This window comes from Synchiropus splendidus, chromosome 19, assembly GCF_027744825.2.
Source record: "Synchiropus splendidus isolate RoL2022-P1 chromosome 19, RoL_Sspl_1.0, whole genome shotgun sequence".
Lineage (NCBI taxonomy): Eukaryota > Metazoa > Chordata > Actinopteri > Syngnathiformes > Callionymidae > Synchiropus > Synchiropus splendidus.
Window position 1 is genome coordinate 10050922 of NC_071352.1, and position 144179 is coordinate 10195100.

General features: G+C 41.4%; 1 protein-coding gene across 4 annotated transcripts; it reads right to left on the reverse strand.

The window, feature by feature from the left end:
- Nucleotides 1–2960: 2960 nt before the first annotated feature.
- On the reverse strand, nucleotides 2961–99353 carry elfn1a (extracellular leucine-rich repeat and fibronectin type III domain containing 1a). Of its 4 annotated transcripts, XM_053850843.1 has the most exons (5): nucleotides 98929–99353; nucleotides 55441–55516; nucleotides 41318–41348; nucleotides 32312–32375; nucleotides 2961–9221 (listed from the first exon to the last, which is right to left on the reverse strand). In XM_053850843.1, the coding sequence occupies exon 5, from the start codon at nucleotides 8883–8885 to the stop codon at nucleotides 6531–6533; it is 2355 nt and encodes a 784-aa protein (XP_053706818.1). In that variant the 5' UTR covers nucleotides 8886–9221; nucleotides 32312–32375; nucleotides 41318–41348; nucleotides 55441–55516; nucleotides 98929–99353; the 3' UTR covers nucleotides 2961–6530. The 4 variants fall into 4 exon arrangements, with proteins under 4 accessions (XP_053706818.1, XP_053706817.1, XP_053706819.1 ...); XM_053850842.1 differs by lacking the exon at nucleotides 41318–41348; XM_053850844.1 differs by lacking the exons at nucleotides 32312–32375; nucleotides 41318–41348.
- Nucleotides 99354–144179: the final 44826 nt, after the last annotated feature.

Genomic DNA, 144179 nt, shown 5'->3' on the forward strand with positions numbered 1-144179 from the left:
TCACTTTGAAATCACCTTTTATCCCACCGAAAGATGGAACTCAGAAGAGATTCCTCTAAAGCCCTCAGTGCAATTCAGATTCTAAAAGTTTTGTCCAACACTGACCAATATAAAGCGACAATGTCCCACATCCAGCCCACCATACAACACCTAAATCATAGAGTAGCCAGTCTATATGCATTCTCAGTGTACTGTCGAGGCACAAATATGAATTGGTGCGCAACAATATTGGAGTGGGGAGTGCGACACGTTTGGGACAACAAGGTTGCAGCTGCAGTGTTTTATTTGCTGCGTCCAAACCTGAACACTGGCAAAGGTTGCGATAGATAAACCAATCTTAAGCCAGACTTCTTTATTTTGCTTGTAATATACTTCTACAGGAGAAAAATCACTACAATTCTGCCTCTCCAATCCGCCATCTTTGCGTTCCACTAACTTAAAGCCCGCCCCAGGAGGCTGACCACCTTTTTTTAATGCAACCTAAGGAGTGTTGGAAGTCACTTGTCCCTCAGTACTGGACCTTAGACAGGAAAACACTGAAACCAAATTCATGATGGATTTCATTGAAGCCTGTCTACAAGTTGGCGCTTGGTAATGTAATGCTAACAGGTCTACGGCTACTACGCTCGGATTGGATTTTGGATGGCGAATAAACAACAATAAATATGTTCACTGAAAATACAGTGTTTCAAGGGCTTGTTGAGACAAAATGTCGCACATTTTGATGCCGTTTCATTGCTTCTCCTCCATGCACTCTTTTATTTGATATACTTTTATCTTTCTTGAAATGCTACTGTCACACAGCTAGTTTGTTAAATTCATTCATTATTTGAAAAACAGCTGACAAACAGCTCTGCTAAAAGAATGCACGTCGTCTGATGTGCGATGATGTTTGACAGCATATAAAAAGTTATATTGAAAATGAATGCGGATGAGACCTTCGGACATTTTCATTTCTCACACAGCAGCTCTTTTCCTTATGGGCCTGAGCAGTTGGAAATGTTGGAGGGCTAACAAACATTTTTGCCCCCAAAAACCCCTCATATTGTGTAGCAACCACACTGTGTTATCCTTATTCCACTGCTTTAAAGTGACATGACCACAGAGAGTGAGGAAAGCACAAGTCAGGTGAGATGTGATTCTCTCTCTCATATGAACCAAGTCGTCTGCGCCACGTTCGCTGAGCGAGTTCAAAACAATAACCACCAAGAAAGGATTTGATATGATATTGATTTCCTGTCAAAGAAAGCACTTCTTTGTAATCTGAGCTTTCCCCACTGCAGATCTAATAGTTATTCATCCTTCAGGCTCCTTTTCCTTGTGAAGTCAGGCCAACCCCAGCAGCGACTGATCATGAATTCCAATACAAATGACATCACTCAAGTCCCTGTGGTGCTTCCATTCATGCAGTCACAGAAACACACAGATAGACGCTCCAAAGTTCACGACAGAATCCATAAGCAGTTTGAACACGATGAGGCTTTATTGGTTTTATAAGTTGATAGAAATCGGAACGGCTTTTATGAAGACCCATCTGTGAGATCAGCCCTTCTACTGATGCCATTTTATCGTCCGGTGAGGCTCCTCAAAGAGATGCATTCCTGTGTTTGTAGAATAACATTTTAGTGTTTGACTAGGGCACTTATACACTTGCTCTTGGAAAGTAAACATAGAGCACATGACGGCTTAGAACACAGAATTATTGGTTAAATTTGGACTTTTAAAATGCACATAAACAGCTTGGTCCGACTACTGGAGAGAAATTTGAATTTAAACTTGCTTTTTTTGCCTGAATCTTCACATACATTTTAGCTTATAACCAGGATAATGTGGTTAAGAGCTTGAGTAAGCTAGCATGTAGCCGACTCGCTTGATTATGACAAACCTGATATCAGCTCATGTTTTGTAAGTAAGATGATCAGCAGTTGTGATCTACCTTCAACTTACTTCACTCAGGTCATTTTTATTGTTAGCTAACAGAAGGGGGTTTGAAGAAGTGATTGTCGGTTTAAGGAGGCGACATTACCTCCATTTTAGCAACCGTTAGCATGGTTTCTTCACGCCGGTGATAAAATGAGTGACTCTGTACTTTAGATACTCCATATCTATCGTTTTTGCCATGGAAAGAAAATACCAACTCATTTTTTTAATTCAGACACTTGGGAGGTCTGAGGAGTTCACAGCGACACCCCTCGACATGTAGAGAACATGGCACAATTGTGTATATATATATATATATATATATTTATATATATATATATATATATATATATATATAGGTGGTGCCTCGGTTTCCAAACGTACCAGAATTCAAACAAAAATTTAGAGATTTTTTTGCTTCTCCAACGCCCCCGAAAAAGTGCGCAGACCGTTCTAGAGTGTCACAGGGGAGGTGCTCGCTCTCCACACCTCCTCCGAGGCTGGAGCGCACACTCCAGGGTTTGATGTCCTGTTGTGGGCTGGAGCTGGGACAGGGATGAGGCGAGTCTGGGACAGAGCGTGACTTGGTTTATGACTTTGTCACAGCCAAACTGCACAGAAGCGCACATTCAGAGCTGGACACGCACCGGGCACCTCTTCACTTCTGGAGAGACGTCACTCACTCGGCAACCCCTCCCACATGCAGCGGCCACACACATAGAGGAACAGCGCACCTGCAGCAGACACTCTACATTCACTCCTACAAAAGACTATTTTAAGGCTTGGAACGCATTATTTCTTTTTTCATTCATTGTAATGGGAAAAATCGATTCAGATTTCGAACAAATCGCTTCTCGAACGGCCGTCTGGAACGGATTGTGGTCGAGAACCAAGGTACCAGTGTGTGTGTGTCGTAGATGACCATCGTAGGATGATAGATATATATATTAAAAATATGTGACCCTTCCCTGATGACCTGTGTCATTTCAGAAAAAAAATAAAAACAGATACCCAGTGTGTATTTAATGTGCACCCTTTACTTTATTTCACAGTACTTTGTCTGAAAGCAGATAACATAGTATTAAGAAAAAGAACCAATTAAAAAAATGAAATACACGTTTGTGCTCTTCATTATTTTGATGCACTTGAATAACAACTGTTTTTCTTCCTAGAAGTTTCTCACCACTTCAAACTCTTATTATACACTAGTGCTACAGTACGCGGTATAAAAACAAAACCAAAAAAAAAAAACAAATTAATAAACCCACTAAATTACTAAATAAACCTGACAGATTAATGTTGAAACCCTTTATATGTATTTATATTTATAAAAATAACAACAAATGGAACGTAACAGTATCATAAACAAAGTAGAATTTACACTTGTACACATATCTTGAAATTTTTAAGGCGGTTGAAATATTAAGTCAGACAACCATGTTAACACTTCACAGCGTGCTTACATAACGCTTTCCAATCAGGCTCATGAATGGTTCATAGCACATAAATGAGTAATAACGGCGCCGTGCATGACCCACATTAGACAGAAGCAGAAATGTGACAATGAGGACCTGGTTTAACGATCTCTTCCTGAAAGATGTGCATATGATTTTTAAATAAATGATGGTACGCCTGGCCAGCTGGGCATCCTTTAAGAATCTGGGGCAAAAAATGCTGTGATCATCCGAGTTGTCATTCATTTATCGAAACAGATTCAGGAAGATTTTATTAATTTTTTAAATTTATTTTTTTAGTAGATGGAGTGAAGACTGTGTTTAAAGTGTGAGGCAGTCAGGAGGAACAGCAAAGATGCTGTGAAATTTCTGGGACGTAGAGTAATGGTCAGCGATCAGGGGAGGTGGAGAAGAGAGTGCAGGTAGGGTGGAACAGGTGGAGTCACCAAGGAGGGACAACCTGAGACGGAAAGGGTTCTGCTTGTATCGGTGTCCTCAAAATGTCCTCATTTTGTTTATTGTATTGTGTGCTTGAGTTTACAGTGCTTTCTAGTTCCAGGTTAAAATGGGGCTTCCATTGTCACTAAAATAAAGAACATATTGTTTCACCAAACTGGTGTCCGCAACAATAGTCGGTTACTTGTCAGTCTGGTGCTGCTTTTTTGGTTGAGACAAAAACCTGCGGCTATTCTGTGGATCAGATTGAGAAGCCATGATGGCAGGGCTGTGTACACTATCCATGTGTACACAGTGAGACGCAGACCCACTATCAAGCATGGTCACTATATATCAGTGTGGCTTCTGCACCTTTGAATTGATGTAAAGCTTCCAAGGTAAAGGTCCGAATATATCCAGTGTGTATTTGATATAACATCCTCGGAAGTAGAGTTAGAAGCTGTGAAGTTGAAGATACTTGGGCTTTCTTTGGGAATGACTAGGAGGGACAAGACTAGAATGGTATATCAGATGGACAGCGCAGGTTTTGTCGCAAAGTTAAGGACTCAGATGGTTGGGATACGTTGGGAGAGGAAAGTCATGTTGGACAAAGACTGTTAGACATATTAGTACCCAGCAAAAGGAGCTGAAGACGATCAGTTATGTTCATGGACCCAGCAGAGGAGGACGTGAAGAGGTAGGGGTGACTAGGGAAGACAATGAGGTTCTGGTGGAGACGGTGGATTGATCCCGGACCATTCTCATTTTTCATGAGTCTGAGCAAAAACACAAACTCTCTGAGCAGTCACCTGGACCACTGTGAGCGATCGGCCCTTGTTGGCGTTGTGGTGACTGCTGTAAGTTTAAAAAAAAAATAAGTAAAAAAAAAAAGATTGAGATTCTTTACATATTTGTTCATCTGAATTGTGACATATTCACAATGTATATTTCAAGAATCGTCCATGACAATAAGTAAACTAACTCTAGCCATTGAAGTCACACTACACCATTGAGGCGGCTGGATAATTCCGACAGACATAAGAAGAGTGTGTCTGTGTGACAAAAGTGACGTTCACCCATCTTGAATCTTCCACCCTTCTGACGGAAAAACATGGCGGTAAATGCATTTTATGTTCGGCCCCATCCCACGATTATTTGACAACGTAACGGTCAGTCGCACATCACTTCCTCTTATACGATTTTCATGGAAGGAAAAGGTGCAGTGTCTGATAAAATGGAGACGGATGACTGTGATCTCAAATAAAATTATGATCATGAGCTCAGATAATGTGTCGCTTGAGTGATAAATTGACATTCATTGAACTGCACAAATGCAATTATTTAGCTGATGAAAGGAGCACTGCTCATTCATTACTCCACTATTAACCATCGATGAGCCGGCATGAAAGCAGTACTGTAAGTTTCCGCACTGTACTTGCAAAGACAAAACATGTTATAGTTTATTTACTACAAATAGAAAACAAAATAAGATATTACAAATTCACAGCCAGTGAGTCAGAGGATTCCGTTTCACATTCTCAAATTTTAGTCTAGCATGTTGATATTCGCCCGGTACTTATTGTTCATAATATACAAAAAGATTGAACAGCCACGCAGTTGAACGTAAGATGCAGCAAGCAACAAGGTCCTACTACCTCCAGGATTAATCGGATTAGGCATTATGCAGTATTATACACTGGAAGAAACCGAAGTAAAAGAAGTGACACGGCTGTAAATAGACTGGGAGGAACAGGAACATAAACAAAAGCTGCCATAGACGTGTCAGAATGTGTATCTGTTACATTCATGTATCGGGCTCTGCAGTGCAGCTGACAAAACAGTGTCTTCTTCTTGTGGTTTTAAACGCAATTGAGTCTGAGTAGATGCCATATTCTGAATGTTATATATGTGTTTCCAGATTTCTTTATTCATAACTTAAAAAAAAAAAAGAGAGGGGGAAAAAAAACCCACTGCATTATGATCATACAATTCCCAGACTGTGCAGAATTATTGTAAACACTTCATATTGTTCTACTTTGGTAACAAAGATACAAATGATTTTTCATGAAAGCGAGTGAACGTTGAAAACATTATCTACCATGAGAAATACAAAATAAAGGTGAGAGAAGTTTGAAATGTTCTGGCAGGTTTATAGCAGCACATGCTGTATCTTTTAGCTTCAGTATAATTTTGAGGAACAGTGCTCCGTTTTGATAAACCTGATTTATTCACCACCACTTTTCCATGTACACAGCAGACATTGCAAATATAGAAAATCGTATCTGTACATAATTTCCATTTCATTTAAATATACGCGAGGAACAAGAAAAAAAAAAGTCTTCATTCTGTCTGAACGGTGCAGATAGTTCGTCGAAAAATATCCACAGTTTCAATAGACATATCTTCATATAGTTGTTTCATATTACACAACAGCAAATCCACTGTCACAGGACTTGGCCATGCGATACCCAAAACCTATAATCCATTGTAACATATATATTATTCATCTGTGATATTTTCTCTTCTTCATGGATAAATTGCCGTCAAAGGCGTTACATAATACGACAAATTTAAAGATTCTGCAGACCATTTTCCTCACAGTCATAAGGGAACGTAGCACATATGAGTGAGTCGTGATTCTTATCCGGAAGTATCCACTGACCAGTGAGGTTCTGGCGCCACTTCTGGGATACGTGGTCCATTAAAAACACCCTAAAGAGGTTAGGATTTATGTTGGGATGACACGCCTTTCCAGTAGTCTAAAATATCATGCAGGTCCTCATCCTTTGCAAACTGAACTTTCTTCCTCAGCGCGTGGCCTGCAGCCATGTACTCGTCATCTTTGTGGCGCTTCCGGTGAAGTTTGAAACGCTCCCAGATGCTGTGCGATGGTTTGCAGTAGTATTCGGGACTGGACGAGTAGCTCAAATTGTGATACTGGGATGGCAGCTGAGAATACGCTAAGTCTCTAGAGCGAGAGTGAGTGAGTGGCTCCAGCATGGAGGACTTGTGGCCGTCGGGTCCTTCAAGCTCCTCGATCTGCGCGTCAGGGTATGAGTGGCGATGGTCACTGTACTGACGGATTTTCTCTGCCTCGGCCCTCAGGATGGCGGCGGCCGGGGAAACAGTGAGGATGGTCTCTCCTGTCGGGGAAGATTTCTCTATATACTTGGATTCAGAACGGTAAGGCCTGGGGCTTCTCATTGGCCCTCCTGTGGCGGTGCTTGGCCTCTTGGGTGAGGCATCGGAGCTTCTGTGTCTCTGCAGTGAGTGGTGGTAGCTGTCCGGGTAGACGGGGGACAGCAGATTGGATTTATTATGTTGATGGGGATGCTCCGATATCAGCATCAGCTGGGGCTCTGCGTTGGACACCGCTCCGGATTTCCCCCCTTGGAAAGACGTGGATTCCGATTTTAGGGCATCGATACAGTTATTGATGATCTGATTCACTTTGTCCACTTCCTTTGCGATGGTGCAGATCTCTGCCACAGATCCTTGGCTGTTTCCCGGCATTCCCATCTCACATTCCCTGCGTTCATGATGGTCCATACTTCGCACCTCCATGTAGTTGCCTTTCATCATTTTTGGGGTTTCGCTCATTTCCTGAAATTTGTACTGCTCCATCTCACTTGCTGACGGTAAGTATGGCATGCGCGCCATGCTCTCGCCCGCTAACAGCTGCTTCTGAGACATTCGCGAAAGTGTCCCACCGTCCATGTCTTGGCCGTATTTAAGTTCCATGATATTTTTCTTCAGGCTTTCCGTCTTTTTGTGCTTTTCGTCCTGCTGACGCTTCCGCCTCAAGCAGTAGTAGACCACCCCCAGGAAAACCACCATGCTGAAGAGGCAGCCGAGGATTGTCATGATGTAGTGAGTGGCAGTTGCATTGTTTACAATCCTGTCCTTTCCATTCTGAGGTCCAGTGGTGAGTTTCAGACAAGTGTGGTTGCGTCTGAGAGAGTTCCGGATCGAGGCCACACAGTACGTGTAGTTGGTGTGTGGTTTCAGGTCCTTTAATTCAATGTCTTCCTTTATGTCTCTCAGGTTTCGAATATCCGTGAAAAAGCTGTTGTTGTACAAAACCAGGATGTACATTTTTTTGAAAGGATGCGGGATCTGAACCGTGATTGTTGCGCCGTTGTTCGTCACTTGCTTCAGTTTCATCACCGGATTCACCTCGACTACTTCATTGAAGACTGTATTGATGGTAATGTCTTCCGGCTCCGTGCCTGAGGGACAGTCATCGCAAAATGTCACGTCCGGGGGAAGTGTTGTTGGCTCGGGGGGCAGAGGGAAAAAGGGCGTAGCATCGTCGTCGGTACACACCGTGGTCAGCATGTGCAGAGCGTTTCGGTACGTGGGATTGTTCGGATTCTGACTCAGCAAGCTAAAACCAGAAACACCAGGTGGAGAGTCACAGACCATTCTCTCGTTGGTTCTGTTTGGAAAAACGGAAAGCCATTTGACAAAACCGAGCAATTCACAGGAGCAGTTGAAGGGGTTCGTGTAGAGCTCACAGGTCGTGAGTTTAGTCAAACTGGTAAACGTCGACCCATCTAACTGCTGAATTCTGTTCATGGAGAGATCAATGTTCTCAATGTTGGGGCATTCCCAAAAGGCATTGGGTGTCACAGTCTCAATCAAGTTTGCCTGGAGGTAGAGGTACTGCAGCTTTCCTAACCCCCTGAGGACCCCTTCGGTGAGATTCCTTAACTTATTGAAGCCCATCTGAAGTACTTGTAAATTGAACTGGGCAGAAAAAGCCCCGTCCTCGATGTACGATATATCATTCTTGGTCAGGTTCAGGTAGGTCAGGTTGGCAAAGCGGCTCAGGGAAGAATAGTGGATGCTTTTGATTTTGTTTTCATTCAGTCGGAGGTCCACAATGGTGCTGTTGATGTGCTGCGGGATGGCCTCGTAAGGAGGTTGGTTTTGGCTACAAATTGCAAGCCAAACAAAGCCCTTTTCTCCTTCGATCAACCAGCAGTCCCCATCGACTCCGCCCATCTGAATCAGACATACGATGGTGACCGACCAAAACAAGGCACTCTTCACCCCGTGTGAGCAGCAGGCCATTGGTGCTTCTCTGATAGTCCTTTAGAGGGTCGAAAAGTAAGACGGGCAACGCTGCTTCAGCTCAGCACTGGCTTGAAGGATCAGTTGGTATTTCAACAGTTTTCACTGCCAACAAGGATCCACTTATCCTTTTCCTCTTCGGTCATGGATGAACCGCACATGCCAATGAAGCCTCTATCAATCTCTTCATTCAGGCTTGCTGCTCGAGTGCATGTGGCGGTGCTTCAGAGATGCCATCATTATGGGGCTGCTTGAGATGCTTTGCACAGGCAACATCATCCTGGTACTTGATTTATTGTTTCTCCCACTGTCCTTTAATTGCCTGAAGCCAGTCACCTGGAAGAACACAGGAAAGACGCTATTAATCACTGTTTGCATGAACAGTATCGCAACACTATGATGTGAGTCATACGGCCATATTTGTTGGATAACAATCTTTATTTCCGAAGCATGAAAAAAACAACAGATGGGCGGACAATAGACAAATCAACTTGAAATGAAAAACGGATCCTCAATATGACAGTTTTAATGGAAATGCTGAATCACTAACTCATGTTCCTGTGAACACTTCGTTCACTGAACTAAGCTGATCATCTGTTCAGCGTAAGATCACTTATTGTGTTTAGTTTAACACCTCGATATCACAGTTTTTCAAAGGCCTGAACAGACTTTGGATGAAAAATGTGTCAGTCTGAGGTTGCAGACAAACTTTGCTTGCTTCTTTCATGTCCATCTGTCACTTCCATGACAACTTGAATCTCGAGAAAATGTGAATTTCTCCATCAAGTTACGATTTGAATTTGCAGTTTTTTTTTGGCTGCTATTCGGCCACATGTGTAATTCACACATTAAAGGCCTTGAAACTATGCTGCATTGGCAGTTACATCTATGGCAAGGGGTGTCTGTCTTGTGGGGTAAATAAACTGTCAGTTAGTGTTGTGATTGAAATAAAAAAGTCTTATTTTAATATAAAACTTCAGTGCAGTTGTAAAAACAAAACAAAAACGAACTCATTCACTTTCACGTCCGATACTGACACCAAAGGCAACCTTCCGCCATACATGTTAATGCTTTCTCACGGTCTCTTCAGTGCATTCAACTGGATGTCACTTGCTATTTATGACCCCTCACATGACTCTCTGACCTTACTTGACTCAGGAAGTCACAATTTTCACCCACGTGTCAACATGCAACATGGACATCACTTTGGGACATAAAAGTTATCTTTCAAATAGTCACTATTTTGACACCTTGAGAGTGAGAATGTGTTGGATAGACACATGTAGCCGTTTCACCCACTTTGTCCACAGAAAATAACAATTTAACAAAGTCTTAAACATGCCACAATACTTCGGTTCATAGGACACTGGCAAAAACTCTAACCATGCATAGAAGTAAAGGAACAAAACCCATCAAAATAAGCAAATAACTCATGATACAAGTCAATAGCATGACTTAGCTTGTGTGACATTTGTGCCGGGAACGTTTATCCTTTCGCGTGTCTGCTTAAATAGGACTGGAGGTTCAGATTATATGTCATTGAAAAGCTCATAAAGAAACCCATCTATGTATGATAAATCATGTATTTACTGTAAGGGTTGTATTCCCGCATCTCGGAATTGCCAATTTCCCAGTCCTGCTCCCCCATCCACATCTATTATTGCCGCAGATCTAGACGTGGCAAATGCCTGTAGACGGCACGCTGTGTTGTTACTCAAACTCATTTCTACATGCTGCCAGTGAAGTTGCGTGAAGTCAGTCAGCCCAGCGATTTGCTTCGCCATACCGATTTCACAAACACAAGCCGACTCTGTCGTATTCTGTGGCAGCCAGTCAACTTCCTGGCGTGTTGTGACCATATAAATAAAAGCAGAGGTCATCCATTGAGGAATAGATGAAGAAAAGGAAGGCTGTGGCTGGCCACGCTGCGGGAAAGAGCCGAAGGCAACCATTACAAACCCAGCTTCATGACGACAAAGGAAATGCTAGCAAAGCCCTGAGAGAAAATAGTGGCTCCAAATGAAATGTTCCATGAAATGAATATGAAAAATGCTGGCGAATTTCTGGCACTGGGCGAAAGTATCCCGCAGAAATACTGTCTTTTATCCCCCGCCGAATGACCTTTACTGCTAATACAATGTGGTAAGACGGAGCGTGACCTGACACCTGTGCGCTTGACTGTGAGAACTCGAGCCTAAACAACCTGGAGTTCCTGTTTGGTATGCACCAGCTTCGCTTTGTTTGTCCGCTGGAGGAAGCCTGAAACTTCCTCACCCCTGAAACCCATACATAAATTACAGACGTGCTTGTTTTCTGTGTTAAACACCAACTGTCTTTGGTGGGACACGAAGAATTCAAATGCATGTGTGGAAAAAAAAAAAAAAAAAACAGTGCCTCCAGTGTTAAGTTGTTTGGGGGAAAACAAAGAAACCAACAACATCTAAATGAATGTTTCTTCCTTGGGTTGTATGCATATCACAAGATATATTCAGATCTACAAATGACTTTGTCTGCAGTGTGCGTTGCCTTTATTAGACTTACGGTCTATTTGCCACCACAGACCAACTCCATAATGGCAGCAATCTGCATGGTCCAGTGCTATCCATGAGTGCAGCAGGCCAGAACACCCAAGGCATCAGAGCTGAGTATATTTCCCTATCAGACACAGGCAGCCATTCCAGAGTCTCTTTTCCATTTAGCTTTTATGCGCTGGGTAATGAAGGCTTTTCTTTCTCTTCTGCCATTCTGTGGATAACCTATTGAAACCTTTCTCTTGAAGGATGATTCAAAAACAACCTTGTACATATCTGAGTCGCTTCCGGCGCCTTCACTTGAGCTCGCAGGATCTTTGGCAAGGCTTCAGAAAGAAAGACTGCAGAGGTTTTAGGTTTCAATCCTAAATATCTGCGAAGAAAATTTGGCACTGGGTTCATGGAGATTGTTTGTTGGGATAGACACCCATGGTCTACTGTTTTGCAAATGTACCTGTACCAGAGGAACATATAGACCCGTCACTTTTTCACTTACAACCAAATGCGTCAGACATTTAGCGGCCCCTCTGTTATGTGTGAAATTACTCCTAGGCAACACATCACATAAAAAAGGCAGTAGTCAGGGATCAGGTAAAGCTATGTTCCATATGGTTTTGCTCTTGAAATAGGATTTATTTAGTTAATTCGGTACCATCACACAAAAAACTATGACAATACCAGCGTCTTGCGGCACCGCCAGTGTCAACCATTCGTGTTTATTCTTTGCCACACCGATGGGGACAGTATACACGTGAGTGTGCTGAAATATCCGCGCTATCTGTGCGGTGAAAAATGAAAGTAAGCACATGACTTCAGCTTATCGATTAACCAAGTCTTTGGATCCCCGTGTAGTGATATCTTGCATTTGAGGTGGAAGGATGTGGAGCTGTTTTAAACTCTATAAAAATGATGTTCAGACGGTGGAAACTCTTCGAACTTGAACTCTGAAGATGGCCACCATGGCCACAAGGTGAGTGTGTTTCACTTTCCTATCACTTGTGTCGCCCTATACTTAACACGGACTGATGTTTAGAGTAGAAAGCGCACTGCATTTGTTGAGGCGCAGGTGTTGTTTACATTATGTTGACAGCTAGTTAACGTGGTGTGAGATACAGAAGGTGAAGGCACAGAATGACTACACACTTTGTCCTTCTTACTCTGCTTACCGGTCGGTGAATATGGTTACTTATAACAATGAGATTATTTGTGACTAAATACTGTGTTTTTGTTTACTATTTTATACTCGTAAAGTACAGGTAACTACTGAAGACAGTTTGACAATTTGACAACAACTATGTCTCTAAAGCTCTCGCAGGCCTCATAACATGACAAGGCGGGCTGGATTTGGCTCCTGGGCCTTGAGTTTGACAAGAAAGAATATCATTATTAGCTCATCCAGTCAGCCAATTCATATTCTCATCAAAGTTCGAGGCATGCCCAGCAAGGAAGAGGCCCGAGGCAGACACAGGACTCCCTGTAGAGAGAATAGCTCTCTCATATGGCATTAACAAGTTGTGTATGCTAGTACTTGTCCAGTCATCCCTGATCGCACTGACTTGAATACTAAATATTTCATCACATATTCCGCTATACCACAGAGAGCCACCGGGATCGGATGAAACAAAAGCTACGGTTCAGTGTGCAATTTAAACGCGTTGGTTTCTCCATACAGAATAGTAAGGGTGGCCACTTTGTCTTCACTGCTGTATGAGAAGAACTGCACATCCCGCACGATCCCAGACTCACATCGCCCCTCTCTCTCTCATCTCCTTCCGACCATCTGGAAGAGCAGGAGCAGGACCAGTTAAACCTGCATGTAGTTCTTCCCTCAATGGATAAACGTCATGTTATTCTTTAAAAAAACATAAAATCCAACTTCAGTTTCCTCTTGCGCCATGATGGTTGTATCAGCGACAGTTCCAACATGCAATTCCGAGCTTTTACTTTATGAGAAATTTATCACAAGAAGTAGCGCTTATTTACTTGCCAAAGACTTTATACGTGATGCCAGACAGTTGCAGTCTGCCAGAGCTTCAAGGCAAAGTAAGATGGAAGCTTCAGAGCGTAACATGGACAAAAACGTCGCCCTTCTCAGCGACAACACAATATTCCGACCAACATCTCCTCTGTAGTGACTATCTCTTCTTCTCAGTCCTCCCCTGTTTGTCAGCCTGCTTGTCCAAACAATTTTCACCATGCATACTAAATTAAATCTTTTTTTTTTTTTTTCTGTTCCTCCTCCAAGTGTCTACAAAGGGTGCTATCAAAAGCATCTGTTTTTTGTACAGTTTGAAGCCCTGTTCCTTTTCTTGTTCCTCCTGCGCTTCTTATCTCGGCGCTTTGTGGCGGTGAAGGTGCCTCAATCTCTGAGGACTCTACTCATCCATACCAATGACTGTCCTTTATTTGATGTCATTGAAAATGCAGACACTTTTCACAGCCACGAAAGAAAGAAAAGTGACGATGAGAACTACTTCTCCCTGGAAAAGGAAACACGGGGCACAATGATGTACTTGAATGCTTTCGGGAGGAGAGCCGTGCTTTTATCACCAGATATTAAACCCATTAATTACGGTGCGGTTATTGACTGAAACAGAAATGATAGTCCTCATTGGAAAGTGTTTACCTAAAGTCCAGCATCTATTAAAACTATGGTGATGTACCTGTTTGATCTTGTGGAAATCGATTTTTTTAAAAAGCAACTTTCTTTGTATGTGAGGAGAAACACCTTTATTTGTTGCCTCTATTATCGTCCTTTTATCTGCTGGGGCCAGAAGCAGCTTTTCACATTACATGACCTGTTAACAGAGCTGTGAGGTCATTGACTTGGAGACAAGATAGTCAGCGTGTCGCTATCTGAGGGAATAGCAAAGTTATTGATCACCTTTGGGTTAAAATCAAAGGGAGAACACATGAAGCTATCAATACCCATAGAAATGTACTGTATGCGCATCGATGGTGTTATACAATGGAATCCTCCTGGCAGTTAGTCATTCAGGTTTTCACAGCTCCAGTTAGAGAACTCGGACGACACTTTGATTTGAATGGGTCTTCTGGTGTCCTTTGTAGACTTGTCTATGACCCAGTTAAACCATGCTGATACACTACTATAAGACTTCTGGACAATATGCTTATGGTTTCAGTCGCATCATGCATAATATATATCCATCTTCTTTATCTTTTGCATAAAAAAATCAGCCTTCTTATGGGTCACTGTGCTGGTTTTCTCCACAAACATGAATAATACATATGTTTATGCCATGATTCCTAAGCTGTATGTTTCCAATGTTGTTACCAAGGTGAGTCTCAGTCTGAGTCTCATGGCGGTCAGACGCACCTATCCTGCCTTGTGTTTAAACATCAGTGTTTCCAGGTGGAAACACTGAACAATGACAATGAATTTGTTTTAATTTTAAGTACAGCAGTTTGTTTTTTTTTTCAGATACTACAAGCGCCATTGATCAGAGAATTCATATAGAGAATTTAAACAAGCTTCATGAAACAGTGTCCTCATTTTCACAGGCCAGGAGATGGCGCTGTTTGTTTAAAAATGATGTGAGATTTCTCTGAAACGACTGTTCAAATCCAAAGATTTTAGAGCAACACTGTTTCATGAAGCCTCACAAGTGCATCACTAGTTTCATGAGTGTCATCTTTTTCAGGGACCACTAGATGGCACAGTCTGCTGCATAATGTTTGACTTTAGGCAAACATTCCAGTTAGACCTCACATCATTTTTTTTAAGCAAATGCGCCACCTACTGAACTCTGAAAATTAGGACACTGTTTCATGAAACCACTGCCGTAATCTCAGCAACTTCAAGGCCTTTCAAAGTGACTAGCCTGCAAAGCTTCTGCATCCAACTTTCATTGTGCTGCTCCTTCAGCATTCGCATGCAAGCGCCTTAAAAAAGTATTGAAGTTTCCGCAAGGACAGATGACCAACTACCTTTACAGTATAGAAGGGCTCTGACATTTATCATTGTCAACTAATATTTAGCATTTCAGACACAGGCGCTCATTGTCAATTGTCCAAATGTAAAAGCCTGTATTTATTTATTTATTTTTCTCCATCATGCTTGACAAGTACAAAAATAAAAACATAAATTGATGATGGAAACGCAGGAGAGTTCAATATTAACACTGGAATTCACCTCATGCAGTGAATCAATTCACTTTCTGTGAAGCACAAGCATATTTTATGTCTCACAACATGGCCGGAACTGTTAATACATACTTTTATTTTCCCTTTCATCCAGTACATGAGTTGATAAGGGGACACAGAGGTATAAAGTCAGGCCTATATAAACAATTCATCCGCACAGCACAGTCGTAAAACTAGAGAGCTGAATAAGGGACCTTTAAGGCACACTGGTAGTGTGGGAGTCTCAATATATGCTGATGATACGCGCTTGTTAAATGTCAAATGATTCTTTGTGGATGAAAAGCGGTTCATATTTCATTACTTTTGTTCGCATGCACAGGAAAGTTGCATCCTGACATCCAACTGCTCATTATTCCGTCCAGGTACGACGCTTTGTAAAACTTTAAATGGCTTACAACGCTGTAAATTCCCAATATCTATCTCTATTCTTCTCCTGCTGTCGAGGGTCCTCCAGCAGGCTCGTGGGGTTGCACGATTCATGTTTCGACCGGAGCACAGAAATCTCATTACAAACTTTGAGATCCATTTTTAGTGACACCTCTTGTGGAGATGATAATGACGCGTAATGGCAGATACCTCAGTGAAACTCCTGCAGACGGAGTTGAAAAACAAGCAGCGAGCAAAGCAAGAGCATCCCACTCAAAACTCAACTCTCTCAACACAAGCCGTATGATAGCAGCGCGGCTGATGAAAAAGCCATATTCTGTAAGAGTTCAGCTCTGCTGGATGCATACTGATCAGCGGCAAACAGCGACCGAGCCGGGCTGAGCATTTATCAAAGGGACAGGAGCAAACCAGAGTTCCATTTAATTCCATACGTTGGGGAGTAAGATACAACTTGGAATAACACCTGAAGGTTTAAATGTAATTTTCCAGCCCATCAACTGACCATCAACTCTGCACGCTATTTTGGCCTCCGAGTCGATGCATCTGCCAGAGACTCCAGCTGCTGACTCACGATATGGGCAATAGAGTGGGTGCTCTGGTGCCACCCAGAGTGTGGCAGAACTCTATGGATCAGCAGGAGACAGTTGGAGCCGTGCTCATCTGCTGTCAGTCGAGGACAGCGATGACAATCCTCTCACCTTTTCACCTTGATATCCACACCAATTAACCTCCAGAAATGAACTATTTTACAGCCTTAGCATACTGAGTGACAGCTCATCCTACTTATGTGTGTTGAGTGACAGATTCTCAGATTCATACTCGATGACTTACAGCCACTTGACCCTCTTATTGAAGAATGTTTCCAGGAGAGGACCCTCTTCTCTCTCACTTTAGTAGCATGAAATTCAATGCTTTTTTTTTTTTTTCACAGTGAAAGGTGGTAGTAGCTCGCACACCACCATGTCAGTAAACACAACCCTTTCCCACTCTGACTGTTGTCAGGTGGCGTCAGGTGTGGAGGCAGAAAGAAGCTTTCTCCATTGCATGTTGACACAGTCATTTCAGTGGAGTCGTGTGCTGCCGGAGGGCAGAAACATCATTCAAGTGAAAGCCTCAACATGTAACGTGTTGCAGTGGCGGACCTCTATGTTGCTAAATCAGGAGTCATTTTTCTGTCGTATTGCCGTATTTTACTATATTTTTCTTTTATTTTTTCTTTTACTTTTTTTTTAATGTTTTGTTAATCATATATCGTGAAAACTTTTTATGCAATTGCACATCACAAAGGCACCAGAGGAATGGATAGGCGACTGTACTCCTATCCATTGTCTTTGTCCTTTCATCGATGCTGTCATGTTACCGCCTCGTAATGAGGTATCATGAAACAGTATTGCAGACTTCATGAAACAGTGTCCTTATTTTCAGAGGCCACTAGATGGTGCTCTTGGTTTAGATATGATGTGAGGTTTCCTTGAACTAGGTGTTTGAATCCAAACATTATGCAGCAGACAGTGACAAAACATGGGCACTGTTTCATGAAACCTCATCTCCCCATCACTAGTAGACACTGTATATATCACCTTCACCTTCACCTTCTTCTGCCGCTTATCGGGGTCGGGTCGCGGAGGCAGCATTCGGAGCAAGGAAGCCCAAACTTCCCGATCCGCACAAACCTCCTCCAGCTCTTCCGGGGGATCCCGAGGCGTTCCCAGGCCAGACCGGAGACATCATCTCTCCAGCGAGTCCTGGGTCTTCCCCGGGGTCTCCTCCCGGTAGGACATGCCCGGAACACCTCCCCAGGGAGGCGTCCAGGGGGCATCCGGATCAGATGCCCGAGCCACCTCAGCTGGTTCCTCTGGATGTGGAGGAGCAGCAGCTCCACCCCGAGCTCCTCCCAGATGACCGAACTCCTCACCCTATCTCTAAGGATGCGCCCCGCCACCCTGCGGAGGAAACTCATCTCAGCCGCTTGTATCCGCGATCTCATCCTTTCGGTCATGACCCAAAGCTCGTGACCATAGGTGAGGGTGGGAACGTAGATCGATCTGTAAATCGAGAGCTTCGTCTTGTGACTCAGCTCTCTCTTCACCACGACGGTCCAATACAGCGACCGCATCACTGCTGCCGCTGCACCAACCCGTCTATCAATCTCACGCTCCCTTTTTCCCTCACTCGAGAACAAGACCCCGAGAGACTTAAACTCCGCCACTTGAGGCTTGCTATTTCAAAATAGTACTTGCCTCAGTACCTCTGGAGTTTCAAAAAGGTTGGTGCAAAATTGTCAGCCGGTGTGAGTGCATTGTACTGTCTGTAACCTATCTGGTCGATCCCCTTGTAGCTTGGGTAGGCTGCATACCAATGGCCCGCGTGGGAAACTTGCTTCACCAGTGTCATTGACGTGTGGTGCGACAGCATTCCACAAGTTCTCAGCATCAAATGCCCAAACTTTCCAGCATGAATTTAAAGACCACATTCCAAAATCAATGATCAAAACTGGCGCACCAACAAAGGGATGACACATAGTGACCCATATCCTGGTCAAGCATCTGACGGCGGTGTCTTAAAAAAAAGTCAGTATAACTGTCCAAACAGAAACTCTCATTCACCAAGAGGTTGCCAAGTTATTAACTTTTGCAAATCTTACTTGGAACAGCCAAGTTTTATACGTTTAAATTTGGATAAGAGTGAAATTATGCAACTAGCTTATCAATTTTGCAAGACGTGACTGAATCTTTGTATAACAAAAATTTCCAAGACATTCACAGGATGTAGCGGAGGATTTGTTAAACCAATCTAAAAGTTTGACGTTATTACTGCTCCACAAAATAAAAAGTTCCATGCTAACAAGAAGTTCATCCAAAGGTTTAGTTTTTCCCAATATTTCACTTTCGGTCTTAAAAGGAAAAACAACTGTCACGGTCACAAAGTGTATAAAAGTTGCATTTGATAAATGAATCAGTCATCCAAGAAAAGTACCTTTTCCTTGGTGGAATGAGATTTAAAACCGGCTTTCTAAGGTAAAGGGAAAATAAATAATCCATTTGTTGTACATTTGGTTTGAAAAATGTAGAGAAATGAAAACACTGGCATATTTTTTGTCAAACACATGATGGTGAATTGTGATTGAGTTAATAAAGATACATTCGAATGGTCACGATCGAACGTTGCCTCACGACTTTGCCACCTGCCGATTACCTACGTATAAGCCGCGTGCAGAGCCTGGCGTGGGGGGTGTTTTCACTTTTCACAGCGTGAAAGTCACCGCACTGTTAATTACAGAGTGAAGAGGGGGGGAAAAATAAGCGCAGCTGCCCACACTGGATGCACGACTGGAAGTGACATTTGATGTAACATTCGGGACGGGCTGAAGGAGGGGTGCAGCTTCACTTTCAGCGCAGGAGTAAAAGCTGAGGTTTTAAATATTCTTTTCAACACCATACAATCCCAATGAAGGGGTCTAGACCAGCCATATTTGCCTTTCTGGAACACCTATGCATAACAGGGTTAGTCGTATTTATGGATATAAGGTTCATAAATAGTAATTTATCAAGACCAAATATATTTCGATTGAAATACATATATGGTTAGAAAACAATGAATGGACAATACGATAATGACAGATGGCAAGTCTGTGACTTGGGCACGACTTGCACTTTACCTGCACCTGTCGGTGACTTGAGACTCAACTTGGGCTTGAGGGAGGAAGACTCGGTACTCGACTTAGACTCGGTACTTGTGTGTTTCCATTCTGATCTCTTTGGTAACACACCATCAGTAACCAACTGTAGCTTGACTACACTTCAACTGGTGACATAACAACAACATAGTGGCCAACGGCACCGTCAGCGGGTGAAGAATTCAGAACTTCATCAGAACACTGTTTTGGACTAGCTCGCGATGAAACACGGTGCAACATTCGTATCGCCGACGTTTCCCAAACCAGACAGTTGCTCGGCCATGTAATCGAAACAATGACATCAATGTCCCATCTTTCTCGGGTCTCTCTCAAAACGTTGTCACATCACAACAGACTATAACTGCAGCTGATGCTCATGACAGCTGCTAAAATGTTTGTCAATAAAGTCCAATATTTAACACAATCACTCCGACTCCTGATGACGACATCATACAGTAGTTTATGCTTTGATTCCTTCTGCTATAACAATGCAAGTCGGCTGGATATTGGCTGCAAATCACCACATTCTCATTCGAATGATCGGACTTGAGACTTGGATTCATGACTATAGCCGTGAGACTTGGCTTGTGCTTGCAAGAAATCACCTGTGAACATCTCAGTTATGGTACTACAAGTAGCATCCGACTTACGACCTGCTCGACTTACGTCCACTCGTACTCGATGCTTTTTTTTTTTATTCAATGTCTGGCGCTGCAGCACGTAGCAGCCCGGACCCAGTACGACAGTTACGGCAGCACAGTATCCCAGCATCTCACTCTCACACAGCCATCCACCACTACAGTAGCACTTATAACCCTCGCGTCGGCTATTTTGAATGGCATTCGACTTACGTCCAATCTGACTTACGACTGGTTGGTCCGAACCGATCCCAGTCACAAGTCGGATGTTACTTGAATATATATTGACACTACAACTACTTTTTAAAGTTACTGTGTGTTTAAAACTAACAACTTGGGAAACACATCCTCACTCCCAAGCGGACTTTTGCGTCCTATATTGACGTGTCAGCGTAACACCACAACACATTAGGTGCCACATTACTCAAGAGCAATGGCAGCCCTGCTCCACTTTATAATCTACTTTACATGTTCAGGACAACATGAAAACACATTATTGCTTGAATTATATGAGTCGAAGAAGAATGTGTTGTGACTTGGATGAAGATCAGAACGCATTTTACACCATGAATCCAATTTATTCAAAAGGGTTTGGAGCTTTTTCCTGCATGGTTTCATCACAAAATAATGGGTAAGTCCAATGCAATTTCTACTTTACTTATACTTCCAATTCTACAACACAAAACAGATAAGAAGGTTTTTGTCTAAATAGCTGTTAAATCTGGGATGAAAATGAGTCATAGTTAGGGGTGACTTGACTGATGAACAGTTTTCTCAACAGTGGACGAACACAGCATCACCTTCTCCTCCAATATGACTGTCACCGTAACAGATTAAAGCGGATTGAGACAACATGACTGGCACCCCACTTCCATCCCTTTCTCGACACCTTCTATCCGAACACTCTCGAAACTTCAAAACAAACTTCTTCGCCACACAATAGAATTACTTTTGATGGACTGTTGACTCCTCTATTATTTCCAACAGCTCCTTTATAATTGCAGCAGTGATTGTGTCCTATTACCTTGAGCCAGAAAAGATGCAGTCAGAAACAGATAAAAGAAGCTCCGTGCTGCCATCGTGATGTGTAATAAAAGTGTCACCTTTTGACTGAAAATATATTGTTTACATACACGTTCTTTTGTGCTCAATATGGAAAGGAGGAAGCAATGTGTCCGTCAAGTGAGTGAAAGTTTTCCGCTGAATGCCAAGTGACAAGAACACAACTCAAAATTGTCTTTTTCTCCCTGATCTCAGTTAGCCTGGAGGATGTAATAAACACATTCCTGAAATGCTAATAGACTTTTGGGCAGATAAAATGCCATGAAGGACTTTGATAACATTCTGGCTACATTTGCATTTTTATTGCTGTTGTCCCTTTGAGTTTCCTTTCACAAACTAAAACGCCAAACCAAGAGTGTTCAAAGTAGAGTTGCTGTGTAACATAACTTCATGTGTGTCAGTGTATCACAACGAACACGACACCCGCGGCATTATTGACCAAACAAATGATTCCTATAATGACTCTGATGCGTCGCACGTTGGCGAGCGCACAATTGGCCATCAACTCTGTGATATAAATAATTGTCAACTCTGTCACCACCTGCTAAGGAGACGAGGCAGAAACAATTTTGTTTAACGGCGACGCGGAAAGGTCAAATGACAAGCCACTGCTCGGAGAAATACGCGACGACAAGTTCAGGATGATCTGCTGCTTTGATTTAAACCGCTCTTGTTGCCTCCACACGGTCAATACTTTTCAAATTGAGAGTCTTATTTTACTGTTTCTTAGTGTGGTGTTGCATCATTGATGCTACAGTACTTTAAAGTTGTGTAGCGATTGAAGGTCATTGGAGACACTCCACTCACAAAAGAAGGGTTCTTTCGAAATATCTGTTATCTCATAGTGCATTCAAGACTCAGCGGCAGCTGCTAATGGAGTGAACTGGCCATAGAGGTTATAGACCAAAACAAAAACGTCTTCAGCTCCTCAGTACAAGGACTCTGAACCACAGCAGGAGGGAGGTATATTGTTTGAATCAGCAAAGATGGAGGACCTTGGTCAAGCATGTCTTAACAATGAGACACCACGATGACCAAGGACAAAAGCAACTGACACATGCCACGCTCTCGAATGTTTACATTTCTCTGGACTAAGATTATACAGTGGTACCTCAGTTTTCGAACGTCTCGGAGTTCGAACAAATCGGAGTTTGAACAAAAAATTTGAGATTTTTTTGTTTCGGATTTCGAACGAAAATCCAGAACTCCAACGCCCCCAAAAAAGCCAGAAAAAACGTAATGTGCGGGGACCAATGAGCTGACCCACGACGCGCTTTGTTATTGTGTATAACGCAGCCTCTGTATGCAGACGTGTCCCGCTACATTTACTGGCTGTTTTTTCTTCATATTGTGGTGTAAAACCTTTCCTGTCTCCACACTGGAGCGTGGTAGAGTGTCACAGGGGAGGTGCTGGAGCGCTCACTCCAGGGTTTGATGTCCTGTTGTGGGCTGGAGCTGGGACAGGGATGAGGCGAGTCTGGGACAGAGCGTGACTTGGTTTATGACTTTGTCACAGCCAAACTGCACAGAAGCGCACATTCAGAGCTGGACACGCACCGGGCACCTCTTCACTTCTGGAGAGACGTCACTCACTCGGCAACCCCTCCCACATGCAGCGGCCACACACATAGAGGAACAGCGCACCTGCAGCAGACACTCTACATTCACTCCTACAAAAGACTAGTTTAAAGCTTGGAACGCATTATTTCCTTTTCCATTTGTTGTAATGGGAAAAATCGATTTAAATTTCGAACAATTCGCTTCTCGAAACCCTGAGATTTGAACTTCAAAATGAATTTGCATTATATTACGTATCAATTTTAGATTAAATGATAGCAGATGTAGCTATTTTTAATTCACCAAAACATCAGACAGTGATAGAGTTGACCTCAGCACCTGACAAATGAAATTAGTGGGGATTTTTCAACATGAACGCTTGATCCTCAAAGGTTTAACCTTTCGTCCACTTAGTAAATGTGCAGTCTAGTGACCTTCTTTGTGCGACGCCGTGCTGGTACATCCTTTTGTGCCTCTTAAGCAATTCTTTCTAATCTCAGTCCGGCTGAAATTTAACACAAAAGTGATGCTTCTGGAGAAAGGAGGCCTCTCTCGTCCCCACTACAGCCCTGTCCTTTCCTCCTGGTTTAAAGGTGAAGGCGAAATTCGTGGCTCTAAATGCCACAATTATTTAGTATAAAGGCCATTTTTGTTTGCCTTAACCAAATTGATACGGCAATTTCCAAATAACTGAAATGTCGAGGGCATGAAAGAAATAAGAGGTGAGTTTTGACAAGCAGATGGTCGGAGCGCCGTCTTTAGAAGGTCACTGACCGGTGTTTTTAATCCTTTGCTGTCTGTGATAAACCCAATGTGTCGTCTTTTCACAACTCAACAGAGGATTTGCGCCTCGCGCTATCCACCCTGGATCTCCCTCTCCCGGCGGAAGTTTCTGAATATCAGGCGAGAACGCTCTACCTGCTGACTAAATGAATGGCACATAATGAGGCAGAAGAAATGAAGTGTCACCATTCGAGAAAACTCTATTGTCACGCTGAGGAGAAGCGCGGGGGCGTTTTATCAGCGCCGTGACGTGAGGGGAAATTCATTAGGGATTCTGCAATAAATGGCTGACAGCTGTCTGTCAGACTTCGGCTCCTCTTGTAACTTTTATTCATCGTCTGGGAGATTACATTTCTCCTGGTTAAGTTGGAGAATGTGTATCTGCATGGGCTTTGTTGGCTTGAAAGGAAAAGTTGCTCTGAATGAGAGCTTTAACTAGACAAAACATTTATCTCGATTCATGTGTCGATTTGTGGAGGGGAAAAAAAATGAAATATTATTCAAAAGTGCAGTGAAGGCTCACTGTCTTCCTCACTGAGAAACTGTGCTGAGACATTTTTTCTAACTGTGATATTTCACTCTTATTTTCATTGGCTTTTGTATGGAAATTTCCTTTGTTTGCTCGAGGTACTACTTGACTACATGAAGGTAGTGACTCTCTACACTCAGCAACATCTTCAGTGAGTTTTCCTTCCTGTGAGTCACGTTGGCTTTCTGAATCTTGGGTTGCAGCCCAGTCCCACGCTGCTTTTCGCTCATAAAATTCTACTTCTTGAATTTGGGATTTCTCCATGCATCGTAGATTTCTGTGGCTCTCCTTCAAACCATAGTTTCTCCCAATACGTCATAAGAATTAAAGACAGATTCCTCCTAGATTACTGTTTTCCATGTTCTTCTAGTCAGTGCACACAACGACATAATGTGTCAAAGTGGTAGAGCTGCCTTTATCATGAGCAACATCACAAGACTAACAAGTCACAAAAGGCTGCGTGGCACATTTGTTCGTGTCCAAAAGTGTCCATTAAACTGCCACTTGTTTCTGGCATGGACCTGCTGAGGACTTTTTCTCACAGTGAACAGAAGTCTGAACGTAACAGCGGAAGTCTCACTCAGGATTTAAGGGGGAAGTGAGCTGTTGCTGGAATACAATGGTGTTAGTCTGCAAAGGAGAATGAGGAACAGGCGGTGAAGCTTAGCTGTTTAATTTAGAGGCCAAACAATGACGGAGGTTGGTGCTTTTTTTTTTTTCTGCAGTTGCAGAAACAATATGAGGAACTTTCTTCAATGGAAAGAGCAAGTCACTGCCATATGCTGCTTTTGTTTCTTTACACTGCACACAGTTTCATACACTTTTTGGCAAAATATATAGATGGAGGTGTGGATTTTACACTGAGATTTTTGTGTTTTAATATTGGCTGAACAGGAGACTCTCAACAAGACACTTTTGCTTGAACTAATTTTCTCATGCATACTCTGAAGCCCATTTATTTATTCTGTTTGACGTCCAAAGTTGAACTAATTTATGCCACCTGCTGTTACATTTATTAAAAAAAAACGCACTATTCATATCTGAAATTTATGAGACTCAGTGAATAAAACTTGCCTCAGAAGTGGCATAAAATAACTTGTATTTTTGTTGTTATTTTAATATACTTCAGTTAAAAGTATTCATATTTAGGTGTAGTTTGCATGAAACAATATTATCCAATATTCTATGTCCATCAAAAAAAATTCGTTGTTCATTAACTAAAATGTTTTCTACTTTTCGGCGCAACTGTTAAAAATTATTATTAATATGCTTGATTACTGTATGTAACATTTACAAGGGATTTTTTTTTAAATCTATGTCTGACAATTGAGATATGACAAATTATATATATATATATATATATATATATATATATATATATATATATATATATATATACGCACACACAGAAATAGCACCATTCTTTGACAAAATATTAAATTATAAATATTCATTTATTTTGATGTTTTTATATTTATTCTCACATGTATTTATTGCTTTATACATTTAGTTATGTATTTACATTGATACATTTATTTATTTATTTATGTAATTTATAGTCTGGTGGAGACAGCATCATTGGGAGTCACAGATTAATATTTCCATGATGCATCCAGTTCGTCACCGTCACCAATATGCAGATGACACCTCTATGTTTGTTTCCCCTTAACACAATCCTCCTCTGCTTCAACTGCATCTCCTGGATCACGTTTATATATTGAAAGTCATGTCCACAGTTATTCCAGTCCCCTGGTTTTCTTCACGCCATTTCGGCCGGGGAGCTTGGATTAAAAGGCGGCTCAACCTTGTCAACTGGTATAAAAGTGTCAGTAATGTGTCAGCCAAGTGCAAGGCCACAGAAGAGGGTGAAAAAAGTCACAGTAAAATGGAAGACGTTTCCCCATATTTCACTTGAGTGTTCCTGAAAGCTTGTTTTGTCCCTGCGCTGACTGGTCCCCTTTCTGATTTAATCTTCCCAATATTTTTTTAATAGATTCGCCCCCTTCAACAAAGTAATCGACTGCTTCAGAACAGAGATATGAAAGTGATGCATCTGAATTACAGATGAAGATGACTGGACTTTACAAAGGGAGTGTCCCACCAAACTCCTGGGTGCAATTGGTTGGATGAAGGTGGGAACAATGCCATTCAGCTCGACCTTCCACGTCTGTTTGGCTGGTCACATGACCGAAGAATGATTCACAGTGCACGTAATGTGAGGTCAAAGTGGTATCGATGTGGCGAGCAGGCGAAGTTGAAGCGGCAAATTCTTCAGATGAGCCGGGAGCCCACTAACTGCCAACCACACGGATGTTTTATAATCACTTCATGTGACCAATTTAAGGCTCCCCCGGGATCAATGTCTCTGGCTGGCTAATCCATGATGCTCTTTGCTCTAATCCATTCAAATAACTCTTCTCTCAAGCCATCAATTAGAGCAGCAGGTTGACAGCACAACCACCAAAGCTTGGTCAGTCCAGAACTCAACTGGAGGACCAGTCCATTGATTTTACAGTAATAATATTGGACTGAACTATGGATTGTTTGGTTGTCATTTTTATTTATATGAACGTAATAAACTTGAGGAGGTGTCACTGGTTAAAGTGAAATTTCATTCCTAGTCTGCACTTAGATGGGACCCACTTCACTTTTTATCGACAGACTTCCGGACTTAAGGATGTGATCCTCTATAAAAGAGCTTTCAGAGCGGCAAACTGCAACAATAGAACAGCAAAATGTATCTTGAAACGGACAAGAATTTCATTTATTACGGTAAATTCCAGGCTATAAGCCGCTAAAGAACATCACGTGCCGAAATATTGATCCTTGTCACATCAAACTGATGAAATCACAGGTGTTTTATTGACCTTTAAACGTTAAAAATGCGCTGTTGTCGCCCGTGTGCAGCTCCGCCAACAGAGCCGAGGACGAGAAGCAGCAGCTGAGACCGGCTGTGATGTCGGAACTTCGGACACATGGGCGAAAACAGCGCATTTTGAGAGCTTTAATGTAAAAAAAAAATGTGAGAAGTTCATGACTCAAGTTCAGAACATTGCCCAGTTTGTTTCACGAGTCAGTCTCGATCCTGGATGGCATTTTATAAGTAGTTTTATTAGTGATCCTCATGCATTTTTAAGCCCCCACTGACCTTTCTATGGCGCAGACAGCACCACTGCACCTGTGACTTATAGCCTGATGTGGGTTATGGATGAACAAGATCAGTTTTCTTGCTTAAAAGTAGTGGATGTGGCTAATATTCTGGTGCACTCTATAGTCCAGGATTTAGGGTAGTTGTTTTTCTGTGAAACAATACATTTTCTGAAACATTAAAAAACAAAAATGTCCATAACTATTTCAGGGACAAGGACACCATGCAGGTGCTCTATATGGTAAAGAGAAGTGCAGCGCGTGACTCAGAAGTATGAGTATATAAAAAATAAAAAAAATTAAAAAATTATTTCACATCAGTAATTTCAACTTTCAGTTTAACAATATTTCCACACGCAGATCTAATAGTGGTGAACTTAATTCAACATTTTTTTTTTTTTCAAAATTAATTCATTGTATTTGTTCCGTGTTTTTTTTAGCCAAAAATATGTGGTTCATTATCAGTGATTTAATTTTGAAACAAATATTAGTGGGAGAACACGATAACAAAGAGAGAACAGAGCAGAATCAAACATTCATTCAAATTCACTTATTATTGTTGTTAGTCTCACTGGTCCTGGTGCTTACTGGACATTTGATGCATTTTAAAGGGGATGGTGAAAATATTTTTGTATAGTATTTAGACTAAATTTATTTTGAAAGAAACCCAAAAAGCCAAATTGAATTAACCAGAGTTATCTAAATATCTTATGGTGAACTATTAAAATATTAACTATGATTCCTGCAGTTTTTAATGTATTTTTTAAAATAATAGTACTTTCAATGAACTATTACTTTTAGTGTTTAGTGTAGTTTTTTTTTTTTGTGTGTGTGTGTCATGTCATCGTTAAAGCAACTTCAGTGACTTGTATTTACATGAATTTTTCATTTTATACTCCAATATTTCTCATGTATTTTGCCTAGTGATGGGTTGATGAGGTATCATGAAACAGTGTCCTCATTTTCAGGGGCCACTAGCCATGGTCCACTGTATAATCTTTCGCTTCAAGCAACTATTTCATTGAAACCTCACATTACTTTTAAAGCAAGAGCACCACCTACTGAGCTCTGAAAATGAGGGCACTGTTTCATGAAGCCTCATCAACCCAATACTAATTGTGACCTTTTTTTTTAAAATTTTTTTTTCCCCTTTCTCTAAGCCACTTGAAAGTTCTATTTATACAGTTGAAATAATCTGTATTCAATTCAAAGCATCATTATACATACATTATACAGATAGATGGTAACAGCAAGCATTGTCAAGAGCCTGAAAGTAGTGATGGGCAGATGAAGCTTCATGAAACAGTGTCCTCACTGTTAGAGCCCAGCTCTATTTAGAGCTCTGAATTGGTTGGTCAAATTCATTGATTTAAGAGCAGACAGTGCCATCTTGTGGGCTCTGAAAATGAGGACACTGTTTCATGAAGCCTTACGAACCCATCTCTACTCAAAAGGAAATAAGTCTTTTCGCTTCTTCAAAAAAACACCTAAGTCGCCTCCTCTTGAAGGTAAAAAACAATATTGTGAGCCATATGTACAGTGAAGTATATATATCAGTTGGATGAGCAGCTGCAGAGAGAGATTTTATTCTCTGACTTTCTTTCGCTATATATCCAGTTGGTTGCATTCATGTGCAGAGAAGCATTCTTGGATGCACTTCTGACATTTAATTTCCATTGGACACGTTAGCGATGCTTCTGAGAGCTGGATCAATGGCGCGATTTTAAATTTAATCCGTACGGCTTTCATGCGAAGCCAAAGAGATTTTTTTTTTTACTAATCTTGAATTGCTTAAAAAAATGTGCAGGATGTGGGGAACAAAAAATACATTAGAGGCAAGAACTTCCTTTAACTTTCCTTTAACAATTGATCAATGACAGTGAAGTGTTTGCTGTAATAATACTGTAATAATAATATAAATAAAAATAAAAATAAAAGTGTTTAATCTGCAATAAGATTGAGCTTAAGATTCGTATTTGAAAGTGAAACAAACAAAAAAAAAACTTCAAGGTCTCTCATAGAACCGGGTTGTGTTCATAACCCCCATTTTATTTGGGGGTTCCATTGTTGCTGCGTGATGCTTCGTGTGTTTCTTGTGTTAATATCCCCTGTTAGCTCAACATCTGTTGCCGTCAACTAAGGTGACATTTTTAATTTTTCCCAAGAGAATGTAGTCAAGATGGGGAGCAGTTTTCACGCTACAGCACAATGCTGCGCTTAGCATGACTTATTAAATGAAAACATTGCCGACATATTTATATCAGATTTTAATCGTATATTGCGGAGGAATTATGTCAGGACTCTGAGCACCAGGCTGTAAATCACCCAAGAATTTGCATCTGTTCTGACAAATGAAATGGACCCCACACTGCTGCATGACTGCCAAAAAAATCTCTGTCAAGAAAACAATCATACCTGTTTCATACATCATTTCTCAACTCCACATTGCTCATGTTCGAGCGCAGCTTCCTTGTCACTCTCCATCTGCTCTCCTGCATCTCAGAGGCGCAGACTAACAACTGAGTCATTTAAGTAGAAAGGTCGAGTTTTGAAAGTGTGTCGACAAAGTGAGTCGATGATGAATCATACTGCGCGGCCACATCCCCACAAATAATTAGAACTAATAGTTCGGACGCTTGAGACCTTTCCTGTCGCGGCACCCACGTCGGCTGACGGCGGGATTCGTTTGCTGGAGCATCAGGACGGAGGGATTAATCCAAACAATGTCGTGAAACAGTAGAGCAGAGAACAAACTTTACTTCAAGGCATTAAAGCGTTGCTGCAGAAAGCATCAGACAATTTGGGTTCAGAAGCTTTCAACTCTATTGATCAGGCCAGTAGAATTAGGTTTTGTCTGCTCCGTGATGGCGCCAGGAGAAAGTTTAGCAGTGACTTAGTCACTGTGGAAACTTCAGACCGGCAGGCAGGATGTTATGCATATTTAGATAGATAGATAAATACTTTATTAATCTCCAAAGAGAAATTCCCATTTCCAGCAGCGTGACAGGTGGAAATGAAATAAATATTTAACAATATTTATTTCATTTGAGCTTATGAGGTTTAACTGTTTCGGTGAGGACCTTGTCTTTTTCCTTTCTTTAAGTTAACTATTGGTTATTATATGATCATTACTTACAATAAATTATTTTTTGTTAATATACAGTAATAAAAGACAAACAGAGGCATATTTTGCTGACAGAGAATTGTGTCCTATTTTGTCATCTAGACAAATTGCATTGTCATTGTTTCAGGGGCGAAGAAAATACATTTATTTTATACCTTGCCAATTCGTGTCTTTATTTAAGTTACACAAAAATAGGATAGGGCTGTGTGCAGATAACTTTTACTTTATATACAACAGAATATGGAACAGAATGCAACAGAACAGAATGCTAGAGATGAGGTTTCATGAAACACTGTCCTGATTTTCAGATCTCTGTAGGTGGCACACTTGGTCTAAATATCATTGACATATATATTGGGAGAGTTGTTCAAAGCCAGAGAATATACAGCAGATAATACCATCAAGTGGCATCCAAAAATAAGTACACTGTCTCATGAAACCTCATCAACCCATCAATAGTGCAGGCTGTTTAGTAGTGACACGCAGATGAGGCTTCATGAAACTGTGTACTTATTTTCAGAGACCAGGAGATGGTGCTCTCCGTTTAAAAATGATGTGAGGTTTGTCTGAATTGGTTGTTTTAGAACAAATACTGTCTTCTAGTGGACTCCCCAGAGGACAACACTGTTTCATGAAGCCTCACAAGCCCATCACTGCTATTTAGAATGAGGAAAAAGGATCCAAATAGCCAAATAAAATTAGTAAATGCCCTGTTGATGCCTAGATGAGAATATATGCCGTGTTTGTCATCCGTAAAAACACATCAGATTAATGTTTAAAGCACAATGTTTGATGAAAATATAGGTAATGTTGCTGTTTCATGAAAGAAATGAACAATAATGAGACAGAAAGCAAAGCGAAAGCTGAGTTGGGATTGTAACTGTATCACAATCATCAAGTAGGCACCTTCTTGTTCAGTCAAAAATAGCTATGTGCTTGTGAGGCTTCATGAAACAGTCCTTTCAAGAGCCCTCTGATGGTGCCCTCTGCTCTAAAATCTTTGGATTTGAACAACCAATTCAGAGAAGCCTCTCATCATTTTTAAGCCGAGAGCACCATCTTCTGGGCTCTGATCATGAGGACACTGTTTCATGAAGCCTCGTCTGCCCATCACTAATCCACAGTGTCAGTAATGGTCACTCATTTGACTCACTGGGAATGAATGACAGGTCCCAAGGAAGTCAAACTATAGCTCCCATATCAGACACCGCCAGGCGAACATTTTCCTGATACCGCCCTGAAAAAAGCATATAACTGGAGCCTCTAAACACCTGATCTGAAGGGCCACTGTTACGTTGTGATCTGCCAGCCCACTATTTTAAGTCATGATATCGAACTGCCATTGTAAATAGCTGAAAAAGGAAAACAAAAGCAGAGCTCTCCTCTGTGTTCACACACTGCCGTAATGACAGGATACAGTCATAATGTGTAATGACTTGTGTTTAACCGCGTCGGCAGGATTATGGAAGTAACATTTCCAACGAATAATTGAATAGCTTTATTTGAATCCTTTGATGAAGGGATTGGACGCAGAAAAGAATTTAATAGCTTCCTCTCAGCTGCCATGAATACAAATACAAGCATTAGGCTGATGGTGGATCTGCTCGCGGAAACTGGAGCGGAGCGATACAGCAGAGGTTAAAATCCGAACACGGCACTAATACCGTCAGACTGTACACACTAGGGTGACATGTCCTTTAAGTGACTCGTCCCTGGCACTGCACCTTGTCATGTGTATTGACCAGTGGATTAGCGATGGATTCCCTGTGATCCTCTTAGAGGGGTGTTTGCTTATGCGGAGCAGCAGTTGACTGGAGCAAACATTTACCTCTGTAATCTAGGCACTGGACCTGCAGGAGCATCCCGGGTGTCCTCTGGTAACGGTCTTCACTCTAAATCACACAAATAAATAAATAAAAAAAACATTAGCAATCCACATGAAAGTCATTTGTTTTCAGAGCCTTATGTTCACGGGACGGGTGACCAGAGAGTCTCAGTACTTAACCTTTGCAGATAGCGTGAAAGTATTCAAGTCAACATGATGAATCCGGACCACAGAGGCCAGACTTAATGGTCCGTAGGAAAAAAAAGAAAAAAGAAAAAGACGCTGCCAGCTTGCTGGATAACCTTCTTTTGGCATTGTCCTTTTCACCAGCTTTGTTATTTGGTTCATTTTCTGAAACAGCTCATTAACTTTATCTAACAGAGCAAACTAATGAAGCTCTGCGTCTGTTCCGCCTTGCCAAAGTTAGTGTTACGAATTCATCGAACATCAGTCCAACTGTCTTCACGGCTTTGAACGAATGAACGTGCGGCGGGAATCATTCTGGACTTGATTTATTCAACAACATGCCATTAAAGGAGCCTGTCAATGACAGTGATGTCATTTGCACAATAATCGTGATCATAAAAATAAAAAAAAAGAAAAAGAAAATTCAGTGTGCGGTCTCAACATTGATGGAGGTCAAATCGTTGCAGCTAGCTGAGTGCATTTTGCTTGATGAATTTTGCCTCCACCAAAGAGGTCAGCTGTCGGAAAGGAACTTAAATGGTTTTCTATTACATTCTCAAGAAGAATTGAACGTGAGAGCCAAAGATTCAGTTTTGGTGGTAAACAAAAACGAAACAATTTCCGATTCGCGTCTTGAGACTCTGTGGCGTCTGTTTGAGTGTACTGGGTATGTTGCAAGTGCCGGACGCTTCTGACACCTGCGTTCCAATTGAGCTCATTTAAATGTAAAATTGTAGAGTAAATAAATGGTGGACAACATGTTCTCACTCCAAAGTGGTCAAATACTAGAGTATTCTCCGTGAACTTTTGCCTTGCGTTGCGTTAAACCCCATTTATGCTTAATGTTGCGTACCAACCCAGACGCAGCCTTCTGTGCGGTGCGTTCATTTCGTCTGTATTTCAACATGTTTCCACAAAGCTTACGGAGACGGACCAATTGGAGCAGTACCTCTGGAAACCATGGGGGGCAGCGTTGTTGTTACTACCCAATATGTAGCTCTAATGGGATACAAAGAAGACATAACTATGGCGGCAAACTCTCCGTCCTCCAGTTGCGATATATTTAGCGGCCTCACCGACCACCGCCTCCTACAACACTGCATCCGTTTCCTCTTTTGTGCAAGAGGTACGTGACCTTCCACTGTCACCATTTTTATTTTGGCGTTTATCATCAACAGGTTAGCCATAGCATTTCAAGAGGACACTTCACCGAAAAAAAACAAAAAACAATTGATCGCAATTAGATGTTACTTGTTACATATGTACTTCATGTGATCATGGTTGTGACTCATGGTGCAAAAAAGTAGGGCAATATCCTTATCACCGTAACCCAGCCTTTCTTTGTCAAGAAGTTCCTCATGAGGGGAAACATTTGCACACATTGAAACGCCGAATATGGAACACTGACATTGCTGACTGTCTTCAGAGAGAGAATGTGTTTTTGATGAGTTTAAATGGTAAAAGCTACGGTCGATGTACATCCAAAACAATGCCTCTTATCCTAATCTGGCCGTCGACCTCAGCTAAGTCCAGTGTCTCGCCAGAACCCCAACTCCAGTATCATTTTTCCCAGAGTATTGTAAGTGGTTGCTGGATCCAAACAGCATCAGACATGGAAGAGTGTAGCTTTCTTGCTTACAGTATTGCAGCGGAGCAGCGTTCCTCCGCTCCTCCCTCCCGCATATTTGCCGTTCACACTCTTCCATTAAACAGGGGTTTGTTTTTTCCCAGAGTGAGCATTTCCGGCCAAAACAGTGGAATGAGTCATCTTGTGAAATTGACTTAATATATTTCACTGACCACCATGACAGCGGTGTTTCGAATCCATTCCAGTTGGATGACGTATTTGCCCGCAGTGATCCAGTGGTGACAGTGATTTTAGCCGCATGTCACAGTAGGTATTGAGGGAAAATTCACCTTGACACTACAAGCTGGTCTGAAAAGGCATCAGCTAAAACAATATTTTATGCAGTTGAGTCAAGGATGTAAATCTATCTATCTTCCCTCGATGCCCTGGTGTGTTCTTGTAACGGAATGTGTCTGTGTGTTTAAGACAATAGCTTTGTTTAATGTAAAAATTAACAGGTTCAGGTATCACTGGATTATTTTTTGGAATTATATTAAAGCACATAAGAAGTGCTAACGTCGGTATATGGATAATCTAACCCTGAATTAGGACAATATATTGTAAACAGGAAGCACCTGGCGTTTCAGATAAAGTTAAAAGTTGAAAAACCCAGTGTATAAATAAATAAATAATAATAACAAATCTTGTTTGTGAAAAATAAAACATCATTAAAATAAAATAAGATATAGTTGATCGTGATCAATCTACTTTAATCCACAGCAACCGGCCGATTTTTCAGATTAAACATTTTCATAGTGAGAGAGATAACGTATATCATCGTGTTATAAATATCGGATACTTTCCGATATTTATAAGCTTAGGCCCGAAGGAGTCGCCATTATGTTGAGCAATGTTCCGCCACGAGACTATTACAAGGTCTTTTTTATATATATATTATAACAATATAATGTGGTATAAGAAGAAGAACACACTACATGGAATTTCCCAAAAATAGAAGTAATTTCTTGTGTAACATGATGAAAAAATGGATGCAAATATATACATTTTATATAAACATTACTGCCTGGGATTAAGTGATCGCACTACTGTAACATTATAAGAACATAGAAATCCCTCATATGATGTATTGTTTTCTGAATATATATATATATATATATATATATATATATGCGCAAGATAACACATCTGTGTCAAGTGAAATAAAAGCGTGATGAATTCAGATGAAATAAATCATACCTTGCCTGCGCACATCTTTAATCTGCCTGCGTCTGTGGATACACATCACCATATTCCAATATTTACTGCATTGATTTCCGATACTTAATGCGTACTTTGTAGGTTTTGAAAGTATCAATAGTGCTTAGACATGCATCAGTTGCGCAGCGGCGTCTCCAAATACATCCATACTAATGCCGGCGTGAGACAAGCGTGACATTACTGCACCATCACTATTCACATTACTCCTCATGCTGGAATGAAACAATTTCGTGTCGCCGTCCCCCTGTGATTCAGAGAGTACGACACGCTGTATCAGATGAAAGGCGCCGGCGAAAATTCAATCTCCAACACGCGGTAATGGAAATCAGCAAAATGGCCAGATTATCAGTAAATGAGAGGATAATAGATAAAGCAATTCAATTTGCAGCAAGGCTGCTATTTGCATGCCCCTGAAAGGGTTGATAGTTGAAGTGTCCCAAGGCAGCTGCCTTTCAGCAAAGGGCCGCTGCAACTCAGAAAGCGGCGGAACCAACAGAAAAGGGGAGTCTTCAGCAGTGTTCTTTACGTGTCATAATGACTCCTTTTAGCCGTTCAATGACCCGTTTTACAGCTTTGAACGGGCATGGGAAGCGTCCGTCCTTGGCAGGGTCAGTCTCGCAGCTGCCCAAACCAAGGGGGAACGTTTTCATCCCCCGCTGGGAATTTTAAAAAAAATCTAAAAAAATAAAAAAAATCATACTCATGTCCACTTTGTCGTTCAATGAGTCTTTTTTTTATATGGAGCTGAAACCTCTGCAGATGTTGCCTGTGAGTGGTTATTTAAGTTCCCAATTCAGAGAGACGACCGCGAGAGTGATGGCCATTTTGACTCTCCTGTTCAGCAGCTCAAGGCCGGTACAGGACACTCTCCTCTCATAAAGATGGGGCAGTTTTGCTGAGCCGAGACGATCCATTCTTTTGGGTATCTCCAGAACATCAGAGGGAAATTTGATTCTCCTCATCTGGACTGGCAGGTTTGAATGGATGGTGGGTCGTGCAAAGACTCTCCAAACATCACAGCGTGACATTCAAATGGCTTCAATGTTGGACGTGACTCACTTGTCCAAACAGTTTATAATGTTCTTTTTCAAGGCATTTTATGGAAGTAAATTCTTTTGATCTAGATACACAAGTACAACTCATATTCAAGTGCTGGTGTACGATATTATTTTTTTTTATTTAATTCATAGAACAAAGTCCTGATGTGCTGCTGCTTGTCCAAGCAAGCGTTTGCAGGTCAATAAACCACAGTATGGACACTTTTATTTCAGAGATGTGAACGATGATGTGTCCCTGTTGGTTACGTTTTTGGATTTTCAAATATTTAGCACAAGGACGCCCAACTCTTCATCCTTTAGCTGCTACTTCCCCACCACCGGAGACGTTCTAGGTCAAGATTAGAGACGTTCTCTTTCTCCTCAGTCAGTTCATCTTTCAAGAAAAATGTAATGTTGAAGAATATGGATGTGTTTAGTTGAATAATGTATTCAGAATGAGCCGTAGAACCTGTGCATCCTCATCGGATTACTCTAGTCTTCCACTGACTTGTCTGCTGTTTACAATGAATCCACTTAAAGAAGTTTGCCGCATCAGTTCCAGTACAACATGTTGATTAGGTTTCAGGTGGCTGCGCATTATTCTCTGCTACGCAGGGCCCCAAAGCTCGCGTCCCAGCGGAGAACAACCAACTTACATTTGTTTTGCTGCAGAGGTCAAGTTCCCACTTTGACTGTTATGGTGGCAACATTATTGATTCTGGACAGGGTCCCTGCTTGCTTATGCGTGTGAGGGAAAGGGTACAGCAGCTCAGAAAGTTGGACAACACTGCTGCATGTAAGCGTCAGACTTGATGCACTTTGAATTTACTATTTGGGTTTTTAGACACATGACAGTCTGAACATGTTGACTTCAGCAAGAGGGGAAAAAATGATCACAGACTTGTATTCATTGTACACACCGTTACACATTCTTGTTCACATTCTCTTTCTCTTTTGTAAGTTTGTAAGGTTTTAGTCACATTAATTTATATCAAGGAATTTTATATCTATTTTTCAGTCCACACATTATTCAAATATCCCATTAAAATAATGTAAAAACGTAAAAGAAACATTGTAAAAATACTAAATCTTGAAAGTACGAAACTAAAACTGGCCTTGTTTTTTGTGCACTCCATTGTGTTCAAATTCTTTTTTGACTTGACTTCAATATGGACTTTGACACCTTGTTTATGTTACGCATATCAACTTCTGAACAAACTAATCCTACTAGTCAAAATGGAGAGTGTAAATCAGTTGGAGTCTTTATATATGTCCGTATCTATTTTACTTGACGGATATGGTGCGGAAGGCGGGACACGTACCTTCAACTCAGTCATCTTCAGTGTCTCCAAAAGCTGTCACATGCTGGATGAAAACAAATGCCCTCAGAGAAGCAACAGTTGGTTTCAGAATATCCATGCGACTTGCCATAGTTCCACAACCAGAACTGTGCAGGTGTGAAAGGTCTCACTGAGGGCTGCACACTAAAATGTGTGCACAAGTGAACTCAAGAGAGCATGTGTCGGTCAAATATAGTAGCTACAAGACGTTCTTTATTCATCCCTAAGTTGAGTGCAACATTTAATAATAGATGCTGGAAACGTGCTTGCAGGTCAAGAAGAGACCAGGTTTTCTCGTGGAGAGGTCAAAAGTCAAGGCGTCGTATATTTAGCACCAAGCGAAGGACACTATGTGCAGGTCAAGACTTTGTTTATGTGGTATTTACTGTGAAAGTGAAGATGATGGGAAGTTGGACAGTACAGTGGCAAAATTATTAAACTATTACTCAGATAGAAGATGAGGTCCATCACATGCCCTGAAGACACAAAAGACACCCCTCTATGTTTCTCCGGGTCTCTTTAACTAGCTGTGTGTTTTATCAGTGTGGAGCGTGACCTGGAGGTGCAGGTCAGTGGCCTGCAGCAGGAGGCGCTGTGGAGAGTCAGACCCCATATGTTCCAGAGGAGCAGGAACTTCTGGCTCTTGTCCAGGATGTTGACCCTCAGTGTTGAAAGGTTAGCGCTCGGGTGCTCATCTCCCTCACAGTGCTCAGCTGTCGAGGTCCAGAGCGGCACAGAAATAGCAGCAGCCCCTCATAATTAACTGCAGTTTGTTGCAAGCTATTTTTGGGTGAATAAATATTATTTTGTGTCTGAGCAAACATCAATGGATACAAGCATAATTCTTGCTTAACAAGTGTGTTTTTAAAGGACTAAAAAATGTAAATTGAATTACATCTCTTTCTGCAGAGATTTTAATTCAAATTAAGTGACACTTGCGGCTGAAAATAAGAATTAAAACGCACTTTCATTTTACATGCTCAGTCAGTTATTGACCATTTATTTGAACATCTGCAATAGACTGCCTTCTTCATTGTCTTCTTTTGAGTGCTTGAGTTTAGCACATTGCAATAGTCCTCAAAATATCTCTGTGACTTGACTTTGTTTAAGATACTGAATCATTTGCCCGAGACTTGGAGTAGAGCTGCTCCAAAAAGTGAGCTTTAATAACTATACCATGTGAAATCCTGTTGCGGAACAAAAAAATGGACCAAATCTGATTTAAGTTTGCTGTTGTTTCAAAAAATGAAATGCTAAATGAAAAGTGACAAACGTGTTCCAAAGAAAAAGCTAAACAGTGATGTAGTCCTGAAAAAAACAAAAAAGAAAACGATATAAAGGCGGGGAAACTTTCAATGTTACAGAAAAGAGGCATCAGACAAGAAGGAACAGAACATCCTTGATGTTCACATCTGTCCCATCCATTCATTTTTTGGTCAGCCACAAGGTCAGAGGCTGATATTTTTCAGCAGTAACACATCTTCAGAGCCGTATAACAAGAGAATAATGAGAGCTTTTAATGTTCTTAGCCTCAACAGTCTACAATTTTAATTGTACGGGGTTACATTTTGAACAAATTATTCATGGCCTTTGCTGCAAAGGACTTTTTGGAAAGTTCGCTGGGGACTGAATGTCGGTGAAGATTAAGAGCGCAGCCCGAACAACTTAGTTTGGGTTAAATTGTCTCCCCACATTTGTGATAGCATTTCTGTGTACAGTTCAGAGCGTGTCCTCTTCAAGAACCTCTAAATATGACTGGTGAATTGAGGATCCGATCTGGATTCTGAGGGATGGGAACCTACCTACAGTACAAGACCTGACTTCAAGTATCACTTCAATTTAAAGTCCAACCTTTAGTTGCAAAACTGGGATGAGAATGACTTTTCCAAATTCTTCTGCACTTGCTCAGACCAACCTCGCCGTGGCCCCATGAGGGTTCCCGACGGGCTCACAGCCCAGACAGAGGCTTGTCTGCCACTGCCAGTCAAAACCTCGAAATCTGGTACCTGAGGGCTGCAATCTCGATCCGTTATTCATCTCGCTCGGATTTTTGGAGGCCATCTGACTGGGGCGCACAAGTCAAAGGCTCCGGGGCGGTCACACTCGGAGTAGTTATATTTCCCTCTCATTTGGAAATACTTCTCTCTTCTCCCCTTTTCAGCTCCTGAATTCCAGATGAAGTCAGTGATGCTGATGTTCTGGAGTTTCTGACTCAAACACTCATGAACACTGCACTTGGTCGAGAAAAGAATCCCATGTCAATGTTATTGACATGTGCCTTAATCCCGTATTCTGATGCGGCTTTGTACTTCCAACAAAATGCCACCCCTAAACTGGGATAAACTGACAATTGTTAAGTAGATTTAGGCGTCTCAAGGTGACACAGAAGCGAGATTTCCTTGTTGCTTGTTTGGCACCATGAGTCAAGTCAATATATATACTGTATACCAATTATGACCGACCCCTCCGCATCCTCATTCAAATCCCAACCATTCCGGGTGAACGTCAAGAAATGCTGCGGGAAAAAGAAGCATGAGATTCTCTTAAAATCCCAGTGCGTCAACATGTAAGGCAACACTGCACTTGGCGATCTTATATCTACGTATTTCCGCCAGGATTTTTGGCAACTGTGGCAGGGATCCCCCAGACCCTATTTGATCACATTAGATTTCATGTTTAGATCTGAATTCTGAGGGCGTGTCAGCTCCCATTTAATATCAATGTCAATTCCTATCAATTTTGCAGGTTTGACAACGTATCCTGGGTCTGTTTGGAAAATATCTATGATTTATTTCCGACCAAAAGGACATCATCAGGCTTCTTTCAGGCTTTGGCTTGAGCCATTCCATGTTCATATTATCTCAAAGGGAGAGTCCAAGCACAAACTCAACTTGGATATTTGAGCTGGTTTTCTCACTCTCACATGATCAAGTCGTAGCAGGCTTTTTCCCATGACTTCAACAACTAAAAATACATGAACTTGCGGCCGTTCTGAGGTCGGGCAATCATTAATAGTGTTTTTTTTTAAGTCATGTTATGACTCAGTGTCTGTGTACTACTGACTTTTACTTGGCTCGGTGGCTCTGATGAGGAAAAATGCCACGGCGGCCGGATGCAGAATTTTAATGGGAAGTCAATGAAGCGGTTCTTGTTTTTTTTTGTAGTGTTTGGAGGCCGAGCGGTTGGCGAACACAGGGCATGTGATGAGCGCCGCAAAGCCTCCCTCAAAGAGAAATGGACGCCTGGCCTATCTTCAGCTGAAGGACGTTAAAGACCCTCCCAAAAAGGAGGAAAACAACCCAGAAAAAATGTTTTTTCCAACTAAATGTTTCTTTAATTGGCCATGAAGGCAACAGCAAAAGCACATTTGCATATTTACATTTCCATATTTTCGCTAATATGGTTTGGATTCGTCTCATTTTGAAGCCAGAAGGTATGAAAGTGAAGAGCCGCACCATTTCCACTCCCTCAGGAGGGAAGAAGGAATTACACGCTGCCTGTTGAACCCATAAACATCGAGCCTGAAGGGGAGACGCAAACATGTATATGTACACTATAAACTTTTAAAATTGCTTTGCTTAAAATAGACACTAATACTTACAGCATCCTCAGCCGCAGAATAATGTCATCGACTGTGGAAAAAAAATGGGTTTTACTTATAGCGTTCAGAGACACTGTTGAGCTTTCCCTTCACTCATTCAATATTAAAGCAGCATGGCAGGCTTTTTAGAGCACACCTAATGATGCTGCTGCAGAAAGACAGAACACACAACAAGCAAAACAACCGCAGTGTCGAAAAAACTACATATATATAAAACTATTTATATATATATATATATTTCAATCTCAGCTTTTCAGCTGAAGGTTAAATGTGAAATGAAAAAAGAATACGGTGCGTAACAATGACAAATATTACATTGAAAATGATTGTAAAATTGTTATTCATTGACGTATTGTGACTATGGTGGACAGGTTGGTGTTTTTTTGTTTTTTTTAGTTGCAGCATATAGTAATTTTCAGACATTTATTTTGGCGTGTTGATAAAGGTTTCAATTGTTTTGTGTAGGTTGTGTACAGCTAAGAAAATCCTTCAGCCATCACAGGTATTAGGGAGCATATTCCTTTCCACTGTGGTTATCTTCACACACATTCATTCAAAACATATTAATGTTGTCTGAATTCCTTTTGGTCTTTGTTTTGTTTGCTGTTGAATCTCTTAAAATGAAGGAAGCACAGATAGACTCAGCCTGGAGGTACTCTCTCGCCCACCTGGTAGATCCTGCCAGCAGGACTTGTTTCACGGCTTCTAGTACCAAACCAACCATGTTAAATAAATAAACCTACATACGTATGGATGAGGCTAGAGGTAAAGAGTTACTACTGTACCAGTCCCATTGAGGAAATTGCGGCGTGATCGCAACTATTTACGTTTTAAGTTCAACCAACCGCCGTGAGTAGTGCAAGGCGTTGTGTTCAGTCACCGTGGCCTTACCCCATATTCGACCAATCATTTTAGTCTCCTTTCGCCCACCCCTCTATGCAGCATGTGCAGCATCATATTCACTCCCACCGTGTTGAAATGAAGTCAAACCAAACGCTCACATTTGCCCAGAACTACGGCCGCCAAGAATCATGAGTCGAGCGTGAACGTCACTGAGGCGATTCATAAATGTCAGATGAAGTGCATAATAAGTCAGTCAGACGTAAGTCAGATCGGACGTAAGTGGAATGCCATTCAAAATAGCCGACGCGAGGGTTATTGGTACTACTGTAGTGGTAGATCGCTGTGTGAGAGTGAGATGCTGCAATAACTGTCGTACCCGTTTGCCAGGCTGCTACGTGCTGCAGTGCCAGACATTGAATAAAAAAACAATAAGGGTCTGCTGGCCGTGGTCCAGTACGGGTGGATGTAAGTCGAGCAAGTCGCATATATGTATATGTGTATATATATATATATATATATATATATATATATATATATATATATATATATATATATATATATATATATATATATACCTTCAAGCTTTTTTAGCTTCAAGGTGTTTCCATTATTTTGTCCAACCCCTGTGTGTGTGTGTGTGTATATATATATATATATATATATATATATATAGATTTTGCTGCACGAGCTTTTAAAAAACATTTTTAGTGCACTTTTTTTATATATTTTTTATTGGTTGTGAGCATTTACTTACTGCTGAGGTGCAATGTTTTGATGTTAAGCTTTTCTATTTTCCATTAAGCTTTGAAAATAAATGGAAATAAAATATTGGACTGAAGATTTGATGTGTGATTATGTCAATTATTTGGTAATATTTATCAAAATAGTCATTTGCAAAATAAAATTAGGTAACATAGTTATTACAGTGATCAGAATGGGAAAAAACATAAGAAACACCTGACAATTTCATGAATTTAAACGCTGCAGACTTGTAGAATTTACCTAGTTTTTACACGTAAATGTCTTAAAAAAATAAGATATGTTACTTAGTTTGCATGATTAATAATGAATTAAATCATTGGTAATATTAAGTAATGCTTATTTAATATCTTCATAAATGTGAAGCTGAGTCTTAAGTGCATTTTATCTGAAAGTTGTAAGTGAGTTTTACTTGATATTCTAGCAGTGAAATTTACTCAATATTTGTGAGTGCAAATTCAGACAATCTTAAGAATAATTTTTTTCAGTGTGGATTGCAAACACATGTCAATTTTTGTGTTCACTCTACACAGAGGGTTCCTTTGCCTGGCCCCACCACCACACAGAGGGGAACTGTTGACCTGTTCTGCTGTACAGCCGATGGATCGCATCCTTGTCTCCTGATACCAGGGTTCCAGTGGCAGTGGCACCTGCTGCTCTGCCATTCATGCAACACATTCTCGCTCCCCACACATCTATCAACGACTCTCATGGACTTCAGCATCTAATGTTGACACAGATGAATGTGTTTCTCCTCCAGTGGTGTTCAAAAACAGTGGTCAGTGTTAGGACATGTGGCATTACTTGTGATGCCACTTGGGTTTACATAAGGTGCTATATATACCAAGTGACTTGAGATTGCATTTCACGAGTAAAGCTTCAGTTGAAAGCCTAAATGGGTGACATGCAAAAGTCCACCTGACACAAGCCTAATAGTTGGCGCCTTAGGAGTAAGAATTCAATGTCATTTTGCCCTCCACGCTCAGACCCTGCCTAGAACTGCCCCTGAATGAAACCTACGGCTTGCATGGAAGTGAACTGTCATTAGATTTTGTTCGTAAAAATATATATATATAAAATGAAAAGCAGGCATTTTGCCTGCAAAAGAAGGGACTGCGGTTCCTCACATCCTGTCTGACATGCACCCCACAGACGCCCTTGCCATAGAAGATTGTGGGAGGTCAGACGCCACCATGAGCTTCGATTTAGGTGTCAAGGAATCATCGGTTCGGGGAATAAAGAAAAAGCTTGGATAAGTGGCAGAAATAATAGAGAACGCTTTTCCAATCTGCTCCTTTGTGATCTCTCCTCATGTCTGCGGCAGAGATTTGACAAGGGAACCAGACGATCCCGTTCAAAACAGTGGCATGTGAGTGTTTAACAAATCAGAACAAGAGATGTATTCGCACTAGAACCCAGACATTGTTTTCACCAGTTGTGCTCACACTATTTTCATGAATACTCTCCCTGTCTCCTGGGATTCCAACATGAATAACTTGGCATTAAAGGCTGCATGAAGACACTACAACTGTATAGACTTTGCCCTCGTATAAGTGTTTCTCAGATTGAACAGTGTCGTCTTCAGCATGTGTCTTGTCTGCACACACGTGTGATTTTAACATACAAAGGCAGCACACTTAACCTTTGCCATGCAGAACGCAGCCTTGCTGGTGACACTTTATATCAGGAGTGCATTCTTAATCTTACGTCTGTGTAGTTCCTGAGCTCTGTGAGCAGACTGGGCCCCGGGGCGTTCTAGCAGAAAAGCTATTAACTCGTGCAAACTCTCAGGCTGCTTTTTCATGTTCCCTCATTTAACGTCTGATCTTTGTTTCGCCGCTTCCTCCTCTCTAAGCTTCAAGGCACGTCCTGAATGCTGCGACCAGCAGCGGCGGAGATGGGCTGCCGTGTCCGGTATTTCTTACTCCCCTGCTACATTCATCAGGAACATCTAGAGATGACTTTTATTCCCGGTCAAAGTCGAGTCTTTTGAGTGGCACGAGCCGTAATTTGTTATTATCTAGAATAATTGGGGTGGAATGATAAGGATGACAAGTGCGAGAGAGGCAGTGCGTGGTTTTACCAGGCCTTTATTTGCTTTCTAGAGGATTTTCCTCCTGCTAAAGAGGCCATTGTGTGCTGGTATTCAAGTATTGCTTGAGGAGGACTGTGCAAACTCAGAACAGACTGACGCTGCAGGCTCTTTTCCAGCCATGAAAAGATTCATGCCACATTGTGAACTTTGCATCAAGACATCTACAGCTCCTCCAATGCCTTTCAGAGTTCCTTTCAAATTTAGAGAGGATCACTTTTTTAAAAAGCTGAGTACTTAACCTTTGGAGTACCTTAAACAGAAAATACAGTTCCCACCCGTGAGAATAGCAGGTGCACATGTAAAAAAAAAAACATATGGAAAGGACATATGGTGTAATAAAACACTGGAAGCAGTGACATGCCTCTCCTGCTCTGCTACATTAGTACCAAGTAAAGATGTGGCGAAACAGCTGCCGCATCACTGCAAAGATTCAATTAAGAGCAACGGCATCGCACCCAAGACTTCACCACTCACTCTCCTCACCGCCGTCCGAACATCTGGACTCAAACTGGGCCCGATTGTTTCATTAGGAAGTGCCGTATTGTGAAATGGAGTCGCGTCTGATCCGAGCGCAATCTCCTGTGACTCAGCTCGGTGTTTCACTGTGTTCATGACTCCAAAAGACGGGACATGACCCCAGTTATTTGCTGCAACGCATCACTTCTATTACGTCTCTGACATCACAAGAGCAACCGCTGCCTGCTGTAGAAGCTGCACATTAGAAGGTCGTGATCTGAATGTTCCTCCCACATATTTGGTCCGTAATGATCCTTCCTCTCTGTGTCACAGCATTTTATCAGCAAGTCGACATCCTTCACTTTAGCCTGCCAGTCCTCATTAGCTACGTTCATGAACCTCAATGTTTGCCTTCCTCTTCCTGTTTTACCTGCCATCTCGGTCATTCTTGGTGGTGAGTCAAAACTAAGTCTCCCTAAATCATTTCCAGTAGCTACAAAAAAAAAAAAAAAAAAAGAGACGACGTTTATTGACACAAATCAGCGTCCTCTAACTGGACAATGGAGTCTGAAGAAAACATATACAGAATGCCAAATGCAGCAGACCTGTGTTCCAAATAGAACAGTTCAGGATAAACCATCTCCACAATATGACAGTGGGCGCTCCAAGCTGGCGTTTCCTCCGATAAAAACCAGAGAATTCATTTCCATTGGGCGACCAATAGATTTTGGGCGCTGGATTGAAAACAAACCCTCATAGATTTTGCTGCACGAGCTTTTAAAAAACATTTTTAGTGCACTTTTTTCAGTTAAGGTATATATTTTTTATTGGTTGTGAGCATTTACTTACTGCTGAGGTGCAATGTTTTGATGTTAAGCTTTTCTATTTTCCATTAAGCTTTGAAAATAAATGGAAATAAAATATTGGACTGAAGATTTGATGTGTGATTATGTCAATTATTTGGTAATATTTATCAAAATAGTCATTTGCAAAATAAAATTAGGTAACATAGTTATTACAGTGATCAGAATGGGAAAAAAACATAAGAAATACCTGACAATTTCATGAATTTAAACGCTGCAGACTTGTAGAATTTACCTAGTTTTTACATGTAAATGTCTTAAAAAAATAAGATATGTTACTTAGTTTGCATGATTAATAATGAATTAAATCATTGGTAATATTAAGTAATGCTTATTTAATATCTTCATAAATGTGAAGCTGAGTCTTAAGTGCATTTTATCTGAAAGTTGTAAGTGAGTTTTACTTGATATTCTAGCAGTGAAATTTACTCAATATTTGTGAGTGCAAATTCAGACAATCTTAAGAATAATTTTTTTCAGTGTGGATTGCAAACACATGTCAATTTTTGTGTTCACTCTACACAGAGGGTTCCTTCGCCTGGCCCCACCACCACACAGAGGGGAACTGTTGACCTGTTCTGCTGTACAGCCGATGGATCGCATCCTTGTCTCCTGATACCAGAGTTCCAGTGGCAGTGGCACCTGCTGCTCTGCCATTCATGCAACACATTCTCGCTCCCCACACATCTATCAACGACTCTCATGGACTTCAGCATCTAATGTTGACACAGATGAATGTGTTTCTCCTCCAGTGGTGTTCAAAAACAGTGGTCAGTGTTAGGACTTGTGGCATTACTTGTGATGCCACTTGGGTTTACATAAGGTGCTATATATACCAAGTGACTTGAGATTGCATTTCACGAGTAAAGCTTCAGTTGAAAGCCTAAATGGGTGACATGCAAAAGTCCACCTGACACAAGCCTAGTAGTTGGCACCTTAGGAGTAAGAATTCAATGTCATTTTGCCCTCCACGCTCAGACCCTGCCTAGAACTGCCCCTGAATGAAACCTACGGCTTGCATGGAAGTGTACTGTCATTAGATTTTGTTCGAAAAAAAAAAAACCAAGTATCACCCCACCTTGGCCATTTTGAGTTTGTGTTCTCCCGAAACTAGATTTCTCTCAAACTAAATGAACAGGAGACTCCTGCGATCCCACTTCAAACTGATCCCAGTTAAGTGCGGCTCTTCTGAACCATGGCGACTATGTCAAAACAACAACATTGCCGAGGGCAAAGTTGTTTTAACAAATACCAATGAATGAAGAGGAAGAGTCATTTGTCTTTTCCAATTCTCAAGCTTACATGTGCTTAAAAAAAAATCCTGAATTCACACCTGCTCATTGCAAAAAAAAACAGATACATACACACACACATATATATATATATATATATATATATATATATATATATATATATATATATATATATATATATATATATATATATATATATATATATATATATATATATATATATATATATATATATATATATATACGGACATAAAGAAGTTTAAACATGAGCCAGGAACGGACTCCATGGTGATGACATCACACCTCATGCATTATAGACAGACCACTGATCGGAGAACTACCTGCATCAAGTCATGCACTTTAACGTATTACACCAGATGATACAAGCTTCTTGCGTAAAGTAAATGATCTGGATCTTTCCTATTCAACGAATTAAAACGTAATTTATCAATTCAGAAGAAGCTGCCTCTCAATCTTAGCATCAGTGAGCCCTCAGTTTATGGTTTAACTGCCTGTCAAAGTGATGGAGTGCAGCAAAAATGCTAGTTTTTCTTTCCGGCACTTCAATTCGGAACAGACAGAAGATGTGTCCAAATACAGTTTGAGACTCAATGTTTGTCTGAGAAGTCATGAACATGGGAAATCTCAGGAACACGACTGGAGTAGCAGCCTCTTTAACATTCTAATGAAACCATTAGAAACACCTCGACAACACCTTCACCTTCGTTGGCTCATAAATACTGGACTAATCCCAAACCTTTCTTTCGGGGTGTGGGAGATATTCCGCCCCGGGAAAAACTCTCCGGACCACAGAGCCACGCTTTCCAGGTGAGAGCACTTTATTCTCCCTCTGCAGTGAGCCAACACAATAAATCACAGCACAACGCTCCCCCTTTGCTCCGCACACCGCCACAACATCACAGAGTGTGTGAGGCAAACATTGGTCATGACTCAGCAATCTAAGAAGATGCTTTATCATGAAACAACGTTGTGTATTTTACATTTGAAACACAATCCCAAGGGAAATTATGTTCGTAACATGCTCTGTACACAAAATATCACATTAAAATGAAAAAAAAATATATATTATAAAGTGCAAAAACTATAATTTCGCTGCTTATAAATTGATCATTGCTAACTTGAGAGCGTCTCCTCTACAATTTGTATTTTGATTGCTGCTTGTCATTTGCAACACTCCAGGTGTATTCACTCCTTCAAGCTCGCAATGGATCAGGATGTGTGAAGGTCTTCAGATCAGAGCGCTATGACTTCAGTGTTTGCCCAACTGCCAGAGTTACACAATCAGGATTGCATGAAAGGGCTCTTAACACACCGCGGTGGTCCGTTTTTAAAGCCAAACATTTGCACGTTGTGCAGGAGAAAATATGAATCATCAGTCCGCTGTTATGTGTATATGTTTCATAAACTCCTGCGACCTTTGCGTAGCTCCATGTCTGACTAACCTTCGGTTCGGACCAATATTCTGACCCTGTTTTAAAGCCAGATTTATTGGTTCAGCCTGACACGCTTTGAAAAGTCTGTCATGATCGCTTCAACTGCATCCTCTTCCCTTGTCCTACAGTGGACTATTCCATCCTCAAATACAATTTTTTGCTTCTGATTTCGAATGAAAATCCAGAACTCGAACGCCCCCGAAAAAAGACAGAAAAAACATAACATGCGTAGACGGATCAGCTGACCCACAACGCACTTTGTTATTGTGTATAACTCTGCCTCTGTATGCAGACGTGTCCCGTTAGCTACCTTTACTGACTGTTTTTTCTTCATATTGAGGTGTAAAACCTTTCCTGTCTCCGCACTGGACCGTGGTAGAGTGTCACAGGGGAGGTGCTGGAGCGCTCACTCCAGGGTTTGATGTCCTGTTGTGGGCTGGAGCTGGGACAGGGATGAGGCGAGTCTGGGACAGAGCGTGACTTGGTTTATGACTTTGTCACAGCCAAACTGCACAGAAGCGCACATTCAGAGCTGGACACGCACCGGGCACCTCTTCACTTCTGGAGAGACGTCACTCACTCGGCAACCCCTCCCACATGCAGCGGCCACACACATAGAGGAACAGCGCACCTGCAGCAGACACTCTACATTCACTCCTACAAAAGACTATTTTAAGGCTAGGAATTCATTCCATTCATTGTAATGGAAAAAATCGATTCAGATTTCGAACAAAATGCTTCTCGAACGGCCGTCTGGAACGGACTGTGGTCGAGAACCGAGGGACCACTGTAAGAGTAAAAACTAAAAGTAGCAATATTTTGCTGGTATGAATATTATTTGTGAACCCTAGAGACACTAAGACTTAGGAAACTGGTGCATTTGGAATTTAAAACCTTCTGAAGATTTGTTGGTGAACTGGATAAATACTTTTTACAGACCTCAGAAAGTTCTGAATGAATAAGAATTTGGATTCATTCATTTATCGTACTATTTTATTTTATTTTATTTCATTTTATTTTATTTTAAATCTGGCTATCTTCTGCATTTCCCATGACAGGAAGTCTCCTCTTCCGCCTCATCCTATCCTCTTCATGTCATTATTTACCACTTCCACGAAGCTCATTGGTTGGCTTCCTCCACCTCCAGGTCTATTGACAGTAACTCAGACCTTCCCAGAAACAAGGATTTTATTTTGTATCCTAATTATACAAACATGTCTCCAGAGTGAGAATGGAAGTGTTCAGTCTTCCAGCTTCATTAAGAAGATTGCAGCACTCTGTGTTCGATCAGCTGGATTTACCAAAAATCCACTCGCAGCTTTGATGTTGGGGCCCGACGTCTCTGCTGGAAAACATCAGACTCTTGCTTCATTGCACAAAAGTTTAACTTTTGGCATCTGTTTTCATCACGCCACATCCCCCCGCTCAGCGCTTCATCATTGTTATTGCCACTTCCTGTCACATCATGATGATTCTGTCTCCATATCTCTGGCTTTATAAAGAGCCTCCTGTTGTGTCCGCCCCCATCTCAGATCTGCAGCTCTGGAGGACTTTCTGTCAGTACAATGATCAACCCAGGGGGTTTGATGGAGAACTTCGACTTGCGCTTAAGTATATGTCTGTTCACCAGGTATAAGAAAAGCATGTTGAAGAGTCAAGAAGCTGGAGTTGGGCACATGGTTCCAGATAAACAAAGGGCTACGTTGCGTCCTATTATCATTGTATGCGCGTCATGAAGATAAGCCATCATCTTATCACATAGTAAGTGCTCAAAAGTGCTAACCGCAACCAGCAACATGAGCTGCACAACACTGCAATGATGAATGAAAAGTCTTTAAAAATACCTTACTGTATAATAATACATCTGTTATTTACACTTCTTTTTCTTCTTTGAAAGATACTAGGAGTGAAGAAGGCAAAAAATACTTTCCCTCCTCAGTTCTTATTTGGGGCAAGTATCGGAGGGAAACTCATGATACGATATGAATCGCGTTACTTGGGTCACAATATTATTACAAAAAAACAAAAAAACAAAGTCACAAAACTGATCAAAACTGAACAAATTTAGTCTGAACTATTTCAACGAAAACTACTTTCTCATAATAATATATTTGCAATAGAAATTTTTGTATTTTTTCATAAAAAAATACTATGATAAGTGCGATAAATAAGGGTGGGAACTTCATTTACACTGTGGTAAATTTTTTTTTTTTGTCCCCATAAATGACTTCTGGTAAAATTTTGTTGATGTGTAGTGTAATGCAGTAAGTAATTCATTTATTTTACACCTTATTTTGAACAGTTCTTCAGTTTTTTTAAACAGTAAATAATGACAGGAAAGTGACAGATTTATATCAACCATTACTTTAAAATATGACTATTTTAAATGCAGTAATTCAACTGCCTAAATATCCCGTTCGTATACTGTGTTCCAGTTATCAGTAGCTGAATTTAATGGCGTCTTTAATTTGTAGTTCATTTAATCCGTTTCATTTTGTTCTCACTCCAACATCGATAACCTTCCCTTTCTAATCTTCCTAACACAATTCATCCAGCCTTCTGGCAGCCGCTTCAGAGACGCTGCAACCAAGAGTCATTTTTATACTTGATTCCTCCAACATTTTCTTGGGCCTTCAAACTTCCCTCTGTTAGTGTCACCCACCACACATTCACAGTGATATAACCTACTTTTCCAGCAGTCTGTTTTATCATTTTGTCGCACAATCACAGGCGTACACACACGTCTTCTTATCCAACTCACCACCTGGGTTGCAACCAAAATACAAAGTGAAGCGGCTGTGACGTCACTCTGAGCTATTTCCACTACTGACACTGGAAATCTTTCGTCCTGGTTCTGCCAGAAGATTTCAGGTGGAGTCCTTCAATAGTGTCGGGAAAGACAATATATGAAGCTCATATTTGCTTCACCCTCTCCCTGAATTTCTCAAACAAATAAATCCAACTCGCTCCTTTTCGTCAGCTTTTGGTGAGTCATCAATGGAACCACAGCGTGCCGCTTAAGTTCTGCTGATCTGATACGTTTAACAGCCTCTTTTATCCATTTTGTTTCTGTTCCTGGAAAATGTCGGCCGTCTTTATGTTTCATTTGCAGTTCAGCCTTCGACATCAATCTGTGTTGCCTTTGAACGCTGGAGTCTGCAGCGTAATGAAACCGCCAGTGGAGTTCACTTGATGGATCATTTCTAAAATGCTGAATAAAGACAGAAGGAACAGAAGGTGACTGGTGCAATATTCCACTCTGGACCTTCATTTTTATCTTGAAGAATTCCGTATGTTTAGAAGTGTGTGACTGCACACAGCTTCAAACGCCTATATAATAAATCATAAATAATATACTTTAAGATGGATGATGAGAGAATTTTGCTGCATGAGTGCAGAGAACAAAATTATTTTATTTTATTTTATTTTTCCATCCTGAAAGTTTTTTAAATTACCTTTTACTCTCCTCCATCATGGATGTTTTGGTGCATGTTGTTTGGTGCTGAAAAAAAATGCTCAGTTCACCTGCACTTAGTGTGTTTTTGGCCACAAACAGGAAATCAAAATGTATCTCTTTAAGTCCCAACCGTAGAATATATTGTCAGTGTAGCCTACCATTCCATTCTATGTATTGATGCCAACGGTAATGGCTGAAAATTTATGACATTTATGAAAATATTTTAAAAATACCGGGCCGGTGGCTGCGTTCCATTGGTTTCATTGCTCACTGACAAATCTCTCCATGTTTCCTTTAAGGTAAAGCTCAACTGACAAAGAGTCAAATAGGTATACTTGACCTTCCTAGTAAATTCTCACCGTTACTCCGACACCATCTGAGTTGCAAGAAAGAACATTGCTGTTTCGTCTAGACATGAATCTTGTTTTGCTTCTGTAATGGTGTGCCAATTTGATTGTAATAATTCACTCCAAGTGCCCTTTAAAATCACTTTCAGACACCTCAAATCTGAGAAAGGAACCCAGTAAAATCTGTCATTCAAAGACACTGTTGTTGAGTCATGAGCTGAAGACATATCAACATTGTCCTTGGCCAGTGAGAGCAAATATTCTCTGCTACTCAAAATGCATTTATTGCTATCAAATACATGTAAAATAACAACTTGTTTTCACCTGTTTTATTGGAAATAAGGGAGTCTAGACCTATGCCTGAGCATTCTCTTTCAGCGCGCTCACAAATATGTAATTTCCTGGCCACTCAGGGAAACACTCTGGGTGAAAACTCGAGTATGTGATGACAACATAAGGGCTCATACTTGTGGTCAGAATGAAAGATCAGAACTTGAATAAAATATATTCCGTCTTGTGGTGGTTGGAGTTGCCTAGTTAGGCATCTCTAGAGCTGCTTGTTTTGTAAGGCTGTTGAGTGAGAAGGCGACAACAAAGTCTGCATCAGATGGAGCAAACATGGCCGCCTCCCCTCCACCTCGGATCGGGGTTTGGCAGCCAGACAGTCCCGACTACACAAACCTCCGGCTGCTTCCGTGAACAGTGCCGCTCTCCACATTAGCCCGCGGTCACGATAGAAAAGTACATTAATGAATGAAACGTCCTCCTGAACAGCCATTAGTGGAGCTTATCTCTCCACCGCCTCCAACAGGCACCGGCTATCACAAAAAGACCACAAGCCGTCTGAGGTGGGAAAGCTCTCCGTCACCACCCCGTAACCGCATGTTCCACTTCTTAAACCTGCACCTACTTTTCTGCTCTCCTCTTCATTTACTGGCATATTTACGTGACTCTACATCCATTTAAGGGCCATGCAGAGAGACTACTTTTACTATTATACATACATTTGGCTGAATTCATGTTTCAACTAATTCAATGGTGATGTCAAAGAGACTAAAATGAAATGGCCCGTTTTCAGGCAAAATAAAAAAAAATAGTTTGAACACAGCTGTGGATGTGGGGATGAATGGGTGGGTTGGGTAGATGGTACAAGTGGGTAGTCAGTAGCAATGAGTTGATGAAGCTTCATGAAACAGTGCCCTCATTTCCAGAGCTCAGTAGCTTTAAAAATGATCTGAGGAATCATGTCATTGAAATAGCTCCTTGAAGCCAAATATTGTACTACCCCCTCAAAATGAAGACACTGTTTCACGAAACCTCATCAATCCATCACTACTAGTAAGGATGGGTCAAGGAGGTTTCATGAAGCACAGTCCAGATTTCCACTTCCAATTCCGATCCATGGCCATTTCAATGAAACCCTACCACATTTTTGAACAATGAGTGTCACCTACTGAGCTCTGAAAACTAGGACACTGTTTCACGAAACCTCTCCAACCCATCAACAGCAGGAAGACAGCTGTGTGGCAGAGAGATATCAATAAGTCTTTTTGCTCAATAATTCAACGCTGTGGCTTCATTGAATTCCTTGAGCTGTTTGGTTGGCATTGCAATTTTTTTTTTGATACAAAGAAGGACACTAACATGTTTACCTAAACAGCCCACTGTCGTCTGAAACTCCTGACAATCAACATTGTTCACACATCTCCTGCTGTCCATCAACCATCTCACCTGACACCCGCCATGTTGCGGTTCATAGACAGAGTGAGCATCTATTATTTATTCCGGAATATTCAATGGAATCCCAAACTGGTATAAACACGTCCAGTACTGCTCCACAAACAACCTGCGCTGAGCGACTCTAACATGTCTCTGCTAAAAAATAAATAAATAAAATAAAACGCTGTTACATAAAGATAGCTCCTTTAAAAAAAGTAAGTAAATTCCAGGTAACAGAATTTTGGTTGATGGAATAATACACTGTTTTCCATTTGAAAAGTGCACTCCTCAATTTAAGAGCTATTTGCTTTTGTCCCGCGGGAGAGCCAAATGTTTCCCTCCTCTGGAGCTGCATTATTAATGAAACCTGAAAGTCAAAGCAGAGATTGCCAAAGTGTGATTTGCTGCAAGTGGTCCGTGCCTCCCTGCCACATGCCATTCTACCTGAATACACATCAGCCACCTAAAAGCTTCTGTGCTTACATCGCTGTTGCATCACTCAGCAAAGAGATAGAGGCCCATCCTCTTGTCTCATTTACACTCTCATTCATTCTTTAAATCCTAAGCTTATATGTCCAATGGAAGTAATGGATGACAACAGGAACGGACAAACCAGTGTCTCAATGTAAACACTGAATGGTTGAGATAATAAAACTCCTTTCACCAGTGTGTCATGCACTTATACACATCAACATTTTTAAAATACTTTTATTTGGTCAGCATGCATTAGTTTGAACATGACTCTTGTGAATACCATACCATACCATACCTTCTTATCAAACATGTGACAGAACAGCCAGCAAAATCCCCAAAAGGTCTCACGGCACAATGTCTATCTTTGACTGTAGGGTTTGGAAATATGCATTTTTGAACCTACCCGTAGCAGCTCTCTCGACACCTACAGGGTCCTCGGAGCACTTCCGGTTTTCTGAGCTGTAAACAAGCACTGTGACCTGAAACAGAGAGGAGCATCAAGTCAACATTAAGGCCACAAATTGATGATCAAAAGTGGCACTGAGATTTCTCAAAACACATCTTTTCTACTTTCACTTCTCTTGCCTATGCATGAAAGTCAGGTCAGGAGCTCAAGCTACTTGATCGGAATTGTTTAAAGCTTTTGAACCCAAGTGTTTTTACCCTCTACTCGTCTTCATGCCTCCACAGTTTCAACCTAGTTCACCTCGTCCTGCTTACACTGTTAAATAGCCTTTTCTAATCGACCTTTCAACTTCCTTCTGCTGTCCTCCTTCCTGCCACGAACCTGATTTGAGCAGAGGTTCACAGTCACTCTGAGCAAAAATGTAATTCCACTTCATTTTGAAGGCATCGTGATACAGTTAACACTTGCGATGTTGTCCTATATCTCATGAAATAATAAAAAAAATACATATTTCTGCTTGCTTTTGAATATGTTTTGTAATTGAACTGACATTTGTAAAAGCAGAGACAGTGCTCCAGGACATATTTACAAGATGAAGTCGACTCATCATGCTTCATCCACACTGACCCATTTTCACTGTTGCAGACAGTTACATAACACACAAAAAAAAGAAAATCTTTTGTTGTGACTAAACAGGTTGGTGTGCAGCCAAATATTAAATGTATTGGTCTGTGTGGATAGTTGTAGCTTAAACAATTCAAATAAAATGGCAACAGATCAGTTTTCCAATAGAATTGAATAAGCATTTAATAAGCCTTGAGTCTAGGTGTCTAAACCAGCTCAAATGCACAATACACTAAACTTACATTGACTTTGAATGTAATGGTGAAGTAAAAAGAGAATATAATAGTTGACCCTCACAGGTTTTCAATGTTGAGGCAAAGCGCTTTAAATGTGTCTGACTCTCACAAGTTTTTCCTCAGTCTAACTTGCTGCACAGAGTGCAAAACAAGCGCTGAATATAAGCTGCGCTCACTGCCAGTGAGGGTCTTCTTGTCAAGGCAACGCTCATAAAGAAACAGACGATTCAAGCTGGAAGATGGGCACAACCTTTGTGATCGCACCACTGTGGCAAACAGTTCAAACACCATCAATTGATAAACTAAATGGCTTGAAGTGATGTAAGTTTCCATTGATACAGAGATCAACTCTTTATTTTTGCCTTCGATTCACGTCACACGAGTATAAAGCAACCACTTGTCTGGACTGTCTTAAACACATTCAGATTCAAATATGATGTACACGTTATATGAAGCGAAAAAAATAGTTTGCGGGAGACCAGACATCTCATCTTGTGCTCAGTCAATGTTTGTGACAGAGATCACATTTTAATGGATGTTTCACACCTGCATTTACTTCCACACCATTTCATGACTGGCACTGTAGATGTAGCTAATGAACAACTCTTTGTTTTCGCACGCTTTAAACCCCACGCCTTCATTTCTAGCATGATTCTGCTGAACAGTATTTAATTTCGCGGCACACTAGAGATGCAAGAACAATTAAAAAAAAAAGAAAATAACTGGAAAATGTTCAAAACGGCAGAAGCCCCAGAGGCAAATATTAAACTGCTTATCGAGGAAAAAAAATACTTTAATTTGGAAGATATTACTCTCACAATAATTCCTAATGGAAGGAAAGTCATGAGATGGGAGGAATTATTTGTTAGTGGTTACCTAGAGAACCACAGCAAGTTTAGGAAGGTTTTTTCTTCGCTGAACTCAGCACAATGGTTTTGATGATGTGCTCTCATTGTGATACCGGCATGTATTAGTTTGCGACCACTCGAACATTTTTTCGCTGAACTCAAGGCCTTGTCTAATTAGTGAGGACGCAAATGCATGAGCAGCATACACATGTGGTGTTATGTGGGTGGTGTTATTTTTCGACGGTGACTCATCTGGCCAGTGTGTGCAGCTGCTGCAGGTGTTGCCAGGTGGAAGCCATCACAGCAGTGGTCTCATGCTAAACTATCCTTTTTGGATACCTCTTGAATGAATAGTGCTTCAGTTAAGCATTTTTGAAACATGGAGAGAAAAACAAGATGAACAATGTCAGAACTCAATATTTTCAGCCAGTTTTTTTGTGTCATATTTTATTCCAGTTAATATTTTATATATTGTTGTGATTTATAACCGTATAATATTGTTTACTCAGATGTCTGTCTGCCTGTCTATCTATCTATCTATCTATCTATCTATCTGCCTGTCTATCTATCTATCAATCTATCTATCTATCTATCTGTCTATCTGTCTGTCTGTCTGTCTGTCTGTCTGTCTGTCTATCTATCTATCTATCTATCTATCTATCTATCTATCTATCTATCTATCTATCTATCTATCTGTCTACCTGTCTGTCTGTCTGTCTGTCTGTCTGTCTGTCTATCTATCTATCTATCTATCTATCTATCTATCTATCTGTCTGTCTGTCTGTCTGTCTGTCTGTCTGTCTGTCTATCATTCATCCATCCATCCATCTATCTATCTATCTATCTATCTATCTATCTATCTATCTATCTATCTATCTATCTATCTATCTATCTGTCTGTCTGTCTGTCTGTCTGTCTGTCTGTCTGTCTGTCTGTCTGTCTGTCTGTCTATCATTCATCCATCCATCCATCTATCTATCTATCTATCTATCTATCTATCTATCTATCTATCATCTATCTATCTATCTATCTATCTATCTATCTATCTATCTATCTATCTATCTATCTATCTGTCTGTCTGTCTGTCTGTCTGTCTGTCTGTCTGTCTGTCTGTCTGTCTGTCTGTCTATCTATCTTTCTATCTATCTATCTATCTATCTATCTATCTATCTATCTACAGTATATAGTTGTCTGTCTGTGTAGCTACCAAGCATTTCATGAAAATTTCATTGCAAACAAATGTCAAAGATGTATCTACAATGTATCTTGACACTGGATTATTAAACAGACACAGTTTTTAATTCAATTCCACACATAAAATGTGATGCTTTCATCAATGCAAACAGATCCATAATTACTTAAAAATGACAAAAAGATTCTTAAAAAAAAAATCTACATTTCAAATCTATGAAAACCATGTTACAGCTGAATATTTGTCGACTGATAAAATACAGGTACCTTTGAAATTATTCTGAATTTGGAATGCAGTTTGTGGGTTCTTTCCGACTGATTCTAAAATCAGAATCAGAATCAGAAAAACTTGGGAAATTGTGTTTGTAACATGCTCTGTACACAACATATCACAATAAATTAAAAAGAAATAATATTATAAAGTGCAAAAAAAGTGATACAAAAGAGCTTAGAAAACAACGTGCAACAAATGCAGTTCAAGAACAGAAAATGTGCCCTTACTTCCAAGGCAGCCAGTACTGATACATATTCCTATGCATATCTGAACTCGTAAAAACGCGTCGTTGCATTTTCAGTGTGGAAAAAGACCTTGACCATGACGTGCAAAGGAAGTGAGCCGTCTGAAGTCGTCCATGAACAGAGCATTTTCGTCGTGAATATACCGGGAGCATGGCGTCTTCAGATAAAGCTCACAGTGAGCGTGACCCCGTCAGATCCGACACGCACCAGTTCTCCACCTGCGTGACCCGTTAAACAAAGCAGAGTTGCTTCTGCGGTAATTACGCTACAGTGCCGGTCTTGGGGCTATCGGAGTCACTCATTCCCACCTGTTTTTTTTTTTTTACTCTTCTTGTCAGGCAAGCCAGAACCCCGTCGTATCATCTTGAATGGCACAAACATATGCAAATTTTTGACGCACCAACTCCGGGTGAGGGCAAAGATCCCCATTAGAAGGCTTTGCCTGCGACTGTGAAGCTCAGAGTACGACGCGCTACCGCCGTAACCATGGCGATTTTTTAAACCAGCCGGGTTATGTTTAATGTATGCCGCGAACAATGGAGCCACTAGAACTGTCAAAGAGACACGATACACCACTGCCCTGCCTGCTAATGGCTGTCCATTTACTTCTCTCTGGATGTGTGATGTTCCATTTCTGCAATCGATAGAGAAGTGTAGAGTATTGTCGCGAGGCTTGTGATATGCAATGAAACCTCTGCTTGAACATGAAGAGTGTTTTTGATGGACCAAGAGCACTTAGGGTGCAATAAGTTAACCAACCAAGATGACAAATACATTGCAGGGGATAGTGCTATTTCTGTAATTTAATGGAGCTCAGTATAGGTTTAAGCAAGACCTTATGGCCTTATGTGTATATATATATATATATATATATATATATATATATATAAATATATATATATATATATATTTTTTTTTTTATTTTTTATTTTTTTTTTTTTTTTTTAATTTATTTTTTTTGTTTTTTTTTTTGACGTATTTTTTTTTTAAGTTACCTTAGCATAATAGCGCTAGGATTTTTCCTCAACTTTTCCTCTGCAGTGTTAAAGGCAAATGCATTCTTGTCTTTTGTTCGTCCCTCTTTCAAAAAAGGATCATCTCAGAAAAACGAATTGAATAAATTGCATCGCAGTTTTGCTTCTAATTTGTGTCGTCAAAAGATTTGTTCCACTGTGCGGCTTTTTTAAATGAGTCAACAACGAAGCAACAGCAAAGGAAACATCCCCAAAAGCAAACAGGCAACTTCTCTGAGGGTTATTGTGCAACAGCACGGTTCAAAAATGGAACATTTTCACACCATGCAGATGCTGACTGCAGCTCTTTGAGGAGGAAGGCAGCCGACTGTCAGCGGGATAACAGCCGATCTGTAGGACGAGCTCTGTCAGAAGCGAGCAACACTCCACTGCTGCCTCCCCTACCTAATACACCGACCTGTTCAGCTGCCAAGTCGGCGGGCAGGAAGTGATTGGTGACGCTCTGCACTTGATGCACGTCCATCATGGTAATGTATAGAAGGCGCTCAGTGAGGAGAGACAGGACATGAGGAGGTGTCCTGAGCTCAAACTTGTGATTGACTCACAGAGGTAACGGGTTGTCTGTCAGCGAGCGGAAACACATTTGTGTGACAGCTCAGTTCTTCAGCTGTGTCGAGTCAGCGCGCCGATGGAGACTCATCACAGCGTGAGCATGTTATCGCAGCGTGCAGGTCATGGCTTAAGGAGAGGGCAGCACTTTTACATCAAAATAACCCGCCGCTGCGTCATTTAGGTCTTCGCCAAGCAGGTTTGCACAACACCGCCCCGTTTGTGGAACTCTCCGCGGCCTGCCCCTGGACATGATTCAATTCACCCACGATGTGGTTCTGTGAACCACTAGGAGCCGTTAATAATTAAATCCATCGGCTTCGGGATTTGATTTGGCCTTGCCTCAAAATGGCTCACTGTTTCATTTGAGGATTTAGGCTGCAGTTGCTAAGTGTAGGGTTGGATTGTTGGAATGAAAGAAAAACCATTTGGTTGCTCACCAATTCCATTGGTGGACTACCTTATTTTCCGGACTATAAGCTGACACTTTTTTCTCGTGGTCTGAACCCTGCGGTTTATTCAACAATATTGCTAATATATGGATTTTTATTTTGGCTCGGCCACCGATTATGAAAGGATGATATCGACGTGATCGGTGAATGCCGATCACTGCGTGTCATTGCCGATCACCGGCCGGCACTCTGATGGTTTGTGATACGTCCGCTCCTCTCTCCCTCCCTGCCGACTCGCCGCTCGCTTGGAATCAGCATGTCTACTGTGGAGTGTTTTTTCAGTCTGTCATGTAAAGGTTGCGTCCTGCAGCACATGTACGTTAAAAGGCATCAACCCCACGACTTAAATATGATCTTTAAAACACCAGAACTTGGTGGAGCACAGAGAGTTTTCCATGCTCATGAAGGTGCAGGAACCAGTGGTCACTCACAGACACTCGCCGGTCTGAGTCTGACTTTCGGAACGCTAAGCATATTGCGCATAAAATAATCATTCATTTCACCGAGTCAGATGACCAGCCTTTGTCAGGTGTCGTTTTAAGACTGAATCAACCGCGACCGAATGTGTGTGTCAGATTCAGCGTTCTTTGGCCACCTGAATCTGAAATTTATGCAAAGTCCAGAGTGGGAACTTTCAGAAAAGACGTTTAAGACAGCTGCTTCCGCTGAGTTTTCTCCCTGTCTCTCGGAGCATCCCTCATTTTTACAGTCTAAAGAGCATCATGCTGGCAACAATGTTGAGCCTCATCACATCAAACCGATGATATCACAGGCGATTTATTTACTTTTAAAGCGCTCAAATTATCTATCTATCTTTTGCAGGAAGTCTTCTTTGACATGTTACGATGAAGTCATGTCGCTGGTAATCCATGACTTTGAGGCAAGCCGTGAATTTCTGTGTTTGTTGTGGCAGACACAAGTCCAAATGGCTGGATTATTCAGCAGCCACGCAAACAGACTTCAGTTCCCGTGCCTGCAGAGCAGGAGGCCGGCTGGGTTGCAAAGAAGATGATTCTCTCCGGGAGACTGTTCAGTTATATTTTTGCTCATTCGCTAAACCTCTGACTTCAGTGTCGCCTCAAGCAAAATCCACCTTTTCTGAGTATACATGTGGAGTTTGAAAGTCTGACAACACATAACCAGCGTTCTGAGACTGAATTCCACGTGGATTTCACAGCATATATTAATTCCTCGAATGCAGCGACTGTACATCCATAGTGACGATGGAAAGTTTTCCTCCAATTGGATGCAAATAACTAGAAAAAGTCAAAGCACAAAAGCAAGGGAGGACATCTGATAAGAAGACCTGTGGGGCATCTCCTATTGGAAACACGGTCCAGCAACACAGAGCGCTTTGTTTATCTGTCTCTCTCCTGAGGAGCTAGAGGGGGAGTCAACGTGGTCACTGCAGTCCTTCTGACCAAAACGTGTGTCTGCAAGTGGCATTTAAATCTCATTGTTCGCATAGATTGCTGTGTTGCAAAAGAGCACTGATTCATCTGTTAAAATGAGTAATTGCCATTTTTATTTGGATCCGTGAAGGTTCACGAGGTTCAGACATTTGTGTTCCGGAGTTCTGTAAAACTGCTGCTCAATGGTAACCTTCGAAGAATCTGAGAGACTAAAGGGAGCCTAAATATCTTACTTTCAAATGTATTTTTTGACAGACGAAAATGTATGTTGGCAGCAACTGAGACTCATATTGAGTGTTCATGACATCGAGAGGTTTGTTTGTGCTGAATTTTTTAGTGAAGTTGGTGTTGGTGTGAAGTTTTGCTTGTTATGGACAGAGGAAAAACAAGCCCAAATGCATTCATGCTAAGGGATTCAACCAAATTTTCAAAGCGAGGCACAGTTGTCACTGGTGATTTAGATGAATTCTGAAGAGAAAATCGTCAGAGTGCTTATTTTTCTTCTAAAAATTGAGCCGCTATTTTGAAGGGCTCTTAGAGAGGTACCTCAGAGGTAGTCCTGAGGATCTCCATGAGGAGAGTAAAACTGTCTTTCCTCTCTTATTGCACTGTTTATTTATTTAAGAAACATGTCACATATCATGTACATATCACCAAACCAAATGATTTTAAAGGCGACTGAAAGGAGCAGGATAGTGGCCCTTTAAGTCATTCTTCCGCATGTGTTTGGGCTGGAATTAAACTTGTCTTTTCAGATGGGATATAAGTGTGAACGCCCACAACTATGGACTCTTTACATGCTCAAGTTGATCCAGACCAGGGGAGGAAACAGGTTGAATCTGACCTTATAAGACTGACATTGTTTGCGGTGTGGAAATGAAAGAGTTATGGCATCTATACTGCGATATATGCCATTACCTTGAAGGGATTCAATGAATACCACAATATGAATTCCATGCCTGACCGCGCCGCCTAACACAACTTCAACCAGGGAAGATGTTTTGCTGATCTGATTGTTGTTGTGGTGTGCGGCGTCTCGGAGCTTCTCTAGTTAGGAACACCCATTGAGGTCTGACACAGTTCTCACAGCCGAGCGATTCCACGATAACTGCTTTAAACTGCAGCCGAGATTACATCATTTGATCGATACTGAAGAGAAAATCCTATTTTCCCACTAGCGTATCATGCTACCGTGTGTGTGTGTGTGTGTGTGTGTGTGTGCCCTTTGGTTATCCTACTTTGTGGTGACCAAACACTATCCTTGTGAGGACCGTATGACATTTTGGGGACGATTGGCTGGACCTCACAAGGTTAAGCCTCAATTACAGGATGAAAACTGCAAAATAAGTTTAAGTTTGGTTCAGAGTCCTGGTTAAGGTTAGCCATTTATTTTGGATGGTTAGGTTCAGGGTGAGAGGCTGGCAATGAGAAACCTCACAGTGGTCCCACAAGGATAGAAAAACAAACACAATAAATGACTTTCATATTGTTGCTCTCGAGCTTTTCGGAACCATTTGTATGACGCTTATATACAAAAAAAAAAAAATAATCTTCTGATATTTTTACTGGAAAATTGTAGTCAAAATAGACCTAATTTATAGTACTTCGCCTCAGCTGATATTATATGCAATATCATTGAAGGTGTCATTGTCAGTGAATTTGACATCACAGCTGGACGTGTCTGTCAGCTTTAACTTCGGGCTTAAGCGCACAAAACAAAGCAACTTTTTTACCGTGTTTGTTTGCACAGCTTGGGATTTTGCCCAAAGTTGCTGAGAACAGAAGCAAACAAAACAATAAAACAAAAGTTTGGGCGTCAGAGCTCCCTGCAGAGGACCATACAGTAGGGGAATCTAACCCGAGGCTGAAGGTGCAATGCAGCAGACGAAGCCCACCAGTAAGATGCATTTAGACCTCAGTGTCCTTGCTGCTGCTGCTGCAGCCTCCAGGCAGACCGGCCTCGTCCCTACAAACAAACTCCCTGTGTTTACTCAGCATGCTGCTCCAAATTCCCAGCACAGGGAATGGAGCACTGACCACCGCTGACCGAGATCTTTAATAGTCTGTCACATGTACTGCACACAACATCTCCACAGGTGCACAGTCCTCTCATTCTTGTGGAACTTTACAACATCATCTGTGTGTGTTTCGAGTGAGAATGGCTTCACATGATGAAAGCCTTGGCAACAAAGGACGAAAAACAAGAATGGAAAACTATTTCTGCTGGGAAAACTCCGTAGGATTTTGTGTGACAAAGTCAGTGGGCATCAGCTCTCCCTGAAAACATGAATTTTGGGTTCCAATAAAATGAAAGTATAGCTGTTCACTCATAATTAATATTAGTCTGAGACTCATTCTGCCACTGTATTTTGATCGAAAAACAAAGACAAATGTCAACAAGGCATTTTGTCACTTCAGTTACATGGAATTTAGCAGTTATTTTCGGGATTTGATTTGTTTTTTTGAAGTTTTGAACGTAACTGAGAAGCCGTACTATTGGTGAATGACAACACCTTCAAAAGTTTGTTTAAAAATGTTCAGAACTTTTACAGTTTGTTCTCGCTAACAGAGAAATGTAAGTCTGAATGGTACCAAGTAGGTAGCTCATGATCTTCACGTTGTAAAATCAAGGTATTTTTTTTGTTGAAAAGACAAGCACAAACAACACAACCTTGGTGGTATGTGTGTGGTTTAGGTGGAGCTGATCCCAAAAACAGTTTCACTTAAATGTTAGTCATAGGTTCTTGAAGTAGATCTGTTTTAAGAATCCTAAATCTGAATTGAAATCATCATGGTGGTTATGATGTGTGGTGAATCATTTATCATTATAATGTCTCAAATATTTGTTCACAGAGTGTGACAAATCCAGCAGCTCAATTTTATAACAGTCATTTATCAACACTCCATTGCTTCAGCTAGTAGTTTGTCACCATAGCGAGTGAATGACAATGGAAGATAGCCCACAGCCGCACTGTCAATGATGAACAATACCTCAATCTCTCACTCAATCTCTCACTCTTTCCACTTCAGACTTGTTTATTTATTTTCTGTTTTGCTCTTTTTTTTTTGTTGCCGTCTCATTAAATTATTCAGTCGGAGAGCAGGAACGGCATCTGGATTACCGTCAGCCGACTCTGTAAATGCATTATTTATTTTAATAAAAGGCCTGATGTAATAAGAGGCAGTGACATGGAATAAAATATAAATGACACTGAAGTTTCATGCAGTCGTGTATAGTGAGTAAAAACAGCTCAATATTTTCATTCAAAGTAAAAAAAAAAAAAAAAAAAAAAGTGGTTGGCTTTGACCATGGGCGGGCAACTATATGTCCCAAGGGCCACTTTCTTTTTGGTGTAAGGGGCCGTCAAGCTAAAAAACAGGCGAACAGAAGAAAAATATTGTTAAATGAAAATGTGTTTTTAACTTACTGGAATAATGTAGAGTAGAGAAAAGTGTCGTAATGCCATGAGACTGTATGAGTGTTTTATTCTATATTATTTCATTTCATTTTCATACAAAAAATACTCATTGAAATAATCTAATTCAGAAAAGAAAAATGAACATGGTTTCTGCCAAACTTAAAAAAAAGAGAAAATGTTCAGAGCAAAAGAATGTTCAGTGTTTGATGTCACATTTAACCCATAAAAACATTAAAGATTAAAGTCTTTTAAACTTAAATTATCTGAAAAAAATTGCACAAAAGTTTAACTTAAATTATTATCTCAATCCAATATATGGGAGTGAGAAGAAACAGTGGCGACAGAAATGCAGTTTAGACTGCAGCTCAATAAAGCTGTAAGACGTGTATGACATCAGAGAGCCAGTCCATCCTGAATGATCAGCACAGTCTGCTGCATGATGTAACTCACATATCTAACATGCTCATGCTCCTGCAGTGTGATTTGTTATGACTTCAAAAATGCCCACAACTCTGCGTTAAATTAAATTATGTCGAAGTATTAAGCACGTCTGATAAGATTTCATCTGCCCTGGCAGTGAGCTCCCTGCACCGCTGTGCCTCGACGGCCGGGACCGAGCCTGGACATATTAGATCCGCGATGGCTCCCAGGAAATAGAGTCAACGTCAGAGTCTGATCTGCCTGAGGCTGTGTTGACTATAAGCTTATGATGATAGCTGCCTTAGTCGCTCATCTCCTTTCTGCTAGGAACACTTTATCCGGCTGAAGTTTAAAGCGGACCAACGCACATAAGTGGCGGCAAATGACGGATTGGAGGTATTAAAGGAGGGCAAATATAAGGAATACAATGTCGGAATGAAAGCCAGGCTGCGAATGTTAGTGACGCGCCCAATATGCGCGTCCAAAAAAAATCAATTTCTGCGGGATAATTGTTCATTTCCACAGGGAGATGAGGTGGCAATGAAAGGCAATGGAAGACCGAGTCGACATCAGTACATACAAACGGCACTAATGGAGACAATGATCGTCCCCAAATGAATCTAATTATGAACCTATTATTCTCACGATTCAGGAATCATCATGAGGTCTGGGGGAGACGGGAGGGAGGGACGGGGGGGGGGGGTGACATCATCGCAACCTGCTGCTGAACTTGTTTAGGCTGCATGACAGATTAACAGATTAGGAATCTTTAAGTACTGTACAATGAGAAAACTGCATGGACTTGAAGCCTGACTCATTATTTTCAGCATATTTTACAATAGAATAGAACAGAACAGAATAGCCTTTATTGTCCTTGTACAGTGTATAATCTCGTACAAGTGTGCGAGATTTGAGTGCTACTCCCTTGGTGCAAACAATGTAAAAAAGAATATATCAAAACAATCAAGCATGCAGAAAACAACAAATAGGAACTAATAAATAATATATACACAAGCAGCAGCAGTAAAAGAGCGTAATAACAGAAAGTGGCACTTATCTGGATGTAAACTTGAATGATTTGTTATTGCACATAGCTATATCTTCATTGCACGATGATCAATATGGTCAGTAATAATGAATTTTGTAGACTGTTTTATCTGGTTTTGTTGTTTAGTTCACTACTGAGATAGCTTTCAGGAAGAAGCTATCTGTCTATTTGTCCTGCTTTTGTGTGACCTGTACCGTCTGCCTGACGGTAGCAGGTGGAACAGAGAGTTACTGGGGTGGGTCGAGTCCTTGATGATGTTGCCTGCTCTGCTAAGGTAGCGGGAGTTGGCGATGTCCTCCACGCTGGGCAGAGAGCAGCCAGTGATCTTCTGGGCTGTGTTGATGACTCTCTGCAGAGCTTTCCTGTCTGCAGCTGAGCACCCTGCGTACCACGCTGTGATGCAGTACGTTAGGACGCTCTCTATGGCGGCTCTGTAGAAGGTGACCAGCAGCCTCTCCTCCAGGTTGTTCCTCAGGAAGTGGAGACGTTGCTGAGCCTTCTTCACCACCGCTGTGGTGTTAGCAGACCAGGAGAGATCATCAGAGACCTGCACCCCCAGGAACCTCATGTAGTGGACCCTCTCCACACAGTCACCGTGGATGTAGAGAGGGGCCGGGTCCACTCTGCCCTTTCTGAAGTCCAGGATGAGTTCTTTTGTTTTTGTGGTGTTCAGCTGAAGGTTGTTTACTGAACACCATGTAGTCAGTCTGTATCTCTGCAGCACCCGTGTGCGCCGCCATCTTGAACCCATTTTGGTATGAATATGATCTAAATAATACAGGCTGAGGCAGAAAAACGGTGGGTACGGAGAGCTCCAGCTAATATTTTAGATACAATGTTCAAATGAGATCCTCGCGGTGAGCACCGCCAAAGCAAAAAAAACGTTTCTCAGCGTCTGGAGATATTCTGCCTTTCAGTCCGTCTTATCCATATTTCAGAAATGTCAGATTATCGGTGAGAAAATCAACTTTATGTTTGATAATGAGCTTGTCTTCCCTGATGGAATCGCATTACTCACATCTTGTTTCCTCGGGCAATAAATAAAAAATGCCTTATCAAGATGTGTACCGCAGAAATGCCTCTGATGAAGTGAAAAAAAAAAAAAATTCTCAGTATCCACTTAACCCGACAAATTGAAGAGTCAGCGAGAGCAATCTGTTTTCTGCTAAAAATGATCTGGGACTCATCAGTGGTGCATTACGGGCATCTCACTTTTGGTGTTTCTGTAGGCTTGCAAATGAAGACGGGGATTTCTAGTCATTTGGTATGGTTTCCAATGCTGTGGTATACAGTATAATGGCTCCGAAGTACACCATCAACATGTATCAGACTGAGAATATTAGGTCATCCTATATGGGAGGAGACCATAGGCACAATTTTACATTGTTTTTGACTGACTATTTACAGTAAATAAACACATTTCAGGCCGAGGAGTCTTGACCAGGGAGCACCACATAACAGTGGAGAATCAAACTGGCAACCTTCTGGTAAATACATGCTCTGTTTGTTACCAGAAAGCACACTGGATGATAAAGAACCACATTTGTCATTTATCCAAAACTCCGACTTCCTGTTTATGTTTTGGGAAGCCATCTTGGATTGCAACGCAGTGGGGTATGGATCCGGGAATATCTCAGTTCACACCCTTTGACAACCATTTATTTTTTAAATATCATTTACCTTAAACAACTTCGCCTTTAGTTCCCAATTGCATATGCACTGTGAGCAAGGGCTGCTCTTTCACGACTCAATAAATCAATGAACTTTTATTTGGAAGCCTCTTTGCCGTGGGATTGTCCGACCACGTCTCCTGATAAGGCTGGTAATAGTTCTTTCTCTGGATGAATAGCCATCCTTGGCACAGAGGCGAGGAGATGTGCTGTTGTTCTAATAAATGAAGATACTGGCGCACATCTCCAGACAGCACCTCCGTCTTTTTTGGAAGTCCTCCATCGCTCTTTTGCCCACAGAACATGAAAGGAATGTTTGTCTAACGTAATCTTGAGAGGCGGTTTAAACCCAGCCAAGCGTTGTTTCCCTGACAGAGCTGGATTTGGGGGAAGAGCGCTATGTAAAATCTGACACTCAAATAAGTGGATGAACTGATCAAAAAAATGTTTTCATTTTAGATTTTGAAGGACATTTACATTTCAAACACTTGCTTTTGGCTCATCACAGATTGTGGACATGTTGTGCGATGGAAATTCTTGTTGTTAATAATGAAACTTCCACCTTATTTTTCTCCGGTGAAGGATGCTGCAATATTAAACTGATTTTATTGGAAATTCCAAGAGATATTCTCGATTCACTTGTCTAAACAGATATATTTGAGAAGGATTTGAATCAATACGCGTCTACACTAGGTGACTAAGCAAAAGAGCAACAAATGTTTTCGGTAATGTTTTGGCATTGCGATGTTTTCATGCAATATTTTCAGTCATTACCACTGACTAATGAGAGTGTGAGCTCCAACGCTCTGTCATAGTTTGATTGCGGCGCTGAGGAAAAAACAATGTTAATGAGGTATTACAAATCAAGATCCAACGCTGAGGACATAATCTGAGTGCTTTATTTAGTTTCATTAGTTTTTTTTTTCTCTTTGTTTACTGATGCCAGGGACACCTTATCATGATTCCACTGTTTCAGCTTCAGCTGTCACATAGAAGCAACACAACGTTAGAAATCTCTGTATATTCACTGCAGTTTGAAGAATCTATAGCTGGTTTAAATGTGTGAAACATCTCACCTACTGACACTGTGTACAATGTTTGACATATCATGTGTAGGAGGTGGCAATATTTACTTTTTTGATGTACCTTTTTAAAGTATATATAATCCATATGTGTAATATCAGAAGATCAGATAGTGTTTCTAAGATATTATTGTCGGGTCTTTATTAACAGTCTGAAAGCCAGTGACTGAAAAGTAAGAGAGAGAAGGAGAGAGGTCTGTGGCAGACGGGGTCAGTTTTTGAAAATAATGGAGTGGGGTGGCATCAGTGTGCTTTTATTTTGTTATTTCCTGTGTTCCTCAAGTGTTGTTTCCATTTCCTTCTTCGATTTAGCATGACAGCTAACTCCCATTCCGCTGATCAAACTGCACTGATTTCTACACCTGGGTTCCAGTCTGCGTTGCCAGATGGTCACTTCGTGTTCCGACTATCTCGACGCTCTGATGTCTTGTTGCTCCTGTTTATATCTGTTTTCCACGTGCGTGCTTGTATCTTTTCTGCTGTCTGTTTAGTTGCTCTGGTCGCTTGTTTTCTTTAGTCTTCCTGATCGCGTGTGAGTGTTCTTGTTGAAACTGGTCTTTTCTGTTTCCCTGCATCATAGCAGTGTGTGTGTGTGTAGAACCACCACCGTGCGCTGTGTGTTATTTGGGTCTCGTGAGTTTTGTTTCCGAGTGCGTTTCAATTGTCCCGTGAATCAGGTTTGAATCCGCCTGCTTTTCTGTTCTCAGGTTTTCACCCCTCCCCTACGGGTTTGTCCTCCGGTGTCGACATCCTATTATTCATTCCTGTTTGTGTATAATTTGTGTTATTTCTATTAAATTAATTAACTTTTACTCTCGTGGTTCAAGTTTTCTGTACACTGGCAACAATCCAGCACTTGGGTCAGACTCTCTGAGCGACCATGACACTAAGATCATGAGCTGAGGCCAACCGTGGCTATTTCACAGCCAAAATTGAGGAACTGTTGGCTAGTGATGGGCAGATGAAGCTTCATGAAACAGTGTCCTCACTTTACTGTTGTGCCTTTTGCTCAATATTATGACCAAACAAGAGTTGTTCTCCCTGCCTCTTCCTCTCATATAGTGCCTCGCTTTAATGTTGGTGAGTGGTTATCCAGGGTGTCCCCGCCTATATTGGATCCAGCCTCCTCCAAGCATGTCCTCCAGGAGAGCAGCATCAAGTTATATCTATATTTGCAGTTCCCCTTCTGCTATCCTAAATCCTAAAAAGGTTACCCAGAAGCAAGGGCATACAGGGCATAGACTCGTGTGGAAAGAGGCATTGGAAACGTGTAATTTTTGGGGATGCTCATGACTATTTTGGGGAAAAAAGTAATATAAATTGTCACCTTAAATATTCAACATTGTAGATGCAAGTCTGCATTCTGAACACAAACAAAAGAGTCTCCCATCTCTCTAAATGAAACCCCAGACTGTTTCATTTGTCTGGCGTAAGGGCAGAACAGGGACAAAAGACTTTGTTGTCACCAGGGTGTGCTACGAGAGGCTGGGCTGAATGGGAACAGACAGATAGCTTAGCCGCAGAGGTGTGAGGGAAGAGGGGAAACAAGATGTGAAAACAAAAGGTGGGAGCAGAAACGGAGGGTCGGTGATGACGGTGAAAGGAAAGAGGAACCGGCGAATGCTGCTGGGAGCACATTTGTTTGTAGCTGGGGTGTAATATGGCGACAGCAGCTGAAGACACATCTCACATCAGGCTCAACAGGTGGGTCAACAAGGGGCATCTCAAACAGGCAGGCAGGAGCTTATCTTAATTCAGAGGGAGAGAAAATCCAGAATCCCATCCACGGTGAGTCTCTGTAATCGATGCTGACAGGTAATTCAGAGGAGAACATGGGAGAGCTTACAGGCTGCAGAAGTAGCCCAGCGTTTGTGTGGCCTCGCTCGCTACGCCGCATGCAATCAAAGTGCTTGGCACTTCTAATACTTGTCGAGATAAACACGAGTTTAAGCAGAGCGAGAAACCAATTCAGCCGAGCGTTAACCATGCCAAGGAAGTAAATGTTCAAATTTGATGGGATTTATTCTGTGATATTGCCTGGTTACTCACCATTTTCCCATAAATGGAAATGAGTTTTGCCTTCACTCATTAGATTTTCTCTTGCATCGCAACGCATCATTTTCCCACCAAACAACTGCGATCCGTTGTTTCCTATTGATTCAGCTGTCGACTACCACCCAGTGTATCGGCTGGCTACTTACAAAGCAAAGCAATGTTCCATGTTGCCATCGTGTTTGTTGCCAACCAAAAAAAAAATACTTACATAAATATATAAATCATTGGATAGTTCAGAGTTTGGGTAAAATACGTTTTCTGTTGGCCACTTTGAAACCCCAGTCATCAGTTACTCTTTCAGCCCCTTGCTGTATAGTTGAAATATTTTTCAGAGGACAAAGGAACTCAGAAGTTACAGCCGGCCCTTTTGTCATTTCTCCCCTCTCAGGGTCGCAGTGACTCACTTTTCAATGACACTGAAACTCCGAAGTTGATAGAATGAGCTCCTAAAGGGCGAGTTTCTCCTGGTGGATTTATATAGGTCCTGGTGACCCTGCGAAAACCTCAGCTTTTTTTGTATTAAAGAAGGTAGTTTTCAACTGGCAAAATATTAAATAAAATATTATTTTTTTTTTTATTTTTTTTTTATCAGGTTCCATTGTTGAATCGACATTCAATTGACATTTACCCTTGTTTATATTTTTTTAAAAAGGAACAGGATGATTTTGTCTGTAATTTTACTATTTATATACGGTACAAAAACAAAAACATTTGGTCATCTATCCACCTTATTATCAAGTCATTGTTACAATAGATTGATAGTTAGCCCTCCGTTTTCTGACCTCATTTTTTGCAATTCCTTCCTTCATGAAGATGATTTGTGTGTCTGTTTTCATGCAAGAATATTGCCATGTTTCATTAAACACATGTATATTTTACATTCGATAACAGAAACTAAGGTAAGGGGAAACAAGGCGACTGTGATTTATCCTTCATAGTCCACCACATATAGTCACTAGCCATTTCAAGAGCAGCACAATACAACAATAATATAAACAGCTGGACTGACAAAAGTCAGCCTCCAATTGAATTCCTGACTGGCCGAGTGAAGGATTAAGGCGGTGGAGTTTGGGGTGCAAAGCCAGTCTCTGCAGGATATGGAGGCCAAAGCCTGAGGACACTACAGTGGGGGAGTGTGTATGTAGGCTAGCGGGGAAGTGTGATGGCTCATGGCTGTGTATCCAGAGCACATTAAAAAGAGAAGAGAAGTCTGCTCAAGCCGGTCCCTTAAAGCCGCCGCTGGCTGGACTCCAGTTTTGTGAGAGGGTTTGTTATGTAATTCCACAAGAGCCCAAATTCTTACGCCGGGCTCTTGCTCGAACCAACAGCGACGGTGAAATCACTGGAAATCGATGATGCACAACAAAATAAGTGTGGAGCGTAATCTTTTTTTTTTTTAAACAAGTAATGCTTCAATTTGTGGCTAAACTGTTTGGGCGACTGCTACGGAAATAGAAATCATACATGAGAGCGAATCAAAATACTTCACATACTAGCTGATATAAAAACACAGCAAAGGTGTGGAAAAAAATAACTTTCTTGAGTTTTGAAAGTGTGAATTTCTGGGGACAACAACAAGCAGCAAAAACATGAAATGAGTTGAGACCTCAGCACTCTCAAAAGAACTTGAACAACCAGCCAGCTTCAAAACAAATATAAGTTTCTGTCCGAAAATGAAGTGGGAGCCAGAGAAGAAAACACCAGTCCAGTGATGTAAGATCTTATACGCCACCAGTTTTCGACCATGAGGTTTGAGCAAGGCACTCATCAGGCCGGAGAATAGGATAGAATAGGGCTGAGAATAGAGCCTTGAGGCACCCCGCAGAAGGGAGGTGCTTGTGATAAGGAGAGGCCATCGATCATCTGTGAGAAACTTCTGCTGACTAAGGATGAACAGAAGAGTGCTTGGCCAAGGATACCTGCGTGAAGCTCAAGGTGAGCTCCAAGGATTCGGTGGTCAAACTGGGAATCAAGGCTGTGTGATTCCCACAACCACAGCTCATCCAATATCATTGAGAATATTTTGAATAACTGAGTCAATGTGAGGATTAGAAGCCGAATGGGACAAAGGGTGGAGGTGAGGTCAACAAGGAGTCGCACCGCAGGGTGTTTTAAAAACACCTTCTATGTCATTGTGTACATAAAAATACCACCCATCCTGCGCCGCGTCATAATCTCCTCCCGACGCTCTTAGACGTTTTAATCTCTGACAATCCATTTGTAGGAGTTAATGGGTTAAATGAGTCTGTGACCACCTGAGAGACTGAAATAGCGGTTGAGCCCACTGGAGACCTTCTGGGTGCAGCACTTATCAGGAAGGACCTGAGGTCATGGGATGCATACACAGTTGAGGTCAGTCTAATCCCATTTGTGTTCAAAGCGCAATATGGTAAAATACAAATGCGGACTTACCGAGCCAGGCACACGCGTCATGTGTTATTTATACACACACACACACTGTATTTTACTGACGGATGGAATCTGACAAAACTTTAAAAGCTCCAACCTTCCTGCCCCCAGTGACACATTTTTCATTATTAATGAGCATACAATGTGTTGTTCTAAGGTATGTTGCACCTTTTTTTTTTTTAATCCACATTTGACTCATATAGGTTGAATGCACAAGACAACTTGAGTGGAGTACACTATATATATATATATATATATATATATATATATATATATATATATATATATATATATATATATATATATGACAAGATGAGTAACAAGGTCTGAAAGATATTGGTGTGTGCGACTCAGAAATACAATGGATTATTTATTTCTCCTCGGAGAGTATGTTTTATTATACTGCAGTTCCCAGTTTTCCCAGTCCGGATGGGGGGATGCCCATTGAAGAAGTACAACCCAGTGAGTGGTGGCTGAAACACAATAATGCTAATGTGGTGGTGTCGGACTGCAGACTTGCCATTTTGTAACCATAAAAGGAAGCTAATTTCCAAATATGATGTGGCGGTACTGTATACCGCATGTGTGTATCTTTGTAACCAGAGTAGATCAGCCGAACAGGAAGTCCTTAAACAGCAAGAATAATTTGAAGTGAACCTTTTTTAATTAAAAGTAGAGCAACACTGGCACGTTGCACGAGTCAAAGGCAACTCGCTGCGCAAATCAGATTAGACAGCAAAGGATGCAGTGGGTCGAGCTTGAGCCCTCCAACAACACACATTCTCCGCTCCTCCAGGACTCCTTCCTCTGCCTCTGCTACACATCCAGTGGCCGTCCATATCATCAAGATAATGTACATATACTAAAGCCAGTTTTGCCGGGGAGCCGGCAGCGCCACATGCTACTGTCACCTCCAGTTCTAGAAAGTGTTGGATTCCATTATTCAGATGAATGATGTTATTAGTTAGATGCATAATTAATGCCAGGAGTTTGAATGATTATTGATGAATGAAACACCATTCAGTTACCGCATTAATAAAGACGCTTAATCAACTAACACCTTCGTGGGACGCGCCGTGCATAATAAGCGTCTCACTCACGGGTTTGAAATAAGTACTAACAAGACGATGGCGCATCAGAGCTGAATGAAAGTGGATCATATCATGTTGACTCAGAAGAAAAATAAATCATATTATACTGTACGCTGGTATTGAAATGTAAGCACGATGGTACTGCTTGAACATAATGATATTACTATATAATTACACATGCATTTGTTCAATTGATTTATTTTTCATGAACGAAAGTGCTGACAGCTTTCAAAAGAAAAAAAAAACATTGTAAAGCACTACACAGTGAATAACGAGCAGAAGAAGTGTTGCATTTATAGATCATGTTTCTCTTTTTAAATAATGTAATAATGTACAAAAAAAACATTAAATTGAGTATTTTAGTGAAGGCAAATTGAATATATTTGTTGGATTTAAAATTCAAAGTACTGAGTGTTTAATGCATTACAGTTAAATTGTGGGGAATTAGACAATATTGTGTTCATGAAAGCACATTTATTTTTTACTGGTGGTCAAAACTGTTCATGCATTTTATTTATTCTTATTTATTTATTTATTTAGTTCGCTACACTGATATGCATGTGACCGTATTATTTTATTTTAAATCTTGGGAGTTTATTTTCATTTTTGAAGAAAAAAAAAAGAACTCTGTCAAAACATTTTTTTAAATAATTATTATTTATTATTATTAGACTTTATCTTTCATGTTACTTTTTTTAAGCCTACAACAAGACCATGTGACCAAATAAAAGTCATCTCAATCATCAGCAGCCTAAATAGACTTAATATTTTCTTTGCATTTATGTCCTCATTGTGTCACATTGTGATCTAAACGAAACAGGTTGTAACACAATGTCCCATCTCTCGGAGAAGAAAAAGACCCCACCAGGAAGACAGCAGTGAATTCTATGGCGACATCTGCCATGCAAAGCCTCCTTCCTCAGCTGCTTCTGTATGTGTCATGAATTATGCCAGAGCTTACACAATCCTTCTGAGACCTTCAGAGGCTGGAAATATACATTAAGCAAGGTAAATCATTTCAATCTCTCTGAAGGCTGAATGCTAAATGATGCACAATTACATTCCTAGAGGTTATGAATTCAATGAAATAAGCATATTTTAATGAAGCCGATGGCCGTCCGGGGGCTTGAACACGCTTAGTTTGATCACTCGCTACAGTACAAGAACCATGATGGACAGTAAACACCAGATTAGAACAGACGCTTTGCTCAGACTTTCCCTGGAGGGAAGACTGGAAGCACTCGCAGGAGTAGTCGGAAGGACGGAGCCTGCGGCGGAGAGGATTGAAGTGAGTGGAGAAACACCCGCGGGGCTAATCGTCGCCGCGGATCTCCTGGGAAGTCCTGTCCTCAAATAAAACATACCGCACAGACATGTTGTTCATCCGGCGCCGCGCTGAGATCACAGCGTGCGCTGCAGTTTTCCGCATTTTATTTCAACAGCAAACTTGTTGTCTCTGCACTAATGTTCAGGTCAGCCCCGGGGCTGCAGCTGAGCATCTCTTAAATAGTTATCGATCATTGGGACCATTAATTGACTGGTCTGCTGACAGGAAACACGTCTGTGATTTTAGCTCCTTTCAAAGTGGATAAAGCTGAATCTCCGTTTTGCTTTTGCTGATGGGAACTATGTGATGTGGGCCTTTGTGTTGTCTTGTGTGGTTGAGACATCTTTGCCAAACCAATGGCTACACTTAAGAATGACTGTGTTTAGAGTTTAAAACTCCTTTGTGCTTTTGGCAAATACGCAGAGCAGTTTATACACAATAACAAGGTGCAAGAACATTTTCTGTTGGTAAAATCTTGAGGCAAAATTTTGTGCTGCAGGAGCTGGTTTAAAGAACCAACATCGAACTCACTTCACCACAGTTCTACACGCCAGTGCGACGCTGAACTATGATGGTGTTAATCCTCTGTGAATCCTGGGTTTGAAAGTCAAAGTTTGCCTCCAATATTAAACTTGCGTTGAGCATGTTTCTCGGTTTAGCAATGAGACCTTCAAGAAATAAACTCAAGGTGAAGGTGTTGTTGAAGAACCTGTCAATGGGCTGTTGCAGAACAAACTGTATATTCTAGAGGTGAGAAGGTAACAAATTGTTCAAAGTAACGCGGTACGGCTGAAGTTCTGATTTAATGTGGCTTGCCTTTCAAACAACTGGAAAATGTAATTCCATTTTTTCCGACTAGTTTCCTGTGAGTAAGCTTGGTGAAGACAAGTTGTTGGCCTGTCATGGCGGAGTACCGGAATAAAACTGGATTACTTTTTTCCCCTTTTTTATTTATTATAAAGAGCATGATATGGCCCATTTGATATTTCAATTTTATTATTAAGGCTATTATTTTTATTGATATAAAATAAGCCTTCTTAAAAGCAGGAAAACAAACTGAATAAACTAAAATTTAATACAAATGTGTTGCTCAAAATAATTGAGAATAATAAAATAAAATAAATATAAATAAAATAAATAAAAATGGTTGTGTGTAATTCAAGATGTATGCAATTTAATGCTGAAATGCAGCTGTATACCATTGTTAGAAATGTTATAAAAATGTAAAATTATGAAAGAAAAAAATAGAATTTATTTTTTATGAATAATAAAAATTAAATATAAAAAATATCTATATGATGGCTATCTATCTAATCCTCATCTGTTCATGTCTCTCCTTCAATTATAATGGAAGCCATGGAACATGAAGCTCATACGTGCGCTTCACTGTACACCTTTCATCCCCCGTCCTTATTTCCTCATTGTTACACCATCCACTGGAAGTCTACTGTCAATAAACGTCCTCCGCCTCCAGCGGGGAGAGTCTCACTCCGCTGTGTCACAGCTTGGCGTTTGGCATCAGATCCAATCGAAGCGACTGGTCTGACTGATATTGATGTAACACATCTAAAAATATCGGCGGAAATGAAAGCTTAAGCGAACAACCAACGCATTCATAATTAAGACTCCTGATACATTAAGGATTTAAATGTCAGGGCAAGGATCGATTCATGGCCGAATCGAACCTGCATGCAGACAGCAGTGAGAAGCTGCGGTGACAAAACACTGAAGGCAAACAACAACAACACCTTCGTCTGTTAGAAGTTGGATCATATGGAAAAGCGTGACATTGTTGCCTGAAATCGTAGCAATGAAACATCCAGCTTTTACATGTGCGATTGCACCCCAGGATTTCCAGCTACCCGAAAGCCTTCTTCCAAGAAGAAGGTTGAGGAAAAAGAAAGGGATTTAAAGCTCCTGAAAAAATGCTGGGGTGTAAAACACGCCCGCAGGATGAAGGAGCACTGGCACATTCCGCTATAATAAGTCGGTGCTTATAGACATGCTAATTCATGTCTTCACGTTCACGTAGAGATGATACTGAAATGCCCGCCAGACCCTACAACACATATCTACACATACATGTACGCAATGATTTTTCACTCTAAACACATGCCTCGCCCAACCGCTCCAGACTAAGCAAAAATTCCGTCATTTGCTTGGCTACACAATGCAGATACAAACACACACAGACACACACACCATTTGATACACACAAAGCATGCTCTTGTGACCGTCCAATCTTTGTTCCTTACAAACAGACTCAACATTGTCATGCAACCTGGAGTATAGTAGGGCGTAGCGGTCGTAGCGGTCACAGCAAGAAGGTTGTGGGTACAATTCCTCCTTGGTGCAATTTTTATAGTGCGTCTCAGCCATCATGACGGGGGATGGAGGACCAGTGATTCTCCTGAAGTCCATGATCATCTCCAGTGTCTTCTGAGCGTTGAGCTCCAGGTTGTTGTGGCTGCACCAGGACACCAGCCACTCCACCTCCCTCCTGTAAGCCGACTCATCTCCATCTGAGATGAGCCAGATGATGGTGGTGTCATCCGCAAACTTGATCAGCTTCACTGACTGGTGGCTGGAGGTGCAGCAGTTGGTGTACAGGGAGAAGAGCCATGGAGAGAGAACACAGCCCTGAGGAGACCCGATGTTGAGTGCCTGAGTCCTCCCCAGGTCCACGCACTGACTCCGGCTGGTCAGGAACTAGTGCGTGCAGCTGGTTTAAGAATATCTATCCCAGTGAGGTCCAGTTTTGTGGAAATATGTATATATATTTTAGCTCGGGCATCTGATCCGGATGCCCCCTGGACGCCTCCCTGGGGAGGTGTTCCGGGCATGTCCTACCAGGAGGAGACCCCGGGGAAGACCCAGGACTCGCTGGAGAGACTATGTCTCCGGTCTGGCCTGGGAACACCTCAGGATCCCCCGGGAAGAGCTGGAGGAGGTTTGTGCGGATCGGGAAGTTTGGGCTTCCTTGCTCCGAATGCTGCCTCCGCGATCCGACCCAGGATAAGCGGCAGAAGAGGGTGAAGTAGGTGAAGGTATTTTATATATATTTGTGGCCCTTTATGTATATGTAGGGTCCGCTTGCTGGACTCTATAAGGTTAAGCCTCAATTTAAGGATGAAGATGAAGAAGTCAAAATAACTTGGTCATTATAATTGGTCTAAGTCTGGTTCAGAGTCCTATTTAGCTTAGCCATTTGTTTTGGATGGTTAGGTTTAGGGTGAAAGTATAATGGCAATGAGCATCCCCCACAAAGACGATGCAACAATGCGTGTGACTGTGTAGGTATGCACCTGGTATAGCTATACCTATTGGAAAAAAGACCTCCGTGTGGGGACCTTTTGGCCAGACCCCGCAAGTTTAAGCAAGTTTAAATTGGGTTTCAGTTTGGTTGAGAGTTCTGCTTAAGATTAGCCGATAGATTTGGATGGTTAGGTTTAGGGTGAGAAGCTGGGGAAAGGGTTATGACAATGAGTGGTCCCCATGAAGATAAGAATACAAACGCGTGTGCATATTTTATTCAGCAATACTCTGACAGGCAACCCGTTCAGGGTGTCTCCTGCGTCTTGCCCAAAGTAGCTGGAAGTGGCACCCGTCGGGAATAAACAGGAAAAAACACAAATACCTTTGAGGTCACTTTTACAGATAAACACACAAAATAAGTTTCACATCCCACTGACGACGCCTGAGTGACCTCAACACTGCCCACAGACACACTAACATTCTCATTCCAATAACTCCACACACACACAGATAATGTGTCAGCGCCTGGTAGCGTTAGCTTGGCAGGGTTAAACTGCCCCTGCTTCCATATTAAAATGTAAAGTTTCCACTCTGTGAAGGTGAAGACGGTGCTGGTCCAGAGGTCCGAGCCCAAAGGCTCGCAGCTCTCAGTGATTCAAGAAAGTCAAGAGGAACGCACCAGCGTGTCCTCTCTGTCCCATATTTGTGTGTGAATCTTCTGGTGTCAGCACATTAAGAGTGGAACTGTGAAGGAAAAAAAAAAAGGATTCGTATCTCCTCACCCGGGCAACCACTTCTATTAATAGCCGAATTGTCACTCTCTCTTTGTGCTCCTTGGGATGGAAGCCAACAACGTTGTACGGTCACTGTAACATTACTGAGATTAGCCACTGAAGGTGACAGAAACAGAGAGGAAGAGGTAGTGTCAGGAGCCCTGCCCAGTATATTTAATGCTTCAGTCATGGCCAGAGCAACACTGTACTGTCGCTCACATCCTTCGCATTGGATTCAAGTGTCAGATTAATTGTTTGTTACTACATTTTTGTGAGATTAAGCTGTCAGGATTTGATCGTGATGCAATGACACATCAGTAGATGTGATGTTTGAGCTCATTTTATTTTATTTGATTATATTTAGGAATAAAAACCATCAGTCTCTTTGCGTATTATATACATACATCCATACGTTTGAAGTAGTGGGTACCCTTTTGTAGAAAGATCTGACCCAACAAGTGTTAACTAGTGCGATAATCCCATGAGCAGATTATCAGACAGTTCCTGCTTCATCTGCTGCATGATTTGAGAGTAAACTTCCGTTTGATCCGTGTGGTTAGTCGCAGTTTAAACCCAGTGTCCTCCCTCATCACCTGCTCCCCAATCTTCCTGTTCAGATGATCTTCTGACGGCTCCATCTGTCCAAATGCTTCGGCTGGATTTGGAATCTGATGATGCTGGTGACTCTCTCTCGTGTCATCTTGTTTGGTTGACAGTAACACGGATCAAGAGAGTGAACTTGTCCTCACACAGGTTACAGTATGACACTTGGCTGACTCTTCTGAGCTAATCAAATGGGAGCGTTGCAATGTATCCCTTCTCTGTTTGACACAACAGTAAACATGGCAGAAGCGATGCGATTCAATTGTTCGTGAAGGGGTTTGCCGGAAAAAAAGCACCACTGATGTGGAAAAAAACTAATCCACATTTGTTCTCGTGCAGTTAAACAACAGAGCAAACCAGTTGAGAAAAGTTCAGGTCAATTGTAATGTAATCTTTATAAAGTAATGTAGACACTATTCAAACATGTAATACAACTGATGGGTAAATGAGGTTTTATGACGTTTTTTAATTTGTATTATATTTTCTTTCTGAAAATTTGGATTTTATATTTCAACCATTAATATTGGTGGATTGTCCAAAAAGCAGCAAGTAGTCTAAGAAAAACGCAAAATGAGCAAAAGCCGTTTACGTTCATTCTGAGTTTTCAAACTAGAAAGGCGCTGGGACAGTGCATATCTCCGTCAACTGTGACATAATTTCCCTGCATGCATTTCATCTATATAATTTGTGTTGAATATATTCTGAGTGTCATCTGACAACAGGTGGCAGTTGCGTTGAAGCTGATGTATTTCAGTGATTCGAATGCATGTTATGAATTATAAGGTCAGGATTTTTACGGCTCATTTTGTGAACTGGACACATGATCAGAAGGAATCGAAATATCCGTCAAAACTTGTTTTAACTTTAGTTATGTCGCACACCAACCAACAAACAGACACCGTCGAAAACAATCTGTCCATGATTTCAGACACTGATGTCTTCAAACTTTGTTACGGCCAATAATAGTCCAACTTTAGATTCCAGCACCATATGTCCTGGCAGCATGGTGAAGCGGCGTATCGGTTTGACAATGTGTCCTTTGCATTCGCACATAACGCTCATTGTGCTCTGTAAATATTTGGCTGGAGTACAACAGTAAGGTTTTTTTTTAAACAAACAAGAATGGACTGAGATGAAAATCACACTTTCAACTTCATATTCATCAAACCACAAGAGAGCCCAAGTGTCGGTTTCCAACGGGTGCTGCTAAAGAAGTGGGAAATCATAATTGGCACGAAGGCGTTACACACAATCTCCATATTTATTTGAAGAATAGCACCTCACGGGGCTAACAATCTGGCACCTCAGATCCGTTCTCTTTCCGTGCTCGGGCCTCACACTGAGCGATCACCAGGCTGAGCCGCTTCGCCCTGAAAAGAGGTTCTGTTTAATGAGCAACGGCGAGCGAAGAGACAACAGGTGGAGCGTCAGATTGATGCTCTGCAGCTGGGGATGGACCGCTTTTCTTGCCAGGAGTCTGCCCAGATAATAATCATTGGGGGAAAAAAGGGCGTCTCTAGAAGCGTTCCCACCCAAGAATTCGACTTCGATTAAGCCTTCTGTTTGGAGAAATAACATTCCATTTACGAGATGTTGCTTTGGAGGTCTTGGTGGTGGCGTTCATCCAAGTAAATATTGAAATCTCTCTGACAGCAAACGCCTGCCAACACGGGTCTTGGATCCGATCTGAATCATGATCTGAGGTATTTGGTAACTCCAGAATCTTGGCAACTCTAACTTGACTGCCCTGGGCGCACCAAATATAGAGCTTTCTTTTGGACTGCTGCGGCCTACTTCCGAAGTCTTGTCCCGATCTAGTGCTCAGCTATCAATCTGTTCTGTTCAGAACCATTTTTTTTTTGTCCGTATCAACCCCATTGTTTAATCAGTCACCAAGACAGAACCACTCTCAGGGCTTCTCTGTCAACAGTGAGTCTTTATTTATTTAGGAGTTCCACAGTCCCGCATGCAGTCATCGCGTCCACCGCTCGGATCAGAGTCAATTCAAGGCTAAAAGAACTGTGGAAATATGGATGTTTGCTTCATATTGAAATCTCAGTAAACAGAAATTCAAGGATGCAACGTCTCTCTCCAAGTGTCATGGTACACTGTGGCCTGCTAATGGTGTGAACGCTGGCACATTTTTCATAAGTAGATGCTAGTATGTTTGCTCCAAGTTTGGGACCGGTTTCCGTGGCAACCGTGTTCTTTGAGCGCTTCCTCGCAGACATTCTGTGCATTCAGATACTGGGAGACGATAATACGAGGGAGTCGGTTGGAGACAAGTCATGGCACGACCAGTTCGGATCCCACTCCTCATCTCAACAAGATATGTTTGCTCAAGAGAGGCTGAGGAATAATGGGTGAAGAAGAGTGCTGCAGTGGCTGGCGGAAGTCTGTTCCTGCTCAGTACATCTACACAACAGTCTTCATGCACACACTGAAATACATCCCTGTGATGGCAAAAATAAATAAATATGAAGCTTTTTTATGGCCTACAACATGAAATTATATTTGTAAATGTAACTTTGTTTTATGGATTTACAGCTTAGTCACTCCGTGTATCACTTCAAGACTTACTTCATTGAGGAATGAAATCCAAGCCGGAAAAAAAACAAAACTGGTAAACAATGTTCAAAACAGTATAATTAATTATACGCATCGCAATAGAATGCTTCCCATCTTTGCAAGCTTAACGTGTCCCCGGGCAGATCCATAACAGCGCGTCGAGCCAGAGAACTACTTAGGCTTTTATTAAGTCGAAATGATTCTCTGTGATAAATAATGGATGGGTGTCTCATCGTAAACAGAGGTGTATCAACGGCCTTGTCTGCAGTGGTCTGTCAAGATACTGACTTCATCAATCCCCTCACCCCGTCTCACATGACAAGTGTCCATCAACACAAGTGAGTAAAACACTAAGTCGTATTATTAAGCGATGGACCCTACAGCAAAAAGCCAGGTCATTGGTATGGCAGCTGCTGCGACTACTCATCGTAACTGCAGTCATCCTTCACCTCGCCACCTCAAATACCACCCTCTCATGCTCATGCTTCACCATCTCTCAAGCACTATTCCAATGGGATTAGTTTTACCAAGGCAGATTCTGACAGCGATACAAAATCTAAGGAGAGGCTTAGAACTCTGCGTGCAGGGAGGGAACATTGTGTCTGGCTTCAAATACATCCCAATTCCATGACTAAAAACCTTACATTTAGCAAGAGATATGCAAAATATGTGGAGTTTTTATTAGTACTGCCTGAGTACTAATTTAGTAATTTACCTAGACTTCGGAAAAATGATTCTTTACTGACACTGTTGGGTAAAGATCCTGACGGTGCATAGACTGCACCGAAGTGCCTGGTCATTTTTACTCTTTACAATGTCCCAGGCAAACACTTGTCTAAGGAGAGCAGGGCTCAAGTTTGTGGCACCTTTAAACACAACCCAATACATTTCCAAACGCCCAAGTCGACAACCTACTCCTGACACCTTTTGAAGCAGTGTTTGTTCAGTTTGCTGTTTTGTTTTGCTGTTACCTGTGGCGATCGATCGTGCTCCCCCAAGGGGTCACTTTCACTTGTAATAAGTAGTTTTAATGTTGAATCATTGTTAAAAAATATATATGTCTATATACATGCAAGTAAGATCCGACTTACAACCGCGATCGGTTCCGACCAAGTCAGTCACTAAGTCAGGTTGGACGTAAGTCATAGGGTTATAGGTACTACTGTAGTGGTAGGTCGCTGTGTGAGAGTGAGATGTTGGGATACTGTGCTGCCGTAACTGTCGTACGCGTTGCCGGGCTGCTACATGTTGCGGTGCAAGACATTGAATTAAAAAGTAGCAGTCGTAAGTCAGATGTTACATACATATATATATATATATATATATATATATATATATATATATATATATATATATATATATATATATATATATATATATATATATATATATATATATTAGGTTGGTTTGTATAGAGTCGTCTGGATACATGACTGCCGGATAAATTAGTATTGAAAGTGGATTCTTAGGATGAAGAGCAAGAAACAGATGCTGGGATTGTTGAGAGATAAAACAAAAAAAATCCTTCAGTGACAACAGTGAAGAGCTTTAACAGAGGAACTCTGAATCACTTACACTGCCTTGTATTCTGCATTATGAATGAGAGTCACAAAGCATGTGTGATGCAATACGGGAGGACGTTATTTTATAATGATCATAATGCCCTGTTTGAAACATTAACAACTTGTGACAGCCGTTTTTGTGAAGGTAATTCTACTCCTGCTCAAAAGATTCATTCAGATACATGACCCGAAATAGGCGAGACTCAGTTCCACTAAATACTTAATTCGGCGGCTGAAACGTAAAGCTGCTACTTGCAGCTTTAAAATGGGCATATGGACTCCAACGTTGGCGTTGTTTGACAACAAGCCTCTCTGGGTGAGATGATGGAATCGTATCTGAATTCATCAGGTTTTGTTGTCTTACAGCGGCATTCATTCAGATGAGTCACCATCAGCAACATGTTTTGCATTTTGATCTGACAATGCAAATCGCTGCTAGTTTGTAAACAGACAGAGAAAAAAAAATCCATAGGATAGCGTATGCTAATTCATGGACGAAACCCTCATTTAGCCATTTACAAACAACATTATCATTCATCCTTTCATAATAATCTCGTGCACTCTTTGTCTGCTGTGGACGAGAGTGACACGTCGGCATCGCGTGATGCATCTAAGTAGAAAACAAATGGACATCGAAGTCGAAGAACTAACCTCGCTGCATATATTTGGGGATGTGGGAGGAAACAGGAGTGCCCTGAATCAACCCAAACTTTCACAAAATACTGTACATTAATACATTTAAAATATCTACCGAGAAGAGACTTTCAACAGAATGTACTAATATTGGGACAATAGACTGCATTTATATATATTGAATGAGTCATCATTCACTGCTGAGAGAGACTATAGAGCTGCTTTGGTTTATGTGTGTTGAGTGAGTGACTGGACCAACCACAAGCTTTCCAAAACAGCCACCCTCAAATGTATGTCTGCTAGTGTTGGGCAGATGGGGCTTCATGAAACAGTGTCGTCATTTTCAGAGCTCAGGAGGTGGCACTCTCAGGTTTAAAAAAAATTTTTTTTTTTTGTTTGTTTCTTTCTGAATTGGTCGTTCAAATTCAAATATTTTTAGAGCAAAACGTTCCACCTAGTGGGATCATAGAAGGATGACACTGTTCCATGAAGCCTCACAAGCCCATCACAAGTGTCTGCAAATGCTAGTGTTGTGTGTCTAACCTCTGAAACACAATCTTGACCACACTATTTAGATAATAACACAAAAACATATCAAAATATGAGACAAATTAAAAAAAAAACATAAACATGGAGAGTCCTACATTTAAATACTAGTTATTTGTTTGAGTTTTTCCTCTTTTTGTGGCCATTTGTGTATCAATTTTTCCATGTCAAGTATATATTCCTTTATAAACAACTCCTGTGATCTTGAAGATTCTCTTTAAGTCCTCTTTAAATGACCAGCACGCCGCATCACATGACAATTTTTTTTCCTTTTCATGATGTATACTAATAAACACGTACACCATGACAAAATAAACATATTGTTAAAACAGTGGCTGAATTGAAGCCATATATCTGCACGACCCAATATGGTTCTGATGTGAAGTTCAGATTGTGGCAGCAAATGTCGCCCTGAACCGTCACTGCTACAAATACTAGCAGTGTAGAATGGGTAACTGATCCGAACTTAATAGTCACTGCCGCTTCCTCTCCATTTGAGCCTTCCACAACAATGTCAGCAGGAGTCGCCCATCAATGACGAGCCAAACAACGTAGGATGTTCCCTGCACGGCCTCCGTAGATTGAACTCAATAGGACGCCGCTCGCTGCAGAGATGAAGTCATCTGTCAGACAAGTTGTGCGCTGGGGCCGCGATGATGTGAAGGAAGATTAGAGGGGTCACCCTCACACATCATCGCCGCGGATCATCTGATTGCTCCTTCTCTTCACCACGTTCACATCCCATGATTGTGCACTTACGCCGTGTTTGTTCAGCCGGCAAGAGGCCAATTTGTGTGAACGCAGCGCCGGCACTACAATCAGCCACTTGTTTTATGGAAAAAAAAAAAAAAAGGAGAAGAAGTCCAGAAGATTGTCGGAACTTCAGGCTTGATTGCTGTGAAGAAAATCCTGTATTTATTTTTATTTTTTGGAACATTTATAGCTGGTTGGATCCAAACGAATGGGGCAGGAAATAAACTGGTAGTTATAGGAGCGAATTGAATTCATAAATACACGTGGGCCGCAAGTGCATTTCAGGAGCTGCATCGTTTAAAAGTACAAACTTAGATGAGTAGAAGTCAGTGACTGATGATGAAATGACACATTTATGATTCAGAATTTTAGGCCACATTTTGCGAGTTGAAAATAAAATTTCTCTCTCAATGTTTAATCTGCTTTTATTTTGGTTATACTTTGTCCTGTACTTCCTTTCTCCTCTCTCGAGCTTCACTAATGGTACACAGCTGGAACTGATGCAGTAACCGCCTGCCTGAGGCGGCGACCTTCATATTCCACCTGGTTCCAGTTGTGTTTGCTTCGCCGTGTGAGCCTCCTGACCTCCACCTGTGGTCTGGTCTTCACACTTGTTTATTTGGTTCTACCCTGTTAGGAGGATGTTTTTCGTGCTCTAGTTTTGGGATATTTATTGCGCTCTTCCTGTACTGTGACTATTTTGGACTCTTGTATTAAATTATTGAACCTTGCTTCTTGCTCGCCTGTTCTGCTGTTTCTTCACTCTCCACCTGTTAAAGTTCATTCATCCAATGGAGGTAGTGAAGGATAGCTGAGGTTTCATGAGACAGTGTCCTGATTTTCAGAGGCCACCAGATGGCACTGTCTGCTGTAGACTATGTGGATTTGAACAACAATTTCAATGAAACCTCACATTTTTAAACCGGGAGCAACATCGAGTGGCCTCTGAAAATGAGGACACTGTTTCATCAACCCTGCAATACTGTTTCATGATACATCATCTATTCATCTATAATAATAGTGATACATAAGCAGAGTATGAATTGAAATATTTGTTGTATTTACTTCAGAAACCACTGATGGATTAATGCGTTGACTCTGTTTTTCTTTTTGTTCAACAGCAAAAATGAAAAACGTGTTTCTGTCACAGTCGGTTGCCAAAGGGGCTGGGGAGGGTGGAAAGTGACATTTGCACTGTCAAGTGCAGCCAAACACACACCTGCTGCAGTGGAGTGACGAAGCACATTTGGATCAGATAACTTCTATATCAGAGCTTTTGAAAAAAAAAAAAAAATGCATGACTGTGGGCATGAAACAGCCAGCCTTTACAAGAAGGCTGCTGGTGACATATTGACTGTGATTTCAAATCCGTGCGTCAACATTGAGTACAAAAGTTCCATTCTTATAAAACGAATAAAGTGAACGTGGCGAAGCGGCAGACGTTTGGTGGGACTAGTAGAAGCAATTGAGCTGTCCGAACAAACAGCTACCAGGCACAAAATAATAGTTTTGCTCCGCTCAAGTTGTTTTTTTGTTTTTTTTTTCCTAACTCTTTTGGAAGTTCTACTTCTTCGTCCACCGTCTCACATCGATCCTGAACTCCCTGGTGACTTTTTTTCATTCCTGCACCATCTTTGTCTCACTGGTGCCACTGGAGATGTTTTTGTTTTCCCAAGACGTCAAAAGAAATTCATGTATTGTGGGTTTTTTTAATATATGGTTCAAGACAAGGGGTGATGAGTACTGCAGTGGGGACCCCTGGTGAGGCAGAGGCCCTGGGGCAGATCCAGGACTTGCTAAGTTCAGGCCCTCTTAGTTCTGGGAATGTTTTCCTTCCTGGTTTAAGTGGTGATGGGTAGATGAAGTTTCATGAGACAGTGTCCTAATTTTCAGCGGACACCCGATGGCACTGTCTGCTGTATAATGTTTGGATCAGAACTACAATTTAAATGAAACTTCACATCATTTATAAGCCAATGGCGCCATCTAGTGGCCTCCTAAAATTACAACACTGTTTCATCAACCCTGCAGTACTGTTTCATGATACTTCATCTACAAATCACTAGTTTACTAAAAGAGATGGAATGTGTAGCTAATAGTGAGAACAGTAGGAAGTGGAACCTTCACTATTTTAGTTAAATGAATTTATATATTTGCCCAAAGTTACAATGACAATAAAAAAAATATGGTTGCATAAACACAAAAAAGTGGATCTTTGACAGCAGCGAGCTCAAATCCAGCCATCTGGATCAGAACCATTGTGAAATATTTTCACAACTTCTAGTCAAGAGCCTCAGCAGTGCTGACAAAGAAGCTGAACAAGATTTGCTAACATGAGTACACACATGCACACTTCATAACACTGCTCTTAAACAAAACAACAGGGGGCGGGGGAGGTCATCTACTGCTTATTTATAGTGCATCTTGAGTCCTGTGTTGAACTTGACTAATGAAGATATCCATTGCTTTAAACTCTGAAGCGTTTAAGATTCAACAGCACTGACTTTAAACTCGTGATGGTTTGATGAGGCTTCATGAAACAGTGTCCTCCTAGATGGCTCTGTCTGCTGTATAATATTTGGCTTCAAGTAACTATTTCAAACCCTACATCATTTTTAAAGCAAGAGCACCACCTACTGTGCTTTCAAAATTAGGATACTGTTTCATGAAGCCTCACCAACCCAACTATAACTCTGCTGTATTATCTAGGAGGTGTGTTCTAACTCAAGTAATGGACTGATAACATCCCGGTTTATACAGTACAACCTTGCTGTACAACTCTCTTACTGCTACGAATTAGCATTTTTAAGAATCAGAAGTTTCATTTAAGGCTGCGGAATATTCATCAGAGACCGTCACTGATTTGAAGGATGTCAAATAGCAGCGTGACAACTACATTATTGCCCCCAATTCTGTCACATTTAAAGGCTTTCAGTTGCTGTTTGGCATTTGTAAAGAACCCGCTAAATCTCTCCACATTGCTAATTTAATCCACCACTTATCTGAGAAGAAATGTGGAATTCTGCAGCAGAGAAATTTTTTTTGGAAAAAAACAGAATCCCCTAAAAGCCTAAAATATGTAGTTTTTTTGTTTTTGTTTTGTTTGCTGCCTTGGACTTCGCCTTGAGTTTTGATTCTCCCAACGGAACCAATTAATGCAGCTGATGTTCCATTGCCCGGCGAGAAACATTGCCTGTTGGCAAACGTTTTCTCACGACTAGAAAGGTGTAAATCACATTCTTAAAAACGCCATTAATACACTAACAACACGATAACTACAACACACTGAGCTCTTTGTTCATTCACACCTGACAACACACTTCTTCCTGCTCACGCAGTTGCTGGCAGGTTTGATTCATAAAAACAAGCGACTTTTCACTTGTTTTTGGAGCAAACACCTGCGCACGGCGCAGAATTCTCATTAATTCTGACTCAAGTTCTTCACACCTTCGCCAGACCTTAGGAAAATATACAAGTTAAAGACACTTATTACATTTCAGGGATGGAGCGCTGTCACAGGAGCATGCGTTTTCACACTTAATTTGGACTCAACATGGGAAATAATGACTCCTTAATGACAGCTGGTTCCCTTTTGTCAGCGCGGAGACTGGCACCAGAGAGTCCCGGCGTTTGACAGGAAAGCCATTTAAATCAAACTGACGTCTTTCTGAGCCTGGGATTTACATTTTAATGCCGACACCAACTTCAGCGTAAGATTTATTGAATTCTGAGGAGGGTGTGCAGTGAATGAGGATATTTGCGTTGAATAAAATTTAAGTTAGAAACAGAGGAAAATGTACTAAAGGGAATGTGTTGCTCATTGGGTCGCTGCCTCTGCAAACAGCGCCAGCTGGTGTAGTATGACTTGCTGAACCCGCTCATCAATACCTCAGAGGTGAGGCTGTGTATTTGCTTGCCACATTTTGCTTTTCAATTTTCCAATGTTTTCCAGCGTTCCCACATGGTGAAAGCACTGTGGATGTATTTTCAGTCGTCAATTTACATGCTGTTGCATTGATCTACTTGGATTTCTTATCAATGCGTCGTGTCAGTTACCCGTCATGTTGAGGCTTTAAACTGAAACTGAATGCTGATGAATCAAATCGACTTGTTTTTGTGTGTATTGCAGGTCTACGAATGTGGGCCATCTCAACATGTCTTCAGTTTTGGGTGTTAGTCGCCGCCTATTGAGTATTTTGAATCTTTTAAAAGGTTGTGACACAATTTTGTTCAGCTGAATACATTTAATATGAATAAATTATAATTCATGAAACACAGAAAGTGCATCTCAATGGCAGCAATTACAGAACACCTTCATGAAACAGTTTTGTTCTTATAAACACCCACTAGATGGCACTCATCTCTAAAATCTTTGGATTTGGAATTCAGAGAAACCTTCACTTTCACCTTCTTCTGCCGCTGATCCGGGGTCGGGTCGCGGAGGCAGCATTCGGAGCAAGGAAGCCCAAACTTCCCGATCCGCACAAACCTCCTCCAGCTCTTCCCGGGGGGATCCTGAGGTGTTCCCAGGCCAGACCGGAGACATGATCTCTCCAGCGAGTCCTGGGTCTTCCCCGGGGTCTCCTCCCGGTAGGACATGCCCGGAACACCTCCCCAGGGAGGCGTCCAGGGGGCATCCGGATCAGATGCCCGAGCCACCTCAGCTGGTTCCTCTCGATGTGGAGGAGCAGCGGCTCCACCCCGAGCTCCTCCCGGATGACTGAACTCCTCACCCTATCTCTAAGGATTTGGAATTCAGAGAAACCTTAAATCATTTTTAAACCGAGAGCGCCATCCCCTGGGTTCTGAAAATGAGGACACTGTTTCATGAAGCCTCATCTGCCCATCACTACAGAATTGTATAACACGTGCGCTGTCATTACCTTATAGCCGGCAAATTGGTGAGCTTAAACGTGGCTTGGTAGCAACTGTCGTACAGCTGGATTTGATACTAGCATAAGCCAGGATTTATATATACTCCATTTCAGTCACGACTCGTTGAAACATTGAAATGTTTGCTGATGCAATAGCACCGTCTTCATATAGGGGGCGCATTACATATCAATGATCGACTGGTCTAAGTCAGCACCACGGCACTGTTGACTTTTGACACATCTGCGTGTCGTCATTCAAATCGGGAGAAGGTCGGAAATTTGATCGCAAAATTACGAATATCCGGCCGCAGTCCGAAGCCCAACAAATGCATCTATCGTTGACAGCTTACTCATGGTTATTTGATGAACTGTGCTGCCTTACTAGCAGAGTTCCCAGGATGATGACGCAGTAAATATTGCGGAACATTACTTTAATTCAGCAGCAGTAATCTCCTGTTTTGTGATTTCAATATAAGCTGCCCTCCTCAAAAAATTCATTGCGTCAGCGGTGAAAGCGTGTATCATTATTCATATGATTTAAGGAAGTTAGTCCTCACTCCAGAGATGACTGAGGAGTTTCCCCTCGCCATATCAGCTTAAAAGAGGCGCCTCCGGCGTTTCTGCTTCACATGCACGAAACAATAGAAGCGTATGAGGGGAGCTGTGACAGACTGGTTTTGTTTCAGCAGCTTTAATTGGTTCTCATGCTTTGTGTATTCATCACGTAGCCCAGGTGCCTGCAGATACTCCGCCATGGTGTTTTGCATCCCGGCATCTAATTACTTTGCGGTGAGGACCGCGAGGAAGAGACAGAGCGATGTTCAATATGCCTTACTTCGCCATTTTGTGACACTTGTTCGCGGAAAGAAAAAAGGTTTTTGTCTCACGCTAGACAACCAGCAGGTGGCTGAGGAAATGGCACTAATGTTTCTGGCACTGGGGACGATTCCGTTTTTTTTTTTTTTTTTTATGCGCTCCTAGATGAACAGTTACTCATTCACAGCGATCCATTCATCTACCAGCCTGACAAAACAATATCTTGTTACGTCTGATTTGCAAAACATCACAAGAATGTATTTAATTCACTATGAATGAAACCGGTTTGGAGTATAAGTACATACTATATTCTCCCTCCATCTTCCTTCTTAATTCAGCCCTGTTCACTTAATTCAATATAGCACCCAAATCTAATTTTAATGAAGTCGCCATATAAAAATACAGCTCATAGGTTGAAGTATAAATAGAAAGAAAAACGCAGCAGTTTATTGGATTGTGCATCATTGTTATTGAACTAGATGAGTGAAGGTCAATGCAGGCAATTCAAATATTGATGGGTCATTACCATTAAACACCATAAAATTAAATTAAAAATGGACTTAAAATGTTGCTATGTCTTATAAAAATGCTTCTACAATGTGCCGAAGGCAAGTTTCCCTGGTGGCTCGGTTGTTTTGCTGGTCAATTCTTTCATCACCCTTCCACCTCGGCACCAGAGCTGCCTGCACACGATCATGTGAAGACTGCAAATATCTGCTCCGTGTTTGTCAGATGACTCTCAGGTTCTTCTTGCTCTTATGACATGGTTCCAATGAAAGAATGAATGATGAAGCGATGATTCAGGCTGAGATCAATGACATAAAAAATACAAAAATGTAGCAAGACAGCCTGAAATGACACACCAAAAAAGCCAAATAAAGAGAATTCTCCTCACCTCCAATCTATTTAGCTGCTTCATTCATAAGCTGTCCCTGTAACAAGTCTGGTTCTGTCATGGTTTCTGCCTCAAACATTTAGTTTTCTTCTACCATAGAGCGGAAGCACACGTTGGTGGCATCAGATGGTCATCTTGCATCTTGCTTTGAATAGACGTATGACACGCAAAAACACTTTTTCGCAGTCGGATTTTTCTATTCTTTTCCAGTGAAATAGACTGTCGACACAAACCAAACAATATTAGGATTTGTTTGTACTTGTGTGGCTGTCGCTGTCTCCTAGCTTCGTCCTTGCAGTCCTCCTAGCTGGCCCCTCTCCTCCATGCCCTCCGCTCCACTCCTGTTATTGATTTTCATAATCACAGAACTGCTCGCTCACCTTCAGCCCCGTGTTTGATTTCCTCACTTAAGATATTTTTACCTTGAATCCTATTAACATATTCACTTTGTAGACACAATGGCACAGTTTGAAGAGAAAAAAAAAATCCATATTGCTACAGAGCTGTTTGCATAGCGCTTCTTTTCCCTCTCTTCTTACAGCGTCTATTTGAAAAGATAAGTTGTGCAGTCAGCTCGGGCCGAGAGGGTCTTACGAAACAGTTTCGTCATCAAACTGAGGACATTATACGTGGAAACAGTGCGGTACATGCATTTGCATTAAGCCAGCTTCTCCCTCATATGCATCCGGAATCCAAAAAAGGCCATCGCTGCCAACATCAATGCAAACTCTCCCGGTGAATGGCTCCAATTTAAAGGCATGTTAAACACTTCTGATTCAAGGTGATGTTCCATCCTTGTACAGATGCCAAAAGCGTGAGCAGCACCTACACGTATTTATATTCAGTTGCCTCCAGCTCCTGTTGCGTTTAAGTTCCCATCGTATTTTGAGGCTTATCTTCAAGTTACAGCCTTAATAGATATTGAAAAGTCACGGCATCTGCAGCTCCTGAATGTTAATTTACTGTCACTGCCGCTTCTTTTTTCCCTCCTATCTGTTGTCCTTAGGCAGAACTCTGTCAGCATCACTGATGTCCTTCAACACAGGAACTCCGATTTGCATCCTCACTGGACTTTTTGCCGATACAGTAAAGCCATTTTCTAATGTGTATATCTTGCCCTTTTCCTGGAATGTAGCGGTAATACGAAGAAGTCATTTAGATTTTTAGTGCGAGTCATGACACAAACAACGCTAACCCAATGTTCTCAGGAGGGATGGAAGGTGGAAAGGGAACTGCATTGAATCCTGCAATGTCAGACAAAGCCTGAGCTGAAAACAGTAGAATATACACGTCTGGAATTGTTGCAAATAACAAGCACATCATTGGAGACTCACTCTCACTGGTTGTAAAATGTATTTTGTCTCCAGCTTGGGCACCTTTTTTCCGTATTCTTCAGACAGATGGGTTCTGCCTTCTGGTTAAATCGCACGAGAAATGCAATAACTGAGTCATTCATTTCAGACAGCAAACTACTACCACCACAGACAGAACCAACACACAACGCCTTTAAAAGAAGAGTCACCACACGTTTAACAACAAAGTCCAAATTGATATTTAAGAGAACAAATGATAAGCCCGACTTTACTCATCCTCAGAGAGTACGACTTCTATCGCCAACTTCGTGGGTTACCTTCCGTGCTCTTCCTGCTTTACCACATGACCTTCAATGGTCATCTTTCCGACATTCCTCGTTCAATGTGCTTGTTTCTAACCTTGTCCTTCCTCAGCATTTTCAGTCATGACTCTTCTAACTTCCTTAAACTTCCTCCCTTTGTATCAGAGCTACTGTCTCTAAACCAAACATCACAGCAGGCCTCACTATAGAGTTTCCATTTCTTTCTTGCTGTCATTCTTCCTTCACAGATCACCCCGGAAGGTCACCTCTGCCTGTTCCACCGTGCCTGCATTCTCCTCTTTTCCTCCCTAGATCTCTGTCCATTACTCATATATCTGGCTTGAACTCTATTTTCACTTCCTCCTTCTGATAGCTCGGTGTTTAAGGCTATTAGAATTCAAAGGCACGGTGATCTCACCAATCCTAATGGTTCTTCCTTGTCATTTGCATTTGCCCTCTCCCAGTTAAAAAGACTCCTTTTATACAAACCGGATGGGCACACAAGCCACCAGTGAGTCAGGCCATTGTGAAAATGTCTTGTTGGGAAGAAAGAGGGAAAAGTGCCACACTAACATGGCGGCGTGAGCAAACCAACATATGCCCTGTTGTGTTTTACACCATATGTTTTCACAGTTCGCCTTGCTTTGATTAACACTGTGAACCGCGTAGCAACTGTTTTAACTTCTGTCAGTCGTGTCGTCGTCACATGGAATCGCACGCATCAGCAGATTTTCAAAGGGTGTAGCTAAGTATTTTCAGATGGCACACTGACATTTAGTCGCCAAACCTGGTGTAAAACATGAATATAGTCAGATAATTTCACTTTCAATGGCATCACCGCAAAGTGACATTAAATTGCGCAGTACTCTAGGATGTGAGATACCATAAATGTAGATTTATATTAGTGCTGTTCATAGTCATGTGACATGTCCAACTAGGAGGAAGCCCTGGGGTGGACCTAGGACAGGTCAATGAGACTGTGTCTCTCGGTTGGACTGGGAATGTCTTGCTATTCCCGACCTCAGAAAAGTTTAGGAGAATATGGTAATATATATTTTTTTTTATTGCAGGAGACCATGAAAGCTATCAAAACAAATTGTAAAAGTGAGTGACGCAGCATGGTACGAGGCAATAACAGCTGGAATACATAGCTGAGCGAAGGAAAAGTCGGAAGTTTTATATGTTGAAGTGAGGAAACATGGGAATGGGAATGGGATATATTATCTCTGGAGGAATATTGTTGATGTTTTACAGTCATGTGACATGGAAGGAAGCCCTTAGGCAGACCCAGGGGAGGTTGGAGTAACTGTCTTTTGGATGGCCTGGAAACGCCTCGAGGTGATGGAGGAGGTTTCTGGGCAGTGGGAAGTCGGGGACCACTTTTCTCCACCTGCTGCCCTTCCAATCCAACCTCAAAACTGTACCGGAAAATGGGTTGGAAAATTAGTTATTTTAGGGAAAAGAGGCACAGGCTGTGTCAGAAGTAAGGGATGTCGCAGGAGACCATGATTGTCAATGCAAAGCTATCAAAATATGTTGTATACAAGAGTGAAGCAGCATATTACGAGGCAATAACAGCTGGAAAACGCGGCTGACAGAAGGAATAGTGGGACGTTCCACATGCTTAAGTTGATTTTTGTGACGAGCATTTCAGAATTCTCGGTAAACCTCTTGTTGGATGACAGCTTGCAACATCCTGCTACATCGATCCTGACATTTGATGTGTTTCTGAAGTGTTTTAGTGTCTATGAAATGGAAGCTTTGCACTAAACTTTGTTAGACATTGATACTTCCGTTTGATACTGAAGAGGGAAGGCGATGTTTAAATGTAAACCAGATGGATTGACGGAGTCAGTCCAAAAGGCATTGATCCAATCCATTCCATTCATAACTTGCAGCAGAGGGAAGCCAACGGGTCCCTTTGCCATCGTCATGTTCACCAGGATTCTGTGTTTCATGCTCTCGACCTCACCCCCAATTCAACAGGACTCCACATCCTACTTGAAGCGGTGGGAAGCTTCATCCGGTGAGATGCTAGTTTTCCTGACTAAACTGTCTGCTCTGCGCGGCAGCATGTCAGTAAGATGTGATTTGGCTCTTTTCACCCGAGAGATTTATATCAGACCGAAGCTGCGAATAAGAAGCTGAGACGCTTCTGTTCAGGTCGCCCACAGCTTGTGGGAAAACTGTAATGCCAACTGCCATTTCCATTTAGAAAGGGGTTGGTCACATTTCCAAAAAGCCCGCTGTCCCCTCAGGATATCTGTCTCTCCCAAACAGCAATTCATATCGAGCGGGGCAGCTTCGTCTCCTCCACTCCTCACCGTCACCAAGAGCTGTAATTCTCTTTCAGTATCCACGGCACGATCTCTCTCTCACTCTCCTCCACAAAGAAACCAAGCCAAAGCAACTTGCATACAAAATAGCTGACTCAATCATCCGGCTGTATAATCAAGATAAGGCAGACGGGCACAGGAAGAGGGGACTGTGGCGGTTAATGCTTGGGCAAGATGTTTTCCAACATATCTGCACACTTGGAAAGTTACAGCAGACGAATCAAGGCTGCGCACATGTTTGTCGCACCACATGTTCCTTTGAATTCAAAGGCCTCTACATTTACTTCCATGCATCTATCATGTCTCCTGCTGGCAGGTTTGCATTTACTCTTTTTTTTTTTCATTTAACTTGGCGGTGCTTCAAACCTTTTACTTTTGCCCACACACACTTCCTGCCAGACATGAAACACTTCATCGCTGCTCCTTTAGAATCTAACCCTCTGCTGACTGCACTAAAAATCAATTCACATCAACATTTCTGTCAAATAAATCTCCAGTGTGTGCCGCGTTGTTATGCATTTCCAAGACAGATGGCAGGCGCTGAAAGCCTGCGCTTATCTCAGCCACTGATATTGGCTCTATTTTATACCAACGTATGATTCCTGGTTCATTAAAAACTACTTTATTTGCGTGGATAATACCGTTGGAAAGTTCGCGGAGCTGTCCGTGGTGCTGAAGCTGTGTTCAAAAACGCATCCAAATTTACTTAAAACAAATGTGAATGGCGATTTAGATGATTCCAAACATGGACTCAGAAGTTGATCAGGAAAGCTGCGTGTGTCGTGGCATAAAAACAGGAGTCGGAATGTTGCATTTGTATGGGAATAAAGCCCGTTTTTTTTCAATGAGAGTAGAAGTGGAGCAGCTTACCTGGATATGGAGTCTTCACATGCAAAGCCGTGCGCTTTATCGTGCCACCAAGACGCGTCAAAATGATACTGAAATGTCTGTTAAAAAATAATTCAATAAAAGAAAAAAAAAAATCCAAATGTTCGCTCAGTGAAAACTGACAGCGTCAGAGATCCATCTAGTCGTTTCAATGTCAGCGTGTCTGTGATTCCGGTGGTCTCCTCTGCCGAGACGCGGAGTTCGTTCTGCTCTCTTCTGGCGGCGGACTGACAGCTTCGTTCAAACGGAACCGGAGGAGGAGGAGGCGGGCCGCCACTGGCGAGTCACCAGAACCAGCACCGAGCCTGCGAGGGAGACGAGCGTGCGCATGCTGGTGTCCAGCAGGAGCAACTTTTAAATCTCCTAACAGGATTGTTCGCAGCCGAGAGGCTATAAATGGACGCATGCGGGGTTGGAACAAGTCCTTCTGCGCCGGTGACAGCGACTGTTTTGAATACACGAAACGCCTCGTCACGTGTTGTGCACGCGGATTTGACACGGGGAAATTGCTCGTACGGAAATATAAACAAATGAAACATGAGATACAGCGTCGTCTCACTTGCCACTGATGTGAAGTAACTTCTGCAAATGATGAAAATGATGAATATTTAACCAAAACATTGCGTCACATTCTTAATGGCTGAATTAAGTTTTGCCTCTAATTAAATTATCTCAATATTTTAATAACTTAAAATAAATGAGACCCAATTGCATGAGATGCTTTGCTGTCTTGGTCTCAATTTGGGCTGAATTAAGTTTTACAGCTGATTAAAACTGTCGCATCATTTTACAAAAACTAAGCAAAAAACATACCATAAAATATATATAAAATATATAAAAAATATAAATTATATAAAAACTATAAAATATAAAATATGTAAAAACTATTAAAAAATAAAAATATATGGAATTTGTGACATAATAAGCCAAATATTGAGTCAAATAAACAATATACACAATATATATACAATATATACAAACTTTATATTTTCATCTTTATTGATTTATATAATTGTGGGTGGGGAAAAATAGAAAATAAAAAGCAATTAACTGAGTATTAAGCTCACTCATCCATATCATTTTTTTCTCTTTTTTTAGTCTTTTTGTCACTACATCATTTCAAGAGAACTGAAGTTGATCCCAGCTACCTTGGATGAGAGGCAGGGGGCACTCTCCACAGAGTCATAGGTCAAAGGGAGCATACAGACAAACAAAATGGGAGCATTGGTGTTCCAGCATGTAACCCCCAATAGGAACATTACTCCCCAGTTTTACCAGCTGATATCATAGATCAACTATATATATATATATATATATATATATATATATATATATATATATATATATATATATATATATATATATATATATACATATATACCTGACAAAAATAAAGCAGCCTCCTCTCGCTTAATGATTATATTTAAACTCTCTGAATGGTGTTAAAATGAAGTATGACTAGTGTAGACACAGTGTGTGTGACGCACTGGTTTCCTGTCTGAGGTGTCACACGACTCTCACCCCAATGGGACCAGCACTGGCACCTCGTGACTTGGGAATAAGATGAAGATAACCGCTCAATGATGGCATGGCTAAATATGAACACAATACTCTGCAGTATACCAGCATTTTCAGCAGAAGAAAATACTCTCCAGCTACATTTATTTTGCAAAACAAATGTCCAGTCATGGGATGACATAATGGAAATATATTAGGGCTTTTTACTAGCATCTAAACAGTCAATTTCTCTTGCTCCCTGCAGCACATGATTTTATTTCAATGTATAAGTTCAAAAGATCCATTTTCTTCCACTCAGTCAGTAGACCAGGGACGCGGAGGGGGCGGAGCCAGTCCGAAGTGACAGACAGGAGACACCCAGACAGGTTGCTGGTCCATCCCGTGCTTCAAGATTGACAAACCGATCTTCCACATGGCGCGCCATATTTTCTAATCCCCTGTCATTGACAGCTATCATCCCATCACATGCCTGGTGACTGTGCCAGCTGTGGTTCATTGGTTCTAGCAATTATCGGCATCATTTTGATGCAAAGCATTTCCTGTCGGCTGTGGAGATTATACTGCAGTATTACCTCTGCAGTACAACGGTGATGATGATGATCTTAGCTCTGATATTTATCGCCGTCCACAGTTATTTACATTTGCGCACTCCATTCTTCACACAGTCAGTGAGTCTTGCTCCAGGACTGTGTGTCGGTTTATGGCCAGGTAGAGAGCTGCGGGACAAAGCACCAGTCCCTTCTGACAAATAAAAGCTGCCACTGCGAGATGGTGTTGGTCAGTAATTTGCAGGGTTAAATAGAAGGGAGGGGATGAAGGGTGGAGGGAGGAGTCGGGGCAGCTATTGAAGCAGCCTACTAAGAGGTCAAGCCGTGGTCCCTGTGATAGTTAATCAATAGCAATGATAAATTATTGAATACAGGAACCTGCTGAATGCACATTTACATCCAGATGGATGTACTGCATGGCTGGACAGATGAAGGGAATGGAGCAAAACATGACATGTCTCTGATGGAAATGAGAGAGAAGTCTTCAGGAGTTGCAGGAGGATTGTGTGTGTGAGTGCGGTGCTCGGTTTAATTTATGGAGAGTGCAGCCTCGTGTCCTCTGTGATGACGTAGTCTGGGGGTTGACCTGAGTGAGTCTGGGAGCCAGGCTGCAGATGCTCCTCTGTGTGATGGGGGCAAGTGTGTGTGCGGGGGACTTGGCACAAACGTCTCATTGCATTGCTGCAGCCGCATTAAAGCGGTGAAACGTTGGACATGGGGAGCCTTGGAAGTCAAAACACCGCAGGATTAAAGCGACCGAATATTTTCACCGGGCCTGAGGTAACCCTGATCTGTGACCCCGACTCTGAACCCTGAGTGGTTATCACGACCCAGCAAATTTAATAAACAAATAAAGATTCAGCTTCTGTTTCCCTCCTAAAGATGCAAATCTATCCACTAAAAGTGGTTCCAAGCCACTTTGTAGTGCATAAGCAATCTAATATGATTTGTCGGAATCAATATAAATCTTTTTGACGTCGAGCCAAATCTAAGAAGTATCCTATAGCATACACTGTTCCACAGATGTAGTGGATACGGTGGGGGGAGCTGGGAAAGTTCATTCCAGGTACTTATCATGGAGCGCTGTGTTTGGTTCGTGGCCAACTAGAAACAGCATGTTAGACGTGGAAAGAAAATGAATTCCGAAGTCCTAGCTCTTTGGGAGCCCAGGTAACCTCCTTCACACCTTCCACTGCAAGTTAGGATCATAGATGCACTTCAATATTTCTGTGGTACAAGTCCCATGATGCCATTTAGAACCTCCGAGGCTTCTTTCATGAGCAGATATCTAATCCTAGGGGGCACTTGCTTAGATGGTCAGGTGTTATTTTAAATGTTCCAATCCCCTACTAGACTCAAACGCTGCGACTTTGTCGGCACTTTCTATCAAACCAAAGTGCTCCGTCTCACTTCAGCTGGCAGGAACTGATAAAACCAAAGGTTTGAACACAGGCTAGTGAGGCAGGTTCTTTTGTTCCACATGGAATCCACACAAGAAAAAGTCACGGAGATTAACAGTCACCAGAGAATCGTGACAAGAGAATTGGAGATAAGGTTGTTATTGAAAATTGAAATTATATTGAATAACATTGGGATTGACTTAGTTCCCGTTTCCATACACTAGACCTCCAGGTTGTGTCTGCGGATAGGTCAGGGGTTGGGGTTGAACATGGCAGTGGGTTATTGATGGTTATTTTAACAGTGGTCTTATTTTCAGAGCTCAGTAGGTGGTGCTCTTTATTTTCAAAATGTAATCTACATTGAAATAGCTGTTCAAAGATAAATAGTATACAGCAGACAATGCCATCTAGTGGCATCTGACTAGCTGCACAGAAGTTTGGATAATGCCCATTTTGGAAATGACATTGGTCAGTTAAACCCAATGAATAGCTCTTTATGACTTTGGTTTGTTGAAGGAAACCAGAGTTTACAGTGAACATACAAACACCAGAGAGAAAGGACTTGCTCCAACAATTGCCTCAACCTGATCCATTTAGGTAGTGATGGGCAGATGAGGCTTCATGAAACAGCGTCCTCATTTTCAGAGCTGGCGCTCTCAGTTCTAAAATGATGTGAGGTTTCTCTGAATTGGTTGTTTAGAGAAAAGAGTGACACGTGGGCTCTGAAAATGAGGACACTGTTTCATGAAGCCTCACCAGCCCATCGCTACATTTAAGCCATTCGGAATCAGTGCATGAGTCAATGCATGGAATTCTTACTGGGACTCGCCCTGCTTACTTCTGATTGGTGGAAAACCAAAGTGATAAGGGAGGCCATTGGTGGACAGACTTGGTTTCGAGAACAAATCTCATTATTAAGCTACGGTTCAAGTGAAGCTGTATAACAACAGAAGAGGTCAAGTGGAGGCCTTTACGCTTTAGCTGGGCAAAGCTACAAAATGCCTTGGTCCAGAAAATCTAACAAGCAAAACATTTCCCCGGATACATCTCCATATTCCAGTGAGTCGGCCCCAAAATGCTTCTTGTTGTGTTTATTTTTAATTCAGATTCTACACGGGAGCGTTGCTCTTTTGCGAGCTCACAGATGGGTGGACTCGATGAGCTTTCGCTGTGAAGAGCGGCAGCCGGATGAATCTACCTTCAGGCGATGATAGCGCTAATGTATGTATCCAGGTATGAGCGCTGATCCCCGGTGGACACCTCTGTCTACTATTATATTGTACTAATGATTTATATCCCATCACACTGAGGGCCACATGTGTAGATGCCGATGAGAAACCACATCGCTTCACTTCATTAGAAAAAAAACTCATCATATGCTGCTCATCATTTCAGCATGAAGTAAAATTGAATTTTAAAATTCAAAAGACATTCATAACCTTTATGAGCAAATTCGGTTCCAGGTAAAGTGGCCATCTCCACCATATATTCTCAACTTTTTATTTATTTTTGGAGAGGCCCTTGTTATATACAGTGGCATATAGTACGGTGAAAACAAAACAACACTATAAATTTGTCTGTGTGATGCGCGAGTGGCCATAAAAACAGGCGAGATATTTCTCATTTACATGCTGCTTGACAGTTACATTCCTGCAGCTTTTAAGACGTAAATCTGCCGCTGGTGTAAAGATATTGATGCACAATGGCCTCTTAGTGTTCAACTCCTCACAATTACAACTTAAAGATAAATTACGTGGAACAGTAATATGCATCATAACATCAATTAAAATATCATCTGGGGCAAACTATATATAGTATATAGTCTGCCACTCGATGAAGGTTTTCGTAACAAGTCTGTTTTCATCTGTCTATCTTTTAGGAAATCGTCTTGACTCTGGCTAAGTGGACAAGTGGAGATCCGACTGTTAATGTACAGCATATTAAAGATGGACTATGTAAAGTTGAAAAACCAATTGACTCCCAACTCCCATCTGAACACGCTAGATCTCTTGTTCTGAGGCCTTTCCGTCAGGTACCTATACTTGAAACTGCAGCTGTAGCTACGCTTTCAGTTTCTATCCGAGTCAATTCCGAAGTTGTCTGTGTGCGTTTCGGCCTGCTTCTGGTCCAAAACTTTATTGGCTGCTTTGCCTATAAGTTTTCAACTGGTAACAAGTCTAAGCCACGCCCCCTCTCTGAGTAGGCCTGTGGTTGGTTAAAAATCGATCAATGTTGCCAAGTTTTTTCAACCAACTCCTCCTTTAATGCACCTAGTTTCATATATGAAATCACTTTAAGTCACATCGAGCATTTGGTAATAACTGCAGAGCCATAAAAAAAAGGTAGGCGGCGGAGGCAAGAGCAATAAAGTATAGAATGTCATATTGGCTGGAGGTGAATGACGAACAAGTAGATGGCTGGGTTTGGTGTGTTGCAGATGTACATCCACAAAACAAAGATATTTAAATAAAAATCACTCCGTACCGCAACACGTTGCAGTGACGATTTGTAGATTCCATCCCTGGCCTCAGCAGTTGGACTCTGAAACACAACAGAAGCATCAGAAATCATGAGGTATTAAAAGACAACTAGAAATTCAGTCTGAATTATTACACGAAAACTCCCCTCTATCTGTTCACTCTAGTGGCTGTCCAGGGCGAATTGGAGCTAGTCCCAGCCTCATCAGGCGAGAGGCCAGTGCGTCACACAACCACACACACACTGACAAACACTAGCACCAATGCACGACGACAGACTTGCCAGTCAGCCTGGCCACGAAATCCACCTGAAAACTTTTCTGTTGTGAGGCTGCAGCAACACTGAGAACTTCCACTCTGCTCTCAGAAGCAATTTAGAACTGTAACCAATAAGCGTTTACAATTAAATAACCCACAAAGACCTCATCATTTATTTACTTTAGCAGTTTATTACGTCGCAGTAGGAAATTAAATTCTATGTTTCTTCGTCAAGCAAAGAGATTCGCATTGTAGCAAGAACAACAACGCAATTGGAGATGGGACCAGCAGTTTGGGGTTTAGCTTACTTGTGAAAACTCCTCATCAAAGTATTTATTCGGGAGATGATACTTTCATGGATGGAACGGATGTGTTACTTAACTCTTATATAGATGTTACAAGTATTGATGGGCTCATGAGGCTTCATGAAACAGTGTCATCCTTTTAAGAGCCCAGTAGATGGCAGTGTTTGCTCAGGAATCTATGGAATTCAGAGAAACCTCACATCATTTATAAACTCTAAAAATGAGGACACTGTTTCATGAAGCATCATCTGCCTGCACTGGTTGGAGGGAGAAGGCTAATGTCCACTGACAGGTAGCGATGGGTCGATGAAGCTTCATGAAAAAGTATCAAATTTTTCAGGTGGCACTCTTGGTTTAAAAAAACCCATCTATTTAAACAGTTGTTTAAATCTTATAGATTATACAGCAGACAGTGCTATCTAGTGGCCGATGAATTACGACACTGTTTCACGAAGCCTCATCAACCGATCACTACTGACAGATACTGGCCGCTGAACACCTCGCAACAGCTCATGTGATTCTTTACTCGAAGACATTACAAAATCCCTGTCGACAGGACGATTTCCTTTCACACACAAAAGAGACTTTCGAACGCAAAGGAAGAAATGAGGGGTTGAATTTCACATCAGTTACTTTTACCTGCTACAGACTGGCTACAGCAGCTAATAACTTATGTAAATCTGAGCTGCGAAGAATAAAAGGGACGATAATGTCACCAAATGCAGTCCGCTCTGTCCGAGAGAAGAAGAAAGAGGAGTGTCAGATAGGCGGAATGTATTATTCAAATCTGCCGTTTACTGGCTAAGCCAATTTGATGCTGAGGCAAGTAACAGGGCAGGCAATAATTCAGGGGAGGAGACGGGGACGGCCGCTTGATATAATGGAATATGTGCTGTCACTGAAGAGTAGGGGATCCATCTTAGCGGCTCCCAGACGTTGGCCGAGGATCTTCAGCGGCTTCTAATTAGAATGTTACGCGGAAGAGCTGCGAGGCGGCTCGGGGGGTGGGGGGGCTTGTTGATGTTAACCAGCTACACTTACATTACGTTTCCGCCGTTTCAAAAGCATCAACACAAGTGATCGCGCATGACACGGCATAAATATCTGGCTGCCGTTTCTGCCTCTCATCACTCCTGAGTGCAGGAATTAAATTAAGAGCGAAGAACACAGATATAAACGTCTGGTGCGACCGTACACTTTCGCACAGCTCGATAATAACGTACGTTGAAATGGCGCCGTCACGAATTCTCCGTTAATGAGCAGCAGTGGAGGGATAGATGAAAAGAATAATGAGGAGGTGAAATATCCATGCAGGCGTGAGTTTAACCTGCTATAAGCAACCTGAGGAACACATTTGCATAAGCACTGGGCAGAGCAATGAGCAGGTCCAAGTTGACGCTCAAGGTGCTGTGTTTTGCTCGGGTACTTCAGAACTTGTTTTTGTTAGAAGTGTTTCATAGCAAAGTCCAATAGTCACAAAAATGTCCCTATTGACATCGGGAAAGTGGACTTTTACGCTCTATAATGACGCCAAAGGCAGCCTTCAACATTGCCTGGTCATTTGTGTAAAAAAGGGTCAGGGAGAAGTTAGGAAACTCTCCTGACTGCATTACATTGGATGTCAGTTGCTATTTATAACCCCTTACTGTATGACACTATGACTTTTTCTTCTTTTTCTTTCGGCTTCTCCCTTCAGGGGTGGCCACAGCGGATCATCCTCCTCCATCTCACCCTGTCCTCTGCTTCCTCTTCTCTCAAACCTACAAACCTCATGTCCTCCTTCACCACCTCCATCAATCTCCTCTTTGGCCTTCCTCTCCACCTTCTGCCTGGCAGTTCCAACCTCAACATCTTCTTCTCCTTCTTCTCCTCCTCCTCCTTCTTCTTCTCCTTCTTCTCCTCCTCCTTCTTCTTGGCCACAGCGGATCATCTTCCTCCATCTCACCCTGTCCTCTGCTTCCTTTTCTTTCACACCTACAAACCTCATGTCCTCCTTCATCACCTTCATAAATCTCCTCTTTGGCCTTCCTCTCCACCTTCTGCCTGGCAGTTCCAACCTCAACATCTTCATCTACCAATGTACTGGCTCTCTCTCCTCTGTACATGTTCAAACCATCTCCATCTAGCCTCTCTGACTTTGTCTCCTAAACACCTGAGCACATGTGCTGTCCCTCTGATCTACTGCTCCCTGATCCTATCCATCCTGCTCACTCCCAGAGAGAACCTCAGCCTCTTCATCTCTGCTACCTCCAGATCTGCCTCCTGTCTTTTCCTCAGTGCCACTGTTTCCAAACCATGCAACATTGCTGGCCTCACCACCCTATTGGACACTTTCCCTTTTATCCTTGCTGACACACTTTTATCACACATCAGACCCGACACTTTTCTCCAATGATTCCACCCTGTCTGCACCCGCTTCTTCACTTCTTTCTCACACTCAGTTGAGCCTTCAGGTACTTCAAATCCTCCACTTTCTTTATCTCTGCATCCTGTAACTTCACCTGTCCACTTGGCTCCTTCTCATTGGACAGTACTCCAACTCTTCCACAAGAATACTGAGAGATATAAACTTTATCAGGTCCATGACACCAGTATATCAGTCGGTCATCCTGGTGTCATCCAGACAAGAGACATTATTCAGCGAAAGCCTTTTTAGTGGAGCCAGCTCTTTTTCCAATTACACCCCAACTGGATTGGATTCAACTTCATTTTGCCAGCTATAAGTGCAGCTCTTTTCATTGGCGACTCCCCAAATATCATGACCTCCTCGCTCAGGGAACGAACACAGTTTAAACCCATGTTCTTCGGAATAAAGGAGCTCACTGTCAGTCAGAGTTACTGTTAAGAATTGACTCAGCTGACAAGTCACTGCTGAACACTGCAGCAATTTTGAAATTCCTTGAAAGATACTTTGAAAAAGTTCAATCGTCTGTATGTTGTGAAGCCTCCTTGAAATGTCAGTGTTCCTCTGCAGTGTTGCTTTTTGACAGCAACAAGGTACCCCGACAAACACACAATCCTTTTTGACTGAGTGAAATGGAGTTGGAGAGATCTGTAATGTGTATCCTGTCTGGGCTATAAATGATAAAACAGTTTGCCATGGGAAACCAAGAAATCAAATCTGATCCTGGCGGCCGTTCCTAAAACCACACAAACTCTCTTCTGTGATATGATACGATTTCAACTCCCTTTTTTTCTATTAACACACCTTCAGAGAGTGAATGAGGAACAGCACCTCCAAAATGTCCCCTTTAATAGCGTCCAATTGGTTCATGTCTGGGTAGAGGGAGTGAGGTGGAGATGGAGGTGTAGGATGGATTGGATCATTTGAGCCACTGTAGTGAGGTACTGTACTGCTGAGAGCTCTCAATTTCCCAATCATTTTTTGTTGCCTCCTCGCACACATACACTCACAAATTCAGACATAAAGCACCAGGTATTGGACATGAGTGGGTGACTGGTTATTCCCAACTGGGGTGAAGAGCTCGGCCATTGAGGCGTGATATTGTTGGACAACAAAATAGAAGAGTCTGAATTAGATCCGTAAACATTTGAGTCACCGCAATAAAACGTCTTCCTGAGCGATGTCAGTTCAGCGGAAAAGGCGATGTCCTCGTACTGCCTGTCAGACAAACCTCCCGGGTGTGTAGTTGTCGTTCGAGTCACAGTTCAGTGGCCTTCAAAAAAATAGGTCAACTGACTAAACAAATCCAAATGACCAGCTGTTTCCACCACTCGCTTATCTTCTCTGCCCCGGTGACACAGACTTGTTTTGAAACGACAATGCCAGGATTCATCAGACTCAAGTTGTGGGTCTAGAAAGCATGAAACATCATTTTCACACATGGGCGAACCAGATCACAAAAGTGTTTACTCCTCTGGAGAATGTCTTGGAGGTCACTGGTGTAAAAAATAACAATAACAATGACAGCAACTGAATAGAAAATCAACCACTACTGTAGTACCATTGTCACAAAAATGATTTTTCCTTTTAATGTTATTGTTTACGTTTCTTCATCTATTTTTTTATCAAATAAATCATCTGGTTCATGATGCCAAACCCGGAGGCAGCCATTTTATCTGCCAACATTGTAGCTACACAGACTGATTTAATACGTTGGTTGATCTGGATTTTGTTTCATTTTTTTTACTTCCTTGTCAAGGTGAGGAAAAGTAGAGGGAAAACTTGACCCAAATATGTAAACATAAGGACGTGGTTTTTTTTTATTCAAAATAAAAAAAAACATCGTCACAGGAACAACTTGTAGTGATTGTTTGTTTGTCCTTATATTTCAAATTGATGAAATGAATAAATAAATGTCAATATGATAATGAAAATAAAACAGGTTTTGTGCTCTACTGATGAAAATAAATGCTCTTACACTGCTACTAGTGAACACTCAGACCCAAAATAGCACTGAAATAGAACTTTATAGATTTAAAAATCCTAAATCCTTGAGATTAGGGCGTAGCCCAAAGGGATGCAAAGCTGGCAACCAAGAAAAGCAATAATGTGGATGTCCAATACCTGAACAAAGACACCATAAGAATGCAAGGAATATAAATGAGGGTGACACCTGAGGAAGAAGCAGATATTGAAGGGAAGAAGACCTGTCTATGTTGCCATTCAGAGCAGAAAGTTGGTGAGATATTTAGGAGCAGCAAAATACCTTTACAATTGCAGATACAGGGCAAGACAACTACACTGAACAAAAAAAACGCAATGGCAAGTATGGCATTTCCTCCTTTAAAATCTGCCTTGTGGACATTTTTAGGGATGAGAGAAGATATTTACTATTTATTTATTTAACCCTGCAAGTTTTTTTTCCTGACAATATTGCATCAAATCCCTTTCAAACCCTAGTTACAATCAAACACACGAATATTTTTAGTTACACGTGAAAGGCACTTGAAAAACCAGTCATTTGAACCCACAAATAAAAGTGAAACATCAGTCAAAATCCATTGTTCCACCCCTTTCCATGCTCTGGCTTACTTATCTGTTCTGCCTTTTAAACTCCCTTCTTCTTTTTATTTATTTATTTATTTATTTTTAGAGACACATATAATAACCATGCCATCAAATACTTGACAGGAAACCGCCGGACTGTTCTATGAAGCAGTGTCTGCGCCTCATTCCGAGAAACTGATAAGAGAAAAGAAATTAAAATATGTAGGAACAGTTTGAAATTGGTTCACCAACTCCAACCTGAGTCATTATTCAAAATTGTAACCTTGAGCGCACCTGTGTTTAACACCACATTATATCACATAATTGAGTGACGGGAGCTTCTATAGGAAAAGCTTGCGTTTGAAAATGGTGGTGAACATGTAATAGACAAAAACCTCTGGGGGATTTTTTTTTTTTTTAAAGAAACATAATCAAAAGTAAAACTGGAGCAAAACTCCAAACAGATTTTGTCTAGAGCTGCGTTCAAATGTGTTGTCTAAAGAACCAGAACAACCTCTGCCGTGATTTTGAAACTCATTCTGGGCTTTTTATTTGGCTGATCAGAAAGCGCGCTCGCCCTCCTAATAATATTCATCACCAGCTGACTGCTAGAAAATGAGTCTGCACGCTCATATCGGTGACTGTGCTGAGAAATTACACTTAAGGACATTGACAGTCTTATTGCTTTCCTCCTCTCCCTCCTGCAGTCGTGCGCGTCAGACTCACCTCAGTATTTCCACAACAACCAGGATTACATTTGCTCGCGGGGTCACATTTGTTTTGTAATTCACTAAAAATGACATCCCCCTCTCTCTGCAACCCTGCTCTTCATGTTTTTGTTGTCTTCTGTGAATATAGTTGACAGCTCGGTGGAGAGCAGAGCCGAGGAGGAGAGCGGCCCCGTGGTGGTTGCTTCGCCGTGACCGCTGGGATAAACACACCACCTACACTAAAAGCCTTACAAAAGAGACACGGCTATTCCAACAGCTGTGACATGCAGTCTGTACTCTGGAACCGACGCGGTTTATTTATGGTCGTGATGGAAGTGAGGCTGAAAATACCTGATGCTGGTACTTTACTCTCCCAGCTGAGCTACTCTGGTTTAGGGTTGGTCACCAACCATGGGAATGGAGTTCTATGTCTCAAAATAGTGTTGCAACAAATGCACTGTGTGTGTTTTTTTTAACAGCAGATGCAAAGGTATTTATAATTAAAATAGGCTAAGTGCATGTTTGCCTGGCTGGTCATTTCGTCCACGGCGACTTCGCCATCCATTATCTTAAAGACAAGAGAAGGGCAGCTTCCACTGAGAGTTGTAAAACGTGCATAATTCAGAAGGGCCTCGCTGGCTCAGCCATCAGTCTTCAGGTGGATATTAAAGAGTCCGTGGCAAATTCAGTTAATTTTCAGATCATGACATCGCAGTTTGAGAACGCCCTTCTCTTCGCACGTCTTCTGCAGTTGGGTTGACAATGTGTCTGCGGGGGCTTCACTGAACTCTCACTTGCTGTGAACAGCTTCGGCGGTGCCTTTCATTTCAAGATCGGCGGAGCATGGTGCAAGGGAAAGTCACAATACCGCTGCATTTGAATAATTCAAATTTGTGTGGAGTCTGAAAGCAAAGCAAAGCCTGGTTGCACGCCTGTGAAACCATGAGATCCTCTGCCTTTCATACAGTCAGCAATACTCTCACCTGTCGCACCCCTGACCAAGGAGGAGGGGGGGCAAAAATAACCACTTATTATTATTAAAGTTGTGGAACCGATGCTTTCAGATGTCTTTGCTTAACCAGACGGCTCAGACACGCGGTTTTAAAGAGAAGTGACAAGCAGAAAAAGCCTTCATTTTCCTCCTGATCCTCTTTAGTGGTAATTATTTTGGCTCGGCTCGGAGCGAGCATGCTAACAGCAGCTGACACTTTGTCTATAGTTTACAGATAAAACAGCTTCTGCTCGGAAGCAAATAGTGCTGACACAGACGCCTCGAATTTCATGCACAAAAGATAAAGTTTGACAACAAATGCCATTGCATGACAGATTGCTCCTCATGGGACAAACATGTTCATTGTCTTTTTATAAACATGAAGCACAAAAACAGTTCAAAGGAGGATTCTACTGAAAGTCTGCTCCAACTGAATAGGTTCAGTCAACATTCTGTCAAATTTAGTACATGAAAAGTCAAGATCAAAGTATTTAACCCCTTGACACACAAGCTGTCGTTGCACGTGTCCGTGACTATTACTATGTTTATTGCTATAATTACTTCTGGCAATGTGTGAAACTTGAAGCTTTATTGTAAGTAAACAAACTGGTTCCTTTCTGTAACACTTGAGATGATGTTTAAATTTTTAAATGCAGCCTGCTGTAGAAGACTGACATCGCTGCCTCTAAAAGTGTCAAGAGAAGAAGTTAAGTCTTTCAAAATGATGAAGTATCATGACACGAAAAGGCAAAATGCAAGAAGATCTCAGGAGGTTAACAAACACTTGAACCATGTATGGTGAGGCTTCACTGTAGGTATTTTCCTCTCCACTTTTCTGTCAGCGCCATCCCATTTCAGCAGGTCTGATTGAAAGAATTCTCCTGCTAAATAATAAAGTAAACCGGAGGCTTTTAGAAGAAGGAGATTGACCACCGTAACAGTTGTGATGGGTTGTGTAGCCCTCCTTGTTCCCTGAAGATCCGAATCACACTCCCTCTTTCCTCTGCAGCGAATGAGGAGAAAAGGTTTTGACTTTCCAAATGTCAAGTAGACGTCTTAGGATCTGGCAGGAAGTTTTATTTCCAATCCACAAAACCTGGAAAGTCAGCTGCGTGAGGACAAGACAGCTTCAACGGTCCTGAAGACCGGGTCAGTGTCAGGCAGAGCCAAGACTCGAGAAACTGGATAAGGGATTGGCAACAGAATAACATTTAACTATTTTCTTTCAGTAGGGATGAAACATATTTGCCATTTGCCCAATACGTTACATTCATTAATTCTACTTGTGGTACTACACCTATCCGTTGGTGCTGAAACTTACGCCACTCTTACTTCTCTATAGTGACAGAATGACTGACCAGACGTCCGTTTTTCTACTTTCACTATCAATCATTTCAGCTCAGACCAAGAAACAATGGATCGAGTCTAATGTTACTGCACTGCCGCCGTATGAATCTCTGTCAGCTGTGGAGGTGAATCATCTAACTAAGGCAATAAAGGTCCCCATAAGGCCGGTTCAGAGTTCTACATCTGTCATGATTTAGGTGGGGTGGCACTGTGACCACTTAAGAGTAGTGTTGTAGTCAAACTACATGTTTTACAAGTCTAATCTCAGCTGGACTGAGGGAATAATTTGTCTTTTTGCAATGTCATAATGTGTAGTGAAACTCTTTTGTTGATAATCAAGTACTATAATAGTATATATATATATACACTATGTTGGTCTGTATTGCTTTTTGTAAAGTAGTGGCCCTACTATATTTGAAAGTGACTCTAAACATGACAGTCTTGTGTCTCTCCACAGTGTGCCAAACATGAGTGGTGCTGCAGTCTTATCTACTCCACTGCAGTGAGGATGGCGATCTGTCAACTAGCTCCCCCCAGGGGGACGAGCACAGAGGGGGGGTGTACTTTTTTCTCAAAGGTTTTGACTACCTTCACTCACTGGCCACAGTATGAGGGTGAATCCCTCTTAGGTTTGTTTGTGCCAACTGCGACATGACAAACGTGGGTCCGAAGTGGGGACAGACACCCAGTGTATGGACTTGTTTTGTCAGATGTTCTGCTCTGGAGCTGGTGGAGAAGGCTCTCAAGATTATGACCAGTGTTTACTGAACCTGAGAGTGGAGACATTGGGGTAGTGAAGTACAACAAGCATAGCGGCAAAAAGAATCGCAGACTTCACTAGGAAAGCACACTGCTTGAGATCAAAAGGATGCGAGAGTGAAACCCAAGGCTCGAGGGCCACATCCGGGCCATCAAGGCCATTGTAAGGCCCAAGACATCCTGAAATGAGAGAGTCTAGTTCAGCATGACGCACAAAGTCGCGATGTTAAGGCTTTGTCGTTCAAGTGTAGAGTGTAGTCAACAACATGGGACAGGCAGTTTAGGTTCCCATTTTTATGCTCCAAGGAGGTAAATTAAGGTGTCTTTCTCATGTTTTTATTGATAATACCACTAAATACAGATGATCTAAATGTAGCTTCTGAGAATTGAAAACACTTAAAACTGTGCCTCTATGTGTGAGCGAGTATTGCACCCCTGGAATTGGCAAAAAATCAGAACATGTAGACCACAAAAGACCAGAGGAACATTATGAATTAGACTGCAAACTATGACTGACTCAGTCTTGAATATATATCTGGGAGATTATAAGAGATAAAGAAGAGAATGCAGCCAAGGTGGACTGGGTAGAGACTGCATATATCTATTGCCAGATATTTATTTTTGTTTGTTACTTTATTAAAGCGGATGCTTTTTGGAAAAATAGTCATGTTACTTCAATATTTAGAAACACTTGGGTAAAAACACCTGCGGTGTGAAAGCACCCTGGTTTTTGGGTGAGTAGAAGGAAATGACAGCTAATGAATGTGTGTTTAAACAGGACGTAAAAGTGAATTTGCATTTCAGCAGGTACTTGAAAATGCTTTGATTTTCCGGATTCAGTAAAATCGAATCTAGTGTTCTGCGTTTCCACGAAGAAGAAAACCCAGTTGTTCAAAGCAAGAGACAACTTCCTTGGTTGGTTTTCACAAAAATGTGAGCCTCAGAGACTTTTTTTTTTTTTCTCATGGTTCCTCCTGTTCACATTCCATCACAAAAAAAAAAAAAAAAAATCTGATTCTCAAAGAACACGAGACAGACGTGGGTCATTCCTCATCTCAGCACTGGAAAAGTGATTCAGAAAAGTTTGGCGAATGCATGAACGCCGCGGCGATAATGAATGCTGATGAAAGCTCTTCATCCCACGCCGTGTTTGTCATTCACAAGTCTGACTCATGAATGTGGATGTAAACAGACTGATGACGAGTCAAAGGCCAGGGAAGATGATGGACTGAGGCACACACCAGGGGTAGATCCACCTCGCTCCAGCAGCCACCACAGCTCTCTAACCCCCCTCTCTCCACCATCACCCCGTCGCAGCGCGTTGGTGCTGTATCCTCTGCTTGTCTGCAGGCAGTTAGAAATGAGGCGCCCACCAGTCTGCATCTGTCTGACTACAGAGCCGGGGAACCTGGCTTCCCGTTGCCCTATCCATGAGAGAGCCGAGCCCACCAGGCAGCCTACACAGATGCTGTGCTTACCGACAAAAGGACATCCGCCTACGCCGTGTTGTTGTCTAAATGATTTCCCAGCTCACGTAATGGCAGGGAAAAAAAAAAAAAAAAAAAGCCAAAACGGATCGTGGAGGCAGGAGAGTGGCTAGAGAAACAGTTCCTGTTAAAACTTTCCTTAACTGCAGTGCAGAGCAGCTCGGGTAAAATGGAGCGGGTCAGCGGTCACGAGCCGGTCTGTGATTTATGATGGATGGCGCAGGCTGAGGGATTGTTTTGATAAACTCTGGTTTAAAGTGCCTCACTCCAGAACACCTGAGAGAGGGATGGAGAAGTGCTCTGACACACGGCCAGCTAATGTTTATTTATGATCGCAGGTGGTGATATTGAAGCCGTAAAGCACCAAAGACAAGACCCCGGCGCACAAATAAGCGCGCATGCGACGGGGAGGATGTTCATCGACTCAAACATGATTACGGCAGCTTATCAAAAATCGCAGCTTCTTTGTATTAGATTAACTCAGTCATCGCCTCCTGCCGCACAGGCTGGAGGTTATGTTGGAAATTTGAACCCACGCATGCAAACATACGCTGCCTCTCATCCGCTCAGGAGCGCCGTCTGACATGGTCGTCCCCACAGAGAAGCACATCCTGGTTCATCATGTTTTCAGCTGAGGTTGTCCGCTTTTCAGCGACCTCAAGGATGAATCCTGCAGTCATTATCATACATGTTTTTTAAACAAAGAGCATCACTTTTTAGTCAGGTTTTTGGGCTTTTGCAAGGCCATAGTGCTCATTCAGAAAAGGGCAAAAATACAGTAAAATCCAGGTTGAGGTGTTCACCTATGTTGCTTTCTTGTTTCATGTGAAGGGCTTCACTCAAGATGAAAGCGCTGAAGCTTTCATTCAATATGTCAGTCGGCATTCCTGAAGAATAATTTCAGCCACAAAAAATGTGGCATCATATTTCACAGTGGGTGGCAGGCGTCTCCCTTAAAGAGAAGGTGAAGGGTTCTGCCACTCAGAGAGACTCAGAGTAGAGCCACTGCTTCATCGCATTGGTGGCAGGCGTCTCCCTTAAAGAGAAGGTGAAGGGATCTGTCACTCAGAGAGACTCAGAGTAGAGCCACTGCTTCATCGCATTGGGAGGATTCAGTTGAAGTGGTTCGGGCATCTCATGAGGACGCCTCCCTTTGGAGTTGTTTTAGGAGGAGACCTAGTCGTCGACCCAAGAACCGAAGGAGGCCTGGGAGCGTCTCAGGATCCCCCAGTCGGAACTGGTGGATATTGTCCAGGAGAAGGGCGTATGGCGCGGCCTTTTGAGTGATGATGGGTGGATGGAGGAAAAGTGAGATTTTTCAACTTGAAAAATAGAGATCATGTCCACTTTATTTCAAGTCAAAATGTGTCAGTTTAACATTAAAAAAAATGAAGCCGGTCACTTTCTAACTACATTATTTTTAACTTGTGTGCTCCTCTCCCTCACACAAAAAAGTTGTATTTATTTTTATTTATTTATTGATTGATTTGCATGTATATATTTTAAGTTGCAATGCTGTTATGTCCTCTGTTTCAGTTACTGTTTCAGCTACATTTATGTAACTAGAAAAGTAGTGTTGATGTAATGCATCCATGTCCCAGCATGCATTGCAGGACTACACGGTTCAGTCCTTAATAAAATCTTTTTTTCAGTCCACAACTTGCAAAAAATATTTGCATGTTTTTGTCATCTAAAAAAAAATTATCTTGCCAGAGAGTCTGATCTGACATAGGATTTGAACCCATATCCTTCGATATCATGGACATCACTGCCGCTTATCTTGTGAATTTTGCTGTGCTAGTTGTACTACTTTCGGTTTTAAGATGTTTATTTTTGGAGTAAAAATATTGTGAATTGAGCACCCAAACTGAAGATCTATTGTAGATATATTAGCATTTGCTAAAGAACTTTCTCCAACATTCATGCTCTGAATATGAATTTGATCGTTCAAAAATAAAAAAATAATTGAATAAAAGTAAACAAGAAAAAATAAGTAGATGCGTGAACCCAGATATTCTAAGTTTTATATATTTTATATATAATAATGCATGCATTAAAGTATTGAGTATGATGCTTTTTATTTGCTATTTTTACATTGCATAGTTTTCATCTCTTGAATTTTGTTGTGAACAACCAGACAACAGCAGTGTGTCATGGCGACACAGCTGGTATGCATTAGCTAAAATAAAAATAAAACAGTTTGAAGATGCACTTGCACATTTGAGAATTTCTTTAAGACTTATCTGCACAAAGTTTGAGACACACCACTGATATACCCTGAGGTGTCCCTGCTAAGAAATGTATTTTAACAAAATGCAAGATTAAAAACAGATTTATGGATATTGTTGAGTGCTTTAAGACTTTTTAAATAATGCCTCCATTTAAATACAGCAATTTGCTTGGGCGGTATTTTGTGATTTAATATATGGAGTTTAATAAAGAAAAACTCATTTGAGGACAAAGTTATCCACTCAAAAATAAATCGGTGACGTTTGACTGTAGTCACAGATTTTAGGATCGAGCTACAGATTTGTAAAATGATGTCACATTTCAACGGAAAATTTGAGTCGATGATGTGGATATAAATAAATAAAAAATAAATAGAAAAATAAATAAAAACGCATACAGCACCTGAGTATCCATGTAAAGATTTGTTCCCCAGAGTCGCTCCTCCAAGATTCCACACTGTGGTTGGCTCAGACATCATGGCATCTGCTGCAGAAGCTGGACAGGACTTAAGGAGGCTGTCAGCCACACTGTTATTAGACTGATGTTTCTATAGTTTCCTTTGACATGAAGGATGTTTTGCAGCGGCGTGTGCTATCACAGTGGTGTGTGAGCTCCATGAAAGATTAATCGTGGCCCTACTGTCCGACAGCTAATGCCACTTTGCCGGCCGACCACATGTTGATGGGCAAAGTTCTGACAACATCATTGAGTGTTTCGCTCACGTCCATCATTTGTTCCCGGCAGAGGGGAAAGTTAGCGGCGTCTGCAGCGGGAGACATCTGTGCATCCTGATCTCGCCTTCTCAGCGGTGCGTCTGATTTTTATTTTGATCAGGAGTGGCGAGGAGCGGAGATAAGTCGCGGGCTGCTTCCTCCACGCTCGGAGGAGAACACTTTGAATCAAGTTACCGCATCACTGGGGGGTCCCTTAGTGGGGATTGTGCGCGAGCCAAACGGAATATCAATCCCAAAGCCTCTTCTGGAATCCAAAAGTGAGAAGTTTGAAAAAGCCCCATTTGTTGTAATTAGCCAGCGGTTTCAAAAGACGTAGCTGCAAATGAAGAGGAAGAGTTTTGAATACACCACTATGCTGCATTTACAAAAGTGCCAAACATGCAAACAGGAAGAGGCGCAGCTGTTGGCTGGTGTGATCGGATGACTAACGCTGTTTTACATTCAAAGATTCTCCGCCGGTTTGTTTAACGTGTGAAACTTATTTATTGGTTCTTAAAGAGGCGCTCTCGCTGAGGATGAGGCTGAAAGTCTCACACACATGCTAAAGCAAAGAGCCCCGGAGACTGAAGCAGCGTGTGAGAGGAGAGTCCGTGGAGAGCAGCTCCCACCCAGCGTTCCGGCCTGCGGCTCTCATGTGTGAGTCGAGCAGCATATGGACGCAGTCAGGCGGAAAGCCCAGTCGCTCCTTCTGCGAGCACCGACGTCTGCCTTTTGTTCATCGCATATCATGTACGTGCTTTCCCTCACCACAGTGTCGACCAACTCCAGTTTCTGTCCAAGAATCATCCATTACGCCTGGATATATATCGTGTTCAAAAGAAAACACAATTTGCTCTTCAAATAAATCAGAAACCTACTGTTAAAGAAGTCAGAATATTACATAAGATTTTTTTTTCATGTGTTTTAAATGGATCACAGTGATTTATAACTTCCTAACTAGTCATTCAAGGGTGATAAAAAAACATATAAGTTGAATAGGAATGTATAACCACAGTGTTATACGCACTCCAGTTGTGATTGAGGTCAAAGGTTTGAAAAATGAATTGAAAACATTTTTTTCTTATTCCTATCATGAAATGGCAGGAGTTTCAATCTCACGTATGACGTTGTTTTGAAGTCATTATATGTCTAAAACTCCACAGCAAGGCCTTGGTGAACCTTTGACCCCGCGGCCAAGCCGGTATCAGTGGATCGTGATAGACACAATCAGAGTAATCCCCCCTTGTGCGCCTCAGCCGCCCCACAATCCAACTTTTTTTAAGCCGCTTCACGCCGGGTCGGGTCGGGCCAGGACAGCGGCGGCGGCCCAGCGCTGCCGGTGATGGAAATGTCTGCTCATCTTACAGTAGCTGTGTTTGCTCAAACCGCCCGGTGTGAGTTTGTATGTGTGCACAAACTTGTGGAGCTGTTCTCGTGGCGACCAATTCTTGGACCTTTTGCTATTTGAGGGGACCTTTTTGCTGGATAAAAACTCCAAAATAAATTAAAAAGAAGCATAATGTCAATGAGCGGTCCCCACAAAGATGGTGTGACAAACCTGTGCGTGTGTGTCTGTGTGTTCTGCCTCCTGCTTTTAGTCATTTAAAGGGTAAAATAACACTTGATCGCCAACACGCTGACTAAAAAAACTCGTAATGGTAAAAATGCTAATGTAAGGTGACACTCAAAATTTGAACCTTGTTTACTGCGATTGACAAAATGAAAGTAACATTATTTGATACAGGTATTAAAAACAGTCGCATTGAAAAACAAGAAAGAAAAGAAAAAAGGACAGTTTTTATGATGTGTTTTTAATTTAAAAAATGCAGAATGTTACAAAATAAAATAAAATAAAAAAAAAGTGATATGATACGAATTAAACTGCGCAATATGTTATGTTATGTTGTGCTCTAATCATGATTCAGTTGTTTAAAAAAATATATTTAAATAATAACAATAATAATAATAATAATAATAGATCACAATACTTTTTTGAATGTGACTATTGCAATTAGTAGAGGACATGAAAAAAATTTGAGGCAATAAATTATTTTATTTTATATTAATCATAATCTAAGTCAAAACTGTAATAAGATATCAAGATCTTATTAATAAATTATCATAGACTCCATACAAAATAACTGAAAAATGAAAGCCCACTAAGCAACAATATATTTTTTACTTTTTAACATTAATAACATAACAATTACTTAATAAAAATTCATGAATAATAAAAAATTAAAAAACAACTAAAATAAATGGTAGAGAAACGTAAATAAATGAATAAATAAAATAAAAAACACAATTCGAGAAACTTGGAATTAATAATGACATGACATTCAATTCTAAAATTTAAAAATAATGACAATAATGCTAAAAAAAAACAATCCATGTTGTCATTCTCATTTAGTTTTTGAGACAATTCAAATCATAGCAATAACATGAACGGGTCAGCATGAAAAGTTTCTTCAATGATGCATTGGTAGACAATCACAGAGACACGTTCATAACAAAATGAGGGACAAGAAAATTGAGGGGTTTAGTCTTCTTTATTTAGGAAGTTTCAAATGTCACCAACCCATCCATTCACTTCAGTTCAGTTGTCGACTCATAAGGTAACAAGAGCAAACAGGGGATAAAAACTCCTCACACTTTTGGTGGAACTTTTGGTCAAACACTCTAAACCCACACAAATTAAGCAGCACGTTGTTTTTCCCTCTCTCCGAAAGTTACTATCTATATTAACTGTGGCCCCTGCGCTGCATTAATGTTAATAACTCCCACATCATTTACGCCGGTGTCACTGGATGACAGTTGAGTTTGAAATGAGCAAATGACTGTGATGTAAAAGAGATAGTTTTTCATTATGTTCCTGTCATTCTGCTTGCCGTAAAGCCATCCAAGGCGCTTCAAAGCCTCGGCGACAAAGCCATTTCAAAGTGCCCGGACAGTCAAACAGCATGTTCCAGACGACACAGCATCACACAAAAATTCATTATTGTGCAAATGAGTGTTGGTCTTTAGGGGCGCCATGATTTCATTTTCAATTATACTAGTCCTTTTGTCTCTCTTGGACGGTTCCTTTCCTGTTTTTGCTGCCTGCTCTGGCATCAAATCCATAAAAGTCTGGGCGTGGAACTGCTGCAGGGGCTTTTAATCATGAACGCCACTTCTGTCCCACCAGTTCACACAGCATGGCTAAAGCTTATCAGATTCATAAGCACGACATACTTATGACCAAGGTTACATACAACTGCCAACAAAATAGCAAACCAAACACATCCACTCAGTGTAAAATGTATTATCCCACAGCAGTATTCAGTGAGCCACCAGACACCGCCTCTGATGGGATCAATGCAAAGTTCGAAGCATTTCATGGGCTGACAACAGAGAATGTTTTGTATCAAGCTGGCAGAATATTGTTTGCACCTAAACTCTTTTTTGATCATCGGCGTGTGTGTATACCAGCACAATGACTCAAAAAGTGATGAAGAAATTGAAGCTTTGATCATGGAAGAAGGAACAAGAACATTCAGGATCCTGGCAGACTGTTAGTCAAATGATATAATGTTATTTAAAAGGGGAGAAGGCGATTTTTATTTATTTGATTTTTAAATCTTGAATTTTATATTTGCGCTACAAGAAGTCTCAGACAAGTCAAACATTTTAGACCACATTTTGCTTGAATGACTGTCTTCAGTGTGGTTTATAAATGACATGTTACGTCTGAAACCCATAAACATAATCAGATTCAAGGTAGTGATGACAAAATGTCTCAGCTCAACATGCCTGTCTCCCTCTGCAGATGGATTACAGACTTCCTGACCAGCTGGAGTCAGCACATGCGACTGTCTCCGGCACTTGGACCCTCAACGCTCCTCAGGGTTGTGTTCTCTCTCCATGGCTCTTCTCCCTCTACACCAACTGCTGCACCTCCAGCCACCAGTCCGTGAGGCTGATCAAGTTTATGGATGACACCACCATCATCGGGCTCATCTCAGATGGAGATGACTCGGCTTACAGGAGGGAGGTGGAGCGGCTGGTGTTCTGGTGCAGCTACAACAACCTGGAGCTCAACGCCCAGAAGAAGTGGAGATGATCATGGACTTCAGGAGAGTCACAGTTCCTCAATACCCCCTCATGATGGCTGAGACGCCCATTCCCATTGTTTGTGGACTCCTTCTGCGTCCTGGGAACCACCATCGCCGAGGACCTAAAATGGGAGCTGACCATCAGCTCCCTCATCAAGAAGGCCCAGCAGAGAATGTTCTTCTTGCGGCAGCTACGAAAACTACAACTGATGCTGGTGGAGTTCTACACAACCATCACTGAGTCCATCCTCATCAATCCAAATGACTTGGATAAATGGAATATATAAACATGATGAAATAAAGTCATGATACCAAGTAAGAAGTATGAATGACTATTATAATAAATATAACCTCTTAGATAGATACAGGAGCAACAATATTCCCACAACGGCTGTAAGACATATTGATTTTACACCAGGAAACTTTGACGTTTCTCGACAAGGAATAACTGTGTCACTTTGATGTTCGGAGATGTCTGCAGCTGAAAATATAAATGCAGGTATCAAGGGGTTAAAGTACTATATTTGATGGAATGCTTGAGGGGACCCAGCATGGTCAAGGTTCTTTCTGTAGCACCCCCTTTGTGAGTTTGAGGTAAGGACACTCAGACAAAATGTCAATGATTTTTTTTTTTTTTTTTTTTTTACATATTGTCAAGTAGTGATGGGCTTGTGAGGCTTCTTGAAACAGTGTCATCTTTTAAGAGCCCACTAGATGGCACTCTTTGCTCTAAATACTCTCAATTCATTTAGAGAAACCTTACATCATTTTTAAACCGAGAGTGTCATCTCCTGGGCTCTGAAAAAGAGGAGACTGTTTCATGAGGCTTCATCTCCCCATCACTAGCGTAGAAAAAAAAAAAAAAAAAAAGATTCAATTTGAAGATGATATTCAACCAGGGTAGTCACAGGGTAAACAACATTTCATTTGGATGCCCAATAAAAGTTAACTAGTGATAGTAAAATAAGTAAATAAAATCCAGAAAAAGCTAAACAAAAAAATACTTTTACTGAAGGAGAATTGACTGTAAAATGTATTTTGACCTTATTATTTCTCTGGCAAAAGCTAAAATGTTGTTGTGGATATTAAAAATGAAGGAAGAATTTATCAACACAGAACAAAAATATGCTTTTAGCATGTGGTTGAGCCTCTTCAGTGCCTCTGCAGGATATTCTAAAGAATCCTCTGGACAGTATCTGTTATGTTGGGTTGTTGGTGTAAGCAAATGTTTGCATGAGGAAAACGTTACTAGCCACTGTGGTGTTCACAACATCTTCCTTTAAGTTACATTAAAAACATACAAAAAAAAATGTGCGATTAATTCCAATAGATCACCAGTTAAATCAGCTTAATTTAATATAACAATATCATTCAGAGGTAAATTTCTAATTCGTAAAGCTGATACACTTGGATTCAAAGGAGAGAATAATGTCACTTTTCGAGTGACTTTTTGGCATCAGTTTCCCCTTGTGGTTATTCATCAGGACTGTGTTTGAAGCTGGTAAATATATTGACACAAAGCCAAATGAAACTGAATGAGATAACTCCAGTACTCTGACTCGCCACTTTATTGGACCGAACATGGGTCATTCCTCATTTTCACATGAAATTATCAGTCGAATTTATGTTCCAACAGTGGTTTGTCTTTGATGCATTTACTGACGATTGATGTTAACCAAAGAGAAATGTTTCCACTCCGCCTCATATTTCTCCTGCTGGGACTTTGTGAGTCTTCCAGCAGTGAGAGTCACGTCCAGAAATATAATTGCAGCAGATGTTATGGATGGTGGTTTTAGTGCTTTGGCTCAGAGGAGGGAGGCCATCAACTTCAGCGGCGTTCGCTGGTGAAGACCATCCAGACTTTGACCTGCTGGGAACTAGATTGCATCGAGGCAACAGTGTGTAACTGCAATCCAGTTTATCACTGGCGAGCTTTGTTGGCATTAGGTAACATGGAACCCCGCTGGCATTGCGGCTTCTGTTCATGGCAGCGCCGCAAACAAACGCCAAATTTAAACATTTATAGCATATTGAGGTTGGAATATATGATCTCTGGTGATGTCCGGTGCGACGAGAAATGAGGCTTTATGGAGAACAACCGACCCAGACTCGGGCCAAACAACGTCACAATGATGGAGCTTATGCTGGACAGAGATGAGTCCGAATTGAACCATCTGCAAAGCTAGTGCTGCCAAAACCACCTGGACCTGAATGATAGAGATGACGGTGGACGTCGACAGATCCTGAATGATCAGCTGATGCCTTCGTCGCCATATATCAAGCTTCATCTGGACTACACTACGTCACCGGTTCTGCACAGTGCCTTCCTCAAGGACACATCAATACAAGCATATTTAGATGAGTGAACATTAAAAAATAAGATGAGTTCTGGTAAATAAAATGAGCCAGTCCTGTCTCAACAGTCAGTGCAGAGGCCACGCTCAAGTGGCCTGAGCAGCAGATGAACTCTGACCAAGTTAATTGAAAAATCCTCCTGGAAAATGCTGTAAACACAGACACAATCCAAATAATAACTTCAGCTAATTGAAACAGTATCTTGAAGCAGCAGAAAATCCTCTTTTCCAGTTTCCGAATCCTTATTTCAGCTTCTCTGGCACAAGCTAACGGGTGCATTATAGCTCACCTATTCTTCACCTTCACTTCAATATTCACTGCTGTGATTTATGGGACCAACAGCGGGACTTGAACAATATGAATACAAATAACCTCATGCAGGTTTACACAAGGTTGTCGCTACACTATATTCAGTATGAGCTGACATCACTAGAGCAGCAGAACTGCTTCACCAAGGCATCAAACAAGAGTCAATTTTCTATTGATTTTAGAAGGGATTTGATGTGTCATGTCATGAATGTCATGAAGGGAAAAATATGGGAATAGGGAAAGGAAAAAATATCTTAATATTTTGTCACAGTTTGCTGACAAAATTGACTTCTCCCTTGGCCCTTGTTTTATCTCATGTATTTTCAGGTGTTGAAAATACACTATTGTTTGATGGTTCGACCTTTATTTTGTTTTCTTCTGCCCAAAACTTTGCATCTCTGGTTCTCCCACAATTTTCGTCGCAGCGACATGGTACAGAATCCAAAAGTCACCGATGACCCCAAATTCCCAGGATGTTCCAGGATATGTTCAGAAATATTCCCATTAAAATGAATGGGAATAGCTCAAAACACCTCAGAATTTTGCCACGATTTCAATGGCTTACACCTCTGCCATAGTTTTTCATGAAATCAGCCTCGAGCAACACAAGAAATGAAAAGTGCATTGTTTATTCTTGTCACAGAGTTTGAAGACATATGGTGTGTTTCAATTTTTCCCTTTCAAAGCATAGTTTCTTGGTGAGATCCTTCCATCTCAAGACACTGCTTTACAGAGAAGATGAGCAGCTGCACGAAGCCATGTCAGTGTTGTTGGACAAAATACATTTGAAGTGATAAACATGCCTAATGTGTTTATAGATATAGATGTGTCTGTTCCATTATCTATCTTTAAGGAGTAATGTGACCCTCAGTCCAAGAAAGATCATTTGTAGAAAGGGAAAAGAAAAACAAAAGGCAGGATAAATATGTGAAACAGACACTGTCAAAATTACATGACATTTCAGAAAGTGCCTTGTGCTTCTCATCGCACTGCATAAGAGTGCATGTAAACAGAGCTGTGATTTGAGTGCTCTTAATGGACTTGAAATGGATCAGAACGCACGTAACCTCTCAGCGGGGTCAGCGCCGGTGCTTATGTGATCATATGCTAATATTAAAGCATCATAAGTGCTTCGCATGTGAGGAAGTCTGGAGCAGAAGAGGCACCCATGCAAGGGCAACAGCTTGTAGCACCACTGTGAAAGCCGGTTTTGTTATGTTGTATTTTGTTATTTTGTGTTTACTGAACTACCCATTGAGTTTTCCCCTCCTCAGCACCTCAGTGCCGCATTCAGGAAACAAGGTGCTGTACATGAAATCTTCCAGTGTGAGCACCTCCCTATAAAATGAACATGGAAGTGTGACTCCATCCCTCTTGTGATCAAAGTAAAGCATCCGGTTGTGTCTTCAGCTCCTAAAAGTGGCTAGGTGAACTGCAGGAGTGAGGGTTTGCTGTGGTGACCTCTGGTTTCAATGGGCAATGATGTTTGTTCATGAGATAGTGATTTGTTGTGAGGAGATCGAGGGAAAGAAAGGAAGAGGAGGAACAGAGGAGTATCTGTTATTCAGAGTCATAAAAGATCAAGGGGGGGTGGGGTGACTGAAGGGGTGATCCGTGACTTCAGAAATGAGGATGTTAGAGGCACAGCTCCTGAGCCCAGGTTTAGAGGAGTGTAGAGGAGAGCAAGTACTGAGGTTAAAGGAGGAGATGATGAGGATAGGTGTGACTGAGGAGGATGGTCTATGCAGCCAAAGGGATAATTTCATTGTATAGTCCTCGTGAAACTTCTACTCCTCCTCCTATTACTACAACCATTCCAAGTTTAAGGCCCTGAGGTGACGAATGTTCACCAAGCGGCTTCATCTGCATGCAATCAAACGGAGCAGTGAGGCGTTGATAAGCAGCGCGCTCTTGTGCTGCTTTGGGCTGCAGAGCTGCTGCCAATTGAGCCGCGCTTGGAAACGTATATAGCTCAGCTATTACTGTTTAAAGAGGACGGATATTTGTCTGATAAAAGAAAAACAGAGTCGCTATTTTGGTTCTCAGCCATCTGGTGTGCTGCCAATTAGATGCCAAATTTACAGGATTCTTCAAATGGGCTCCTGGCAGTGAAGATGTTGTGAGTTAAAGAAAGCATTATTTCACAACTGTTTCATTCAGGAGTTCCTGAGAAATAATGTGGGGCCTGAAATACAAATCGCAACTGTGTTGATGTCATGGATGGCGGATTATTTTCTGTTGAAGTTTGGCGGGTTGTGATGGGTTTTTGAGGTTTCATGAAACAATGTCCTTATTTTCAGGGGCCACTAGATGGCGCTGTCTGCTGTATAATCTTTCCCTTCAGGCAAACATTTCAATGAAACCTCATATCGATTTTAAGGCTTGTGCGCCCCCTTCTGAGCTGTGAAACACTGTTTCATGAAGCCTCATCAACCTACTGTTAATGGTGGATGTCAGTCATGCTAGCTTCCAAGATTTCTAACTAAGGCCCAAATTTATGATCTATAAATGGCATTTTTCATAAAAGCAGAAGACTTGTGTGTGTGTTTGCATGTGATTTCCTTCAAGTGTTCCTCGACGGAGAGGTACGGTTTGTTGGTATGCAGAATAACTCAATGAAACTTTCAGGATGGTCCGATTTTTGTGGTGTTCTTTAGTTTCATCTGGATTCCCAAAGCTTTTGAATGAGTCCGGTGTGTGTTGTAGGAACAATGTAACGCTACCGTCAGCCGCAGTCCGATCAAGCTCATTGCAGTACAGTATAGTACCTCGGTTCTCGACCACAATCCGTTCCAGACCGCCGTTCAAGAAGCGATTTGTTCAAAATCTGAATCGATTTTTCCCATTACAATGAATGGAAAAAGAAATAATGCGTTCCAAGCATTAAAATAGCCCTAAAAATCAAATAGACACATTGTGTTATAGCTTTAAAATAAAGATACAAGGGAAATGACTTGAGAAAAACCTAAAACCTTTGGGTGTTTCTTAAAAGCTTATTTAAGAGATAGACTGAAGCAGACTTCCACGATGGTGAAAATGACTAAAAACACACGTCAACAAAAGAGAATGTCAGTATATTAAAGCTGGCACGGCGACACAGCAGATGGATCTGAGAATATGGAACATGATGAAGCTGTTCAAAGGCTCACGTCTGTGTTTTAAAATCAATAAATGATGGAAGCTTGGCTTGCACAGATGGCATTTGTTAATTCCATTCAAAACAGATCACAAATCGCAATGACATAAATATCCCCGTTTTGAAGTCACATATGCAGCGACCTGGCTCCCACTTCTGAAGCTGCAAAGTTACATTACCATCACCAAAACGGAGTTGGTGAACTGTGAACCTTGTGGCCTCTCCTCAACAGCCGCATGTCCGCTGCCCATTCTTTATAGTCGGGGATGTTCACACAAATACTTAGATCACTTCTGAATCCATTTGAAATGGTAATTTCAGCGCCCACCAAATATTTTCATCATTTTTGAAGCCTGATAAACTTTGCTCAATTATCCTCCTCGCAGTGTTGCAGAGCGATAAGCACATTTTCAGTGTTTCATGTGTCAAAATGAGCCCATCACCCAGTGGGCTCCTTATCGCAGATTCATTCAGACTAACCCAGATAAACATTTAGTGGGTTTTCCTTAATTTTATTCCAACATTCAGTGCGTGATCCCAAGCTGCTCATCTGATAGATCCGTGTTTGCCTCTGGATTAATGTGGGGATCCAGCGGACCATCAAATTGTGCTGCAGCTGGAATCGTTTTTGAAAAATCCATATTGTCAAATTCAGTCAAGCATCATAATACCAAAGTGCATTGTGTATAAATGGCATTAGAAAAAAAAAAGTAGCCAGAAAATGATCTTCAGTCAGTGTCCTTTTCAATTCATGATGGCTAAACAGCAGTGATCGGTAGATGGGGTTTCACGACACAGTGTCGGAGGGTTGATGAGGTTTCATGAAACAGTGTCCAAATTCTCAGAGGCCACTAGATGGCACTGTCTACTGCAGTCTATTGCAGCCCTGCAATACTGTTTCATGATATCTCATGAGGCTTCATGAAACCGTGCCTTCATTTTCAGAGCCCACTCTTTGCTCGAAAATCTTTGGATTTGAACAACCATTTCAGGTCATTCTTAAACAGAGAGCGCCATCTCCTGGGCTCTGAAAATGAGGACACTGAGACACGGCCTCATTTGCCCATCACTACTAACCAGCATAAGGTCTGTCCATGAGAACATTCATTTACAATTCACATTTCACCTCGATCAAATTTCCACATCGATCCTTCACAGTTATAATCCCCACTTCTTAGCCTGTCAAAGGGCAAAGCTCGACCACTAATGCTTTATTGGTCATCTACTTTTTGCTCTCCTCCATGAACATCATTGGCTGTCTTCCTCTTCATCTAGATAGTATTTCCATTTGGTCTCTGTAACTGTATTATCCACCAGGTCTAGACAAGATCTGAGCATCTTCAGCTCTTCCAAATAAATCAAATTATCAGCCATGATCATAATGTATCGGTCAAAAGTAAATGCTGTATCACCTTCCTCTACTGCTTCTTGGCCAGTGCCAAACCCCAATATGTGACGTGCACATAAAATATTGTCGGCCATTTTTTAAACTGCTGCCACTTACACTTTGTTGAGGGGTAAATAAAGAGTAGGTCTTGTCTTGCTCAGGATGCAAAAGGAATACAATATGTCCGCAGGTTCTTGTTTTGGAGATGATCGCAATGATTTCAATGCAGCTGCACAGATGGTGTCATAGAGCTTGAATATTTATGCTCACTCAGTCAACATCGGCTCGGGCCAGAATTTCACTCATGAGATCGGGTTGTGGTGCCAACGCTGGGAAAAAAAAAAAAACAGAATTCATAACCCTCAGTAAATTATGTTTATAGATGTTGAATGTAAAGTTGGAATTGAAAAGTGTGCATCATAAACACACTTCATAACACTTAGGTAACACTCACAGAAATGTGAATGTCTTGTTTTTACGCCGTTTTCTTCTGGCCGCAGAAGTGACCAAGCATCGGAATGTATTGACCTCAGATGAGAACCACCACACATGTTCCTCAGATGGATTAACTTGTGGATCAGATGTAACCTCCAGACGGCACAAGGACACTTTGGAAATGTGATTTTTCTCTGCTGCGATCTCCACATGGCCTCTCTTCCTGCAACACAACAGGGTTTTCAGAAGCAAAATTCCATGCTTTCTCTCTGGGTCACCACGGAGGGAGCGGATAAGCCACCGCTATCTCTTTCTGTCCCTGACACCTTTTCACTTTACATCAGCTGCATTTTTCCACGCCACGGCCATACGGTCCAACCGCTGCTCCTCCTCTCATCCTTCTCCTCCACCCTATACATTCTACGACTGACTCATCGCTCAGTTTCTCTCTGAAACATCTTCCTTATTCTGTTAACCGATAGGGCAAAGAAACAAGGTTCAACTGAGCCAATTTGGAGATCGAATCTCCCTTTTTGTTTCAGTGTCCTGCTGAAGGAGAAAGTTAGCTCTGTTCAAGACGCATGTCATCGACGACACGTCTGGTTTTTGTCATATTGGTCAAGACTTAAGATAAGCTCAGAATTCCAAAATGTTCGACTGGGTTGTCTGTGATTTGACAAAGTGTTGCGAGCTGAGGAAACATCAAAATATAGGTTTGAAATGTGGAGATAAGTGTCATTATAAATATGGAGATGCTCTTAAAATATATATAAATCTATAATGATATATAAATATGTTAAAATATATGTTAGTCTCGCAGTTGCATCAAGCTTGCTACGCCATGACAAACAGAATCATAAATGACAATGTGAATATTTACACTCACCTCACCCCAGAATGGCATCATCTTCCTCTCAGTGTTTGCTTCAGTGCTGTCAGAGTTCAAGGTCATAAGGGAGAGTACTTTGGAGAACATGTATGTACTCACAGAGCCACTATAATTTAACATATGGGGAAAAAAATATCTGACCCACTCTCTTCATGTAAATTACGAACATCGAATTTGGTGAGTGAGGGGCATTTTTAGCTTCACTTCCTTTGTATCCAACCTCTCCTTTACTCTCTAATTCTTCACTTTGATTTTATCATTTGCGTATGAAATTGGACCTGTCCTTTTCAAACAATGTTACTGTCACAGATCACATGGTTTCATGCTTTCTATATGTTGCTGTTCACCAATATATCAGAATCTGAATGTGAATCAGCTTTATTTCCACGGTCAGTGGGGATCCCGCCAACTAGGAAGGTGCTTTGGAATAACATGCAGTCATGAACAATAAAATAAAATAAAAGAAGTAACTAATAAATAAATATTCCACAAACAACACGGACTGATCACAAATTGATATATTATATATATTGAAGCATATAGACAACAAAAAACTCCAAAACCAACATGGTGACAATGGAAGAAATACTGATAATGTACCTCCTCCATAAAAGCCGAAAACAAAAGTGGAATTTCCACTATTGTTATGTCTTCTTTGTCTCATTAGAGCTACGCATTGGACAGTAAAAGCAACACTGCCCCCCACGGTTTCCGGTGGTACTGCGCCATTTGGTCCGTATCAGTATGCTTTGGAAAGGAACACAGATAGAAGGCTTTGTCCATATCCGGATCCGTATGAAATGGTGGTCATAAATGGGTCTTACACTGTTATCGTCTCACTTTTTCTGCTCACCAGCGGCCGTCTATTTGATACTCCTCACCTCCAGGATCAAGACTGACCAACCATCAAACTGCTTCAAACTAAAACCTGAATTATATAATCGCTTATATATGAGTTATATGAGTATATGAGTTGATTTTGGATCTCTTAGTGAAGTCAGTCAGGATTTGGATGTGTTAGCAGGTCGAACGACAAGGACTCAAGAGGTCACAGCGCCACCCATCATTGCGAAGCCGACCTTACTCAACAATTTGATTCACTCGTTGCTGCTTGTAGATGGAGATAATGGCAGCAGTTGGCCTTCGGAGTTGAATGGCTTCATGTGACGTGGCTCTGCGTGGAAGTGAAAGGAAAGTCTCTCAAGGAAAACCCACTCCTCTGGGTTCATGAACCCTTCAACAGCACCAGCATGTGTCAGATTCCCCATCAGCATTACAATGTTTGTTTCAGCCGTCAGCGATCGACTGATCATCTTTGACGTCTCACAAGGCTTCTAGTAATTCTCTTAAATTGTCTTCTTGGAGTCCAGCCCAAGTCCAGTAATGCCCGAACTACATTAAAACATGATTTTAACCCTTTGGCAACGATTCAGGTTATGCAACAGCTAATCATTGTGAGTGCTTAAGAGTTTATTAGGATGCCTGCGTCGCTGAATTGACATGTCAGGAGCGGCGGCGGCGTACACGGCTGGTTTACCAGCAAATCGTGCTTTCCAAAGCCCCCAGGCATGTGACCTTTTGACGTAAAAGCTGATAAATAACAAACTCATTGTGTCGGCCCTGGCTGCAGGGACTTTACACTGCAATAACAAAGGCGCCGCACGTTCACCGAAGCAGGTCAGACAATGTTTTATTCAAGTCAGATAATGGTACAAGAGTTTAGAGGGAATTTCAAAGCAATAGAACTTCGGCCGGTTGATATTTCAAATTGAAAATGTGTAACAGCAAATGTCTCTGGGTGTGATAGCCAAAGTTTTAATGATTTTCATTCAGATGGCGCTGAGATATGATTCAACGTCGAGGGGGCCGAAGCAGTGCAGAGGCTGAAAGTACAGGATTGTTCGTGTCCAGCAGCAAATCAATTAAAATGAGGGAGAAACTGCGTCATTGGGCTGGAATGCAGCCACATTAAAGCAAGGCACTTTTGCAATTGCATATTAACATATGGTCCCAAGTAGGATTTTTCTCCTGACTCAACTCCATTTAAAGTCTGGCATCAGCACAACGTAATATAATCAGCCAGAAGAACGCCATTGTTCCGCACTCAGCTCACATGCAAATGACGTACGGCGGAGGGGATCTCTAGATCAGGTATATTAACTTGTAGGTCAGATCAACTTGAGCGACAATATGGATTCAACAAGTGGGTCAGTGGGCACTAACTAAAACAGAGGTATGTATTCTGACAGGCTGCGATGGCAAGCTTGACTCATGATAACTTGATGGGCTCAAGCTATTTCTTGGATTTGGTTGGGATCAGGACCTACTGCAAGCAGGGCCACTTGTGAGGCAGGTCAGTAGAGTCATCTGAAATCAATACTTGACCTCACTGTTTGATAGGGTTGGTCACCGCCGACCGGTTCCTATTCAGAATCGATAGGTACATACCAGATTCGTTGGAATCATCATGACGTGTTCATTTGGTTTCCTCTTGTTGCTTCCTGAGGTCCAACTCTCACTCACAGTTCTCTGTGAAGGATAGTAGTGCGCTCAAAAGATGATTCCACCTTTACCATCAGCATCATGCCTCTGTGATGATGAGGTCATGAGGCTTCATGAAACAGTGTCGTCCTCATAAGAGCCCACTAGATGGCCTCTATAATCTTTGGATTTGAACAACCCTTCAGACAAACCTTGCGACGTTTTTTATGTAAGAGCAGCATCTCCTGGGCTCTGAAAATAACTGTTTCATGAAGCTTCATCTGCATATCACTGGTGTAGGGATTTTGACCTCGGGTTTACCCCTACGTTTCCAAGAGAAGTGCGACTCACTGATTTCCTTGTCATTTATTCAACATTGCAACTGACAGCCGAAAAGCATTTGAAAATATGTATTTCCTTTGTAATCATCAGAGCAATTTAACTGTTCAATAATGGCTGATTGTTTGGCAACTCAAGTAGAACAGTAAACAGAATCACTAAAATCTAACACTAAGTGACCTGGTAGCCTTCTGTTTTTTTCCCCCTTGAGAATTGACAAGTGCATCCATGAGCAACTGAAGCCATGAAAAATGGAATCGGAATCATAAAAATGTCAGCACCATATTTAAAAGGAATATTTGGAGTAGCATAAATAGGAAATGAATGTGTAAATAAATATGGCATAACAAGCAGAATTTGAAGACATTTTGTTCAGGCATAAACTGGTGTTGTTTTCTTGCTAAAGCTGATAAAGATTTTGCGTCGTAATTACCTTTATTTTTAACTGTACAGTGCGTTTAGTAAATGCCGACCAGCTTGACCACATTCAACAAAGTCTTTCAATGATGCAGTGAGGTGGGATCATCTTGTTCAAGCTTGTCAGTACTTAAGGTTCAGTCGGATTCCATCCCTTTGTTTTCTCATGCTGTCACATGGAATCAAAAGGAGTGGTCCTTTCAAATAACCAGTGGAACCAAAAGTGCATGCAGGCTTTGGCTTGAGGGCTCCCACGAATCGAGTTGGCGTCAAAACAGTCGGCTTTTGCTCTGCAAACACAACACTTCTGCTCCCGCAAACCCATCCATGCACCAGATGAGATCGCCGGATCGATTCCTGTGAACTTGTTTATTGCATGACATCAACACAATGTGTCTGGTGCTCTCACCAGTGAATTGCCTGTGAGAAGAGAGAGCACCACAGAGGCTGTTGTTTGCTTCTCGCGACAGTAAAAAATGAAAGACAAGATGGTAAATCTTTTGATCACAGAGGATGGGGAGAGACGTCTCCTCATAGCTTCCAAACACAAGCAAGGATGGTGACACCTGGCTGACCACTGTCTACACACAAAGGATATTTTCATGCACAGACAACGTCATTTTTTATTTATAGGATCCATGCTATCTGCAGTCAAAGCAACAGCTACCCTCCCAAGGAAACCCATGTGAGACAGGTCACTTCAGAACACAGGGTTGTCTCAAGCTGGGTTCAAATCCCAAATCTCCTCCACACATATTTGAATGAATAAATAAATGTGTTTATTTCAGTACAACACAAATACCTCAGCAACTTCAATGTTTTTCTACAGCGCTATATTCAGATGGATTGTTGATCATTAAAACCACAATCTGTTCCTCTTTATCTGGTCATTATTTCTAAGCAAAATAACTCAAAAAGTTATGAACGTATTTCAATGAAATTTGCTGTGACTGTTGATAATGGCAGGAGGAACAGATGGGTACATTTGCTGGTCTTCTGGATTCAGGAAGTCTTTGAAAACTCACTGCGACAGTACTGTGTGCTAAATGAATTATTAAAAGTTGAGACACATCCATAGATTAGTCCACCACCTTCCGTTCCACGACTGAATCCTCCCCCACAGTGTTAATATAGAAGACAATAAGACGATAAATAGGACATTTTCAGACATTAAAAACTACAGACTGCTCCTTTAATTAAATTAAAATCTCACATAATTAATTAAAAGTAAATTAAAGTCATTTAAATTGAAAATCCTATCAGTGAAAAACCTTTTTCCATGAGGAACAATTTCCTTTTTCATTAGCTCACTTCATTCATCATTGATACAATAGTGTAAAACTCCTTGCTCTGTCAGGTGTCGTGAAACCTGCTGGAGCTTCCCAGGATGTGTCCCTCACTGTACGCCTCCGCCACAATGAAGACCCCTCTCTCCCAAGGATGGATTGTGGAATCTGGTCAGAAGAGTTGACTCAGTCCTCACACCTGGTGGGCACACTGGCTGATACTCGCATTATTTGGAAGCACACACTGTTCTCAGGCAGCCAGGGCAAACAATTTGCGAACTGACTTGGATCAAGTTTTGCTTTGAAAGCTGTTTGGATGGGAGGGGATTTTTTTTTTTTTTTCCGGCACACATCCTAAGTATATATATCTGCCAGCGTGTTCATTCCTGTGTGTTGACTGTCTGTCGGATACTGTGGAATCTGCATATGTGTGTCTGTGTCCGTTTGTGTATCTGTCTTTGCTCGCAAAGTTTCAGTTTTCCCAATTCATCCCAGCAAAATTCACACTCCGACTGAACGAGAGAGTTCATGTCGGGTGTGCGCTGTGTTTATCAGTATAAAATATGTATGAATTATGACTTTAAAAAATGAATATAAGCAACCTGAAAAACTGAAATGCCTCATGATTTAGCAACATAACATTGACATCCAAACGGATTTCATGCTCCGACAGCAGTTTTTTTTTTTACTGGCATCTTCTGCATTATAAAAGCGGTGCTATGTTTTGGTGAATAGGAGCTGAGCTAAAAGAGCTTTTCAATTACCGTTGGTCTATGCCCCTGCATGGCCCATGAGGTTGGTTTAGAGACCCAAAGATTTTTTTACCTTTCCCTTATGTTGTCTGTGAGAGACTCAACGTAGAGCTGCTGCATACACAAGGGCCAATACAACCTCGTGTAGGGGTAGATGTGCCTCAGGTGTTCCCTGAAGAGAAGGACAGAATGGACAGGATGGATGCTCCCTTTACGTACGCAATGCTGTTCACCAACATATCCACCGGGGGGAGCAGCCCAGAGTCAAAAGTTTATGACAAACAAATTCCAAAAGAAACACCGTGACTTTGCAATGTACCTCTGCACAAAAGAGGGAAAAACAGAGACAGCATTGTAGGAGGCGGTGGGACGCCTAAATATATCCCCTCTAGAGGACGAAGAATTTCCAACATTTTTATGTCTGTTTATCGGGTAGTAACAGCAACACTGCCTCCTGTGGTTTCCGGTGGTACTGCTCCGTTTGGTCTGTTTCCATAAGCTTTGTGGAAACGTGCAGAAATACACACAAAATGAACGCAGCGCGCAGACTGACGGCCCCGTCCGTTTCCAGATCTGAAGGTAACATAGAGCATAAATGGGTCTTTATAAGAGATGGATCAAAAAAAGCATGAGGGGATCCATCATTCTTCCCTCACTCACAGAGCTCGGGGGCAGCAGATGAAGACAAGAAGCCTAGACTTTCCACTCGACTCATTTAGCTTTTCCCAAGGTTTCTTCTTAGTTGGACATACTCTGAACACCCCACCACCATTTCAAATGCATCTAGTTCATTGTTTACCAAAATATGAAGTTAAGTTGCAATCGTTTTATTGACATATTTATCAGACAATACCAGTCAAGTCAATGTCAAGTTGTTTTTTTTTAGTTAATTGTTGGTGAAGTCATTGTCAACAGACATCAGGATATTTCAAGGATGGCAAGTTGCCAACTGTGATGTGGTCAAGCGTGTGTTTTATGTTGACAGCTTCAGAAGAGTCAGAGCATGAATCAGTCAGCGTTGATGTCATAAGATCATGGCCACTGCCGGTGACAAGATGACAGCTGACTGTCATTCTGATACAATTGTTCAAGTAGTCTACACGTCTTTTAGTTGCAAAAGGCTTTTGATTTCAGTATGAAATGAAAGTTAAGTTTGGCTGGTCACTGAGACAAAAAACTGAAAACAGAAAACCGATTTCCTATTTTTCTAAATAATTCTTGTGTCTTAGTTTTGGGATGTGTCGCTGTCCTACATTTTTTACAAGCCCTTAGGGGAAAGGAAGGATCTCCACTGTATACGTGCCTCGATTTATCTCACAAAGAACACAAGATCCGCTCATTAACATAACCTTTAAGGCACAGAAGTGCATTCTGTGACCATTATAAACTTTCTGAAACACTTCTAAGCTAAACTTGGAGGTCTTCTCATTTGTTTTGCCACAAGGGAAAATAGCTTTAGGTGCGAACACAACACATCGAATATCTTCATAATTGTAGCTGCAAATGTTCCACCGGGGATGAAAAAGAATATGGACCCAGTGTTTTCTTATAAACAGGAACATAAGACCACGCCACAAACTATTACGGCTCGCGTCCAAGTCCCGGCAAAGCAGCACCAACAGGAAGGTTGATGGTTTTTTTTTTTTATTTTTTTTTTTTTCCTCAAATTCAGGAATAAAAAAAATATTTTTTACAAAAATATATATATATCTTAATTTTTTTTTCTTTTTTACTGATATCAATTTTTTTGCTTGGCGTCTCCTGCTTGACAGGGGCAAAACCCAGCCGTGCGGAAAACAAACATTAGCCGTATATTTAATGAAGTACGTGTGGATCCTGAGCTCTTTTTCATCATGTTCCAAGTCTCGGTAGAAGAGGCTTTCGGAGCTAGACTCATCTTCGTGACTTTATTACTGTGAAACATGGTCTGATTTCTCCGGAGACCTAATATCAGAGATCAAACACTGTGTGGAGAAATGTGACTTGTGCTCAGAGGTCAGATGGATGACAAACCACACAGGTTTGCCCACGCAAGTCTGATATCTTGAAACATAAAGAGCTCTTTCAAGTCCAACACCATAGCAACACATCTGCTCCTGCTTTACCTGCTTCACCCACACAGGCATGTGCGACTCTGACAGCTCTAATCCAGCAGTTCTGGCTCCTCCTGAGATGACAAGATTTCACCAAAGAGCTTATTGTGGCGTCATGAGTAGTTCTAAAAGGAATGTGAGGGTTCTTCATCTTGTTGTTGATATCAAAGGCAAGATTTAAGGTCATGGTAAAGGTGAACTGCCTGACGTTTTGGCTTCAATTGAAGAAGGCCTTGATAAAATTATACTATTTTTTTTTTTTTTTATAAATCAAACCTCTTTGTTTTTCTCCAGCCATTAAGAGCTACATATGAAATCTTTAAGTAGATTATTTTAATAAATTATGCTAATTTTATCACAATTCCTCCAAATAAATAAAGCACAGATATTATATAATAGTTACATTTGAAATGAAACATTTTTTAATTCAGTTGTGACGGAGATATTCACTGTTTAAAAATATTTTTCTAATATTTATGTCATGTCCGCACTTTTGCCTCATGCTTTTATTTTGGTGATCCTCTCTTTTTTCTCCTTTCCAGTTCCTTCCTTCCCTCCAGCTTCACGGGCGACACATCTGGCGTACATTTGTCGATTAAGCCTCTCAAGGATATGAACCCGTCTACGCCAGCTCTTGTCGCCAGATGGTTGCTTCGCACTCTGTGACAGTAAACTCTTCCAAGACTGCCAAGAGCTCTCGTTCCATTCCCTGACTTTTCTAAATCCTGTGTGCGCTTGAATTCCTATTCAGCCGCTTCCTTAGTTCTTCGTTCTTGTGAGCAGTTTTCCGGTCTCACTTTTCATTTCTCTTCAACGTAGTTACTTCCTGGTGTGTGTGTATTTCCACCACTGAGCGCTTTTCATATATTGAGATGAAATCCGAGTGCGTTTTCTGTTCTACTAGTTATTCAGGCTTGAATTCTAATTCGCCTCTCTTGTGTTTCAGATTCTTCCCCAGTCCCTGCGTATAGTTCCAGGTCCGCATTCTGGTTCAGGCGCTTTTTGTTCTCGTCATTTGTCTGCCTGATTTATTGTTTCATTTATCGATTAAATTCTTTCATCTACTCTCGTCTCCCGTGCCTTCTGTCGACCAGCACTTGGACTTGGGCCCCTCCTTGAGAAACCATGACAATTTATGACTTATACTACAATACTAAGATTCAAATAACATATTTTAACACTATTATTTTTTTCCCAATGTCTTTCTTTCATGATAGTTTTGTTAGATAAGATGTAAAAAAAAAAAAAAGGTTTGATTTATTTTCCTGATTTTACTTACATTTTTAATACTGTTCTTTTAAACACTGAAACACTGAATCCTTTTATCTGTAGTGGTATTTCTTACTCAAAAACCCACCTTCTGGGATCAAAGGTGTCAGACAAATGACAACTTGTCATGAGAATTGAGACGCTAGCAGCTACACGAACACAGGGGATGACTGCAACGTATTGCTACAATATAAAGAAGGTCATAACACAATTTAGGTTTAGATTCAAATAACATATTTTAAGACTTTCTTCCCAATCTCTTTCATCATAGTTTTGTAAGATCATTTCAGTTTTATATTTATATGAAATTGAATTGCCCACTCCAGCATTAAAGGAAAACTGCTTCAACCACGACTGAAAATGTGGGTTTGTCAAAGCCTACTGAAGAGTGTGGGTTGCACTGACTGACCCCACAGGATTTTTGGTTTGGCATTGCACTGCGCCACAGTTGACCCATGCTCTACTGCAGTCACCAATGTTTGACACTTGAGATCAAGGCCAGTGGGATTCATCAGGCCTTTGTCCAATAGTCCATAGAGCGCCGTCCTCACAAGCTACTTTACTCGAGGAACTGATCCAAGGCGGCAAATGCTCCCCTCAATGAATTTTTTTGCAGCTCTTTAATGGAACTTTGGCCTGGTGAATGGATGAGCAAGAGCCATCCACAACTCTGGTCCAAGTCACCAACTTCTGCAGCACATCCCACTTATGTGTTTTAAACAAGGTGAAACAAGAAGAAATTCCAGTTTGTTGTGACCTCAGAGCTTCTATGGTGAGAGACCCAGACTATCCATAATGGCGTCATCATGATGTCTAAGCGTTGAAGGCCCTCTGGAGCATGAACTACTGTTTTCTATTGTGACCTGAAGAGAAGGTTAGATGTGATTCCAGGATTCTGTGCCTGCCATATTTTGATCTAATTTAGTGAGCGGGGGGCGGAGGAACAGGAGGAGTATTGAATTAAGACTCCAATATTGGGAATACTTGGGATGCTTCCACGGAATGCCTGTCAGTCAAAAGCAGACGGAGTCATTAATTTCCTGTTCCGGTGGCAAATCCAAGCCCGAGTCAGGAATCAATTCATCAATTATAATCCATTTTAAACATTTGTTGTGATAAATGGCTCAGCTGCAGCAGTTGCTGTCAGGATCACTAGCTTTTCCCATAAATCACACAAAAGGGACCATGAATCAATGACAACTTTATATCCAGTAATGAGGGAGCAGGGAAGGGAATGATGTCCTGGTCACGAGGATCAGAGACTAAAGGGCTCTGGAATGAAAAAACAAGAAGAAATAAAAGTAAATGTTATCATCTTAGTAAGACTCTATGTTGAAAATGAATGCATTTTTAATCGAAATAATAAATGATAAATGAGTGACAGGACTTGAATAAAACAATGAAGTTCAGGTGACACACAAAGGCTACATTTTTATGTTTTGTGAGGACGTCTTATTGTCATAATGCTTTCCTCAGCCTCTCACTCTAAACCTAACTATCCAAAACAAATGGCGAACCATAGCCAAGACCTAAACCGAACTTATATTCAATTATAATGTCCCACTTATTTAGAAGTTTTCATCCTCAAATTCAGGCTTAAACTTGTAGGGACCAGCAAAGCTCGCCACAAATGCACAAGGTCCCCATAAGGAGGTGTGTGTCCAAGAATTGGTCCACACAAAAAAAGCTATATAAGCACCAAACACGCTGTCTTTGTGAGGACCACTCATTGGACAAAAACATATGCCTAACCTTAACCAGGACTCTGAACCAACCTCACACCTAAATAAAAAAACTACTTATATAACTACTTTTACTGACGTTTTAACCCTCTAAATATCTTGAGGACAGGCCAAAATGTCCTCTTAAAGCAAAATGCCAGGTGGATTGTCAAGAGTTGGTACTCACAAGTATGGCAAAACATGCCCACACACATACACACACGTATATTGACAGTTGAAACACAATTAATAGCATCTGAAATACAAGAAGAAGAAGAATCATTCATCAAAGTCAAGGTACATATATTTAAAATAAAATTAATAAAATCAAATAAATAGATGAAAATTAAAAGAAAATGTTTTATTTTCTAGATTTCTGTTATCTGTTATAATAATGCTGTTGTTTTAAACACTGAAACACTGAACCCTTTCATTATCTGTAGTGGTATGTCATACTCAAAGTAGTGGCTCCATCAACAGCTTCATTCATGTTTACTGCAGCTACAAGCTAATGTTGGTTAGCAACAGGAACGCAGGGGATGATTGCAACATATTGGTACAATATAAAGAAGGCCATAACACAATTTTACATTAGGTTCAGATGGAGATAGATAGATAGATAGATAGATAGATAGATAGATAGATAGATAGATAGATAGATAGATAGATAAATAGATAGATAGATAGACAGACAGGTAGATAGATAGATAGATAGACAGACAGGTAGATAGATAGATAGACAGACAGACAAATAGATAGATAGATAGATACATAGATAGATAGATAGATAGACAGACAGACAGACAGACAAATAGATAGATAGATAGATAGATAGATAGATAGATAGATAGATAGATAGACAGACAGACAGACAGACAGACAGACAGACAGACAGACAGACAGACAGATAGATAGATAGATAGATAGATAGATAGATAGATAGATAGATAGATAGATAGATAGATAGATAGATAGATAGATTGATTGATTGATAGACAGGTAGATAGACAGACAGACAGACAGACAGACAGGTAGCTAGATAGACAGACAGACAGATTGATAGACAGACAGACAGACAGACAGACAGATAGATAGATAGATAGATAGATAGATAGATAGATAGATAGATAGATAGATAGATAGATAGATAGGTATATAGACAGACAGACGGACGGACGGACGGACGGACAGACAGACAGACAGACAGACAGACAGACAGACAGATAGACAGACAGATAGATAGATAGATAGATAGATAGATAGATAGATAGATAGATAGATAGATAGATAGATAGATAGATAGATAGATAGATCACCAGAATCTGAGGACACAACTGCAGCAACTCCAGTTTCCAATAGTACTGTGTAGTCGTACAATATTTATACGTCTTTGACCCCGGTGTCCTGCAATTAAAAGATAACAAATGTAGCGCGCGTTTCGTTTATGCAAATCAATGCAAAATTAGCCTGGTCTTGATTTCTCATGCTGCTAATAAAAGAGTATGTTGAGTGTTCAAAGTTCACTGCCTCTTGTTGCGATGACAAGAAGTTTCTCCTCAGCTTACGGCTGGAATCATTTTAATTTAAGGAAAACAGGGAATGTCCGTATTATTGTAAACTATTCTCCTTACAGTAAGTTTGCTTCACACTCTGTGGCCGTCTTCATTTGAATAATTTAATAACACCGAGGCTTTAAGTGGGAAGTAAATTAGAATGTGAGAAGGATACTACCAAGGGGCAGATAAGAGGAGGCGAATTCAAACACAATGTTCCTGTTCAGTGAGCACATAAAAAAAAAAAAAGCCTCACAGTGGAAGTGTTGGAGAGAAACACAGTTGAACCATCAAAACAGACTGTAAACAGCATCAGGCATTCAGTTCTGACTCCTCAACTACCCTCCTGCTCGAGCTGTGCTCACACCGGCGCTGTTCCACTGATGCTCTGGTGAGTGGCGGTCAGCAGTGTGATACGTCTCTGAACTGGTGTTAATTTAGTGAAGCGCTAGAGGAGGGAATTAAAAACTGTCCAGCAGGGAGATCAATTTGCTGAGTAACACAAAAACCACAGTATCCTAATTTGGAATGAAGGTCAGGAGACGATGCCAAGAGGAAGCGTGCCGGAATAACCGCTGCATTTCAAGCATATTGAGGCAGTGAGGGAAATAATGGAGCACAAGGCAAAATAAAAAAATTACACAAGTAGGACTTTTTTTCAATTTGGCTTTTAATGTTTGCGTGTTCACTCTGGGTTTGAACTTGCTGTGTTCGCATTGAAGAGGAAACGTACAACACAGAAGCATTACTAAACACAACAGAGGAAATGAATCAAAAACATAAACACAAGTAAAAAATTCTCGACACACACTAAAGAATATAAAGCAACAGAATGTAACACCAAATATCAAGCAATACACTTGTGACTTGCTAGTATAACCAAAATTCTAATATTTTCACCCCAACATTCAAGCCAATGAACACCTACACAGAGTACTGAAACTGCAAACACAACAACAAATTATCAAAGTAATGTATCGCTAGACACAAAACAGGAAAGAAACACTAAAAAATGACTTTGGAATTT

Excerpts from the sequence above, each read along its gene's own strand:
- elfn1a (XM_053850844.1), bottom strand. The coding sequence starts at position 8,885 with ATGGCCTGCTGCTCACACGGGGTGAAGAGTGCCTTGTTTTGGTCGGTC.